General features: G+C 54.5%; 9 protein-coding genes across 29 annotated transcripts in view; 2 read left to right on the top strand and 7 right to left on the bottom strand.

Moving 5' to 3' along the window:
* The window catches only part of STXBP2 (syntaxin binding protein 2), a 7,608-nt gene extending 2,235 nt beyond the window's left edge, over positions 1 to 5,373 (bottom strand). For 2 of the 4 annotated variants that reach the window (XM_036314698.1, XM_036314702.1), the window contains exons 1-15: positions 5,272 to 5,371; positions 4,034 to 4,083; positions 3,721 to 3,802; positions 3,373 to 3,449; positions 3,139 to 3,217; positions 2,941 to 3,044; positions 2,516 to 2,664; positions 2,233 to 2,317; positions 2,024 to 2,154; positions 1,796 to 1,903; positions 1,414 to 1,471; positions 1,251 to 1,316; positions 819 to 899; positions 489 to 627; positions 40 to 149 (exon numbers count right to left, since the gene is read on the bottom strand). In XM_036314698.1, coding sequence (XP_036170591.1) covers positions 40 to 149; positions 489 to 627; positions 819 to 899; positions 1,251 to 1,316; positions 1,414 to 1,471; positions 1,796 to 1,903; positions 2,024 to 2,154; positions 2,233 to 2,317; positions 2,516 to 2,664; positions 2,941 to 3,044; positions 3,139 to 3,217; positions 3,373 to 3,449; positions 3,721 to 3,802; positions 4,034 to 4,083; positions 5,272 to 5,308 — 1,356 coding nt within the window. In that variant the 5' untranslated portion in view covers positions 5,309 to 5,371. Of the gene's footprint in view, positions 1 to 39; positions 150 to 488; positions 628 to 818; positions 900 to 1,250; positions 1,317 to 1,413; positions 1,472 to 1,795; positions 1,904 to 2,023; positions 2,155 to 2,232; positions 2,318 to 2,515; positions 2,665 to 2,940; positions 3,045 to 3,138; positions 3,218 to 3,372; positions 3,450 to 3,720; positions 3,803 to 4,033; positions 4,084 to 5,271 lie in introns of all 4 variants that reach the window. The other 2 variants (XM_036314700.1, XM_036314699.1) reach the window with 2 other exon arrangements.
* A 4,040-nt stretch (positions 5,374 to 9,413) lies between these two features.
* PCP2 (Purkinje cell protein 2) lies at positions 9,414 to 11,241 on the top strand. Its single transcript, XM_036314077.1, has 4 exons — positions 9,414 to 9,458; positions 9,885 to 10,095; positions 10,347 to 10,471; positions 11,093 to 11,241. The coding sequence occupies exons 1-4, from the start codon at positions 9,414 to 9,416 to the stop codon at positions 11,210 to 11,212; spliced, it is 501 nt and encodes a 166-aa protein (XP_036169970.1). The 3' UTR covers positions 11,213 to 11,241.
* A 32-nt stretch (positions 11,242 to 11,273) lies between these two features.
* Positions 11,274 to 12,664, bottom strand: LOC118657672 (protein PET100 homolog, mitochondrial). Its single transcript, XM_036312000.1, has 4 exons — positions 12,529 to 12,664; positions 11,879 to 11,965; positions 11,715 to 11,747; positions 11,274 to 11,413 (listed from the first exon to the last, which is right to left on the bottom strand). The coding sequence occupies exons 1-4, from the start codon at positions 12,553 to 12,555 to the stop codon at positions 11,330 to 11,332; spliced, it is 231 nt and encodes a 76-aa protein (XP_036167893.1). The 5' UTR covers positions 12,556 to 12,664; the 3' UTR covers positions 11,274 to 11,329.
* A 101-nt stretch (positions 12,665 to 12,765) lies between these two features.
* Positions 12,766 to 34,670, top strand: XAB2 (XPA binding protein 2). Of its 3 annotated transcripts, none has more exons than XM_036311996.1 (19): positions 12,849 to 12,899; positions 14,936 to 15,084; positions 15,363 to 15,486; positions 15,711 to 15,908; positions 16,423 to 16,557; positions 16,641 to 16,805; positions 30,569 to 30,713; positions 31,179 to 31,330; positions 31,422 to 31,541; positions 31,661 to 31,792; positions 31,887 to 32,018; positions 32,110 to 32,223; positions 32,743 to 32,905; positions 32,991 to 33,181; positions 33,437 to 33,559; positions 33,649 to 33,820; positions 34,092 to 34,221; positions 34,338 to 34,447; positions 34,546 to 34,670. In XM_036311996.1, exons 1-19 carry the CDS (start codon positions 12,849 to 12,851, stop codon positions 34,605 to 34,607), a joined length of 2,568 nt encoding a protein of 855 aa, XP_036167889.1. In that variant the 3' UTR covers positions 34,608 to 34,670. The 3 variants fall into 3 exon arrangements, with proteins under 3 accessions (XP_036167891.1, XP_036167889.1, XP_036167890.1); XM_036311997.1 differs by lacking the exon at positions 12,849 to 12,899 and adding an exon at positions 12,977 to 13,096; XM_036311998.1 differs by lacking the exon at positions 31,661 to 31,792 and having other exon boundaries at positions 12,766 to 12,899.
* Positions 34,671 to 35,923: 1,253 nt separating this feature from the next.
* Positions 35,924 to 50,485, bottom strand: CAMSAP3 (calmodulin regulated spectrin associated protein family member 3). Of its 9 annotated transcripts, none has more exons than XM_036311986.1 (19): positions 50,222 to 50,485; positions 44,632 to 44,885; positions 44,220 to 44,342; positions 44,050 to 44,145; positions 43,848 to 43,880; positions 42,971 to 43,018; positions 42,595 to 42,733; positions 41,821 to 41,981; positions 41,647 to 41,740; positions 41,520 to 41,574; positions 41,302 to 41,375; positions 40,903 to 40,972; positions 39,349 to 40,795; positions 37,956 to 38,095; positions 37,611 to 37,876; positions 37,178 to 37,277; positions 36,728 to 36,834; positions 36,533 to 36,651; positions 35,924 to 36,454 (listed from the first exon to the last, which is right to left on the bottom strand). In XM_036311986.1, exons 1-19 carry the CDS (start codon positions 50,367 to 50,369, stop codon positions 36,149 to 36,151), a joined length of 3,780 nt encoding a protein of 1,259 aa, XP_036167879.1. In that variant the 5' UTR covers positions 50,370 to 50,485; the 3' UTR covers positions 35,924 to 36,148. The 9 variants fall into 9 exon arrangements, with proteins under 9 accessions (XP_036167879.1, XP_036167884.1, XP_036167880.1 ...); XM_036311991.1 differs by having other exon boundaries at positions 39,349 to 40,744; XM_036311987.1 differs by having other exon boundaries at positions 41,821 to 41,960; positions 50,222 to 50,484.
* Positions 50,486 to 85,953: 35,468 nt separating this feature from the next.
* PNPLA6 (patatin like phospholipase domain containing 6) lies at positions 85,954 to 105,114 on the bottom strand. 5 transcript variants are annotated; one of them, XM_036312145.1, is made up of 32 exons: positions 104,780 to 105,109; positions 104,534 to 104,616; positions 104,270 to 104,367; positions 102,499 to 102,639; positions 102,264 to 102,423; positions 101,857 to 101,937; positions 101,540 to 101,668; positions 101,110 to 101,190; positions 100,852 to 101,014; positions 100,458 to 100,541; positions 100,087 to 100,196; positions 99,840 to 100,007; positions 99,673 to 99,750; positions 95,801 to 96,006; positions 95,476 to 95,607; positions 95,255 to 95,378; positions 94,773 to 94,886; positions 94,495 to 94,570; positions 92,558 to 92,701; positions 92,305 to 92,368; positions 91,901 to 92,069; positions 91,550 to 91,732; positions 91,281 to 91,399; positions 90,941 to 91,097; positions 90,545 to 90,661; positions 90,390 to 90,459; positions 90,046 to 90,162; positions 87,738 to 88,039; positions 86,790 to 86,906; positions 86,516 to 86,612; positions 86,298 to 86,407; positions 85,954 to 86,205 (listed from the first exon to the last, which is right to left on the bottom strand). In XM_036312145.1, exons 1-32 carry the CDS (start codon positions 105,009 to 105,011, stop codon positions 86,131 to 86,133), a joined length of 4,101 nt encoding a protein of 1,366 aa, XP_036168038.1. In that variant the 5' UTR covers positions 105,012 to 105,109; the 3' UTR covers positions 85,954 to 86,130. The 5 variants fall into 5 exon arrangements, with proteins under 5 accessions (XP_036168038.1, XP_036168037.1, XP_036168040.1 ...); XM_036312144.1 differs by lacking the exon at positions 90,046 to 90,162 and adding an exon at positions 89,843 to 89,959 and having other exon boundaries at positions 104,780 to 105,108; XM_036312147.1 differs by lacking the exon at positions 90,046 to 90,162 and adding an exon at positions 89,843 to 89,959 and having other exon boundaries at positions 100,102 to 100,196; positions 104,780 to 105,108.
* Positions 105,115 to 107,185: 2,071 nt separating this feature from the next.
* MCOLN1 (mucolipin 1) lies at positions 107,186 to 115,742 on the bottom strand. 2 transcript variants are annotated; one of them, XM_036312150.1, is made up of 14 exons: positions 115,510 to 115,737; positions 113,216 to 113,421; positions 112,359 to 112,526; positions 112,085 to 112,250; positions 111,366 to 111,474; positions 111,021 to 111,117; positions 110,724 to 110,823; positions 110,374 to 110,480; positions 110,100 to 110,249; positions 109,865 to 109,966; positions 109,424 to 109,546; positions 108,792 to 109,007; positions 107,450 to 107,589; positions 107,186 to 107,374 (listed from the first exon to the last, which is right to left on the bottom strand). In XM_036312150.1, exons 1-14 carry the CDS (start codon positions 115,538 to 115,540, stop codon positions 107,338 to 107,340), a joined length of 1,752 nt encoding a protein of 583 aa, XP_036168043.1. In that variant the 5' UTR covers positions 115,541 to 115,737; the 3' UTR covers positions 107,186 to 107,337. The 2 variants fall into 2 exon arrangements, with proteins under 2 accessions (XP_036168043.1, XP_036168042.1); XM_036312149.1 differs by having other exon boundaries at positions 112,085 to 112,526; positions 115,510 to 115,742.
* Positions 115,743 to 117,300: 1,558 nt separating this feature from the next.
* Positions 117,301 to 120,946, bottom strand: ZNF358 (zinc finger protein 358). 3 transcript variants are annotated; one of them, XM_036312151.1, is made up of 3 exons: positions 120,771 to 120,945; positions 119,315 to 119,419; positions 117,301 to 119,082 (listed from the first exon to the last, which is right to left on the bottom strand). In XM_036312151.1, the coding sequence occupies exons 2-3, from the start codon at positions 119,385 to 119,387 to the stop codon at positions 117,377 to 117,379; spliced, it is 1,779 nt and encodes a 592-aa protein (XP_036168044.1). In that variant the 5' UTR covers positions 119,388 to 119,419; positions 120,771 to 120,945; the 3' UTR covers positions 117,301 to 117,376. The 3 variants fall into 3 exon arrangements, with proteins under 3 accessions (XP_036168044.1, XP_036168045.1, XP_036168047.1); XM_036312152.1 differs by lacking the exon at positions 119,315 to 119,419 and having other exon boundaries at positions 117,301 to 119,117; positions 120,771 to 120,946; XM_036312154.1 differs by lacking the exon at positions 119,315 to 119,419 and having other exon boundaries at positions 120,771 to 120,946.
* A 7,508-nt stretch (positions 120,947 to 128,454) lies between these two features.
* On the bottom strand, positions 128,455 to 132,886 carry TEX45 (testis expressed 45). The gene is made up of 8 exons (XM_036314076.1): positions 132,186 to 132,886; positions 130,866 to 130,987; positions 130,685 to 130,785; positions 130,312 to 130,424; positions 130,125 to 130,234; positions 129,595 to 129,796; positions 129,144 to 129,229; positions 128,455 to 128,679 (listed from the first exon to the last, which is right to left on the bottom strand). Exons 1-8 carry the CDS (start codon positions 132,739 to 132,741, stop codon positions 128,455 to 128,457), a joined length of 1,515 nt encoding a protein of 504 aa, XP_036169969.1. The 5' UTR covers positions 132,742 to 132,886.
* Positions 132,887 to 134,787: the final 1,901 nt, after the last annotated feature.

Genomic DNA, 134,787 nt, shown 5'->3' with positions numbered 1-134,787 from the left:
CCCCCCCCTACCCCCTACCCCCCCCCCCCCCCCGCATACCCCGGGGTTGGTGACAGTGGCCCCCAGCTGCTCCAGATTCCGGATGAGGCTGCTGTGGGCCTGCACGTTGGCGTGCTGGATCAGCTTGGCCAGGTTCTCCTCACTGACACCTGGTGGAGGGGTGGGTGGGATTCTCATGGGGGTGGGCGCTGGGAGGGCAGGGGGACAAAAGGTGGCCATGTGACCTCCTGGGTTAGGGTGTGTGAGGAGGTCCCAGGGCCTGCAGGGCCTGACATCAGATTCTGGGTGGGGATGGAGCCTCGCAGGGCAGACGGGGTGGGGGGGGGGGGGGGGTGTCCTCTGGAATTAGTTGAGGGGCCAAGTTGGAAGGAGTCACAGGTTCTTAGGGTCCTGCGTGCTAATGGAGCGTGCATGTCAATGGGGGTTCCCAGGTCACTGGAGGGGGTGTCCTGAGGAATCACAGAAGCCCAGACCCCACCCCCACCCACCGTTCCGCAGGAGAATGTAGAGCAACAGGACGCGGATCTTGTCGTAGGCGGGCACTGCTGCATCCAGCAGCACGGGCACGATCAGCTTCATGGCGTCCTTGATCTTCTCCCCCTCCGCGTCCGAGCCCAGGGCCAGGTCCTGCGGGAGCGGCGGTCAGCGGCCCTGCCAGCCGCCTGGGGGAGGGGCGTGGCAGGAACATGCCCGGGACCCCCTAGCCCTTTGGGGCCTGCTTCCTCCTCGTGCCTGGTCTCTGCAGGTTCAGCCCCCGGCCACCAGCAAGCCCTCCCTCCACATGGGTCACCCTGTCCCGCCAGCCCTCAGCTGCCCACCTGCTCCACACCGCACAGCTTCTCCACGGGGCCCTTGAAGCGCTTCATGCAGTCGTCAGCCAAGTGCAGGTGCGTGGAATACTGCGGGGTGGGGAGTGGGAGTCAGGGTGACAGACTGAGGGGAGACGGGGGCAGGGTGGGGGAGTCAGGGTGACAGACTGAGGGGAGACGGGGGCAGGGGGTGGGAGTCAGGGTGACAGACTGAGGGGAGATGGGGGCAGCGTGGGGGAGTCAGGGTGACAGACTGAGGGGAGACGGGGGCAGGGGGTGGGAGTCAGGGTGACAGACTGAGGGGAGATGGGGGCAGCGTGGGGGAGTCAGGGTGACAGACTGAGGGGAGACAGGGGCAGGGTGGGGGAGTCAGGGGTGACGGACACTGAGCCAAGGGGAGATGGGTGGCAGAGTGGGGGGCAGGTTCCTGCCTGTGCTCACCTTGTTCAGCTCCTTCTGGTATTGTGGCATCTTTTTCAGGATGTGGGACAGGTCTTTGATGTTGGCCTAGGGACGGAGTGGGGGTGAGGTTCCCACTCCAGGCTTGGGATCCAGGCTGAGGCCCCACCCCCAAGCTGCCCTTCCTCATGCAGGCCGGCCCTACCTTGTCGGTGGTCATTCTCTTGCTCTCACAGAATGTCTTCAGGAGCTCCGTGACCTTCCTGGCAGTGAGTGTGGGTAGGGGTGAGGTTTGGGGCTGGTGCCAAGAATGTAGCTTGAGGGCAGTGTGGGGGTCACACAGCTGGGGGGGGGGGGTCTGGGAGCCAGGGGACACATGTCCCTGCACCATGCCAGGTGCCAGCCCACACTGGGGACACTGGAGAGTTGGCTGAGGGGCGTGGCTTGTAGAGGGGAGCACTCACCAAGGGTGGAAGGCCTGTGCCAGGCCGCAGTGGGGGAGCAGTGGCGATGCTGGTGGGAGGGATACAGGCGGGGACCACGGTGCAGAAGGGCCCACCCCCAGCTGCCCTCCCCCACGCACGTACTTGGACACGTCCGCAATGTGCATGTGCCGCAGCTCTACCCACAGGTCATCGTCCTCATCCAGCAGCACCGCCTTCTCACAGGCCTCGCTCAGCCCGGTGGTCTCGTACCTGCAGGAGGGAGACACGAAGGTCAGGGGCACGAGCTGAGGACCAGGGACCCAGGGGCCCAGGGGCCCAGGGGCCCGGGTCAGTTGTGATGGGGGAAAGGGGTTTCCAGGAACCGCCCACCTGTACGTGTCCTGCTCAATGTCCAGCAAGTCATAGGCCATGGCCTGGAACGTGAGCTCATGCAGCAGTGGGGACACGGGGTCGGCCGCCCGGTCCATGATCAGCAGCTGCGAGCGGGTTTTCTCGGGGCCCTGGGGTGGGCAGGGATGAGGACATTAACCCTGACCCTGGCTGGGGCCTCGCCCCACCTCCCCAGCACACCCCCTTACCTCGCCCAGACTGGGAGTGTCTGCCTTGAAGGCATTCAGCTTGGCCAGGACTGCGTGGGCCAGCTGGGCCGTGTCCTCTGGTCCCCTGGGGGTGGGATGGGCAGATATGGGGCCAGAGGGAGTGGAGTTGGGGAGGGTTAGCACAGACTGGGGGTCAAGGATGGGGCCAGGGATAGGAGTCAGGTAACAGGGTGAGGACTGGGGCTAGGGTCCAAAAAGAGGGGAAAGGTGGGATGCAGGATGGGGCCGGGGTCAGGGGGCAGCATCAGGGTGGGGTCCCCACTTGTGGTAGCGGATGGCTGGGTATTCCTGCAGGGTAGCGCAAAGTGTGGCAATCTGCTGGGCCAGTGCCTCAAGCTGCCGTGCCCGCTGCCCTGCCCGGAAGGGGCAGTAGAGGTTGTAGGTGCTGTGGGGGGCGTCCAGGGAGAACACCTGCAAGGACACGAGTGCCAGCGCTGCCTGAGGCGGGCGCCCGCCTGGAGGAAGGGCTGGAGCCAGCACCCGCCCTTGGAGGGACAACTCAGGGGCTGCTCCATGCCCCTTGCAGCTGCCCAGTGGGACGCAGCTCCAGGTGCCCCAGTCATTCCATGTTGGCCCCTGCCTCTGACTCGCTGTCCCCTTTACTTGTCTCTGAGCCTGTTTCTGAGGGAACCTGGGTTGCCGGGTAACAGACCCCCACAACCTGCCCAGGGCCAGGCTGGGCTGTACCTGAGCCTCGTAGGGGAGGAAGGCAAGGTGGATCTCCTTCAGCGTCTTCACTACCTTTGCCAGACGGGAGCGGCCCAGCTCAGTGAACAGAGGCTCAGGGCAGGCTAGGGTGGGCAGGAGGGGACATTAGACCAGGGCCGGCCCCACCCCCAGCCTCACCCCCTTCTCCGGCGCCCTCCGCAGGTGATCCTCACTCACTGTCTGTGAAGAAGATGTGTGCCGCTTTGTAGGTGAAGGTCGGGGTCCCCCGGAAGTCTGCGATCAGGGCCTGCACCGACTGGGGGATGCAGATCAATCTCCAGGCCTGGCCCTGCACCCCCAGAGCCCCCTGTCCGCTACCCCAGCCCCTCAGCCTTGCCTGTGCTCCCACACACATGCAGACGTGCAGAGGGGCGTGCACCCACGCACTCACACACTCGCTCACATAGGCACCTTCTCCGTGGGGCTCAACAAGTAAATGGCCTCCAGGCTGGGGATGGGTTCTCGCCGCTTGTTGATGTCCTCCACAACTAGTCGGAACAGAGGAAGGGACACGTGAAGGCAGCACTGGGACCGGCGCACAGCACGTGTCAGACACTGCAGTGCTCTGCACTTCAGGGTCACACAGCCACACCCCAGGGGCTATGCATTCTGGGGGCCCCACACGGAGTTCACCCTGACGGTTCTACACAGGTACACACCCAGGGGTTGCCCAGTTGGGGAGTCCTGTGTGGGGGTTGCCCATCATGAGCTCCCACACTCAGGTCCCATCTGGAGAGCATGGGGTGGGGTGTCACTCACTGGTGATGCCCTCAGCCAGGATGTCTGACATCTTGCAGCAGGATGACAAAATGCGCATGCTTGGGTGGTCCATGATGAGCACCTGTCCAGATGGATGGAGAGATGGACGATGGGCAGACAGGTGGGCAAGAGAGGCTGAAGCTGCCCCAGAGGTGGGGGTGGGGTGGTGAGCAGGACTGTCAGCTTCAAGAGCTGGATGGGAGGACCCCAACCCCACTCATCAGACCCACCCAGACCCCTCAGGGAGTTTGGGGGTGCCTCACATTCAGGCACCCCACATTTGTTTGCGCGAACCATTCTGGCTCACTCCTACCTTCCATTCGCCATCCTTTTTGACGCTCCGAATGACTCCACTCAAAATTTCTGTGGAGGAGGGTGGGCTTAGGATGCTGGGTCCTCTGCCCCGACACACACCCTTAAGCCTTCTGGGTTCCAGGCTGGACTTCCATCTTAACTCCTGTTTACCCCTCCCCCATTCTGTGACGTAGCTCCTGGTGTCACCCCCCAACTTGTAAACAGGGAAGCGGAGGTTAAAAGAGGGCAAGTGACGAGACTGGGCACCCTGAATGGCTAAGCGGCTCAGAGCCTGTTATACAAGCAGCCGGATGAATATACTTTAGAGGAGCAATAACTGCAAAGTCAGGGCTCGCATACGGTCTTCCTGCCTCCAGAAATGGACTTGGCTCCACCATGGGCTACGTCAACCTCGCCTGGTGGGGAGGTTTTGACCAGAGTCCCCACTCCACCTCCATCAGTTTCCACTGGACGAGAATGCAGGAGCCCCTGGTCCCGGCTTTGAAATGTGCCTGGCTAGGGTCATTCCATCACCCAACCTCCAGCCTCAGTTTCCTCATCTGTAAAATGGGATCAGTGGCCTTCCGGGCTCCCTTTAACCACTATGCAGGAGGTTCCTTCTTCATTTGGGGTGCTGGGGTTGACCGCACTCCGCCTGCCCAGCGGAAGGGGGACACGGGAAGGAATGGCCCGCCCTGCCCGAGTGTCACCACTGTTATCTGGGCAGCCAGGGCGGAAGGAGCAGCTGAGGCCGGAACTACCCGAGGTTCAGGACGGCGATCTTCACCCCTCCCCCAAGTCCAGCCTCGCACGGCCTGGACGCCTGGGTCCTCAGGTCGCATGGGGCGCGGAGGAAGGCCCCCACCCCTGGACTAGAACCGGGGCCTGGACACACCCCCGGAGCACGCCCCCCAGCTGGGGTCGCCGGTCAGAGCACCCAGCCCGGCCCCAACCTGCAGCATCGGGCCCCAGCACCCAGCCCCCAGCACGCTGCCCGCTCGGAGACCCGGGAGCCTGGACGCCCAGCTGTGCCCGGAGCCGGCCCTCGGGCTCCCGGGGCGCAGTCCCCCAGGTGCGCTCGACTCCGGCTCGGGGGAGCCGGGCGGGCAGTGCAGCCAAGTGCCGCCCGCCCCCTCGAGGAGCAGGTGCGACGCCCGGCCCGGCCCCCACCTGGGCGCCGCCGGGGCCCCAGAGTCCGTGCGCCCCCGGCCCCCGCCCCCCAGGGGACGTCAGAGCCCGGCCCGGGGCGACACTCACTTTCCCCCACCACCGCCTTCAGCCCCGAGGGCGCCATCTTCCCCAAGGGGCGCCGCCGCTTCCGGGTCTGTCAAAGGTGGGGGCGTGGCCTCGCGCGCCACCCACGTGGGCCCCGCCCCGCCTGGCCCCGCCCCGCCCCGCCCCGCCCGGCTGGGGAGGAAGGTGGAAGATGTGCCCAAACAGCCGCAGCGCTGCCGGCCCCCTCCGCGCTCGCGACGTGCTCGGCTCCCTCCCTCCCGTCAGCACAAATGTCCTCAGGTGAGGGCGGAACCGACGGGGGCGCCGTCCCCGAGGTGCTCCGCACAGCCTGGGGGTGCGCTGGTTGCACACACCCGTCATGGGTGACGGTCACATTCCAGGCTGATAGACACGTGGGCGGGTGGCACGCTCACACACACCTCAGTTCACACTTGACTCGGAATTTCAGGCCGGCCCTGCTGTGTGAAAGGCTGGCCCTGGGCCAGACCCGCATGGATGGGCCTCGGCTTTGAAGTGTGATGCCCGTGCGTGAAGGCAGAGCCCTGGACCGCGCCTCCATTTAGTGCTTATTGCCATTTGCATAGGGCAGGCACGGGGCAGACAACAAAAGGTCTGCCATGTGGGACTTGGCGTGGAGTTCTGGAGGGAGAGGAGAGAAAATAATCAATTCTGCCCCGAAGGAAACAAACAGAGATATAGTAGCAATGCCGTGTGGGGGACGGGTTCTTTACCGGCCGTGGAACTGTTGCGCGTGGAAATGAGGTCCTTTCACTGAGTCGCAAACAGAGGAACCCTCTGAGGGGGTGGCCTTTAGACTTAACCGGGATGACACCAAGCAGCAGCCATACAGGGATCCAGGCAGCGAAGAGCAGGAGATGGTGGGGAAGGCCGGGCAAGAGGTGAGCTGGAGGGGCTGCACAGGCCAGCTTTCCCGAGGACAGAGTAGGCCTAAGCCAGCCCATCTGCCTGGGACTGAGAGGTTCCTGGGGTGCAGGACCCTGATAACCTGGAACAGTTCCAGGCAAACCAGGGCTGGCCGCTCCAGACAGAGACTTGGGTTCTTTTTCCACCTTCTTTCTTTTCCTTCCTTTCTTCATTCTTTCTTTCCTTCCTTTTTTTCTATCTTTCCTTCCTCCCTTTCCCTGCACTTCCCTCCTTTCCTCCTCCCGCCCACGCTCTCCTTTCTGCCTGGAGCCGGTCCATCCTTGCTGTTTCAAGGGACCTGGCATATATGGCATACTGTTCTTAATATGTTTGCTCACCTTCTTGGCACTATGTGTTTTAACCAAGGTCTCTGAGAAAGGTTGTTTCCCCAGGTAGGGATTTTCCCCTGAAGTTAGGGAGGGAATAAAACCTCTTAACTAAGTGCCAGGTGGGTAATTAATCACTTTAACTACGAACAATCGTGCTTAAGCTACATAATCTTTACTCCCTGGAATGGAGATAAGAAACGCCCTAACCTTTGGAATAGAGATTGATAGGATTGGAATCAACTGGTATAAATACAGATGTAACAAGACAGAACTTAGAAGACAGAACCTACACAGAACCTAGAGACAGAAGAACTTCGCTGGAGAGAACATGGCAAAAGATCTTGGACAGAAGCTGGAGACAGAACCTAGCGAGAGAACATGGCAAAAGATCCTGGACAGAAACTGGCCACAGAACCTAGAGACAGAACCTAGCGAGAGAACCTGGCTGAAGAACCTAGAGACAGAACCTGGCTACAGAACCTGGATAGAACATGGCAAGAGAACCTGACTAGAACCTGGTGACTGAACCTGGCTGGAGAACCTGGACAGAACCTGGCTGGAGAACCTAGCGAGGGAACATGGCTACAGAACCTGGCTGGAGATCCTAGCAAGAGAACCTAGCAAGAGAACATGGACACAGAACCTGGCTTGAGATCCTAACCAGAACTTCGCTGGAGATCCTGGCTAGGCTGCTGATCAACTGAACGCTGTCTCCGTGTCATTCCTTCTTCACCAACTCCGTCCACACCTTTGGGGACCCCTGGACCTGCTGGGGTTGGATCCCAGCACCTTTCCTTTTCTTTAACAGTTCTGTTGAGCCCTAACCGGTTTGGCTCAGTGGATAGAGCGTCGGCCTGCGGACTGAAAGGTCCCAGGTTCGATTCCGGTCAAGGGCATGTACCTGGGTTGCAGGCACTTCCCCAGTGGGGGATGTGCAGGAGGCAGCTGATCGATGTTTCTCTCTCATGGATGTTTCTAACTCTCTATCCCCCTCCCTTCCTCTCTGTGGAAAATCAATAACATATATTTTAAAAAACAGTTCTGTTGAGTTATATCACATATTAGTACTGTTAAACGGCTTTCAGCATATTCAGCGTTGCGCAGCCATCATCGGTCCGTTCTAGAATACAGTATTCCCATGGCCCCCAAGGTGTTTGGGTTTTCTCCTGAGGACAGTGAGGACCAAGGGAGAGTTCTGAGCAGGGGAAGGAGGGACCCCTGCAGCTTCTAAGGGGGGAGGACAAACTGCAGGGACCAAGGGGGGCGCTGGGAGACCATGAGGAAGCTGGGATCACCTCTAGCATCATAGCCTGTCCCCTAGGACAGGGGCCTGCCACTCACACTACACTCTGTGAGGGTGACCAGGCTTTTCAGCTGTTACAGGCTGAATGGGCTCCTGTCCCCTCCATCCCTAAAAAAGGTATGTTGAGCCCGGCCAATGTGGCTCAGAGGTTGAGTATCCACCTTTGAACCAAGAGGTCGCCGGTTCAATTCCTGGTCAGGGCACATACCCAGGTTGCAGGCTCAATCCCTTGTGTGGGGCGTGCAGGAGGCAGCCAGTCAATGGTTCTCTCTCATCATTGATGTTTCTCTCTCTCCCTCTCCCTTCCTCTCTGAAATCAATAAAAAGAAAAAAAAGAAACCCTAACCCCCAGGACCTCAGAATATGACCGTATTTGGAAATAGGGTCATCGCAGGTGAGTTAAAATGAGGTTATGCTGCAGTCGGGTGGGTCCCTAATGCAATGACTGGGGGCCAGGTGAAGACAAGGGAACATGGAGCATCATGTGATGAGAGGCTGCGAGTGTGGCACTGCGGCTACCATCCAGGGACCACTGAGGCCTGCGGCAGCCACTAGGAGCAGGGCGAGGCGAGGAAGGGCCCCCCCACAAGCTTCAGGAGCGCGCCCTCCTACGCGGTTCCGACGCTGGCCTCCAGAACTGTGTGCCGTAATGTCTGTGTTCTAAGCTGCCCGTTGCGACAGGGCAGCCCCAGGAGAGGAGCTCGTCCGTGGCGGAGCAGCACATCACGCTGGCATCGAGGATTGAGGTGTGGAGTGTGACCCTGAATAAGGGCAGGGCTGCCTGCGGAGGGGGACCAAGCTTGGCCCTCAGGCTGGGGTGGTGACAATGTGGCCATTTATTCCAGGAAGAAACTTTCACTAGTTTCTAGAAAGGCATCTTGAGGAGGGAGTGGGTGTGGACGGGAGCCTCCCATGGGCATCCCCTCCCAGGCCACTGAGAGGAAGCCAAAGCTGTGGGGTGGGAGGAGGTGGGCAGCAGGGGCAGGGCTTTCCTACTTGTCTCCCTCCCCAGGCAGGGCTGGGGGCACAAATCAGAGACAGGGGATCCCAAACCTCGCCTTGGGGGCCTATGGGAGGCAACCAGACCCAGGCACAGTGAATAGGGTCAGCGGTCGCCAGGAGACAGAGCTAGACTGGCAGGGAGTGCCTCAGGGGCCTTGAGGCCCGACTTACCCTACTGCCTGCAGATGGCAACTGCCTTCTGGCCGGTGAGACCACCGTACTGCTTCCCACTGCTGGGCTGCAGACCCCCTGAGCAGCCCTGTTCTTTCCCAATGGGGCCCAGCCAGCCCCCATGACCCAATGTGGGGGCTCCGCTCTGGCCTGCTGTGTCCCACCTGAGAGTTCTGGAGGCACAGGGAGTCCTGCCAGGTTCCAACCCAGAGCACCCGGCGTCCTACCCCACAGCAGCCCCAGCAGTGTGCAGTGAAAACCATTATCTGGATCATCTTTATGGGGCTTAAGCTTGGGTGGGAGCAGATGGGTGTGAGCTGGGGATTTGGGCTGGGTATCCACTGCCCCGTCTGCCTTTTAAAAAGCCTTTCCTGGCCTGGGGCTGGGCCAGAGGCCAGCAGAGAACGGACGGGGTCCAGGAAGCGGGAGCAAAGATGGACGGGGAAGAGGTGGATGGGGGTTCAGTGCCCTGTGCCAAGGTAAGCAGGTCCCCCCGCCCCCTCTCAATTCCTCAAGAGCAGTGAATGACAATAACTAGTTTGTAGGGCATCTAATTAGCGATTGAGTCTCTTGGGATCCCTGACCCAGTTTGCTGCCCAAGGACGTACTGGTGGGCATGAGGGTCCACGTGCCTACCACAGCCCCAGGGCAGGGCAGTGCTCAGTGGTGGCCCGGTGAGCTGGGGGGAGGGGGGTGCTGGGATTTTCGGGCCGCCCCGGGGATATTTTCCTGGCTGGTGTCCATAGTCAGGCCCCAATCTAGAATGGAGAAGCTTCTCCCTTGAGGCAGCACCACGTGCAGAGGCACTGATGGCCGGACCCTGCGGGCTGGGATTGTGAAGGAGACTCTGGTCTCATTCACAGCAGCTCTGCAGAGCAGCGCATCAGCGGGGACCATGGTGAGAGCCACGGAGGGGAGGGCAGACGCCGGGGCCAAGGTGGGAGCTAGTGAGGGGTCCCCCAACTGAGGGGCCAGCTGGACCAGATGTGTCTGTCCCCCAGGCGGGCTCTCCAGACCAAGAAGGCTTCTTCAACCTGCTGACCCATGTGCAGGGCGACCGAATGGAGGAGCAGCGCTGCTCGCTGCAGGCAGAGCCAGGCACCACCTCCAAGAGCCGTGAGTGGGCAGTGGGTGGAGGGAGGGTGTGCTGCCTGGAGGAGTAAACGGGGTAGGGCGGTACAGGACAAGTTACCATCTAGGCAAGAGTCTGTCTGAGGGCGTGGGCAGCTGGGGACACAGATGCTTGTGGGTCTAGGGACAAGGCTCGGCAGGGGAGAACCGGAGTGGGAGGGAGGGTGGGCTGAGGGTCCCGCTGGCCGTGTTCCCTGGCATCTGTGTCCACCTTCACCTGCTTGTGCTCTCTGCAGAGAGTGGCCCCACGCCGGAGATGGACAGTCTCATAGACATGCTGGCCAGCACCCAGGGTCGCCGCATGGATGACCAGCGTGTGACAGTCAGCGCCCTGCCTGGTTTCCAGCCTGTGGGCCCCAAGGTAGGTGATATTCTGCTGGGGCTGAGGGAGACCAGCCATGCTGAGCACCTCAATCCTGCCTCTCACCCCCAGTTCAGAGTGAATGGGGTCCCACCCCCACCGGTCTATCATGTGCTCCTTGGAGATGAGTGCCTGGTAGGAGTGCCTGCCTGTGTCCTTGCCCGTCCCAAGGCCCTGGCCAATCCAATACCTGATTTTAGACAGGAGAACGAAGGCCCAGACAAGACCCAGAGGGCCACAAGGTCATGCAGAGGGCACATTAAGCCAGAGCCATGGCTGAGGGTGTCAGGGAGGGTAGACAGAGCAAACCCCTCTCCTGGGAAGACATCCTCAGGGAGGAGGGCACATGAGCTCATACACTCACGGGTGTCTGTCATGTGTAATCATGCACAGCTTGGGTTCTGATCAAGACCCCAGTGGGATCCCCAAGGTCCCCCACCTCACACCCAAACTGCACCCTGTTGAGCAACGAAGGTACGTAGAAGCTCCAGGATGGTGGGGGCAGACGTGGGCGATGCAACAAGGTTCCCACCTGCACCTCCTTCCAATGCTTGCTTCGCCTCGCCTCGGGCCAGCGCGGCCCTTGGCCTCTCCCTCTGGTTAACCCCTCTTCCTCCACAGGACGGAGCGCAGAAACGAGCTGGGACCCTGAGCCCCCAACCCCTCCTCACCCCTCCGGACCCCTCTGCTCTCAGCTTCCGTCGGAACAGCAGCCCCCAGCCCCAGACACAAGCCCCGTGAGGGCCTGAGCCATCTTGCACCCCACTCGTGCCCCCCAAAAGCAGACAATAAAACACTTGCAGGAGAAAGAACTGAGTGTGTGTTGTTTCACGGGTGGCACGCGGGCACTTGGGGGTTTCAGGCACTCTGCTGGGCAGCGCGAAGGAGCTTCTCCTCCCGCTGCTTCCGTATCCTCGCTTTGAATTCTTCTAGTTCTTGGCGCTAACGGTGAGCAAGAGGTGGGACATATGACAGGTCAGCTCATGGGAGGCAGACATTGGTGCCCCCTGCCCTCCCGCACCGCCACCCCGCCCCTGCGCCCCCGCCGTGGCTTTAGGCTTCAGTGTCCGCACGGGAAGCCCTGGGCCAGTCACACGCAGGTCCAAGCGGGTCCGCTTCGCCGCGTGGGGAGAGGACGGCAAGGGAACCACGTGGTCCTCTGCTCCGCTCGCTGCTCCCGACCCATCCCGGTCGCGGGGAGCCAGGCCCCCTGTCCCGCTGGGGGGAAGAGGGTGTCGCGTACCTGGTCCTCCTTCTCAGGCGGCCACAGCTCCCTCTGCGGGGGTAAAACCACAGGTGAGCCAGGAGCCTCCCGAGCCCACACGTAGGGCAGGTGAGCTCCTGCCAGCAGACACCGGCGCCCCTGCGCTCCCACCCCGGAAGCCCACGAGCACTCCCGGCGCCCACCTTCCGCTGTATGACGGAGCCCTCGAACCACTCGGCCTGGTTGGCAATCCAGAACATGGCCACCGGGAAGGTGAGGTAGAGCGTCATCTGCGAGGGGGCGGCGAGGCGCAGGCCGCTCAGAGCCTGCGGACCACCCTCTAGCACCGCCCAGCCGCCCTCCTCGGGGCCCCCCGAGAACCCCAGGATTGCGGGGTCTGGCCGCCATCACCCAAGGCGCCTTACTTCTGAAAGCTCCCTCCCGGAGGCCACACTCCCCCCTCAGGGCCCCGCCCCCAAGGCGGGTCCCGGGAGCTCCCCGAACCCCTCGTGCCTCTGCGTCTACGCCCTAGGGTAGGAGTCTCCCTACCGGACACACCCCCCCATCCTGAGCCCAAGAGCTCCCCGAGTCTGCAGCCTTCTTCCTTCCAGAGCCCCGGCTCTGACCACCCCGCTCGGCAGGCCCTCCTCACAGCAGCCCTCCCAGAGCCGCCTCACCGGAGCCCCTCCTCTGGGCTTCCGACCCTAAAGGGCCTTCTCAGATCTCGGGGTCCCTCCCCAGAGCGCCCTCTCCTGGGATCCTCCTTCTCAGAGCTGCCTCCTCAGGTCCGGGAAGACGCCCCGCCCGCCCCGCCCTCCCGCTCCGGTGCCCACCCGCCCCGGCGCCCACGGACCCGAAACACCTCCAACTTCACTCCCATGTCGCTCCCCTGAGGCCACAAAGTCGCTCCGGTCCAAAGCCAACCCTCCAGAGACACAGCGTCGCTCGACCGCAGAAGCTGATTGGCCGAGGAGCTCTCGCGTTTAATGACCTCATCTCCGGCTCTCACTCTACTTCCGGTCGCTGAGGAAGACTGAGGGGAAAGTCGCGACCCAACTGCACGCTCCGAACGCGGTCAGCCAATAGGAAACGGATCTGGCTCGGGGAGGGCGGGTCTTCGGATAGAGACGTCATTACAACGCGACTGTTGGCTGTAGGTGGAGCGCTGGCAAAATGGTGGTCATGGCGCGACTTTCGCGGCAGGAGCGGCCGGACCTTGTCTTTGTGAGTCCGCAGGCACTGGAGACAGAGCCTGGATGCCTCAGGCGGTCGGGGCCTGACCCCCGGGGATCTGGGCCAAAGCTATGTCGGCCCAAGGGCGGGAGGAAGCTCACGGGCTAGAGGTGCAGTCCGGACCCGGCTGGCCGGGAGTAGACGTCTGGTGCCGGAGCCCGGCGCCTGAGTGAAGCACTGCTGTGCAGGTGAAGGGCCTGGCGCGCAAAGGGGAGCGCGCGGAGCGGGAGAGGAGAGAAACTCGAATGGCTGACTCTTGAGAGGCCTGGTGTTGGAAGGAAAGGCACCAAACCCGGTGGCCGGGCCAGGACTCTGGTGTCCGGGTAACGGTCCTGAGCGGCCCCGTTTCTGGGAGAAAGGCGTGGTGTCTGGCTTCGGAGCACCCTGCGGTCGGAAGTAAAGACCTGCTGGTGCGGACATGTCAGGCGATGGCCGGCGGGACCCAGAGAGCCCGAGAGTGACAGCTCAGAGAACAGTTACCTGTCAGATGCCAGATGGTCTGGATGGTGGGCTCCGGGGAGTGTGGCGTGTGGGCGCCGGCAGGTCCGGTCACGGCAGGGGGTCAGGGCAATGGGGCTTCCGGGGATAGGACAGGGGCGGCGGGGCCCGGTGTGTGTCCAGGTGTTGATATCAGGGAGCAGGTGTACAGCCAGGCAATGGCTCCGGAAAGGTCAAAAGGTCAAGCCCCCAGAATAGTTACAAGAAGAATAGAATGTTTCCTCATGGCTCAGCCTACCTGATTTTAGTAATTTAGCAGCTTGATTATAGTGACTCCAACTTTATTTACTTTTCTTCTTGTTTGGGGGATATTTCTTTTCTTTCTTTTTTATCAATCCCCCTACCTCTCTGCTTTGGCAGCTATCAGCTTGTTCTTTTTTTCTTTCTTCCTTTCTTTTTTTTTTTTTTTATCAGCTTGTTCTTTATATGTATGGTTTATATTCTGTTTTGTTTATTTTTTTTTTTTAAATTCCACTCATAATACAGTATTTATCTTTCTCTGACTCCTTTTACTTTTCGTATATGGTGGGAGAAAGTGGTCCAGTCTCACCTGGCCAGGGTGGCCCATGCACTGAGAGGTCCCCGGGGGTCGATTCTTGGTCAGGGCACATGTCCGGGTTGCAGGCTTGATCCCCAGGAGGCGGTGTGCAGGAGGCGGCCAATGGATGGGTTTTTGTCTCTCGTTGATGTTTCTATTTTCCCCTCTCTCTAAAATCAACAAAAACATATTTAAGAAAAGAAAGTGGTCCAGCTTCAATTTATTGCATTTATCTGTCCAGTTTTCCCAGCACCAGTTATTGAAGGGATTTGTCTCAAGGTTGTTGATTTCCTCTTTGATCCATTCATTGTTTAGTAGCATTCTATTTAGTCTTTACATATTTATGTGCTTTCCAATGTTGTTCCTGTAGTTGATTTCTAGTTTCATGAAGTTGTAGTCTGAAAAGACACTTGATATGATTTCAGTCTTTTTTCAGTTATTGAGGCTTGTATTGTCACCTAAGGTGTAATTTATTTCACTGTTTCTTCACTTTCTTCCTCAGTGTCTAGGGCTAAAAGCTTTGTGTCTGGTGCATATCTGTCTTCTAGCTTCCAAGTTCTGGGGCACAGCTGAACTAGACTCTGGCTGGTGTTAGCCTGAGGAAGTGCCAAAGATCTGGTGTCTAGGAAAAGGCATGTTGTGAGGAGATGAAGCTTACTGTCCAGGGCAGAGGGCTGGTGTTGGACAGGACAGCCTAAGGAGTCTGCTATCCGGGCCAGGGAGCGGGTAACTTGATTTGGAAGACCAAAAAAGTGAAGTCTGGGTGACAGTCTATATCTGGCCTCGAATCCTATGACCGAGGAGTCTGATGGTCTGGGTTATATTGTGGGCAGTAGAATTCTGAAGGCTAAGTCTGGACCAGAGTCCTCTTTGGGCATCTGGTGACCTGGCTCTGAGGGTGGGCACCAAGATCTGGGTCAGGGTCTGCGGTTGGAGTAGATGGTGCTATGCCGAGGCTCTGAGGGCAGTTCTCCCTTCTCCCCGTTGGCAGGATGAAGAAGACCTCCCCTATGAGGAGGAAATTATGCGGAACCAGTTTTCTGTCAAATGCTGGCTCCGCTACATTGAGTTCAAGCAGGGGGCCCCGAAGCCCAGGCTCAATCAGTTGTACGAGCGCGCGCTGAAGCTGCTGCCCTGCAGGTGAGACGGCTTCGGCTGCCCCACCCGCCCCCGCCCCGCCCAGCCCCCCTGTCCAGTTACAGCAGAGCTGGCCAGTAGGTCCCAAGTGGTTGCTATGGTTCGTCCCTGAGTATATGTCCTCTGATGGGTCAGCACACCCTCCCTTATATCCCAGCCCATCCCCCATTGCTGATACTTGTCACTCTCCCAGGTTCCTGCTCCCAGCAGTGGCCTTATGGGGTAGGGTGAAGGATTCTGGTGCTCCATGAAGCTGACCAACCAATGTCTGCCTCCTCCAGCTACAAACTCTGGTACCGCTACCTGAAGGCACGCAGGGCCCAGGTGAAGCATCGCTGTGTGACTGATCCTGCCTATGAAGATGTCAACAACTGCCACGAGAGGGCCTTCGTTTTCATGCACAAGGTTGGAGGTGGGGGGACTGGGCCAGGGGATGAGTCGGGAGGTGGATGAAGCAGGAGGGTTGGAGTCCTGTTGCCTTTGTGCACTTGAGGTTGAGCTAGACTTAGTCCCGGAGGGATCGCCTTCTGGGTCCTGCTGCATTTTGGCTTGGCCATGGGACATCTGGTGTTTTTGTAGCCATGCTATAGTGCCGGCAACTCAGACCCTGCCTCTCCTCATGCTTCTAGATGCCACGTCTATGGCTAGATTATTGTCAGTTCTTGGTGGACCAGGGCCGTATCACTCACACACGCCGCACTTTCGACCGTGCCCTCCGGGCGCTGCCTATCACACAGCACTCTCGTATTTGGCCTCTGTACTTGCGCTTCCTGCGCTCACACCCGCTACCTGAGACAGCCGTGCGGGGCTACCGGCGCTTCCTCAAGGTAAGCCCATGGAGGGTGAGGTGGGGTCGCCTCAGGCAGATGGGCCAGTTCCCCAGGTCAAGAGTTTCCCACTGGCTCACTGGGACACTAGTCCCATGCAGGATGTCACTTAACAGATGTAAATGAGAAAAAGGCTCCTTGAGACAGGCAGGTTTTTGTTTGTCGTTTGTTTATTCTTTAAATAGTTTAGTGTAGTGTGACTAAGACAGTCCCTGCCTGTAGGGAGCTGTTAGTCTCACTGGGTAGACAGATTCACATGAGCTGACCATATTGAAAACCAGAGTAAAACTGCAGCTGTGGGGGACACAGCTACGGAAATCTATAACAGGCAGTGTGGAGGTCAAGGTGCAAACCGTGGGGCTGAGGCTAGACCACTAGAGCCTAGTGTGGACAGGTGTGGCCAGGACAGTGGTAGTAGGCTAACAGGTGGCTCAGAGCCATTGAGTGGGAAGGTAGGCACAGCAGTGTGGCTCTGTGGCCCCACTGACTGCCGACATGGTGTGTGGGTGCTCAGCTGAGCCCTGAGAGTGCAGAGGAATACATCGAGTACCTCAAGTCAAGTGACCGGCTGGACGAGGCTGCACAGCGCCTGGCCACCGTGGTGAATGATGAGCGCTTCGTCTCCAAGGCTGGCAAGTCCAACTACCAGGTGGGCCTATGGGGAGACGGGGCCAGGTTGGAGGGATTACCCGCTCAGGGACTGAGGCTGAAATTCCTTCCTGGACCCTGCAGCTGTGGCACGAGCTCTGTGACCTCATCTCCCAGAACCCGGACAAGGTGCAGTCGCTCAACGTGGACGCCATCATCCGAGGGGGCCTTACCCGCTTCACAGACCAGCTGGGCAAGCTCTGGTGTTCACTGGCCGACTACTACATCCGCAGTGGCCATTTTGAGAAGGTGCGTGGGTACACTGGGTGCAGGGCAGAGTCTCCCACCAAAGCACAGTACTCGGGCCACATGTGGACACGTGCTTGAGCAAGAAACACCTGCAGGTGTGGGTGTGCCAGTGTGCACAGGTGTGCACCTCATGCATCTATTTATCTTGCCGAAGGCCTGCTGGCAAGTGCATCGCTTTTGAGTCAGCTGTGTGGCCGTGGATCACCTAAGCCTCAATTTGAAAAATTGATTGAGTAGCAGTCATATCCTCACCTGTGGGGAATCAGGTGCCAAGCAGGTGCCTGACTTGCTGACCACTCCCCACTCCCGAGATGTTGGTGTTGTTAACCTGAAGATAAAAGGCAAAAGTGAGAGGCAGCAAGCATTTGTTTGAGATCCAAAATAATAGCTATTTGGGAAGCACTGATTGAGGCAAAAATCCAAACAGTATTTTTACTAGGAGTGAAGGCAAGGGGTATTTTTTTTTTTTTAATATATTTTATTGATTTTTTACAGAGAGGAAGGGAGAGGGATAGAAAGTCAGAAACATCGATGAGAGAGACACATCGACCAGCTGCCTCCTGCACACCCCACACTGGGGATATGCCTGCAACCAAGGTACATGCCCTTGACCGGAATCGAACCTGGGACCTTTCAGTCCGCAGGCCGACGCTCTATCCACTGAGCCAAACCGGTTACGGCAGCAAGGGGTATTTTTGAGAAAAGGAAGCAGAACAACTATTCGAGAGGAATATCTGTAGGGGCAAATAAGCTAACAGTGGTGCTAATTCTAAAGAATGTTTTTAATTTTCAGTCTGGTAGTCATCATATCTTCTCTCTTATCTTTGCAAACAGTTGTTTGTTTAGGAAGTAAGTTGCTTTAGGCCCAGTCCATAGGTTATTTTGCCCTGTTTTGACCTTCCAAAGGTTTGAGGAATAAGACATGCATGGCAGTTCCAACTCCATTTTAAATGGGCTCAGTTTATATTTTTTACATTTTCTTCCTTTAGGTTGAGATCTTTCCTGGAAAGCATCACTGATCAATTGCTGGAAAACAGTACTGATCACTTATTAGAAGCACCGTCGGTCCCTCATTGCTGAGAAGGCTAGTTTTTAGTATGTCATGCCATTGTGAGTCCCTCATCACTAGGAAGGCTCTTGTTGGTATGTTGGTATGCCATATGCCACGTAGGTGGGAAATTGTTTTTTGGTTTTTTAGGAGCCTTAGGGCAGGCACATTTGAGGAACAGAGGAAAGCTTTTTCGTCATATTCCTCCATTCCTCCACAGGCAAACTCTTTTGTAGTTTCTTGAGGCTTCTCATATGAAGTCTCACAAACTTTAGTGCTCATTTCAAAATGTTGAGCAACTAGTATCTGAGTGGTATTTTTAAAACATTGAGCTATACAAAATAAAGTTTATAACGGCAAAAATTTCTGTAATAAATAAAAGGCTAAGTTCAAATTGAAGAATAGATCTGAACCAGGAGGAATGCTTGAGGGAAGTTAGCCAGGGTATTAGAGAACCAGGAGGTGTCCGTGGTTAACCATTTGACTTGTGCCCAGATTTTATCTAGGTCCATCTGTTTTACCGAAGGTGTTTTATCCAAGTGTGACAGAAGTGTTAACACAGCAAGCCTCACCTTGCTCAGCTAGAACAGTGTGGTCACGCACACTTTTATCATCTAGTATAATTTGTGCAAAGGAACTTAAAAAGTTTTCCTGGCTGGCTGTCGCTTTGGCGCTAGCTCCAGCAACTCTCTCTAGGGTTTGCCATAAGTTTCTAATCATGTGCTTGTTAATTGCAGTACCTGCCCGCGGAAAAAGCACTCTTCCCAATTGGGTACCTTCATTGGAATTGACATTCCCAGGCATTGAAATCCTTTACTATGTGTGCTACCAGATGCACATTTTGGCCTGTGAAGTAGGTTGAGTTATCTTCCCAGGTAGAAATTAAGGGGAACAATAGCTATTTATACTCAGTGCTTGGCCTTGCATATTATTTATGACATATTAAGGGAACTAGAAAGGAACTAAAGGGAAAAAGAAAAAATGAAGGTGTGGTTTATACTCAGTTCTGCTTACCAAAGGTATAATTTACTAAATTGTTGTAGGTCACAGGTAGCTTCGGAGAAAAAAAAATTTATATCTGGAAAACAAAGATTTAAAAAGCCCAGTAATATTTCATATAAAAAACATAAAATGTTCATCCTCACTAGTTCCTTCAGCTTCATGCTATTAATTCCTATTGATCTTTTTTTAAAATATATTTTTAAATTAATTTCAGAGAGAAAGGGAGAGGGAGAGAGAGAGAAAAACATCAGTGATGGGAGAGAATCATTAGCCGGCTGCCTCGTGCACACTCCCTACTGGAGTGTGGCACAATCCAGGCACATGCCCTTGACCAGAATCTAACCTGGGACCCTTCAGTCCACAGGCTGACGCTCTGTCCATTGAGCCAAACCAAACCGGCTAGGGTAATTCGTATTGATCTTTTTGTCAGCAGTTTTATAAATTCAGTTTTTCTTAGTGTTCTGCAAATTCTCAACCAGTTTAATGGTGTGATCTGGAAGTTTATCCGAAACCTGTATTTTATTTTATTTATTATATATTTTTTTGTTTAAAATGTTACGTATGTCTCCTTTTTCTCCATTGACACCCCGCCCCACTCCCCCGCCTGCCACTCTCACCCCTGAGGGCAAACCCCCACCACCCCAGTATCCGTGTCCATTGGTTATGCTAATATGCATGCATACAAGTCCTTTGGTTGATTTCTAGCCGCCCCCCCTCCCCACCCCTCATCTTCTCTCTGAGGTTGGACAGTCTGTTCAGTGCTACCTTGTCTCTGGATCTATTTTTGTTCATCAGTTTATGTTGATCATTATATCCCACGTATGAGTGAGATCATGTGATATTTATCTTTCTCTGACTGGCTTATTTCGCTTAGCATAATGCTCTCCAGTTCCATCCATGCTGTTGTAAATGGTAAAAGTTCCTTCTTTTTTATGGCACTCTATTCATTAGCCAAACCAGCTAGGGCCCAAGTTGTTTTTACTAATAAATTTGTAATAAGTCTAGAAAGAATAAAAGTATTATATTTAATGTCGATAACTCTAAAAACATGTCTGTTTCAACAAACCACACTCAGATCAGCTTTAATAATTAAATTCTTGCCAAAACCGGTTTGGCTCAGTGGATAGAGCATCAGCCTGCAGACTGAAGGGTTCTGGGTTTGATTCTGGTCAAGGGCACATGCCAGGGTTGCAGGCTTAATCCCCAGGAAGAGGCATGCAGGAGGCAGCCTATCAGTGATTCTCTCTCATCTATGTTTCTATCTCTCTCCCCCTCTCCCTTCCTCTCCGAAATCAATGAAAATATATTTTTTAAAATAATTTTTAAAAAGAAGACTGAAAAAGAGTTTATTGCCTATGTTTTCTTCTAGGAGTTTTATAGTTTCATATCTTACATTTAAGGGTGTAATCTGTGTTGCGTTTATTTTTGTATATGGTGTGAGAAAGTGGTCCAGTTTTACCGTTTTGCATGTATCTGTCCAGTTTTCCCAGCACCAGTTGTTGAAGGGCTTTGTCTCAAGGTTGTTGATTTCCTCTTTTTAAAAAAATGTTTTTACTGAGTTTTAGAGAGAAAAGAAGGGAGAGAGAGAGAAACATCAATGTGAGAGAGAAACATTGAGCTGTTGCCTCCCACATGCACCCCTACCCAGGATTCTACAATATGAGCATGTGCCCTGACTGGAATTAAACCCATGACCTTTCGATGCACAGAATGAGGCTCAGAGAGCTGAGTCACACCAGCCAGGGCTTGCTTTCCTCTTTGACCCATTTGTTGTTAGTAGCATGTTGTTTTTTCTCCACATATTTGTGTGCTTTCCAATGTTCTTCCTGTAGTTGATTTCTGGTGTCTTGAAATTATGGTCTGAAAAGACATTTGGTATGATTACAGTATTTTTTAAGGTATTGAGACTGGTTTTGTGGCTTAATGTATGATGTATTTCACTTTACCCATTGTATATCCTTGCCTCCTTTCCCATAAATTAATGATCATATAAGTGATGGTTTACTTCTGGGCTCTCTATTTTATTCCATTGATCTACTAGTATATATCTGCTTTTATACCAGTACCATACTGTTTTGATTATTGTAGCTTTGTTTCAATCAGGGAGTATATACCTCCCACTTTGTTCTTTCTCAAGGTTTTTTTGGCTATTTAGTGTCTTTTGTAGTTCCATATAAATTTTAGGATTAGTTCTAGTTTTTAGAAGAATATCATTGATATTTTAACAGCTATTGCTTTTGAATCTGTATATTGCTTTAGGTAGTAAGGACATTTTAACAATATTAATCCTTCCAGTCTATCCTTCTATTTATTTGTGTCTTCTTCAGTTTCTTTCTTCAGTGTCCTATAGTTTTCAGAGTACACCTCTTTGTTAAATTTATTCCTAGGTGTTTTATTATTTTTGATGCAACTGTAACTGGGATTGTTTTCTTAATTCTTTTTGGTGGAGTCTTTTTTTTTTTTTTTTAATATATTTTATTGATTTTTTACAGAGAGGAAGGGTGAGAGATAGAGAGTTAGAAACATCGATGAGCGAGAAACATCGATCAGCTGCCTCCTGCACATCTCCCACTGGGGGTGTGCCCGCAACCCAGGTACATGCCCTTGACCGGAATCGAACCTGGGACCTTTCAGTCCGCAGGCTGACGCTCTATCCACTGAGCCAAACCGGTTTTGGCTGGTGGAGTCTTTTTTATGTATAGTATCATCAATGGCAAATAGTGAGAGCTTTACTTTTTTTCCTATCTGATGCCTTTTCTTCCCTTTTTTTTTTTTTTTGGTCTGATTGCTGTGTCTAGGACTTTCAATACCATGTTTAATAGACGGGTGATAGTGGGCATCTTTGTCTTGTTCCTGACCTTAGAGGAAAAGCTTCCAGCTTTTCACCATTGAATATAATATTAGCTGTGGGTTTGTCACGTATGCCCTTTGTTATGTTGAGGTATGTTCCTTTTATACCCACTTATAGAGAGTTTTTATCATAAAGGAATGTTGAATTTTATCAAATGCTTTTTCTGTGCCTATTGAGATGATTATGTGATATTTATCCTTTATTTTGTTAATATGATGTATCACATTGATTGATTTACAGATTTTAAACCATCTTTCCATCCCTGGGATAAATGCTACTTGGTCATGGTGTATAATGCTTTTAATGTATTTTTCAATCTGGTTTGCTAATACTTCGTTGAGAATTTTTGCATCTGTGTTCATCAAGGTTATTTGCCTATAATTTTCTTTTGTTGTAATATTTCTGTCTGGTTTAGGTATCAGAGCAATGTTGGCTTTGTAGAATGAGTTGGCAAGTGTTCCTCCCTCTTTAATTTTTTGAAATAGTTTAAGAAGGATAGGTATTAATTCTTGTTTAATGTTTGATAGAATTCACCTGTAAAGCCATCTGATTCTGCACTTCATTTTTGGGAGTTTTTTATTATTGCTTCAATTTCATTGCTAGTAATCGGTCTGTTTAGATTTTCTATCTCTTCCTGGATCAGTCTTGGAAGATTATATGCTTCTAAAATTTATCCATTTCTTCTAGATTGTTGAATTTGTTTACATTGTAATACTCTGTAATGATTCTTTGTATTTATGTTGTAACTTCTCTTTCATTTATGATTTTATTTGGGCTCTGTTTTTTTTGAAGAGTTTAGCTAAGGGATTTTCAATTTTGTTTATCTTTTTAAAGAATCAGCTCTTAGTTTAATTTATCTTTCCTATTGTTTTTTTAAAATCTCTATTTTGTTTATTTCTGCTCTGATCTTAATTATTTCTTTACTCCTGCTTTGAGTGTGTGTGTGTATACTCACTCATATGTATGTATATATATTTTATTGATTTCAGAGAGGAAGGGAGGGGGGAGAGATAGAAATATCGATGATGAGAATCATTGATCGGCTGTCTCCTGCATGCCCCTCACTGGGGATCTAACCCAAAACCCGGGCATGTGCCCTTGACTGGAATTGAACCTGGGACCCTTCAGTCCACAGGCCGGCACTCCATCCACTGAGCCAAACCAGCTAGGGCAAGTTTTGTTCTTCTTTTTCTAGTCATTTTAGGTGTAAAGTTAGAGATTGTTTATTTGGGATTTTTCTTGTTTCTTGATGTAGGCTTGTACAGCTATGAACTTCCCTGTTATAACTGCTTTTGCCTCATCCCATAAACTTTGAAAAGTTATGTTTTTATTTTGATTTATCTCAAGGTTATTGATTTCCTCTTTGATCCATTTGTTGTTTAGTAGCATGCTGTTTTTTCCCACACATTTGTGTGCTTGGTAGTTGATTCCTAGTTTCACAAAATTGTGGTTGAAACAGAGGCTTGATGTGATTTCAGACACATCATAATTAAAATACCAAAAATTAAAGACAAAGAGAGAATCTTAAAGGCAGCAAGAAAAAAGAAAACTGTTACCTACAAAGGAGTTCTCATAAGGCTGACACCTGATTTTTCATCAGAAACTCTACAGGACAGAAGGGAATGGCATGAAGTACTCAAGGTAATGGAAAGCAAAGATCTGAGACCAAGATTACTATATCCAGCAAGACTATCATTCAAAATAGATGGTCAAATAAAGAGCTTTCCAGACAAAAAAGGCCAAAAGAGTTCATCACCACCAAGCTGGCATTACAAGAAATGCTAAAGGGATTGCTGTAAGGGATTGCTGAGAAGAAGAAACAGAGAGAGAAACCTAGCCATACAGAATTAAAATGGCTATAAGTAAGTACCTCTCAATAATAACCCTCAATGTAAATGGATTAAATGCTCCAAAAAAGTTTCCCAGACAGGCATCCCGGTCAGCCGAGCAGCGCTCCCACTGTGGTAGTGCACTGACCACCAGGGGGCAGCTTCTACATTGAGCATCTGCCCCCTGGTGGTCAGTGTGTATGATAGCGACTGGTCGACCGGTCATTCTGCCGTTCGGTTGCTGGGCTTTTATTATATAGGATGATAAAAAAGAAATGAGAAACGATCATTTGCATTTAAACAATAGTAGCCTTCACTACTTACATGTGCTCATTGTATAATACATACACAATGAACATAATTACATTTGTGCACAAACTAGTAATGGATTTGAAAACCTGCTTATTGCTGTACACATCTATTCCAATGAAGTATAAGCCTAGTACTTCAAAATATCTATGTTTTAAATTGCTTTTCAAGAAAACATAATGACATTTGTGTTTAAGCTGACAAGAACGAGGCAGTAACTGCTGACATTGCAGTCTGACTGAGAAATAATTATAGCAGGAAATGGAACATACTTCACTTTGAGAAATTCTTTAACCTTCAATTCTGAATAACTTTGCCAGGTAAATTATTCTAGGTTGTAGGTTTCTTTCAGCCTGTGAAACTGGCCTGTTACTCCTTTCTGACTTGTAAAATTGCTCCTGAAAAATCAGCCAAAAGCCTTTTGGCATTTCCTTCTTACATAATTTATTGTTTCCTTCTTGCTTTCTTCAAGATTCTCTATCTTTTTTTTGTGTGTGTGTGTGTGTTTTTTTTGTTGTTTTTTTAATTAAATCTTTATTGTTCAGATTATTACATTTGTTCCTCTTTTTTTTTCCCCCCATAACTTCCCTCCTCCCAGTTCCCGCCCCACCCTCCGCCCTCACTCCCCACCCACTGTCCTCATCCATAGGTGCACGATTTTTGTCCAGTCTCTTCCCGCATCTCCCACACCCCTTTCCCCCCCAGGAATAGTCAGTCCATTCCCTTTCTATGTCCCTGATTCTATTATAATCAACAGTTCATTCTGTTCATCAGATTATTTATTCACTTGATTCTTAGATTCACTTGTTGATAGATGCATATTTGTTGTTCATAATTTGTATCTTTACCTTTTTCTTCCTCTTCCTCTTCTTAAAGGATACCTTTCAGCATTTCATATAATCCTGGTTTGGTGGTGATGAACTCCTTTAGCTTTTCCTTATCTGTGAAGCTCTTTATCTGACCTTCAATTCTGAATGATAGCTTTGCTGGATAAAGTAATCTTGGTTGTAGGTTCTTGGTATTCATCACTTTGAATATTTCTTGCCACTCCCTTCTGGCCTGCAAAGTTTCTGTTGAGAAATCAGCTGACAGTCGTATGGGTACTCCCTTGTAGGTAACTGACTGTCTTTCTCTTGCTGTTTTTAAGATTCTCTCTTTATCTTTTGCTCTTGGCATTTTAATTATGATGTGTCTTGGTGTGGTCCTCTTTGGATTCCTTTTGTTTGGGGTTCTCCGAGCTTCTTGGACCTGTAAGTCCATTTCTTTCACCAGGTGGGGGAAGTTTTCTGTCATTATTTCTTCAAATAGGTTTTCAATATCTTGCTCTCTCTCATCTTCTGGCACCCCTATAATTCTGATGTTGGTACGCTTGAAGCTGTCCCAGAGGCTCCTTACACTATCCTCGCATTTTTGGATTCTTTTTTCATTTTGCTTTTCCAGTTGGGTGTTTTTTGCTTCCTCGCATTTCAAATCATTGACTTGATTCTTGCGCTCCTCTGGTCTGCTGTCGGGAGTCTGTATAATATTCGTTATTTCAGTCCGTGTATGCTTAATTTCTAGTTGGTTCCCCAATATAAGATCGAGGGTCTTATTAGTTTTCTTGTAGATCTCATTAAGTTTATCGGCGGCTTCTAAACAGTTCTTGAGAGACCTTAAAAGTGTGGTTCTGAACTCTATATCTTCCATTGACAATTTTGTCCTGTTTCTTTGTCTCCGCATTTTGTTATGCTTCCTTGGTGCACCCCCTAGTGGTCTTTGTTCGCAGTCTTATAGTTAAATCTTGATTGTTGTAGCTAATTCCAGGGAGGGTTTGACCTCCAGGCCAAGTGGCTATGAGAATCAGCTGTGTCAGCAGTGAGAGAACTTCTGTCCTCTAGGGAGGTGCTAATCTAGCCTTTGCCTGAGGCTATCCGGCAAATGCCTGTGTGCAGGGCTTGGGCGGGGCGGGTCGCACAGGATCAACAGGGTGGGCCGGAGAGAGCAGTTATGGCGGCTCTCAGTCCTGTCCCCAGGGGCTCTGCCTCTCTGAGTCCCAGCACCCGCTGCAAAGCTCGGAGAGAAAGCTGCACTCGCTCTGACCGAAGCCAGACAGTCCCGCTTCTCCCGTTTGAGTCTGGGTCCCTAAAGACTCGCCGGGATCTGGAGCTCAGAGTCTGCGACTCCCTCCCGATTGAAAACGCCAACCGCGCCCTCCGCCGCCAGCCCGCTCCGCGCACTCCGCACCTCAGAATTTGACTTCAGCACTGCGCCTCCTCTGAGTGTCCGTATGCGTTTCTCTTTCCTCCTAGTTGTAGGACTTCCACTCAGCCAGCGTTCCTGTGGTTCTGGGTGATGTCCCTTCCGTTTTTTGGTTTCACTTTTGAAGTAGTTGTTCAAAGCAGCAAACTCCGGCGTTAACCTATGCCGCCATCTTGGTTCTCCCAAGATTCTCTATCTTTAACTTCCCATTTTAATAACAAGATGTCTTGGTGTTGGTCTCTTTGGATTCATCTTGTTTGGATCTCTTTCTCTGCTTCCTGGACTTGGATGTCTATTTCCTTCCCAGGTTAGGAAAGTTTTCAGCCATTATTCAAATAAAGGTTCTGTTCCTTTCTCTCTTTCTTCTGGAAACCTTCTAATGCGAACGTTTGGGTGCTTGATGTTGTTCCAAAGGGTCCTTAAACTATCCTCATTTTTAAAAATTCTTTTTGCTCTTCGGATAGGTTTATTTCCACTTGCCTGTCTTCCAGGTCACTGATCTAGTCTGTATTGGCTAATCTGCTTTTGATTTCTTCTAGTGTATTTTTCGTGTAAGTTATAGTACTCTTCAGCTCTACCTGGTTCTTTCTTTTTTTTTAATTTTCCCCTTTATTGATTAAGATATTACAAATGTGTCCTTATCCCCCCAATACCTGGTTCTTTATTATACTTTCTAACTCTTCGTTGAATTTCTCTCTAAGTGTTCCTTTATTTCACTCTCAAGTTTGGTGAGCATCCTCATAACTGTTTATTTGAATTCTTTTTTTTTTTAAGTTTTTATTTTGTGTTTTTTTTTAAATACAGATTTCAGAGAGGAAGGGAGAGGGAGAGAGAAATAGAGACATCAATGATGAGAGAGAATCATTGACTGGCTGCCTCCTGCACGCCCCCTACTGGGGATCGAGACCGCAACCCAGGCATGTGCCCCTGACTGGGATCGAACCCGGGTCACTTCGGTCTGCAGGCCAATGAACCAAACTGGCTAGGGCTCTTTGAATTCTTTATTGGGCAAATTACTTATCTCCATTTCATTAGGATTTTTTTTTCTCTTATTTGAAAGATATTCTGGCATCTTCTCATTGCTTGATTTTCTATGTTCATTTATATTAATTAGACATAATAGCCATCTCTCCCAGTCTTGAAAATATGACCGTGTGTAGAAGCAACCTCTGTGGCAGGCTGTCTGTGCCGGGTGCCTCCTGCAAGCCAGTTGGAGGTGAGCAGGTGCCTGGAGCATCCAGAGTGCTGGCGCAGCTTCACGCAGCGAGGCTGGGTGTGGTGATGCCCTGTTGATTCTGCTTACTCCTTTGTTCAGAGCCAAAATGGGCTCTGGGCGGTGTGGCAGGGAATGTGCTGCAGCCGTCTTGCAAGTAGGCCAGAGTGCCTGACGAGCTCCTGCCTCCCTGCTGAGGTGGAGTGGGACATGACGGAGGTACTCACCAGCACCTCTGATTCTAGAGTCCTGCCGAGCCCAGAGAACTGGTTTCCAGCCTCCCTGTTTGGTCTCTTTCATTTGTTGTTGAGAAGCTGTTTAATCAGCCCTCAGTTGTCTCTCGGGAGTGACTGCTCTGTATGTAGGTGTGTATTGCAGTGTGCTGGTGGAAGAACGTGAATTGCCCGTCTTCCTACACAATGCCATTTTGGACCCTGTTTTGTCCTTTAGAAGCTTCTGTATATCAACTAAAGAGTGTATTCTCTTGTTCCCAAGAGGTTTGGAATCTTTTATTTTAAGAGGAGAGAAGGTTGAGATAGAGTTGAAAAACAAGGTTTTCCTGCATGGCTGTTAGAATTTCAAATTATTTTGGCTAATTTGGCCTATTTTATTCAAAAGGCACAAGACGAAGGACCAAAATGTTTCTCTATATATTTAGCTAGAACTTCAAGGAAGGTACTTTTTGAGGACTTGGGAAGGTGAAGATCCAATGGTAGAGGCAAAGTCTCCTGAAAGTCGCCATGGCAGAACGTAAAGACAAGTGATGTTAACTGAAAGCCCCGGTTGTTTGTTGAAGTAGATGCCGGTCTAGGGAGGTCTGCAAACTCATCATTTTGGGGGGGCTGGCCTGGACAAGGATTTATAGGATTCATGTGTCTTTCCCTATGTAACCTTTCTTATGACAACATAATAAACAAAAGGAATGGAAACAAATGAGTGAGCAACAAAATGAGTGCTTACCCATCAAGGGAAGGATCCTGCAGGCTGCTCACCTTCCAGGCACTTCCCACAAGCATCAGGGCCGTGAAAAGTCCTTCCAGAGGAAAAAATATTCTTTCTCATGTGGTAGCAGGCTCCACGTTGTAGCCCTCATGCAGTAGCAAATTCCTGCTTGCATTAGGACTGTCGTCCCTGGGGCAGAAACCCCTCCTGATCTCAGTCATTTACCTCAATCAGAGGAGGGATTTTCACACCAAAGAGTCTCTCACGGTTGGGGAGGCAGCCTCCATGGGAGCCGTGTGCGCAAACTAGTCCCCGTAGGTACCCGGTTCTTCCAGGGAACGCCAGTCCAATTTTCAGTCTGGTAGTCATCACATCTGCTTTCTTGTTATTTTTGCAAAGTTATTTGGTATATAATTGTGCTGTAGGCCCAATCCAAACATTATTTTGCCCAATTTTAATATTCCAAAGGTTTGAGGAGTGAGATGTGCTAGGCAATTCGTCTGAGATGGCAGCTCCATCTCCATTTTTATTTTTAATTTAATTTTTATTGATTTCAGAGAGGAAGTGAGAGGGAAAGAAAGAGAGAAACATCAGTGATGAGAGAATTATTGATCGGCTGCCTCCTGCATGCCCCACCCTGGGGATTGAGCCTGCAACCCGGCATGTGCCCTGACTGGGAATTGAACCATGATCTCCCGGTTCATTGTCAATACTCAACCACTGAGCCATGCTGGCCAGGCTCCATTTTAAAGTGGTTCCATTCATTCATGCATGCACTTTTTTTTTTAATCTTCACCCGAGGATTTTTTTTTTTAAATATATTTTATTGATTTTTTTTTACAGAGAAGAAGGGAGAGGGATAGGGAGTTAGAAACATCAATGAGAGAGAAACATCGATCAGCTGCCTCCTGCACACCCCTACTGGGGATGCGCCCGCAACCAAGGTACATGGCCTTGACCCGAATCAAACCTGGAACCCTTGAGTCCGCAGGCCGACGCTCTATCCACTGAGCCAGACCGGTTAGGGCCCGAGGATATTTTTTCAGTTGATTTTTAGAGATAGTGGAAGAAAGAGGGAAAGACAGAAATATCGATATGAGAGAAACACATCGATTGGTTGCCTTCTGCACCCGCTCAAACCAGGGCCTGGGCCAGGGAGGAGCCTGCAACGGAGATCAGTGCCCTTGACGAGAGTTGAACCCAGGACCCTTAGGTCCGCAGGCCAGCGCTCTATCCACTGAGCAAAACTGGCTAGGGCCATTTATTTTTTACAGTGTCCATCTTATCTTGCCCTCATCCTTGGGGAGAGACGTAGGGCTTTGAGAGATCCCCGGAGGAGCTGGCATGGGGTTTTGGAGCTTTGGGGAAAGGGAATAGACGGGAGCTGGGCTGAGTGGAGAAAGTGGGCGGTGAAGTGCTAGGGAGTGGTGAGAAGGGCTTTGCAGGCTGAGGGGAGACTGGCTGTGTCCCACTCGGAGCCTCCAGCCAGTCTTGAGGCATGACCAGGTATCCATTGTACAACGACCATTTAGGCTGCCACTTCCAGTAGAATGCACTGGCCAGGGCTAGCAGCAAGCCAGCAGCCTGGTGGAGGCAGGGGGCAGGACCGTCAGGAGCAGGGGTGGAGAGATGGGGCCTGAGCTTGGGGGTGCCAAGGTGTCTGGGAGAATTTGAGCTGGAGAAGGGGGGTCAGGTGGGCATAACGCAGTGATGGCAAACCTTTTGAGCTCAGTGTGTCAGCACTTTGAAAAACCCTAACTTAACTCTGGTGCCATGTCACATATAGAAATTTTTTCATATTTGCAACCATAGTAAAACAAAGATTTATATTTTTGATATTTATATTATAAATTTAAATGCCATTTAACAAAGAAAAATCAACCAAAAAAATGAGTTCGCGTGCCACTCAGACACGCGTGTCATAGGTTCGCCATCACTGGCATAACGGGTGCTAGTAGCAACCATTGAGCCTTCTGTGGCTGAGCTGAGTTTAGAGTCCCTGCAGTGTGGACCCGGGTGCCAGGTTGTTGACACATGTCTTCCTTGCACCTCACAGTGACTGCATGAGGGGCTGTCACTCTCAGTTTTCTGAGGAGGAGCCAAGGTCCCCAGGCCACTCTGTCAGGGAAGGGGACGGCTCCAACCTGGCTCTGCTGAGCGTCACTGCTCAGAGCCTGATGGAGCTGAGCAGGCCCAAGGGAAGGCCCTCCAGGGTCCCAGCTTGGGACTGGTGCCAGGGGCAGCGCTGCTGGAGTCCCTGTGTCTATTGGGGGGGGAGGGGGCATGCCTCTTCCATGCCAGCGCTTCACCCCTTCCGATACCCACCCACAGGCTCGGGACGTGTACGAGGAGGCCATCCGGACCGTGATGACCGTGCGGGACTTCACCCAGGTGTTTGACAGCTATGCCCAGTTCGAGGAGAGCATGATTGCAGCGAAGATGGAGACCACCTCGGAGCTGGGGCGGGAAGAAGAGGGTGAGCTGCTGGGGCAGTCCTGGGCCGGTAGGGAGAGTGGACTGGGATAGCCTGCAGGTACTGGGGGAGACCCAAGGGGCTGGGGCAGTGGAGAGGTGTGCCTTGGGGTCAGTCAGGCCAGCAAGGAGGGAGGAAGGGTGGGCAGTGCAGGGCGGTTTGGGGAGTAACCCCAACTGAGGATACATCTCAGGCTTGGGCTGGACATAGGCTGGGTGGAGAGGGAGGGCTGGAGGATGGCAGAGGGCAGCAGGGCAGGAGGCTAGGGGGAGTGACAAGGGCTAGGAGTGAGTCTGGGGTCGGGATGGCCTTGCGGCAGCTCAGGGAAGGAGTGCAGAGTGGACAGTGGGACAACTGGAAGGTCAGAGCACTGGGCCACGGGCTGGAGGGAGAGAGGGCTGGGAGATGGCAGTGAGTATGTGCCGAGGCCCTCAACCCCACTCCCCTGGCCCTCCCCATGGGTCCCAGATGACGTGGACTTGGAACTGCGCCTGGCCCGCTTTGAGCAGCTGATCAGTCGGCGGCCCCTGCTCCTCAACAGCGTCTTGCTGCGCCAGAACCCGCACCATGTCCATGAGTGGCACAAGCGTGTGGCCCTGCACCAGGGCCGCCCCCGGGAGGTGCGTGATGGCCCTGCCCCTCAAAGCCCCACCCCATCCTCGCCTGCTACGGCCCCAGTTGTCCAGCCTGACCCCTGCCCCTCCTCCACAGATCATCAACACGTACACGGAGGCTGTGCAGACAGTGGACCCCTTCAAGGCCACGGGCAAACCCCATACGCTGTGGGTTGCATTTGCCAAGTTTTATGAGGACAACGGGCAGCTGGATGATGTGAGTCCATTTGCATTGTGTGTGTGTGTGTGTGTGTGTGTGTGTGTAGATGCATCCTTGTTCAGGGGACTCAGGCAGGTGGGTGGGCAGGGTCTCAGCCGGACCTCTGCCTGCCCCAGGCCCGCATCATCCTGGAGAAGGCCACCAAGGTGAGCTTCAAGCAGGTGGATGACCTGGCCAGCGTGTGGTGCGAGTGTGGGGAGCTGGAGCTCCGGCATGAGAACTACGACCAGGCCTTGCGGCTGCTGCGGGTAAATGTCCCCGGGGTTTTGGAGAGGGGAGTGTGCAGGTGTGTGACCCAGCCTGGACCCACCCTCCCAGCACCCCCCTCCGGTGTGTTTCTAGAAGGCAACAGCACTGCCCGCCCGCCGGGCTGAGTATTTTGATGGCTCGGAGCCTGTGCAGAACCGTGTGTACAAATCATTAAAGGTGTGGTCCATGCTTGCCGACTTGGAGGAAAGCCTTGGCACCTTTCAGGTGAGCTGCCAGGGCCCAATGCATCATGGGAGAGTGGTGGGGTTGCCAACTCAGCCCCAGGATGTGCTCTGACCTGCCCCTGCCCCTGCAGTCTACCAAGGCTGTGTATGACCGTATTCTGGACCTGCGCATCGCTACCCCCCAGATCGTCATCAACTACGCCATGTTCCTGGAGGAGCACAAGTACTTCGAGGAGAGCTTCAAGGTGAGGAGAGCCCATCAGGAGATCCCAGAGAGCAGTGTTCCTACCCTCATACAGTGTTGGCCCCTGTATTCGTTTGCTCAGGCTACTGTAACGGAGTGCCATGGGCTTACGCACAGCAATTTATTATCGCGCGGTTCTGGAGGCTGCACGTCTGAGGTCAAGGGCTCATTCCTTCTGAGGCCTCTCTTTGGCCTGTAGATGACCATCTTTGTTCTTGTGCTCACCTGTTCATCGATCTGTATGTGTTTCTGGTGTCCCTCCATGTGTCCAGGTTTCCTCTTATGAGAACACCCATCATATTAAAATAGGGGGCACCCTAATGACCTCATTTTAACTTACTTTTTTAAATACCTTATCTCCAAATACAGTCACATTCTAAGATACTGGAGTTAGGCTTCCACATGAATGTCAGGGGTCATAGCCTGCCTCTGTGTGTATGAGGGGAGGGACGGTGCTGGTGTGGGTATGTGGGCTGTCCTTGCCCTGAGCACTCACACATGACTCCCCCTCTCTGGGCAGGCGTATGAGCGTGGCATCTCGCTGTTCAAGTGGCCCAATGTGTCTGACATCTGGAGCACCTATCTGACCAAATTCATCGCCCGCTATGGGGGCCGTAAGCTGGAGCGGGCTCGGGACCTCTTTGAGCAGGCGCTGGATGGTTGCCCCCCCAAATATGCAAAGAGTGAGGAACGCCAGTTGGCTCAGTGGAGGGTGGTAGGGTGGGGGGCCAGGCCACAGACTTCTGACCTGCCCTTGTCCTGCCACAGCCCTGTACCTGCTGTACGCACAGCTGGAGGAGGAGTGGGGCCTGGCCCGGCACGCAATGGCCGTGTACGAGCGCGCCACCCAGGCCGTGGAGCCCGCCCAGCAGTACGAGATGTTCAACATCTACATCAAGCGGGCAGCGGAGATCTATGGAGTCACCCACACCCGTGGCATCTACCAGAAGGCCATTGAGGTGCCCACTGCAGGGGCATGGGGCAGGGGGCTGCAGGTCCCTTAGAACAGCAGTCGCCAACCGGTGAGGTCCGAAAGGTTGGCGGCCGCTGCCTTAGAAGATGGGAGGGGTCCTGCAGGCTGCACATCTGAGCATGCCTGAACCTGGGCTGGCAGAGAGCATTCTGGAAGCTTAGGGACCAGCCTGCTGTTTTGGGATCTCCTGTGGCAGCTCTCCTCCCACCTCATGCTGTTCTTGGTGATTGGCATTACCCAGGTGCTGTCGGACGAACACGCCCGGGAGATGTGCCTGCGGTTTGCGGACATGGAGTGCAAGCTTGGAGAGATTGACCGCGCCCGGGCCATCTACAGCTTCTGCTCCCAGATCTGTGACCCTCGGGTAGGCGTGAGCCCAGGGCAGGTGGGTGAGCAGGGGGAGGCAGCAGCTGAGCTAGCCAGCTCCAACACAGGCACCCCCACCCTCCACAGACAACTGGGGCCTTCTGGCAAACATGGAAGGACTTCGAGGTACGGCATGGCAATGAGGACACCATCCGGGAGATGCTGCGTATCCGCCGAAGCGTGCAGGCCACTTACAACACACAGGTCAACTTCATGGCCTCGCAGATGCTCAAGGTGTCGGGCAGTGCTACAGGCACTGGTGAGCAGCTGCAGCCACCCTTCACCCTGGTTGGGTCCACCCTGGGGCAACACACTCCCCTGTCTCAGGGCCTGTGGGTCCTGCCTCTGCCCTCTACCCAGCCTTGACCTCCTAGAACTGGGAGCAGCAGGTTCAACTCTGTACCTCCCTGCTTGGAACTGGGAACTTCTTGAGGGCTGGAGCCTCGGGGACAGGTGGGGGTCCTTCAGCACATGGTATGGCTGTGGAGAGAGCCCTCCACTGTGTCTGACGCCCCTTCCCACTTTCCCAGTGTCTGACCTTGCCCCCGGGCAGAGTGGCATGGATGACATGAAGCTACTAGAGCAGCGGGCAGAGCAGCTGGCAGCCGAGGCCGAGCACGACCAGCCCCCACGGGCCCAGAGCAAGATCCTGTTCGTGAGGTGAGGATGGGGGGTGGCGGGTGGGAGCAAGCCAGTTCTTCCTCAGGAGGGAGGTTCCTGGGGAGGCCAGAGAAGTGGCCAGACCCACTGAACAGTGTGACTCCCACCCACCCCAGGAGCGATGCGTCCCGGGAGGAACTGGCTGAGCTAGCGCAACAGGCCAACCCGGAGGAGATCGAGCTGGGCGAGGACGAGGACGAGGATGAGATGGACCTGGAGCCCAATGGTGAGGGGCCAGCCAGCCCAGCAGGGTGGTGAGGGAAGGCAGGAGCTGGACCCCCTTTTGGAGGGTTGCCAAGTGACCATGTCCTCTCCACCTTCCAGAGGTGCGGCTGGAGCAGCAGAGTGTGCCGGCTGCTGTGTTTGGGAGCCTGAAGGAGGACTGATGGCGCACTGCCCACCCCCACCCCCGCCCCCTGCCCCACCCCCACCCCCCTCACAATGAAGCCTGTTTGTATGACTTGGTCTGAGCCTCCTTCCTGCCTGCCCCTCCTGCCACCCAGGTGCCTGCAGGGACTGCCAGCTCATTCTCACTCTGGCCCTGGGCCCAGCCCCCTCCACCCCGAGATTGGCTGGTGTAGGAGGTGGTGCAACTGGGCTTTGGGCCAGGGCACATGCCCATCCTCACCCTGCAGAGCCAGTTCTGGACTTGGGCTGCCTGAGGCCTCTTTGATCCCTGAGCCTTGGGAGAGGCGGGGCCTTGCCCCCATCTGCCCAGGTCTCACCAGCCCCTGCTCCTGAGGTCTATCTTGCCACCCCAGTCAGCAGGTAGAGATCCCCAGCTTCTCCCTGGGAGGACTGGTCAGCTAGCTTGAGAGGTAGACAGTCCCTGGGACTTAGCAAGGCATCTCTATCCTGGACAGAGGCCAGGAGCCGGAACTCAGCCATGGGCCACGCCATGGTGTGCCCTTAAGTTAAGCTCTGGGAAACCATTAGCAGGCTCTAAGCTATTAAGGGATTTTAAGCATTTAGGGATGTAATCAGATTTGTGTCCTGAATAGGCCATGCAGGCTGCTGTGGGGGGTTGGCTTGTGATAGGAGGTGGCTGGGAGTATGGGGAGGCCCAGGCTGTTGACTTGGACTAGGGGTGGTCACGGGGACAGAGAGGCGATAAAGCACAGAAGAGGCTTTAGGGGGTGAAGTGTGCGGTATTGGATGGCACTGGGAAGCTGGTCCCTCCCTGGCATGTCAGAGCTACAGGGAGACAGAGCCCAGCCTGGCTCAAGCTTATGGTGTAGGGCCTGTCGGGCGTCTGGCCATGCCAGGAGCTCTGAAGCGACAACATGGGAATCCCTGGTTCAGGGGTGGTAACCAGCCTAGAAATGTAGGCAGGCGGCTGGAAGAGACTATCGAGTTTAGCAGTTGGCCACAGACCAAGTGCCAGGCGAGGCAAATAATAACAGGCACGCTGGCGAGGAAAACAGTGAGCAGGGATGGGAAGGCTGTGGGGAGAGGAGGGCTGGTCAGAAGCCGCCTGTGTCCAAGAGGTCAGTAAAGGAGCTGAGAAGTGGCGATGGGGATGGGGTGGGGGTGCTGGCAGGGAAGATGTGGCCTTGGCCAGAGCTGTGTCAGGGCCAGCAAGGGAGCTGAGGAGACTGGGCAGGTTCAAGAGTGAATAGGAGACAGGAAACAGTGTGGAAAACCCTCCTAGGCAGAGATCACCAGGTGCCCCAGCCAGCCTCCGAGATGCCAGCACTCCAGGTCACTTTAAATTATTTTATTCAAGAAGGTAGGGAGGACAGACAGGGGGCTAAGCTGAGCCCTGAGTCCCTGAACCTCCCAGCTCAGCCCCCACAGCAGGATGAGACGAAAATTAGAGGGTGGGGACTCCAGCCCCACCCAGACAAGGTTAGGGACAAGACAGGACCCAGGAGTCCCCACTGAATGTCCTCCGAGAGGGTGGTGGCCAAGCACCACCCGGGCAGGGCTATTTGGGGGTACTGCTACCCTTCTTGGGGGTGGTGGGCTTCTTGCTCTGCCAGAGGTGCCCCTGGATGGTGAAGGCGTCTACGCTCATGGACATGGTCTTGGCGGGGATCTGGGTGAAGCGCTTGCGGTCTGAGTTGTACTTGTAGATGCCTTCGACCATGGCGGGCGTGATGGTGCGGGGGCCGTAGCCTGCCAGCCGGGACAGTTCCTCTGTCTCCCCTGACAGAGTGTACAGGGCCCGGAACTGGCAGCTTGAGTCCCGGAAGAGGATCAGGAAGTGGTTGGCCTTGCTCTTCTCAATTTCCTGGTGGGCAGGGGAGGCCGTCAGCCAGCACAGCCAGGCCCCCACCCCTCCCGCTGAATCCCACCCCTGGGCACAGACCTCAAGAATGCGGTTCTTCTGCGGCTCGTTCACCTTGCCTGCCAGGCAGCAGTGCGACAGGGCGTTGTGGATGATGAACTTGTTGGACTTGGCGCTGGGCTCCTTGTACAGCCGGGGACCTAGGGGGCAGGGCAGTCAGCAGTGATGACCAGGGAAAAGGAGGGCCCAGCACCGGCCACCTGGAGTCCCACTCACCTGTGTATTCAGGCACTGATGCCGGCGAAGAGGCATTGCTGCCGTTCTCCCAGTCACGGCCACCAGGAAGGCGGCTTGGAGACATGAGGCCTGATGGGGACGGAGCCCTACACGGAAAGGGATGGGGTGGAGATGCAGTCAGTGGGGGAGGGGAAGTGAAGCTGCCAGCCTGCAGTGGGACTAGGGATGGAACAGCCTGCAACCTCTGCAGAGGGGAGACGTGCGTGTACGCTGTACACTCACAACACTCACAAGTCCATGCAGTGCCCTCGCTCTCCTGCCTCAGGCACATCCGTAGGTCCTGTCCCTCAATACAGACACTCGCCCTAGGCCTTGTAGGTGCCCTTGCAGCCTTTAGTGGCAGATACACACACCCATGCCATGTCACGCTCAGAAGCTCACACATGCACATACAGACTTGGAGAGACCACCTGCCCCGGCCATGCTCACCGAGATGTGGACCTCTTCACGCCAAGGTTATTGGGGGCCTCGTTGGCCACTGTGGACAGGGACAGGGTAGACTGGGAGTAGACCTTGCTGAGCCGGGAACCTAGGGAGAGTGCATTGGATCAGACCCCACTCAAAGCCCCCTTACCTCCCGAAGTGCCCAGTGGGGCCTTGCCTGGAAGACGGGAGGGAATGCGAGGTCATCCCTGTCCCTAAACCCTCACCCTATGTAGCCCCGAGCAGAAATCTCGCACCCCCAAACGTACCCAAGGAGCTTCAACTATTAAGCCAGCTCTGCTCAACTGCCCTTACCCTACTGCAACCCCCACATCCCCAGGAAGTCTTCACCTAGCAGGCAGGAGAGTCCTACCTGAGACCTTCATCGCCCACATATGGCCCCTGCAGCATATCCACCCCCTCCCCACCGGGTCCTCACCCAGCAAGCCACGGGCTGGGCTTCGAGCCAGGGCAGAATCATCACAGCAACCAGAGCGTGGCCGCGGGGCCCTCCGTCCACCCCGGCCTGGCCCGCCTGCGGCCCGCGGCCGCAGCACCTTGTCCAGGTCATCCATTAGCTTCAGCTGGGCCCGGCGTTCGTACTCAAGCCGTGTGAACTCCCCACGCCGGGGGCCCGCCTCTTCTTCAGCTGGGGCCCTGGCAGTGGGGGCTGGGGGGCCAGGGGCCACCTCCTCTTGGGCCAGCCTACAGGTGGAGGGAGGAAGCAGTCAGACAGGTGACCGGGTCTCTGGTGGCAGGGTCCCTGGCCTGTGCCCGGCCTCACCGTGCAGCCTCCTCCCTCTGCTGCTCTTTCCTGGCCTCCTGCCACTGTTTCCGGCGCTGCACCTCCTCCGCCCGCCGCTGCTGCCGCTCCAGCAGGCTGGCTCGCTTTTGGGCCATCTCGTCCTCGGGCTTGTCTTCATCCTGGGGGCAGGCACTGAGTCCAGCTGGTGTCTCTCCCCTGGCACAGCTACAGTCTGACCAGTCAGCCCAGCCCGCCAGCCACTCACCTGTACTTGCGGTTTTGTAATTGTTCTAAAGGTATTTAGTTGGCGCCCACGTTATGCAGAGCCCCATGTGCTGGGTACTGACACACGGGCAGGGCAGACCTGGGTGCTGCTCCCATAAAGCACTAGCCCAGTGGGGAAGGCAATGTGATACCACAGCGACCGGCAGCTGCCAGTCTACATGTAGAGAGGCACCAAGCAAGGCTTCCTGAAGGCAGCAACTCAGAGGAGGAGGGTGGAGAGCAGAGGGAACGAGTACAAAGGCCCTGAGGCCAGCACAAGCCTCGCAAGCATGTGGGGCGGCAGGAGGCTGGTCGGGGACGCGGAGCTGGGAGACTGGCATTGCACAGGGTCAGGCTGGGCCTAAGGACTGGCTTTAATTGTAAGGGCAAAGGGTTTTAACAGGACAGTGGCAAGGACCAATCTGCACTTTTTGAAAATCTCTGGCTGCTCAGTTGGAAATGGCCAGGTACTTGGGAGAAGAGGTCAGTGTATACCAGTCAAAATATAACTGCAGCCTGGCCGGCGTGGCTCGGTGGTTGAGCATCAACCTATGAACCAGGAGGTCACAGTTCAATTCCCAGTCAGGGTACATGCCCGCGTTGTGAGCTCCATCCCCAGTGTGGGGGCGTGCAGGAGGCAGCCGATCAATGATTCTCATCATTGATGTTTCTCCCTCTCCCTTCCTCTCTGAAATCAATAAAAAAAAATCTGTTTTTAAAATGTGACGGCAGGTGTCCAGGTGAGAGGTGGTGGCCCAGGCTGGGGTGCCATGAGGATGAAGAGTAACGGGATATAGGACAGGGACAGGAAGGGGAACTGGCAAGGCCACTGGGAAGGAAACAGCAGGAGGGGAAGGAGATGTCATTGAAGACCCTTGCCCTATGTGTCCATTTTGTCCATCACCCACCCATCTATCCATCTGCACACCCCATCTGTCTGTCTACCCATCTACCCTCTGTGTGTCTACACACCCCACCTATCTGTCCATCTGGCCGCACACACTTGCCCACTCCCATGTGGCCACCTAGCCCCCATCCACCCACCTTCTATCCATCCACTAACTCCATCTATTGGTCCACCCACCGGTCCAGCAACCCACCCCCGCACCTCCCTACGCCCTGACCATCCATCCATGCATCCCTGGCCCTACCCGCTAAGGTGGCTCACCTTATAGAAGAAGCCCAGCCCAGAGCGGGGAACTCCCTCTGAAGAACCGTCTTCCTCTAAGGAATCCTCAGCATCAGGGGGGCTCCCATCCCCCTCATTCTCGGCCGAGGGCTCTTCCAAACTGCCCAGTGGGATCTCGATGAGGCCCGGCCTGGCCATGGGCTCCTCTGGAGGTGGCCCTTCTGCCAGGAGGATGGAGGAGCGCGTCTGCATGGGCACCTGGCTCGGCGAGAACTTACGCAGGTGGGGGAGGCTGTCTACATCATGGGGGGGTGTGAGCACCCTTGTCAGGGGTGCCAGTCGTAGCTCCGCTGGCCGCGCATGCTTCGGGCTGCGGGGTGTTGGGCTGGGAGCAGGCCCGGGGCTGCGCCGGACAGCGGGGGCTCGCCGCGTAGGGCTGGCAGATGCAGCTTTGGGACTCATCGTGGGGGCAGGGATGACCCACGAAGCAGGAGGTGGGGTGGGTCCGGGGGCTTCGGGCGGGGCCAGGAGCCGCTGCTGCTGGTCTGTGAGCCTCTGCATATCCCGCTGCAATGAGCTCAGTGCAGCGCTCAGCTTGCTGACTGCCCGGTTATAGTCCCCCAGACCCTCGGGGGGCACTGGGCCCAGTTCTGGTGAGAAAGTCACTGCCTTGGGCCGTGGGGACGGCTCACCCTGGCCCTCCCCCGCTGGCCGCTCCCCACCAGGGGCAGGGCCTGCCTCGGCCTCCACCTCGGCCTCGGCCTCGGCCTCCCCTCCGGCCTCCCGTGGCTGCACCTGCAGGAAGGCGCTCTTGCCCAGTCGCTGGCGGTGCTTGGCAAAGATAGCTTCTATTCGTCGTTTCTGAGCCTCGATGGCCCGCCGCTTCTCCTCCAGCCGGGCTCCAAGCTCACTCATCTCTGAGCTCAGGGCCGCTGGTTCCGCTGGGGTGGACACTGGGGAGCCCGCTCCGGCCTCGGCCTCGGCCTTCACCAGCTGTTTCTTGCGTTCAGCAAAGCTGGTCATCTTCACTTCAGAGTTGCTGGCAGCTGAGGCTGAAGGCCCCACCTTCGGGGAGCCTTCAGACAGGGCCGGTGGATTCAGTACCTCCCCTGCCAGGCAGGGAGACAGTTTTGAGGGGCCCTCGAGGTGGGGCAAGTAGGCAGGTGCTTTGTCGGGTGGGTAGGGGGAGACCAGCGGGGGTTTGGAGGGCCCCTCAGGTGAGTGGAGGTAGAAGCTGCCATCAGCAGCCCCGTCTGGGAGTAGCCGGGGCTCGGCACTGTGGATGATCTGCAGGGCCTCCTCGATGGTAGGCAGGTCTCCAGGCTCCGGGGGTGGGTGGGCAGGGGCCAGGGCCGGCACAGGGCGCGGGGGGCCCAGGCTGTCTGAGCTGACAGAGCGGAGTAGGACCGGGTCTCCCATGACGACATCCACGTCGCTGTCCAGGCCAAAGGGGGTGCTGAATGACACAGCCTGGGAAAGGGGGCGGCTGGGCGGCCAGAGGGAGGGGTCAGCCCCTGGGTCAAGCCCCGGCTCCACCCCAGCCCCAACCTGGCCCAGCCCTCTCCACTGCCCAGGCCCTTGAGATGCACTCACCTGAGTTGCCGGTTCCAGGCCTTGCCCAGGGCCTCCATATGGGACATGGATGGGGAGGACTTCAGTGAGCCTGGGGAGGGTTGGGGAGGGGTCACTTGGTGGTCACTATGGGGGGGCGGGGTCACTCACTGGTCACTAGGGGGCGGGGTCACTGGGGACCATGGGTGGGGTTGGCCAGGGGGTCTCACTGGGTGAGTCACCCATGGGTCATTATGTGGATGGATAGCTGGGGGCCATTTAATGTTATTAGGAAGTCCTGTTGAGCCACTGGGTCAGTGTGGGGGTCAATGCGTGTTACCATGTGCCAAAGAGACCCAATGGAGGGTCACAAGGTGACAACATGAATTCAGCTGGGCAGTCTTTTGGGCGGGGGTTTCCCGGGACATCCCTGTGCCTCACCTGTGGATCCTCGGAGTGGGGACTGGGGGCCACCAGGTGACAGGAGTGAATGGCGGAAGTTGAAGACAGGAGAACTGCCAAGAGATGCACGTCAGCCATGGGACCCCTCCCTCACCTCTCCCGGGGTAGAGCAGAGCATCCCTGAGGCCTGTCCCAGTGACCAGTGGGAGGAGGCGCCCGTCACGGCTGTGGACTCTCACCCAATGGGAAAAGCGTACCTACTGCCACTGCTGTTCTGAGGGGTGGAGGCCTCTGTGGCCTGGGGGGAGGCGGCTGCAGCAGAGAGAGGCGGGTCAGTCAGAGCGTGGCCCCCACCCCCCACCTGGACCCCGGGCTGGGCCTCACCGTGACCGTCAGGCAGGTCCTTGGCCTGCACGAAGTCAGGTTTCAGCACCTCAAAGCACATGAACATCTCAGCCAACAGCACCACCAGGTTGATCTGGAAGCGGAAGGCAGGGTCAGCCCAGGGGACCCATGGTCCTGGATGCCCACATGCCCACATGCCCGAAATGGCCTTACCTTGAGGGGTGGTGGCACATAAAGCAGGTCCTCCAGGGACAGGGGGCAACCACGAGGAAGGCGGGAGGCGCAGAAATCCTGCACCAGCTGGAGGTTGTACAGACTGTCCGCCACCGACATGGGGTCCTTGAGGCACACCTCTGTGGGGGCAGAATGCCGGTCTGAGAAGGAGAAGGGGCCCCGGGAAAAGGAGGCCTCCGGTGGGTCTAGTGCCAGGCGCCGTCACCAGGCGGGTACTGGGACAGGCTGTTCCTCAGGTCTCTCACGGCTACTTCCAAAACCTTGGGCACTAGTCCCCCAAGGACTCAACTCAAAACGCTTTCCCTGCCTGGCTGGTGTGGCTCAGTGGCTGGGTGTCCTCCATGCACCGAAAGGCTGCCATGGTTCCATTCCGGTCAGGGCACATGCCCAGGTTGTGGGCTCAATCCCCAGTAGGATCGATGTTTCTCTCCCTCTCCCTAGCTCTCTCTCTAAAAATCTTAAAAAAAACACACCAAGCTTTTCCTGATTACCCAGCACCCTCTGGGCACCTGACATCAGGAATGTTCTTCCAGGTGAACTTGCTGTCTTTCTCTCCAAACTAGAATGTGAGCCACTGGATCCTGGCCTCTAAAATGAAGTCTGGCACACAGTTCACGCTAGGAATATTTGCTGCAGGAGTGAGTCATATGAAGCTCAGAAAAGTTTAGACACTTATGTGAAGTCACACAGTGAATTAGGGGAAGAGGACGCTGGGCTCCGGGGAGGGCGTCTGGCCCAGGCCCATTCACTCACCCTCAAGCCTCAACAGCTGGGGACAATAGCAGTGGATTGTGGCGGCCAGTGCGGCCCCACTGGCCAGGTCCTGGAGGCCAGTCACGGTGGGAAAGCAGGGGGCACATCGGGCCACAGTGCGGTCCTTGCGATACCGGATCTGCGGGTGGGAGTCAGGTCAGGTCAGAGGTCAGGCTGGCCCTCAGGTTAGTGGTCATGCAGGCGGGGCAGGGAAGACTGGGGTTTCCGCCACGAGGGGGGTCCCAGAGCCAGAGTGAGGGCCAGCCTGGAGCGGGGGAAGGGCAGCAGCAAGGCAGAGGAGGTGTCTTCGAGCAGCCAGGCCAGCAGTGGGGGCTGGGGCAGGGGCTCCTGGGACCTGGGGTGGGGGATACATTACCATGGGGGGTTTGCTCCCCGACTCCTTCAAACAGAAGGCAATTGCGTGCTGGGGGGAGAGGAGCAGCCGTCAGCGGGGCAGGAGGGGTGCTGACTTGCTGGGCACCCAGGCACACCTCCGGGAGCAGGGGGAGGAAAGCCCGGAGCCCAGTCCTGAGCCCTTGGCCGTCCAGCTCCCCAACTGCACTCTGGCCGGCTTTGGGGACCCCAGCTCCTCCCAGCCTGAAGGGACCCCACAGAGCAGCCTCCATGCAGGGAATCCTCCCCCCACAAAAGATCCAGGCCCAGCTCAGGGAAAGGAAGCAGGTAAGCAAAAGGAGAGGAACCCCCAACCTAGGCCCAAGGCTGGGGAAAGAGGCCCTGGAATGAGAGAAGGCAGGGACCCCAGCCAGCTCAAGGCCTCCCCCACACTCAGCGGTCACTTTCCCCTTGTGCTTCAGGGATGGGCACCTCCCACCCCCAAAGGTGAGATGGATCCCCAGGAAGCTGGAGTCTCAGGAAGAATCTGCCACCTTCTGGGTGTGGGCCTTCCTCTTGGCCAGAAGGGGTCTCCGCCATGCGCCTGCCCCACTGGGTCAGGACCATGTGTCTGATGGGTTGGGCCCTCCTTCAGAGACAGGAGGACTCCCTGCCTCAGCTCATTTCCCAGCTTACAGGGAGTTCTACCCTGTGACTGATGGGAGGGGAGGGGGCTCCCCGCTCAGTGAACAGCAGAGAGTTCCCTCTTCTCTTGGTTCACAGAGGGGTTCCCTGTCCCCCAGGGCTGGGGTCACACCTCCTTTGCTCACAGCCAGGGGAGGTAGGAGGAGGAGGAGACAGGCAGACAGACACAGAGCGACAAGCAGGCAGGCAGACGGGGCAGAGAGGGCCCCACTTACAGGAACCAGCTTCCAGTACCAGCGTGTGGGGCACTGACGCCAGAGGCAGAGATGAGAGGAGCAGGCACGGGGAGGGGAGGGGAGGGGAGGAGGGAAAGGGAGGAAGACAGAGTCACCTCTAACACCCTCAGTGCAGGAACCCCGCTCTGCCCACCCGGCCCGTGACTGTCTGTCCTTCCGTCCACCTACTGCCCAGCCTCACCGAGGGCTGCGCGGGGGCCGCCCCCTCTGCGGGCGCTGCGGGCGCTGCTCTCCGGGCGGCCTCCTGCTCCGTCTTCTCCTGCAGCCGCCGGATTGTCTGGGGGGCCAGGAGGGGTCAGTGCTCTGGTCACAGCAATCCTGCCCCCCCCATCCTGGCCTGGCCCCACCTACCGTGTCCACCCAGAAAAGGAGCTTGTGCTCCAAGCTGGCCAGGGCCAAGGGACTGGGCAGCGTCTTTGTCCACTCCAAGGCGAAGGCAACCATGAGGGCGTCGATGACGGCGAGGTGGGCTCCCTGTGGGGACAAGGCCCGCGGGTGAAGGGGAGCAGCTGGAAGCGGGAGGGGCTGGCGGGGCAGGGGTCCTGGAAGAGCCCCTCCGTGGGCTGGGCTTTGAGGTCGGATGCCAGGCCTTAGGCTCTGGGGGGACATGTAGGCAAGTCCTCCAGGGCCATAGGCGTGTCTTTTGGACCCACACCAGGTGGGAGGAGTATTGATGGGAGGAACCTGGCCGGGGAGGAGCCTTTGGGGGGGGGCGAGCCTGGCCTGGTGGGTGGAGCCCCCGAGTCTGGTGGGCGGGGCCTACCATGAGGACAGGCTGGTGTCTCAGGTCAGCCTCCTGCACCGGGCGCTCGGGCAGTGCGGGCACCGTGCCCCTCCGCGCCAGCAGGGCCAGCAGAGCGGAGGGGCCGGGGGGCGCCTCCAGCTGTGGCAGCGCCTGGCGCCAGGCCCGGCAGTACAGCTCGGCCGACAGCAGCAGCCGCGTCACCGGCGGCTTCACGTGCTCCTGCGCGTACTGGTCCGTGTAGAAGGGCTCCCACAGCTCCGCGGGCACGTGCTCTGCGGGCGGGCGAGAGGGCGAGGGCAGGTCAGGGCCACGAGCACCCCCCCCCACACACACACACACAGGATGGCACTGAGAAGGGAGAGTCGGGACCTGGCTGAGACAGGAGAGCAAGTGGAGGAGTTTGCAGAGGAGGCGATGGTGTCCAGGCAGGAGGGCGGCCATGCAAGCACAGGTCAGGGCGGAAGACAGCAGTGCCTGGGGGAGGGCCGGCTGGGGGAGGTCTTTGGGGGGTTTGGGGGGAGGACAGTAACAATACAACATGCCTAACCGCCTCCCTGCAGGCTCCTTCACACCTGCAGCCCTGGGACCAGCAGCCGGGGAGCAAGTGGGAACTCCAAAACCCAGGCACCGTGAACAGCAACCTGCCTAGGGCAGGCCACGCAGCTGGGCAGTGAAGGGCCTGGCTCTCAAGTCCAGGCCTTCAGCGGACACCCTCAGCTGGGAGGCTGGGGGGCTGAGCTGGCAGGGCACCAAACAGGTGAGGTGGCAGGGCACCAAACAGACTGCAGACACCCTGGGGGGGGGGGCGGAGTCAGGGGTCTGACTTTGGTGACTGAAGGGAGGAGGGAGAGGAGAAGGGGGTGCCAGGCCCCATCGGCCTGAGAGGAAGGCGGGGAAGAGAGGGTGGTGACAGGCGGAGGTGCGGGAGGCTCAGTGTGAGGGGCTGGGGCTTAGAACAGGGAGATGAGGCCCCAGAAGAGCCACGCAGCCCTGAGTGAGGCAGCAGAGTCGGGAGAGGCTTAAGGGAGCCCGCGTGGGCCTCAAGTAGGACCCAAGGGTAGAGAGACCCCAAGAAGGCTGGGGAGAGGGGCCTGAGGCCAACGGGGACCTGCCTCGCGGGCTCTTCCAGGAGGCCCAACGCTTATCCAACCAGAGAGGCTCTGTGTGTGGGGCTCTGTGTGTGTCTGAAAGAACAGGGGCAGGATTCTAGTGCTTAGAACACTCGAACCTGGCCAGGCCTTCCTCTGGTTCCCATCACAGGCCTCGAGCATCCTGCCTCCAGCCCCTCCCTGGCGGGCGTCCCCACCCCCTAAAATCACACCGGACCTTCCCACTCCGCGCCCCACCTCTGTGGAGAGCTGTGCCTGTTCTCTGCCCCTCTCAGCTCAGCTCCTTGAAAGACAAGTTCTCCAGGCTTCACTCCTTCCAGCCCACCCCCACCCGACCTCCCAGATCTGGCTCCTCCCCTGCCAGCTCCCAGCCTCCTCAAGGCCAGGGCCATCCAACACGCACCGTGGGCACCGTGGGCTCTGCTCGTATCTCGCCTGGGCTCTCGGCCCGGGCCCTCCTCCGGAAGCTTCCTCCCCCAGCACCTCCCGGTTTCCCACCACTGACAGCCCCTCCACACCTGCCCCTTCACGGCAGAGCTCCTGGTGGCTCTGTCTCAGCAGCCTCGTAAACGGACATGCCCCCACCCCCCACCCCCACACTACCATGGCCTCCGTTACCATCTGAGCACCTGCTGTAACCTTGGCATCTCCCAGAATCCTTAGCATCTTGCTTCAAACCTGTTCCTTCTCTCTGTTCCCACTGCAGTGAGAAATCACCATCCCTCCTTCATTCAATCAATTCTGACCTCCTGGCATCTTTCAAAGCCAAACCCTCCTCCCTGTCTCTCCAGCTCCTACTCGTTTCCTGCTCCCATCCACAAAAATTAAACAAGTTTCTTTTCCGCGGGACTTGTCAGGGCCTTCAAAATGAAACCATGAGGAGAGACACTGCCACAGATAGCTAATGTTTAACAAGCACTTCCTCTGTGCCAGTGTGCCTCCACCTCTCTCTATTGGCATTTGGGGCGGATAATTCTTTGTGTTTGGCAAGGGGTGGGGTGAGCTGTCCTGTGTTGTAAGATGGTCTCTAATACCAGATGCCAGCAGCACCTTCCTCCCAAGTAACGACACATGTCCTTCCTCCCAAAACGTCTCCAGACAGTGCCAAATGTCCCGAGAGCCGAAGCCAGCCCCCACCCACCCTCTGGTCGAGGGCCACCACTCTATGCTCTAAAATGTTTGTTAAGCATTTACTGTAGAACAGTGCTGTCCCACAGAAATGTAGTGCAAGTCATGTATGTAGTTTTAAATTTCCTAATAGCCATATTTAAAAAGTAGAAACAAGCAACATTAATTTAGCAATACATTTAACCTAATATACAGTTTATCCTTGAACAACATGGGTTTGAACTGGATGGGTCCATGTATACATGGATTTTTTTTCAATAAATGCTATAAATGCATCTTCTCTTCCCTATGATTTCTTTTTTTTTTTTTTAAATATATTTCTTTATTGGTTTCAGAGAGGAAGGGAGAAGGAGAGAGAGATAGAAACATCAATGATGAGAGAGAATCATTGATCGGCTGCCTCCTGCACACCCCCGCTGGGGATTGAGCCCGCAACCCGGGCATGTGCCCTTGGCCAGAATCGAACCTGGGACCCTTCAGTCCGCAGGCCGATGCTCTATCCACTGAGCCAAGCCGGCTAGGGCCCCTATGATTTCTTTCTTTTCTCTCGCTCACTGTATTATAAGAATACAACATATAATACATAGAACATACAAAATACATGCTACTCTATTGTTTATGTTATCAGTAAGGCTTCCAGTCAACAGTAGGCTAATGTAGTTAAATTTCTGGGGAGTCAGAAGTTATCCACAGCCCTAGGCAACCAGCGATGTGCCTTTCCCACATCATTGTTTCTCTTCCTCTCCCCTCCTCTCCCTCTCCCTTCTGGTGTCTCTAAAAATCAATGGAAAGAATATCCCTGGGTGGGTGAGGATTAACAACAACACAACAAGTTACCACAGAGTCCCAACTGTGCCCCTGGCCCCTGTGCTGTTCAGGGGTCCCCTGTACCTTCAAAAGATTGTCATTTCAACACGGACTCGACATAAAAACACCGTCATGAGATACAGCATGGGGGTTTGCACCACGTCTTCGGAAGCCACGGTGTATGTTACATTTACAGCGCACCGTGGTCCAGTCCAGCAGGCTTCGTGGCTGCCACAGGGGACGGTGACTCTAAGCACCACTAGCATGTATTTACGCCACGACGACCTTCATCCATTTGGTCATTAGTTCTTACAGGACTTACATCCTTACCCCCACTGCGCAGGTGAGAACACGTAGCGTGACGGCTGACGGAACCTGCCAAAGCTCACACGGCTAGTAACCCGCAGAGCTGACCTAAGCCCAGTTCCCTGTACAACACACTGATACCAGGCACGCGGGACTGCATGTGCTGTTTCCAAACTTGCTTAAAGATGGCACCCTTTCTGTCTTCTCTCTGAGCTCCAGTTCTGCTGGGTCCGCCTGCCGGACTGCTGCAGCCTCCTCACACCTGTGCCTTGGGGTCACCAGACTCCCCCTTCCCCAGCCACGACTCCCCCTGGGCACTGGCACTTCTGATCTCATCCTGTCAGTCCCCAAACACGGTCTACACTCCCCAGGGCCCTCAGATCCCACCCAGGGCCCGAGAGCCCTCCTGTCTCACCTGCCTCCCCATCCTCAGCCTCCCTCGGTGACCACCAGGACCCCCATGTTCTGGGAGAACTCCTGCTTGGTCCCTACCCCATGCCTCAGCACGTGGGATTCCCCCCCGCATATTCCTATGCATACTTCAAGGTTCAAGCCCTCCTTCTGAGGAGGGCTCCCTGTTCCTCCCCTCCCTGGAAGATTTCAGGGATCTCCCCGCTCCCTGGGCTCTGCTGCACCCCCTCTACTCACCACTCACGGCAGCAACGATACGGTTTTATGTGCCATACCCCACTCTCCCACATCCAAGCCCCAATCCATCCTGAACACCCAGCACTGGCCTGGCACCCAGAGCTCATGAACCCAGCAGAGTTCTGTTCCCACTTTCCCGTCGGGGCCTGGTGCCCCCCCTTCCTCAGGCCTCTGCTTAGAGGCGGTGGGTGGGGAAGACCTCGTGGAGGGTGTCACAGCGCAGGGAGCTGGGTCGTGCGTCTCCTCAGGGACCTCACTTTCCTTTCTGTGAAATGGGATAGTAATTTCTGCTGTCCGCTGGCCAGGGGACAATGAATACCATAATATTATTAAATAAAAACATCATACCGACGCCGGCAGCAGTAAGAGCGAGCACCCATGTAGCGGCATGTGTGCCAGGCACAGAGCGGGGATTCTGGGGCCGGGCTCTCTGCCTCCCAGCAGCCCTGAGAAGGCCCTGACTGGGATTCCACTCATTCTTGCACTGTCCTGGTGCAGTGGGTCCCACAGACACTTGCGAAACAGGTCAGTGAGGAATGCTTTCTTTTACAGAAGGGAAATGGGAGCTTAGAGGCTGGGAGAATCAGTCCACGGTGTGGTGGAGCCAGGACTCAACCCTACTCTGATCCCCAAAGGTGAGCCCTCTATGGCCTCATCACCTGGGATGTGAGGGGCTGGGGCCGCCTGAGTCTGTCTCCACCAACCACCTCAAGCAGGTCCCTGGGGCAAGCAGGCCCCGGAGTGGGCGGGCCCTCATGCCAGGGTGCAGGGAGCAGAGAGGAGGCAGGCTTGAGCGGAACCAGGAGAGGGGCAGCGATCACGGGACCCACACCCAGAACAGGTTGATCTGGGAAGGCCACTGAGGGAGGAGGGGCTGTGCCCAACTCCTGCCAAGACCAGTGGGCAGGGCAAGTGGGTGGGCAGGGCGTCCCCACAGGAAGGCCCGGTCCTTAATTAACCCCTTCTTCCCCATGGGCAGGCCCTCGCTCCCAGCTCTGGCAAGTGGCCCTGCCGGAGCCCGCCCAGGGCCGCCAATGCTGGGGACCTACCCACATCCCCCCTCCACCCGACTTCTTCACACCTGGGCCCTGCCACAGGCGATCTTGGACAAGCCATTTCCCTTCCACTGGGCTCCCGGCCTCCTCGGCGAAATGGGGCAATAAGTCACAGCTGCCAGCCCGGGCCTGGCCGGGGCGGTGGGGGCGAAAGAAGGGCTTCCCGGAGCTCCCCGCGCCGCCCGCAGCGCCGGTGGGGCGTCGGCGGCTGTGTGTCCGGGCCTCCGGGAGTGTGTCCGGGTGTGAATTGGGGGTCCTCGCGCGCAGGATGCGAGTGTGTAAAGGGGAGGAGGGCGTGCAAGACAAGGCCCGCACTGGAACCCCCGGCGGCGCGCAGACACCGCCCCGCTCACCTGGGACCCCGACATCGGGGTCTGGGCGCGGAGCCGGGCCGCCGGCCCCACCCCCACCGCGCTCCCGCCGCGGGGCGACCAAAGTCCACGGCCCGGGCCGAGCAGCCAGCGGAGGCCCGGGGACCCCGGCGGCCCGGCTATTGTTCCCACGTCCCCGACCTCCCAGGCCCGCCCTCCGCACCTGCCGCCCGCCAGCGGGTACCTGCGCCCCCGAACGCGGCCCGCAGCACCCACGCCAGGCTGGCCGCTGCCTTGGCCCGCGAGAAATCGTACTGGTCCAGCGACTTGATCTCGGGGACCAGGAAGGTCCTCCGCAGCGGCCCGGGCCCGGGGGGCGCCGCCTCCACCATGGCGCTGCCGGGGCTGCGGCGCCCGCTCCGCGCCGGTCGGCTGCGCTGCGCTGCGCTCCACCCGGGTCGCCGCCGCCGCCGCAGCCTCCAGCCAGGTGCGGCCGCCGGCGGTCGCGACGCTGCGTCGGCCCCGCCCCGGGGCGGAGCCCAGGTGCGCCCCGCCCCCGCCCGGTGCCCGCGCCGCGCCCGGTCCCCGCCGCAGGGTGGGGCGGAGGCTGCGGAGCAGCGTGCGCGCGCGCTCGGGGGCGCGCATGTGTGCGTGCTTGTGAGCGCACCGGAGAGGATGGGGGGCCCTGTGCTGTGAATGTGTGTGCTGGCCCGAGTGTGTGTCTTAGATGCGAGCGTGAGCATTGGTGCGGGCTCGTCCTCCCGTGGGTGCACCTGTTCCTGACTGTTACGAGCATACAGAAATGCGTGCACTTACCTGTGTGTGTCCCTGAATGTACTTAGGTGCTGACGGGTGTATTTGAGGATGTCTGCGGGTGCGCATAGGTGTGTGGGGGTGTCCGTGTTTTTCTTGTGTGTTGTGTGTATGAGGATCCGTACTGTGTAGGTCTGTGTCCTGAGGATATAGGAATGGTGAGTGTGTGTGTGTGTGTCTGTGTCGGTGGCTTTGTGAGTGTGTGTATTTGTGAACACCTAAATGTATTTGTGTTTTGTACAAAGGTTTGATTAAGGCCAGTGAAGGAATATCGAAGGGACAACGAGAGTGTGTGTACTTGTGACTACTTGTATCAATGAGTGTATTTGAATGGCTGCTACTGGGTATAATTGCAAATATCTGCATGTGCATTTGTGGTATCAACAGACTTTGTTGAGGCTCCAGTTGTGTGTAGATGGGGATGTATTTGTGTCCAAGTGTATTTGTATATGAGCATTTGAGTGTGGTGTGTGCACATATGTGTGTATGTGGGACTGTATTTTTATGCAACATGTATTTACATGAGTGTATTTGTGGGTGACGGCACTTGCATAATGGTGTCAGTCTTGAGTGACAGGATATGTAATCTGTGGAAGTGGGTATAATTGTGTAAGAATGTCCATCTCTGGATGCATTTATTAGTGTGCATATTTATTTAGGAATTGCGTATTGTGTGAGTAAATATATTTGTGTGCTATGAGCCTGATTGTATGTCAGCATGGAGGTGTGTGTGAATATAGTTGTGTACATAGTGCAATTGTGTGCGTGTTACTGGGTATATTTCTACTAGTAAATGTCTGGGTATATTCCTGTTTGTGGATATTTGTTTAATATTTGCTTGTGAGTTCCATTGTGTGTTTGCATCAAAACATCTGCTGTGTGCCTCTTAGCTGTGTATGATAGTGAGTGCACAGTGTTTGTGTGTCAGGTCTTTGTGGGCCTGTATGTCTAGGTGTGTTTTTCTGGGTGTGATTGTGTATGTATAAGTATACGTATGTGTGAGGGCTTGTATGTTATTTGTTTATATGAGTGTTGACATGTATCACTTTCTGAGCGTATTTGTGGATATGAAGCTGGTGCTTACATCTGTGAATTTGTGGATGTTGCATGTGTGTGTGAGTGTGACAAGGTGCATGTATGGGTACCTGTTTTCTGAATGTAAATCGAGTATCTGAACACATCTCCTTACACATGAGTGCATTGTGGGGCCTGGGTGTGCCTGGTTGTGAATATACAGCTGTCGTGTGTGTAGGTATGCCTGTACCAGTAGTTGTGTTGGAATGTTTGTGGGTGTATATGGGTATTTTTGTGTGTCTGGATGCATTTGTACATCACATATAAGTGAGGCGGGGGGGTGAACTCCACATAAGGGATGTCAGTGTGAGTCGGTGTATCTACAACTACAGAGGGGTTCCCATCAACACAGAGCAATCAGTGTTTTCCTGACTAGATGACATTCTAGGAGATGGAAACCTATGACGGCCAGCCAGTTCCTGAGCTCCTGCCTAACCCCAGCCCAGACGGGGGTCCTTGAGCGCCGCCCTTTGTAGGAAGCCCCACGTCTCTGTGACACACATCGCACACGTGTGTGTGAGGTCCGGAGTGTGTGACCAGGCACGGTGGGTGCGCCCGGGAGGGGAGCTGGGCGTGGGCCCTCATGCCTGGATGTGCCCGCGCAGGAGAGGGTGTGGGCGCACAAAGAGGCCAGTGTGTGTTTATTGAGCACACGTGAGGGTGTGTGATCCATGTGCCCAGCTCTTGTCCCTGAGAGACCTGGACAAATCCTTTCCCCATTGGCCCTCAGTTTCCTCCTCTGTGGCACCACTGGGGTACCCAGGGCTCCTGGCATGGGGAGGCATCCAGGCACTGACCGTGTGCCTACTGTCGTGCCTTCCTCCTCCTGTGAGCATGGCGTGTCCAGCCAGCTCATGCGTGTTTGCTTTTCCTGGGAAGGTTCTCATGACCTTTGTGGGCCCAAAACCCAAACACAGGTGAAGGCGGTGCCCCTGCTCACGGGCATACACCCCCAGGGGGATGCAGGGTAAACACTCAGGCTCCAGCCCAGGAGAGTGTCCACAGGCCCTCGCCTCTCCTGGGCCGGAAGGGCCTGGGGGCATTTGGGCAGGAGCTGGGCGTACCCTCTCTGCCAGGGCCAGCGCCAGCGTCAAGGGCCTCCTGGGGCCCAGCCCCCACACCGGGCCGACTGGAACGTCGGGCTGGGCTAGACCTTCCCACCCACACAGGGCTGCTGGGATCGGGTCCCACCTGCCCCTGGGGGGCTGTTCTTTGGGCCTAGGCAGGTGCAGACATACCAGCTCTCCTGAGTGCACAAGGCAGCACCGCCCCCCCCCCCCCAAACTCCCTTGTGCCCTTTCCAATTCCTTGCCTCCTGCCTCCTCTCTGCCATGCCTCCTAACTCAGGGGATCAAGCTGGGGATGGGATGTGGGGATAATTCAGAGTGTTTGTAGGTCAAGTGCTCAGGAATAGATTTGGGGGAGTGTATGAACACCTCCAAAGTCATCTGCACACGTGTGTGTGTGTGTGTGTGTGTGTGTGTGTGTACTTCTGGAATCATACTAATAGGCAACAGTTTTTGAGGGGTTCTATGTCCAGCCAATCTCATTTAACCCTCACACCATCCCTAGCCAAGGAGAATGCTAGGGGGCTCTGAGCCCCTGCACCCCTCTGCTGCCCTCCGTCCTGCGGCTGTGCCTTCTCTCTACATCCTGAGCTCCCCGCCGGGGCTGGGGGCGGCCCGTGGTTGTGGGGATCTCAAAGCAGAGGAGGTTGGGGTCCCCTCTCCGTACCTGCAGCCCGCAGTGAGCTGTGGTGATGGGACCCAGCTGTGGCCACTGCTTTTGCCCTCCCTGCCCACCAGTATCCCGTGGGGGCCTCTCTGACACTTGTCCAAAGTAGAAGAAGTTTACCCTCAGACCCCAGGGGTCTCTGGGAGACATTTCTGAAATATTTCAAAATAATTAGACGAACAAGCAAATGCCGCGCATGCTAAGGGTTGGCTGACCCTGTCCTTATGACACTTGCCTTTAGAAGCGATAAACAGATATGTCAACAGAGGTCATTTCAGGGATGCGGAGGAAACGGGGCAGGGCTGGGCGGGCGCCGGCTGTGGGGTCTGGGAGGAGGCGGCCTTTCTGAGCAGGGAGGTGAGCAGAGACAGGAATGATGAAAGGGAGCATTGAAGGAACACATTCCAGAAGAGGGACCTGCAAGAGCAAAGGCCCTGGGGCAGGTATGAGCTTGCCCTGGGAAGGTCACTGCAGCTGGAGTACCGTGAGGCACCTGGAGGAAGATGCCGGGAGGTTCTGGAGTGCTCCTCAAATTCTCTCCAGTGAAGGGACCCCCCCACACACCCCCCGCCCCAGTCCATGAAGTGCCACGAACATGAATTTCTAGGAGCATAAAAGTGAAGGAGACAGGCACAGCGCCAGGCAGCCCCGGCCAGCACAGGCGCAGCGAAGGGGGGGGGGGGGGGGGGGCTCCCAGGGCCGGCCGGAGCAGCGTGAGCATCCGCGTCGGGAGAGTGTGGCGCATCGCCCCGCGAATACAGAGCTGGCGCATCACCCCGCGAACAGAGAGCGCGCCGTGAGTCCCGGCGGGTGTGCACACGACCAAATACATCGCAGGTGAAGGGAAAGAGGAAACCTGAAGGGCAGGGAATTCCAAATATTTTGTGTAAACACTGCACCCTCGAGGAGGGGTGGAGCTTCGGTTAGGGATTTCCTTCCAAGAGAGAGTTCGAAAAGAGGGGGAAAGAGTAACTTTCCGGTGAGAACCCTGACAAAAACGCTGTCACCTGGCAGGTGATGAAGGTCATCAGCAACAGTCATCATTAGGTGGTAATATATACTCTTTTTAAAATTTTTTATTGATTTCAGAGAGGGAGAGAGAGATAGAAACATCAATGGTGGGAGAGAATCATGGATCGGCTGCCTCCTGCACGCCCCCCAGCAACTCGGCCCTGTGCCCTGACTGGGAATGGAACTGTGACCTCCTAGTTCATAGGTCAACGCCCAACCACTGAGCCACACCGGCCGGGCGGTAATATAGACTCCTGATGTGTGATGGAAGTGGCACTTTGCCTCTCTGACCTTCTCCCCCCAAACCCGTAACCCTAATCTAATCGTAAGGGAACCAACCATCAGAAACATCCGCCCAGGGAGGCCTCCTCCGTCTACCTGACAATGTGCCTCCCCACTGCCGAGGTCTCCACAGACCAGGAAGCTCAAGAAGCTGCCAGCCAGGAGCCTCAGAGACAGGACACCTGAAGGTCACGTGGACTCCTGAGCCAGAAAAAAGACACTGGGGGAGACTGGAGAAATCGGAATAAAGCCACAGGCGCTAGTTAATAGTAACGTATCCATATTGGTTCATAAATTGTAGCAAATGTCTCGTATTAGCATAAGATGTTACAAGTAGGGGGAACTCCTGTGTGTGTGTGTGTGTGTTTGGGGAGGGAGTATATGGAAACTGCCCGTAAATTAAAACTGTTCTAAAAATCTATGAATAAAAAAGAATTTTTTAAAATGCAAAGCATGAGCCCAATAGTCATAAAATGACTATATTAAGATGCTATAAAGTTTCTTGCCCTGGCCGGTGTTGCTCAGTGGATAGAGCATCGGCCTGCAGAGCGAAGGGCCCCGGGTTCGATTCCAGTCAAGGGCCTGTACCTCGGCTGCAGGCTCTTCCCTGGCCTGGCCCCTGATCAGAGCACATGCAGGAGGCACCAGTCGATGTGTTTCTCTCCCATCCATGTTTCTCTCTGTCTTTCTCCCTCTCTTCCACTCTCTCTAAAACAGTGGTTCTCAACCTTCCTAATGCCGCGACCCTTTAATACAGTTCCTCATGTTGTGGTGACCCCCAATTTCATTGTCACAAATTGAACATAATTAAAGCATAGTGATTAATCACAAAGACAATATGTAATTATATATGTGTTTTCCGACGGTCTTAGGCGACCCCTGTGAAAGGGTCGTTCGACCCCCAAAAGGGGTCGTGACCCACAGGCTGAGAACCGCTGATCTAAAAGATCAATGGAAAATTTCCTCGGGTGAAGATTAACAACAACAAAAAAAGATACTATAGTTTCTCAACACTGTTTCCTGTCTCATATGGACAGGTAATCCATGGGCCAGGACCCACCTGTGTGTGGACCCCGTCGGGTAGTTCTAGAACGGGCTTCTCCCTCTAGGCTCTCCTGACATCAGGGCAGGTCATTCTTTGTTGTGGGGGCTGCTGTGCCTGGTAGGGGGCTGAGCGGCATCGCTGACCTCCGTCCACTAGATGCCAGTAGCACTCCCCTTCCACTGTGACAAACACAAATGTCTCCCGGCATCGCCAGCTGTCCTGGTATCGCTGCCTGTCCTGGCATCGCCCGCTTCCCTGGCATCGCCCGCTTCCCTGGCAGGCTGGATCACTCCCCTGCTGGAAACCATGGCACGCGCAGGGGACAAATTCAAAGCTGTGAGTCGTCTGGAAAGAGCCATGCACATCTGTGAGCTTCGGCTGCCGTCAGGGGCCTGGTATTTCCAAGACAACCCACCTGGTGCCCGGGCCCTGAGCGCCCGCAGGAGGCCACCCCGGGCATGGCTCTGGGGATGGACAGAGCGCAGAACCCGGGAGGCGGTTGGGAAAGAGAATTGACTGGACTCGCTGATTGTCGGGGCAGGAGGCAAGGGCGGGGGGGTGGGGGGTGGGAAGATGCCAGGTCGTCACCTTTCACCCCTGGGTAAGTGGTGGTTCATGTGCTGAGGTGGAACAGGTGGGTGAGGGAGGGAGGAGGATGCATTTCACCTTGAACAGGTTGAGTTTCAGGTCCCAGAGGGACCAGGAGGAGAGCAGTTCACAGCCTTTCACATGTTGTGATGAGAGATGCCTGTGGCACCCACCGATGGACAGCACCCCGAAGGGCAGCCGGCCCTCCCCTCCCACACAGCCACCCAGAGCCTCCAGCAGGTGGATGGATACATGGGCCGTGCACATAGACAATGGGGCAGTGTTCAGCTCTAAAAGGAAGTGCGCCGTCAGCCACAGAAAGGCCGGCGGAAGCGGAGTGTGTGTGACTGCGTGAAGGAAGCCGGTCTGCGAGGCTACAAACCGACTCCAGCGCTGCGGCAGCGGAAAAGGTGGAGCTAAGGGGACAACAAGAGGATCCGTGGCTGCCAGGGCCTGGCGGGGCGGGGGTGGGGGAATGGATAGGCTGGGCACAGAGGACTTCTATTTTACTTTTAAAACATTGCCGAAACCGGTTTGGCTCAGTGGATAGAGCGCCGGCCTGCGGACTGAAGGGTCCCAGGTTCGATTCTGGTCAAGGGCATGTACCTGGGTTGCGGGCACATCCCCAGTAGGAGATGTGCAGGAGGCAGCTGATCGATGTTTCTAACTCTCTATCCCTCTCCCTTCCTCTCTGTGGAAAATTAATAAAATATATTTAAAAAAATGTTTTTATTGATCTTTAGAGAGAGAGGAAAAAAGGATAGAGAGAAACATCAATGAGAGAGAAACATCATTCATCGGCTGCCTCCTGCACGCCCCCCACTGGGGATCGAGCTGCAACCCAGGCATGTGCCCTGACTGGGAATGGAACTGGGACCTCTTGGTTCCTGGGCCTGTGCTCAACCCCTGAGCTCAGCAGCTGGGCCACACAGAGGACCTAGTGCCGGGAAAACCCTCTGCAGAAACTGCGATGATGAGTACATGTCATGATGCATTTGTCCGAACCACAGAATGTGCAGACCAGGAGGGACCCTCGTGTCCACTCTGGGCCCAGGTGAGGATAATGCGTCAGTATAGCTCATGTTATTGACACGTGCACCGTCTGGTGGGAGGCCATGCCTGTGTGTGGGCAGGAGCTTATGGGGATCTCTGTATTTTCTGCTTATTTTTGTTGTGAATCTAAAACTGCTCTAAATACACACGCACTCACTCATGCACGTGCTCTGCATTGATGTCGGTCAACGGAGAAATTTTCTCAAGTCGCCTCTCTCCTTTGCGTGTCCTTGATGGGAAGAAATGTTCTGTCCACTTCATCCCTTTCTTCCCTCTCCTCCCTCTGGTGGAAGGTCTTTGGACAGACACAAGTGAGGCAGTGACTTCACAAGTATAAAAAATGAAGACAGGCCTGGCCAGTGGCTCAGTGGTTGAGCATTGACCTTTGAACCAGGTCACAGTCAGATTCCCGGTCAGGGCACATGCCCTGGTTGTGGGCTTGATCCCCAGTGTGGGACGTGCAGGAAGCAGCCAATCAATGATTCTCTTATCATTGATGCTTCTAGCGCTCTCTCCCTCTCCCTTCCTCTCTGAAATCAATAAAAACAAAACAAAAATGAAGACCGCCCTGGCCCGTGTGGTTCAGTTGGTTGAACACTGTCCTGCACACTGAAAGGTCCCTGGTTTGATTCCTGGTTGGGACACATGCCCAGGTTGGAGGTGCGATCCTCAGTCAGGGTACATGCAGGAGGCAGCTGATCGATGCTTCTCTCTCTCCCTCTTCCCTCTCCCTTCCTCTCTTTCTAAAATCAATAAAAACATATTTAAAAATGAAAAACAAACCAGCGAAGACCAAAGTGGTTGTAGGGGAAGGAGGGTGGAGAAAGCAGTGTAGAGAGAAGGGGGTTCTGGCTGCTCCTGTGATGGTGGTGAAGCCAGTGGGGACTCGACACAGAAGGTTCCTGAATCATCCTCTGAACTCATCGCGGTGCCTGCTGGCCCTTGTCAATCCTGAGGCTACAGGGGAGAGTTCAAGGGGAAAATAAAAGCACATACAAGCTGTGGGGTCTCACGATGCTTTGGTCTGACAAGGCTGCGTGGTTCTGGAGCCCTGGGCCCTGCAGATCTGAAGTTGGAGCTCGTAGTCAGGGCTGCAGATGGCCCGGGGAGTCAGGGAACTGAGGCCCTTGGACAAGGAGGACAGAGCCCTGGGGAGGCTTCTGCAAAGTGGCCGTGATCTCCAGGGCTCAGGACTGGCCTGGAGGGTTTGTAAGATACTAAACAAACACTCAGAGAAGATACAGGGACAGAGTGTTCAACAGGGACCTTGGCGAAGGCAGTTGAACACTATGTGTCTGGGAGGCATGAAGAAACGGGCAGATGAGGAAGCAAGTAAGATGAGAGGGAGTGGAAACATCGCCTACTGGTTAAACCTCCCCTCGGAAGCCTCCTGCCTCTCCCGCCCTCCATGCTCTCCTCCTGCTGCTCCTCAGAGCTTTTCTCCCCCCAGGCCAGTCTTCCCACCTCCTGGGGGCAGCCCTTTGTGTTCCTTTTCTACTTCTTACTGTGCCTCACAACTCGGTCCCTGCTGGGGAGCTGGGGATGGTCAGAGGTGGAAGGGACAGAGCACACAGGTTAGTCCAGACCTTGCCCCAGAGCTCACACAAGCCCCTTCAGTCTCCTCTTGTCCAGCCCACCCTTGATTCTTCCCATGAAGAGGGGGCACACGACTGAGAGAAGCAGCCCTTTCTAGACTGATGGACACGCTGGTTCTTTCAGCAGAATCCTGCATATCGTAGGCGCTCAAGTCATGTTTGTGGAATCTGTTTCACTGCCACCCTCCGCATTTCTCCACTTTTCATGCGAGTGTGTATCCTAGACATGAAGGTAGTGGCCGGGTGTAGCAACGTAAGGTTTCATTTAGAACACACTGGTTAACAGAGCATCTACTGTGCGCTGGGGGTTAGGGATACAGCCTGGACAAAGACAGAGTCTCTGAACCCTCGTGCCCTGCTGGTGGGAATGCAGACGGGTGCAGCCACTGTGGAGGACAGTATGGAGTTTCCTCAGAAAGTTAAAAATGGAACTCCCATTTGACCCCGTGATCCCACTGCTAGGAATATATCCCAAGAAACCAGAAACGCCAATCAGAAAGGATATATGCACCCCTATGTTCATAGCAGCACAATTCACCATAGCTAAGATTTGGAAACAGCCTAAGTGCCCATCAGCAGATGAGTGGATTAGAAAACTGTGGTACATCTACACAATGGAATACTACACTGCTATAAAAAAGAAGGAACCTTTACCATTTGCAACAGCATGGATGGAACTGGAGAGCATTATGCTAAGCGAAATAAGCCAGTGGGAGAAAGATAAATACCACATGATCTCACTCATTTGTGGGATATAATGATCAACATAATTTGATGAACAAGAATAGATCCAGAGCAAATGGCAGGGGAGAGGGGGGAGGGGTAGAGAGCAACCAAAGGACTTGTATGCATGCATATCAGCATAACCCATGGACACAGACACTGGGGAGGGGGGGCTTGCCCGGGGTGGGAATGGCTGTGGGGGGGCGGTCAATCGGGGAAGAAGGAGACGCATGTAAAACTTTAGACAATAAAAAAGACAGAGTCTCTGTCCGCATAGAGCTTCTGTTCTAATGGGGGTACGGACATTGAACAGCTAAAGACACAATTATTTAATTGCAGTTGTGGTGAGTGCACTGGGAGGCACAGGTGTAGGGTGAAGTACAGACAGGTAAACCATACAACAATGCAATCTTTTTAAAAAAATATTTTTATTAATTTCAGAGAAGAAAGGAGAGGGAGAGAGAGATAGAAACATAAATGATGAGAGAGAATCATTGACTGGCTGCCTCCTGCATGACCCCTATTGGAGATCGAGCCCGCAACCTGGGTACATGCCCTTGACCAGAATTGAACCCGGGACCCTTCAGTCCGCAGGCCGGTGCTCTATCCACTGAGCCAAACCAGTTAGGGCAGTTGCTCTTCTTTTTTTAAATTCTCACCCCAGGCTATTTTTTCCATCGATCTTTAAAGAGAAAGTGGAAGTGAGAGAGGAGGGGGGAGGAGAGAGAGAGAGAGAGAGAGTCATCTCTGACAACCTACAACTGAGGTACATGCCCTTGACTGGGAATCGAACCTGCGAACCTGAGACGCTTTTGTCCACGGGCTGATGCTCCAACCCCTGATCCAAGTTAGCCACTGAGCAATCAGCTGCTCTGATAAAGGTGTCAAAGTAACTCAGTGAGAAAAGGTTAGTATTTTTATTTTTTATTTTTGTTAATCCTCACCTGAGGATATGTTTAGAGAGAGGGAAAGAGAGAGGAGAGAGAGAGAGGGAGAGAGAGGAGAGAGAGAGAGAAACATTGATGTGAGAGAAACATCTTCCCTTAAGGCCCCATCCAGGGGTCAAAACAGCAACCTTTTGGTGTACAGAATGATGCTCCAACTGAGTCACCTAGCTAGGGCAAAAGAAGGATAGTTTTTGGTTTATTTGTTTGTTTGTTTTACAAATAGTATAAAAACAATTATGTATCTATATGCAAAAAAAAGAACTTTGACCCTTACCTTCCACCATGTATAAAAAAATAACTCAAAATAGATCATAGACGTAAACCTAGAACACGTGTAGATGAGAACATGAGAAAATCTCCATGTTGTGGTTTAGCTAATATTTCTTATGTAGGACACACAAAAAACAGATCATTCAAAATGACAAATTGAACTTAATCAAAATATAAAACCTTTGGCCTTTCAATGTTACTGTTAGAAAAATGGAAATATAAGCCAGAGATTGGAAAATTTTTCTCAAAGTACAAGAATTGTATCCAGAATTTATTAAAAACTCTCATAAATCAACAATGACAAACAACCCATTTCCCCTATGGGTAAAAGATTTAAATAAGCACTTTACCAAACAAATGATATAAATGGCAAATAAGTATATGGGGAAAAAAGTTCAGCATAATTAGTCATCAGAGAAATTCAAATTAAAACTACAAGACATCACTACAGGCCCACTAGAACAGGGGGAGAAAACATAAAATAGGACAATACCAAAAGCTGGCAAGTATGTGGAGCAATTACTCATACATTGCTGCTGGGAATGTGCAATGGTGTGGCCGCTTTTGAAAAATGTTTGGCAGCTTCTTACAGAGTTAAACATACACGTATCATCTTACACAACAATTTCACTTCCCCACAGGAATGTAAGGGCAGGGACTATTTTTTTTTAAATTTCTCATCATTTGAATCATACCACAGATTCCAACATGGTAGTTGCACTTAATTGGTGCAAACATGTGTTGAATGAATCAGGAGAGCCTAATTAAGCTCCAGTTTTATACGCTTACTGGTCCACAGACCCTCTCTCTAAAATCAATAAAACATATCCTCAGGTGAAGATTAAATAATAATAATAATAATAATAATAATAAACATTATCTGTAGTGTCCAGTTGTTTCTATGAGTGCTAGCCAATGCAATAAGGCAGGAACCAGAAATTAGATACTATTATTGGGGAACGGAGATGATTCATCATTGACATGATTGTCTACTTAGAAAACTAACTGAAAATTATTAGAACTAGTAAGTGCGGTCAGCTACAAAATAAAAATAGAGCATTCAATAGTTTTTCTAAATGCCAGTGATAATTGATTAGTTTATATAGGCTCATTCACAATAGTAAGAAAAATTAATATAAAATTAAGAAATGGGTAAGACATGATATCATGAGAGACATAAATGAAGGCTTCAATTCAATAGAGAACTAAACCATTACTGGATGGGTGACTTTATATTACAGTGGGGCCTTGACTTACGAGTGTCCCGACTAACGAGTTTTTCGAGATACGAGCTTTGAGTTGTGAGCTAAAATTCGGGTTACGAGCCAGCTTCAGATATCCCACTGCTAGTTAGCGCAGCGAACGTCACAGTGAACGCCACAACATCAGTCCAGCATCACATGTCTCACTCGTTCACTTTTTGATTTGACATACGAGTAATTTGAGTTACGAGCTCCATCACGGAACGAATTAAACTTGTAAGTCAAAGCCCCACTGTATAAGGTTGCTGATATTCCATGAATTGATTTGTAGGTTTAAAATACTTTCAAATAAAAATTCCATGGGCTTGGGAGAAGCTATTTGGGGAAAGCGCTGGAAGATTGACCTAGAATATTGGAAGGATAAAAAGATAAGAACATCACAATAAATTTTTGGAAAAGAAAAATGACACCACCATAAAATGACAATAATATAAATAGTGTGGTACTATTAAAAATGAAAAGAACAGATGTTACCAAACTAAAGGGGTTCATTTGCTTGAGTGCAGCAAAGCCCAATAAAACTCAAACAAGAGTTTGCAGCAAAAACCCTGGCCAGTACCTCAGTGGTTAGAGGTCAACCCTGGGACCAAAGGGTCCTGGGTTTGATTCTCCGTCAGGGGCACATACCTCAGTTGCAGGTTTGGTCCCCAGCTCTCTCTCTCTCTCTCTCTCTCTCTCTCTCTCTCTCTCTCTCTCTCTCTCTCTCTCTCTTTCTCTTTCCCCCTCCCTCTCTTCCACTCTCTCTAGAAATCAATAGGAAAATACCCTCGGGTGAAGATTTAAAAAAACATTAAGAGTTTGCAGCAAAAAGGTAAAGGTTTATTTAAGGAAATGGCACTAAACCCCGATACACAGGTGAGCTAGTGGTGGCCTAAATAGGGACAGATTATATACAGGAAAAATTACTCCTCATGGGACTATAGGAGTTGGGGGGTCATAGTTTCTACTGATTGGTTAGGGCCAGGGTAGGGAGTAATCATTGCATCAGGTCCTGGTGTCAGCCATGTTGTTGTTCTGTCTGGTTTCATGAGGGTGTGGTCAGCAGGCTCAGCTTTCAAGGTCAAGATGTCATCTTCAGTTTGACCAAAACTCTAGTCCCTTGATCAACAGACCTGAGGCTTTATTCTTACGACAGTTTGACACTGATCAGAACCTGATGTCCTAAGGGCTTAATAATTAATGAAATGGACATGCAGCAAGTCCTGGTGCCATTGGACTGGACAGAGCTAGCTGGGATTAAGGAAAAAGCCATATTAAAGAAATGAAGTTCTTATGTGGTTACACAGATTCTAATCTATATATACTAGAGGCCCAGTGCATGAAATTTGTGCAAGAGCAGGCCTTCCTTCCCCCGGCTGCTGGCACCGGCTTCTTCTGGAAGGTTGTCTGGAAGGACGCTTGGTCTAATTAGCATATTATGCTTTTATTATTATAGATTAGAATTCTTCTTACCTATAAGTTCTTCTTACCTATAAAATGTAGCATTATGCATTTTAATAACATTTAATATTTCAGCCCTGGCTGGGTAGCTCAGTTGGTTTGAGTGTCTTCCCATGCACTGGAATTGTGGGTTACGTCCCTGGTCAGGGCACATAAGGGAATCAACCAGTGGGTGCATGGATGAGTGGAGCAATGAATCAATGTCCTTCTCTCTCAAAATCAATAAATAAAAGTACATTAAAATAATAACCTATAATAATAAAAGCATAATATGCTAATTAGACCAGACATCCTTCCAGATGACCTTCTGGACAAAGCTGGGGCTGTGAGGGAAGCCCGAGTCCCGGGTGCCTGCCAGCGGCCAGAGGTAAGCCTGGGTCCCCAGTGCCAGAGGGAAGCCAGTGCCGGCAGCCGGGGGAGGGAAGGCCTATTCTTGCACAAATTTCGTGCATCGGGCCTCTATCCTATCTAATAAAAGAGAAACATGGTAATTAGCCGTACCTCTGCTACCCTTCCCATTGGCTAATCAGGGCGATATGCAAATTAACTGCCAGCCAAGATGGCGGCCGGCAGCCAGGCAGCTTGAAGCGAACATGAGGCTTGCTTGCTTCAGTGATGGAGGACTCCAACATTCCCCGCCTGCCTTGCTGGCATCTGAGCTTGCAGTTTGAAACATTGTTACAAATATAGAAGCTAAACAAAACCCCAGAAACATGCTTTCAGCCAGCTGGGATCTCAGAGCTGGAGTTGAAACAGTGTTTCGATTATAGAACCCAAACAAACCAGATACCTGCTTTCAGCAGCGGAGGCCTAAGAGCTGGAGCCAAGCCTCAGAGCTAAAGCTGGCCCAGAATAAAAACAAAAAGAAAAAAAGGAGCGGTTGGGAGCTTCAGTCACCCGCCAGCCTGAAAACAGCCCTCAGCCCCTCACCCAGACTGGCCAGGCACCCCAGTGGGGACCCCCACCCTGAAGGGTGTGTGACCAGCTGCAAACAGCCATCATCCCCTCACCCAGGCTGGCCAGGCACCCCAGTGGGGACCCCCACCCTGATCCAGGACACCCTTCAGGGCAAACCAGCCGGTCCCCACCCGTGCACAAGGCCTCTATCCTATATAGTAAAAGGGTAATATGCCTCCCGGCACCGGGATCAGCGTGACAGGGGGCAGTGCCCAAACCCCCTGATTGCCCTGCAGCTCTGTGTGTGACCGGGGGCAGGGCCACAACCTCCCTATCTGCCCTGCTCTGTTCATGACAGGGGAAGGCACCCCAACCCCCTGATCAGCCCTGCTCTGTGCCTGATAGTGGGGAGCTCCCCAACCCCCTGATCGCCCTGCGGCTTTGTGTGTGACAGGGTGCGGCACACCCCCACCCCCACAGGCCCTGCTCTGTGTGTGACGGGGTAGAGCCATAACCTCCCCATTGGCCCTGCCCTGAGTGTGACAGTGGTGGCGCCCCAACCCCCTGATCGGCCCTGCTCTGTGGGTGATAGAGGGCTGCGCCCCAACCCCCCTCCCCCCCCCACTGGCCCAGCTCTGTGTGTGACAGGGTAGAGCCATAACCTCCCCATGCACTCTGCTCTGTGTGTGACAGGGGGCAGTGTCCCAATTCCCCTATCAGCCCTACTCTGTGAGTGACAGGGTGGAGCTCCTCAACCCCCTGATGGGCCCTGCTCTGTGCGTGACAGGGGGTGGTGCCGCAACCTCCCCATCGACCCTGCCTTGAGTGTGACAGGGGGTGGTGCCCCAACTCCTCAATCAGCCCTGCTCTGAGCCTGACCAGGGGCTGCACCTAGGGATTGGGCCTGCCCTCTGCCACCCGGGAGCAGGCCTAAGCCAGCAGATCATTATCTCCTGAGGGGTCCCAGACTGCGAGAGGGCACAGGCCGGGCTGAGGGACCCCCTCTCCCCACCGAGTGCACAAATTTTTGTGCACCGGGCCTCTAGTCCTATATAATAAAAGGCTAATATGCAAATCAACTGAACTGTGGAACAACTGGTCGCTATGATGCGCACTGACCACCAGGGGGCAGATGCTCAATGCAGAAGCTGTCCCCTGGTGGTCAGTGCGCTCCCAAAGGGGGAGTGCTGCTCAGCCAGAAGCCAGGCTCATAGCTGGTGAGCGCAGCAGTGGTGGCGGGAGCCACTCCCATCTCTGCGACAGCGCTAAGGACCCCTCAGGGGATGTCTGACTGTGCAGGGAGAGGGCCTAAGCTGGCAGGCAGACATCCACTGAGGGGTCCTGGACTGCGAGAGGGCACAGGCCAGGCTGAGGGACTTCCCCCTCCCCCCAGTGCATGAATGCCATGCACCGGGCCTCTAATATCTAATATTTTATAATAAAGGTATCATTTCAAATTTGTAGAGAAAGGATAGAATATTCAATAAATACGGCATGAACAACTGGTAGATCATTTGGGAAAATAGTTAATTCAAATCCTGCCACACATCATATAAAAAATAAATTCAAGATTGGTAAAAGAACCGCGAGTAAAAGAAATGAAGCCATAAAATAAGTTGGTATAGAAATATTTGTAATATAAATCACAATGGGTTAAAATCTTTGATATACAGTGGATAACTAAAACAGAGATGAGCAAACTATGGCTCATAGACCAAGGCCATCCACTACTTGTTTTTGGCTTTTGTTTGTTGGGGTACCAGACAATGCTCCAACCAACTGAGCCACAGCCAGGGCCAAGTCATGGACATCTTATTATTTTTTTTTTTAATCGGAGGATATTTTTCCATTGCATTTATTTATATTAAGTTTTTATTGTTGAAAGTATTACATATGTCTCCTGTTTTCCCTTACTGACCCCTTCTAGCCTGCCCCCCAACCCCAACCCAGGCCTTCACCACCCTATTGTCTGTGTCTATGGGTTGTGCATATATGCATACAAGTTCTTTGGTTGATCTCTTCCCACCCACCCACCAGCCCCTGCCTTCCCTCTGAGTTTCCACAGTCTGTTCCATGCTTCTATGTCTCTGAATCTATTTTGTTCATCAGTTTATTTTGTTCGTTAGATTCCACATCTGAGTGAGATCATGTGATATTTGTCTTTCTCTGACTGGCTTATTTTGCTTAGCATAATACTCTCCAGGTCCCTCCATGCTGTCTCAAGGGGTAAGAGATCCTTCTTTTTTACTGCTGCATAGTATTCCATGGTGTAAATGTACCACAGCTTTTTTATTCACTTGCCTACTGATGGGCACTTGGGCTGTTTCCAGATCTAAGCTACTGTAAATTGTGCTGCTATGAACATAGGGGTGCATACATTCTCTTTGACTGGTGCTTCGGGTTTCTTAGGATATATTCCTAGAAGTGGGATCACTGGGTCAAATGGCAGCTCCATATTTAATTTTTTGAGGAAACTCCATACTGTTTTCTATAATGGCTGCATCAGTCTGAATTCCCACCAGCAGTGTACTAGAATATCCTTTTCTCCACATCCTCCCTAGCACTTGTCATTTGTTGATTTGTTGATAGTAGCCATTCTGACAGATATGAGGTGATACCTCATTGTCATTTAAATTTGCATCTCTCTGATGATGAGTCACTTTGAGCATTTTTTCATGTGTCTCTTGGCCATCTGTATATACATTTTGGAGAAGTGTCTATTTAGGTCCTTTGCCCATTTTTAAATTGGACTGTTTATCTTCCTTCTGTGACGTTGTATGAGTTACTTATGTATTTTGGATATTAACCCTTTATCACATGTATCATTGCCAAATATGTTCTCACATACTGTGGGCTCCCTTTTCGTTTTGTTGGTGGTTTCTTTTGCTGTGCAGAAGCTTTTTATTTTGGTGTAGTCCCATTTGTTTATTTTTTCTTAGTTTCCTTTGCCCTAGGGCAGTGATGGCGAACCTTTTGAGCTCGGCATGTCAGTATTTTGAAAAACCCTAACTTAACTCTGGTGCCGTGTCACATATAGAATTTTTTGATATTTGCAACCATAGTAAAACAAAGACTTATATTTTTGATATTTATTTTATATATTTAAATGCCATTTAACAAAGAAAAATCAACCAAAAAAAATGAGTTCGCGTGTCACCTCTGACACGCATGTCATAGGTTCGCCATCACTGCCCTAGGAGCTGTATCTGTAAACATATTGCTACAAGTAATGTCTGAGATTTTGCTGCCTATGGTTTCTTCTAGGATTTTTATAATTGCACTACTTACATTTTAAGTCTTTTATCAATTTTGAGTTTATTCCTGTGTATGGTATAAGTTGATGGTCTAGTTTCATTTTTTGCATGTATTTCTCCAATTTTCCCAACACCACTTATTGAAGAGACTGTCTTGAATCCATGGTATGTTCTTGCCTCCTTTGTCAAATATTAATTGAGCGTAATGGTTTGGATCAATTTCTGGGGTCTGTTCTGTTCCATTGATCTGTGTGTCTGTTCTTGTGCCAGTACCAGGCTGCTATGATTACAGTGGCTTTATAGTATAACTTGATATCTGGTATTGTGATTCCTCCAACTTTGTTCTTCTTTCTCAGGATTGCTGCAGCTATTCAGGGTCTTTTTTTATTCCATATCCATTTTTGGAGCATTTGTTCTAGAGCTATGGAATATGCTGTTGGTATTTTAATTGGGATTGCATTGAATCTGTAGGTTGCCTGGGTAGTATGGACATTTTAATGATGTTAATTCTGCCAAACCATGAACACGGTGTATTCTTCCACTTGTTTATATCTTCCTCTGTCTTTTTTTCCAACGTCCTGCAGTTGTCCGAGTACGAGTCTTTCACCTCCTCTACCTCCTTTATTTTGTTGCAGTGGTAAATGGGATTGTTTGTGTAGTTTCTCTGAGTATTCATTATTGGTGTATAAAATAGACATTGATTTTTGGGTGCTGATTTTGTATCCTACTACATTGCCAAATTCATTTATTAAATCTAGTAGCTTTTTGGTGGAGTCTTTAGAATTTTCTATCTACCATATCATGTCATTTGCGAATAATGAGAGTTTTACTTCCTCTTTTCCAATTTGGATGTCTTTTATTTCTTCTTCTTGTCTGATCGCTGTGGCTAGCACTTCCAGGACTATGTTGAATAAGAGTGGTGGAAGCAGACGTCCCTGTCTTGTTCCTGTTCTTAGGGGAAATGGTTTTAGTTTTTGCCATTGAGTATGATGTTTGCTGTAGATTTGTCACAGATGGCCTTTATTATGTTGAGATATGATTCCTCTATCCCCACTTTGCTGAGAGATTTTATCAAAGATGGGTGTTGGATTTTTTGAATGCTTTTTCTGTGTCCATTGTTATGATCATGTGATTTTTGTCTTTAAATTTGTTTATGTGATGTATCACATTTATTGATTTGTGAATATTGTACCAGCCTTGCATCCATGGAATAAATCCTACTGAGTCATGGTATATAGTCTTTCTAATATATTTCTGGATCTGATTTGCTAATATTTGTGGAGGATTTTAGCATTTATGTTCATCAGGAATATTGGCCTATAATCCTCTTTCTTTGTTGTGTCTTTATCTGGTTTTGGAATTAGGATAATGCTGGCCTCATAAAAAGAGCTTGGACATGTTCCTTCCTCTTGAATTTTTTGGAATAATTTGAGGAATATACATATTAGTTCTTTTTTGAAAGTTTGGTAAAATTCCCCTGTGAAGCCATCTGGACCACGGCTTTTGTTTGCTGAGATTTTTTTGATTACTTCTGCTATTTCATCATATGTTTCTGGCCTATTCAGGTTTTTTGATTCTTCCTGATTCAGTTTTGGGAGATTGTATTTTTCTAGGAATTTGTCCATTTCATCCACATTATTGACATATAGTTGTTCATAGTATTTCCTTACAATCCTTTGTATTTCTATGGAGTCAGTTGTTACTTCACCACTTTCTTTTTTAAAAAAATATATTTTATTGGTTTTTTACAGAGAGGAAGGGAGAGGGATAAAGAGTTGGAAACATCAATGAGAGAGAAACATCGATCAGCTGCCTCCTGCACACCTCCCACTGGGGATGTGTCCGCAACCAAGGTACATGCCCTTGACCGGAATCGAACCTGGGACCCCTCAGTCCACAGGCCGATGCTCTATCCACTGAGCCAAACCAGTTAGGGCTACTTTTCCACTTTCATTTCTGATTTTATTTATTTGGGTCCTCTCTCTTTGTTTCTTGATGAGTGGCTAATGGTTGATCAATCTTTTTAAAAAATATATATATTTTATTGAGTTTTTACAGAGAGGAAGGGAGACAGATAGAGAGTTAGAAACATTGATCAGCTGCCCCCTACACACCTTATACTGGGGATGTGCCCACAACCAAGGTACATGCCCTTGACCAGAATCAAACCTGGGACATTTCAGTATGCAGGCCGATGCTTTATCTACTGAGCCAAACCGGTTAGGGCTGGTTAATCAATCTTGTTTATGTTTTCAAAGAACCAGCTCTAGGTTTTATTGACTTTTTGTATTATTATTTTTAGTCTCTCAGTCATTTATTTCTGCTCTAATCTTTATTATTTCCTTCCTTCTACTTACTCTGGGCTTTTCTTGTTGTTCTCTTTCTAATTCTTTAAGTTGTAGGGTTAAGTCATTTATTATTAATTTTTCTTGTGTTTTTTTTTTTTTTTTTTTTTTTGAGGTATACCTGTAGTGCTATGAACTTCCCTCTCAGGACTTCCCTCTCAGAGAGTTGGTATGTGTTCATTTTCATTTGTTTCCAGGAAGTTTTTTATTTCTTTCTTGATCTCATTGGTAACCAATTCATTGTTTAATGACGTCTTATTTAGCCTTCATGTGTTTGAATGTTTTTGAGTGTTTTTACTGCAGTTGATTTCTAATTTCATTCCATTGTGATCTAAGAAGATGCTCCATATGGTTTAAATCTTCTTGAACTTGTAGAGACTTGTTTTGTGTCCTAACATATGGTCTATGTTTATGAATGACCCATGTCCACTTGATAAGAATGTGTGTTCTGCAGCTTTGGAATGTAATGTTCTTTAAATGTCAATTAAATCCATTTGATTTGTCATTTAGAGTCACCCTTTCCTTATTAATTTTTTGTCTGGGAGATCTCTTCAGTGCAGTTGGTGGGGTTAAAGTCCCCTATTATGACTGAATTTCATATATCTCCCTTAAAATCCTCTAGAAGTTTTTTTAAAAATACATTTAGGTTCTCCTATATTGAGTGCATATATGTTTATGAGGGTTATATCCTCTTGTTGAGTCAATCCCTTTAGTGTTATGTGACCTTTGCTACTCTTGTGATCTTGTGATGGCCTTCATTTTGAAGTCTATTTTGTCAGATATGACTATTGCTACCCAGCTTTTTTTTTTTTTCATTTCCATTTTCATGGAAATTTTTTTTCCATCCTTTCACTCTCATCCTGTGTGAGTCTTTTGTTCTGAGGTGGGTCTCTTGTAGACAGTATATAATTGGGTCATGTTTTTGTATCCATTCAGGTCTTTTGATTGGAACACTTAATCTATTTACATTTAAGGTTGTTATTGATAAATACCTACTTAGTGCCATTTTAATTCTGTAAGCCTGTTTCTCTCTCTCTCTCTCTCTCTCTCTCTCTCTCTCTCTCTCTCTCACTTTCTCCTTCTTCTTCTTCTTCTTCTTCTTCTTCTTCTTCTTCTTCTCATTACAGCAGTCCCTTTTTTCATCTTTTTTTGTCTGGGAAGCTCTTTATTTCACCATCTATTTTTAATGATAGCTTTGCTGGATAAAGTAATCTTGGTTTCAGGTCCTTGCTTTTCATTACCTTAAATACTTCATGCCATTCCCTTCTGGCCTGTAGAGTTTCTGATGTGGAATCAGCTGACAGCCTTATGGGAGCTCCTTTGTAGGTAACAAATTGTTTTTCTCTTGCTGCCTTTAAGGTTCTTTGTCTTTAATTTTGGGAATTTAATTATGATGTATCTGAGCATGGGCTTGTTTGGGTTCTTCTTGCTTGGGACTCTCTATGCCTCCTGGACTTGTGTGACCTTTTTTTTTTCACCAGGTTTAAGAAGTTTTCTGCCATTGTTTCTTCAAACACTTTCTTAATCCCTTGCTCACTTTCTTCTCCTTCTGGCACTCCAATTATGAGAATACAGTTATGTTTCATGTTGTCTCACAGCTCCCTGAAGCTGTCCTCCTGGGTTTTTTTTACTGTTTTTTTTTTTCTTGTTGGTCCTCTGATTGAGTGATTTTTTTCTACCCTGTCTTCTAATTTACTGATCTGATGCTTGGCTTTCCCTAACCTGCTGTGTATTCCTTCTAATGTGTTCTTTTTTTTTCAGTAATTAGTAAATTTTATTTAGAAAGCAGGCCTAGAGATGTCATTGAAGTAGTCACGTTAGCTGGTGAAGGGATAGCTAGGTATCTTTTGTGATTGCACAATGTGATTTTAGCTGTTCAGGCATGATTGTTATTTTCTTCTCCTTCCATCCATCAGAGAGAGACGTGTCAATATTTTATGACATTGCTTTTGTACATCAGGACACCCAAGACTGTACCAACTGTGCCTCTCAGGGCTGCTTTTCTTCTTAGTGCTGCAACTCTGTCCACTTCTCAAGCCACTGATGCCATTATTTGTCCCCAATTCCCTTTCCTTCTCTGCAGGAAATGGCTCTCTCTCTCTGCTCTCACTCTGGTCTTCAACCCAGGCATCCTTTGGGCTCACTAGGGGGGCTCTCCCAATCCCCAGCTCCGCTTCGGGCATGACAAAATGGTGACCTGGTGGTCCTGGTTGCCTGAAGCCCGCCGTGGAGGCCCCACCCAGCTGCTGTCTGCATCCTTCCGGTTCCATTGTGGAAATAGGACTGCGTTGTATCCTCCTGGAAAAGATGGGGATCTGTGGGGCAACCAGCAGGGTTCACACCAGCAGGCAGAAGTAGGGTGGGGGCATGGGTTCTGGCACTGCAACTCCTGGGTGTGGGGCGCAGGGCCGAGCAGGGGCCGGCATGCCTGGAGCAGATGGGCCTGACTGCAGGCTATTGACCACAGAGTGGGGCGAGAGTTTTTTTCAACAGAGTGGGGCAACTGCCTTCCCTCAGCAGGCAAAACCTGCCTGGATAGCAAAGGTCCATCAGAGAAAGATGTCCTCCACAGTGTGAGGGAATGGCTCAGGAGAGGAAACTGGGGTGGTTGCCCTCCAAGCTCCAACCCCAAAGCCCCCAAACTTGGACTCTCCTGACACAGCTCCACTCTGCCCTCCCTCTGCCAGAGCACAAGGTGAGTGGCTGCACACAAAATTTTGTGCATTGGCCCTTTAAGAGGGCGCCTGAATTTCCAGCCGTCTCTGGCAGGCAGACAACTCTGCTGCTTTCCACAGCCAGATGTTATGTGGGTTCCTTTCTCAGTTCTGGTTCTCTGGGCTGGGAAGCCCAGCTTGGGGTTTAGACCCCAGAGTTCTCAGTGGGAACCCCCCACAGCTCAGATATCCCTCCGGACCTTCGCATGCTATCTGTGGGAGCCCTGCCAGCCCTTAGCGTCTCTGCCCCTCCTACCAGTCTCTACGCAGTCTCCACTTTCCGTCCTTGGTTACCAGGGTGCTCTCCAGCGAGTCTTCAGTTGATTTTTCAAGGTGGCTTTTCTGTATTTATTTGTATTTCCAGTTTGGTCCTGGGAGAGTGTCAGTGTAGCTTCCACTTACTCCACTGCCATTTTTAATCCCTAACTAGTGCATTTTCCTCCATTACTTTTAGAGAGAGTGGAAGGGTAGTTGGAGGGGAAGAGAGAGAGAGAGAAAACTGATGTGAGACATAAGGATTCGTTGCCTCCCACTGATGCCCCTTCTGGGCAGGGGATGGAGCCTGCAACCGAGGTCCGTGCCCTTGACCAGAAATCAAACCCATGACCCGTTGGTGTGCATGCCGATGCTCTAACCACTGAGCACAGGCCAGGAACACCAGTTGTTTTTGTATGACCTGCAAGCTAAGAATGACTTAGCCATATTAAAATGATTTTTTAAACCCAAAAGTAGAATATTTACCCTAGCTGGTTTGGCTCAGTGGATAGAGCGTCTGCCTGGGGACTAAAGGGTCCCTGGTTCAATTCCGGTCAAGGCACACACCCAGATTTCAGGCTCAATCCCCAGTAGGGGGCTTGCAGGAGGCAGCTGATCAATGATTCTCTCTTATCCTTAATGTTCTATCTCTCTCCTTCTCCCTTCCTCTCTGAAATCAATAAAAATACTTTTTTAAAAAGGAAGAAGAAAGCCCTTTGAGTGCTATTAACATTTGAAAAAAAAGTAGAATATTTGACAGCTCCTGCTATATGGAATTCAAATTTCACACATAAAGTTCTATTGGAACACAGCTATACCCACTCATTTACATACTAGAGGCCCGGTGCATGAAAATCCATGCACTGGAGAGGGGGTCCCTCAGCCGGGCCTGTCCCCTCTCACAGCCTGGGAGCCCTCAGGGGCAGGAGGTGGCCTGGCGATCAGGGGGAGGCAATGCCCCATCACACCTCTGCTGCTGCCACTGCTGGCAGCGCAAGCCTTGGCCGGCCCTGGTTACCTGAGCCTCTGGCAGTCCTGGGTGGCTGGACAGCTGACAGCCGAGGCTTGCCTGTGCCTTGGGCCAGCCCTGGGTGGCTGGGGGGCTGATGGGACTGGGAGCTGCCTCCATGTGGCTGTGGGCACAGCCATCTTTGAGGGTGTGGCAGTCAATTAGCATATTTCCTCCTTTTTGGCTGTGGGCACCACCATCTTTGAGGGCAGGGCAGTCAATTAGCAGATTTCCTCCTTATTGACTGTGGGTGCCACCATCTTTGAGGGCGGGGCAGTCAATTAGCATATTCCCTCTTTATTAGATAGGATTATCTGGCTGCCTTCAGGTACAGAGGCAGAGCTGAGTGGTCATGACACAAACTGTATGGCCCACAAAACCAAAAATATGTACTTACTGACCCTTTACAGAGAAAGTTGAGAAGACGTTAGTGTTAGAGTACTTAGGAACTCGGAGCCTCAAGCCATTCTGTCTACCTCTGGGCTTAGTATTTAACAGTCAGCCTGTTAAAAAAATTAAATAAGAAGAGGCTTAAAATGCAAATTAAAGTCAGGCTATTGACCAAGTCATTTGAGTATTCTGTGCCTCACTTTATCTACATAGAGCTAAAAAGGGTTGTTGCAAGGAAGAAATAATTTTTAAAAGAAGGTGTGGAATTCCCTGTGTGGATGTCACACATCTGCTTCAGCTGCAGCAGTGGATGCCTTAGGATTGCGATCCTGCCTGGTGCTTGCCAGTGCTGCACGGAGCAGGACTCTGCATCACTCCCGGGCACAGGCACCACTTCTCCCAGGGTAACCTGGCAACGTGCATCGAGAACTATGACAGATCCAGCATTTCTTCCTCTGAAATTTTTTCTATAATGTGTGCTTGTCCGTTTATTTCTCCCAGGGAACTGGGGGTAGCATAAAGAAATCGCCAGAAAGGCACACGAAGGTTAATGTACAAGGGTGTTCATTCCAATTTAATTTTTAATGGTGAGCAGTTGGAACAGCCTAAATACCCAGCCAGGAACTGGTTAAGCACTGATGCAGTCATGGGAGTGGGAGAGAGGAAGGAGTCATGCTTTAAAGGAATATTTAACAACAAGATATTTTCTGGGGCTTTAAGAAATCTCAATATAATACAATCTAACTGTAAAAGTGAAAATACAAAAATCCCTCTGGAACTCTCACCCTTCCACTTCTTCCCAAGAAGGAACCACTGTGACTGTTCGGAACAAACTTTTAGGGCGTCTTCTGCATGTATGTGCTTGTGTGTCATTCGTGTTTTTTAGCATAAATGTAATCGCGCTGTACACAGTGTTCCCTGGCTTTTTGTCTCATGGAGCAATACACCTAGGGTTTTTCTGTGCCAGGAAATGTAAGTCTGTCTGTCTCTCTCTCTCTTTTTAAAAATTATTTTTAACATATTTTTATTGATTTCAGAGAGGAAGGGAGAGGGGAGAGAGAGACAGAAACATCAATGATGAGAAGAATCATTGATCAGCTGTCTCTTGCACACACCCCCACTGGCTCGAGCCTGCAACCTGGGCACGTGCCCTTGAGCGGAATCGATCCCGGGCCTCTCAGTCCGCAGGCCGACGCTCTATCCACTGAGCCAAACCAGCTAGGGCTCTCTCTCTCTCTCTCTCTCTCTCTCTCTTTTTTTTTTTTTTTTTTTATGGCTGCAGACTGTTCCCATGGCATGCCGTGCCTTAATTTGCCTAATTATGCCCTATTGCCAGTAATTGAGACTATTTTCCTTGATTCAGTTTTACAAGCATCTGTATCATTGCAAGCCAGGCTGCAATGGGCACACATCATCAGGCACCTATATTAGTGGAATTAGTTGTTGGGTATAGAATGGCTGCATCAGTGACCTGCTTTAAATATTCTGCTCAACCACAGTCAGATTCCCTCCCAAGAGGCTCAATAATTTACATTTCCTCACCCAATAGTGTGGCCATGCTGACTGATCATTCATCCAACTCTCTGATAAAATCTGACGTTTTACATATTTTTAACATGAAAACTATACTTAAGGATTGGGAAAGAAAAACACTAAAAGGAAGAAAACTAAAATTTGTCTGATGACTAGGAAAGTTGAGCATGTGGTTATTTTTGGGGTTTTTTTTGCTGTTTGTGTTGTACTGTTACATATTGTAAATATTTCTACTGTTTACATAGTTCCAGTGTCAACCTAAACTATATAAAGACCCAAAAATGATGTAGGGACTAGGAGTATGTACCATGGGGCCAAGCTGCTTTGATTCAAGGTATGATGTTTACTGGCTATGTGCCCTTGGGCAGGTTACTTAACTCCTTGTGTCTCTCTTTCTCATTGTAAAATGGAGGTAATAATATCTATTTCAAAGGATTGAACATTAAATTACTTTGTATATAGAAAGCACCTAGAGCAGCACCTGGTATATAGTAAGCATTCAATAAACATTAGCAATTATTGACCTTTTTGCCTATAATTTATTTTGCAAATATTTCCTTCCAGGCTGTTGCTTTGTCAGTCTATTTTCTTTGTCATGTCATCAGATCTGTCCATCTTTTCTTTCATGGCTCTAAGTTTCAATAAAAGCAAAACCAGACATTTAAACTGAACCCAGAGTAAGAAACTGGGAAAAGAGAAGAAAATAGCAGCAGTTATGTCTGGGCAATGAAACTTGGATGACTTGTTTTCCTTTTTATACTGTTTTCCAAATGTTATAATGAACATATATCATCTATAAAAATAAAAGTGTAATATGCAAATTGACCGAATGGCCGAACAGCAGAACTACTGTCTGGACGACCACACTATGACACATGCTGGTGCTAGGCCAGCGAAGGCGGGTGCGATGCGATCGGTCGGGGGCCTTGCCATTGCCTCACGATTGCCCTGCAGAGGGAGGCCCAGGCCACCAGCAGGCGGGGTGATCAGTCAGGGGGGCTCCGTGATCACCCCAAAGAGGGAGGCCCAGGCCAGTGACTGGTGGACTGTGGGTGGGCGGGGCCTCCCTCTGTGTGGCGATAGATCCCAGGGTTCCTGGACTGTGAGTGGGTGCAGGCCGGGCTGAGGGACACCCCTCCCATCCCCCCAAGTGCATGAATTTTGTACACTGGGCCTCTAGTGAATATATAGCTCCAAATGAATGCATATTACCTTTACTTTTATGCTTTGTTTTAAAATTTTATTTTAAGCACATGGTAATCATTTAATACATAATGGAAAAAAGCATTACCTACTCCCCAATAAATGTTGTTTACACTAAAGGCCAAAAAAAAGCAAGGAGTTAGTGAACTGCTGCACACAACCCTTCCACAGCCCGCAGAAGAAAGCTACGCCCTGGCATCTCCACTCTCGCGGCAACAGACCGAACTTCACAGCAGGATCGCTCCCTGGTGGCCATCAGGAAGGGGTGCGTGCGGGCCTGTGTGCGCACGTGTCCCTTCCTCTAAGAATCTGTCTCATTTTATCTAAATCACAAAGCAACCCTTTGAGTTGGGGATTGAATTATGTAAAAGACAGGTGGGAAGTCTGAGTCACCCACCTGACAAGGGCAGAGTCCCCTAGCTCTGAGAAAAGTCCCAGCTCAGTTTTATTTTTAATCCTCAAACTTGGGTATGGTTTTTTAAAATTGATTTTTAGAGAGAGAAGAGTGGAGGGTGGGATGGGGTGGGGTGGGGGAGAGGACATTATTCAACTGCCTCCCACAGGTGCCCGAACCAGAAATCAGCTGAAACCTAGGTATGTGCCCTGACCTGCCGTGGAATCAGAGTCATAGCCTTTGGTGAACAGGCCACACTCCAACCAACCAAGCCGCCTGGCCAGGGCCACCTGCCTGTTTTTAATCGCTGAGTGCTCTGCTCCCAAAAGTTCCCTGTCCTGTCTGTGGGTCTAACTCCCATACCACATAATTCACCCATTGAAAGTGTACAGTTCAGAGGTGTTAGGGTATCCACCGAGCTGTGCGGCCATCACCGCTCCTTGAGAACGCTTCCACCACGGGGTGTGGAGAAAAGGGAACTCTCGTGCACTGTGGTTGGGGATGTAAATTGCAGCCATTACGGGAAACAGCATCAAGTTTCCTCAAGAAATTAAAAATAGAACTATCATATGGCCCAGCAATCTCACCTCTAGATATATACGCAAAGGAAAGGAAATCTTTATCTCGAGGAGAGATCTGCCCACCGCCCATGGCCATGCCAGCGTTATCCACTATGGCCAAGACAGGGAAACAGCTGACGTAGCTGTGGCTGGCTGGATGGGTGAAGAGCTGTGGTGCACACATATTATTCGGAATATGGAATATTACTCGGCCTTTAAAAAGGAGAGCCTGTCATTTGCAACAACATGGATGAACCTGACATTATGCTAAGTGACATAAGTCAGAGAGAGAAGGAGAGATACTTCATGGTAGCACTTATATATGGAATCTAAAACAAAAAAGTAGAACAGGGAGCCAGTGTAGCTCAGTGGTTGAGCGTCAATCCCTGCACCACAAGGTCGCTGGTTTGATTCCTGGTCAGGGCACATGCCTGGGTTGCAGGCTTGAACCCCACTGGGGGCTGTGCAGGAGGCAGCCGATCCATGTTTCTCTCCCATCGATGTTTCTATCTCTCTCTCCCTTCCTTTCTCTATAAAAATCAATAAAACATTATATATATATATATATATATATATATATATATATATATATATTTTTTTTTTTTTTTTTTGAAAAAGTAGAGCTCATAGAAACAGAGAACAGAGAAGAGATTGCCAGAGGCTGTGGCGTAGGAAGTTGGGAAAAGAGCACAGAATTCCAGCTATACAACGACGAAGGTCTGAGGACCTGATGTTAAATGTTGTGACTGGAGTTGATAATGCTGTGTAATGTGATTGAAATTTACTAAGAGAGTGTAACTTAAATGTACTCACCACAAATAAGGTAAACAGGTGAGGTGACAGAGGTGTTAACTCCATGGGGAATCCTCCCACAATGCATACGTACCACATTGTGCACTTTATATATTATACAGTTTTGTTTGTCAATTATACAACAACAAGAGGCCCAGTGCACAAAAATTTGTGCACTCGGGGGGGGGGCGGGGGGTGTGTGTCCCTCAGCCCGGCCTGTGCCCTATTGCAGTCTGGGACCCCTAGGGAGATAACGACCTGCTGGCTTAGGCCTGCTCCCGGGTGGCAGAGGGCAGGCCCAATCCCTAGGTGCAGCCCCTGGTAGGGCTCAGAGCAGGGCTGATTGGGGAGTTGGGGCGCCACCCCCTGTCATGCACAGAGCAGGGCAGATCGGGAGGTTGCAATGCCACCCTCAGTCACGCTCAGGGTAGGGCCGATTGGGGGGTTGGGGCACCGCCCCCTGTCACACTCAAGGCAGGGTTGATGGGGAGGTTGCGGCACCACCCCCTGTCACTCACAGAGCAGAGCCAATCAGGGGGGTTGGGGCTCCGTACCCTGTCACACACAGAGCAGGGCCCATCAGGGGGTTGAGGAGCTCCCCCCTGTCACACACAGAGCAGGGCGGATCAGGGGGTTGGGGCGCCGCACCCTGTCACACTCAGGGCAGGGCTGATGGGGAGGTTATGGCTCTACCCTGTCACACACAGAGCAGGGCGGATCAGGGGGTTGGGGCGCTGCACCCTGTCACACTCAGGGCAGGGCTGATGGGGAGGTTATGGCTCTACCCTGTCACACACAGAACAGGGCCCGTGGTGGGGGGGGGAGGGGTTTGGGGCGCCGCACCCTGTCACACAGAGCCGCAGGGCGATCAAGGGGTTGGGGAACTCCCCGCTATCAGGCACAGAGCAGGGCTGATCAGGGGGTTGGGGTGCCTTCTCCTGTCACGAACAGAGCAGGGCGGATAGGGAGGTTGTGGCACCGCCCCCGGTCACACACAGAGCTGCAGGGCGATCAGGGGGTTTGGGCGCTGCCCCCTCTCATGCTGATCCCGGTGCCGGGAGGCCTCGTGGCTCCACTGATCCTGGTGCTGGGAGGCATATTACCCTTTTACTATATAGGGTAGAGGCCTGGTGCATGGGTGGGGGCTGGCTGGTTTGCCCTGAAGGGTGTCCTGGATCAGGGTGGGGGTCCCCACTGGGGTGCCTGGCCAGCCTGGGTGAGGGGATGATGGCTGTTTGCAGCTGGTCACACACCCTTCAGGGTGGGGGTCCCTACTGGGGTGCCTGGCCAGTTTGGGTGAGGGGCTGAGGGCTGTTTTCAGGCTGGGGGGTGACTGAAGCTCCCAACCGCTCCTTTTTTTCTTTTTTTCTTTTTTATTCTGGGCCAGCTTTAGCTCTGAGGCCTGGCTCCAGCTCTTAGGCCTCCGCTGCTGAAAGCAGGTATCTGGTTTGTTTGGGTTCTATAATCGAAACACTGTTTCAACTCCAGCTCTGAGATCCCAGCTGGCTGAAAGCAGGTTTCTGGGGGTTTTTTTAGCTTCTATATTTGTAACAATGTTTCAAACTGCAAGTTCAGAGGCCGGCAGCGGCAGGCGGGGAACGTTGAAGTCCTCCATCACTGAAGCAAGCAAGCCTCATGTTCGCTTCAAGCTGCCTGGCTGCCGGCCGCCATCTTGGCTGGCAGTTAATTTGCATATCGCCCTGATTAGCCAATGGGAAGGGTAGTGGAGGTACGGCTAATTACCATGTTTCTCTTTTATTAGATAGGATAAGCTGAAAAGAAGAACATTTCACCCGGCCAGTGTAGCTCAGTGGTTGAACGTCGACCGATGAACTAGGAGGTCATGGTTCGATTCCCGGTCAGGACACATGCCTGGGTTTCAGGCTCAATCCCTAGTGTGGGGCATGCAGGTGGCAGCCGATCGATGAGTCTCATCATTGATGTTCCTATTTCTCTCTCCCTCTCCTTTCCTTTCTGAAATCAATACAAATATATTTTAAAACTTTTTAAAAAAAACACTTCCATCACCCCCAAAAGATACCCTACACACGTTAGCAGTCACTCCACATCCCCCTACTCATCCCCTGGCAGCTGCTCATCTACTGTCTATCTCAGCTGTGGGCAAACTACGGCCCGCGGGCCAGATCCGGCCCATTTGAAATGAATAAAACTAAAAAAAAAAAGAAAAAGACCGTACCCTTTTATGTAAATGATGTTTACTTTGAATTTATATTAGTTCACACAAACACTCCATCCATGCTTTTGTTCCAGCCCTCCAGTCCAGTTTAAGAACCCATTGTGGCCCTCGAGTCAAAAAGTTTGCCCACCCCTGGCCTATCTAGATACTTCATACAATAAATCACTCATACCGATGGGGTCATGCAATATGTGGCCTTTGTATCTGACTTCTTTCCCTTAGCATAATGTTTTCAAGTTTCATGTACTTTGTGGCCTGTATCAGGACTCCACTCCTCTCTATGGCTAAATAATATTCCACTGTATGGGTAGAAATTTATCCATTCATCCTTTGACAGGCATTTGATAGCCATTTATCATTTGACGGGCTACTATGAATAATGCTGCTATGAACTTTCAAGTACAAGATTTTGATGGACAGGTCTTCTCCCTTCTCTTGGGTAGAGACCAGGGAGGGGTTTGAGGGGTCCTATGGTAACAGTACGTATGAGAGGCCTTTTAACTTAGCCTCCCTGATCCTGGGGTCTGATCCGGTTGTCAGTTCCCTGTCTGACCTCTACATGGCCATTTCCAGAGACCAGGCCAGAAACACACCAAGCAAACCCTCTTGTGAGCCTGACCCCATCAGCGTCCTCCAACTCCTGCGAGTTGCATGCAGGGGAGGTTTTCTGACCTAGAACTCAGGTCCTCACTGGAACCCCAAGGTTTCTTGGCATTAGCTGAACCTCAAGTTCTGGAACCAGAGAGAAGTCTCCTGGAAGCTTCAGTGGAAACCCAGCTAACTCAGTCATGAATGATGTTAACGAATCCTTACATCGATCTCCCGGAATACACTGGTAGGGTAAGCCCCCTCTGGCTGGGTAGGCCATGTGACTTCTTCTGGCCAATGAGCAGTGAGCAGCAATGCAGTATAATTTCCAGGCCAGAGTATTTAATTGCTGGGGCCCCAGAGATTTCTGTCCCCTGCTCCAGAGGCCTGAACCATTCCAGGCAGTGGCTGCTGTATCACCTTGGAGTGGGGCACATGGGGAAAAACTCCCAAGTTTTTGACCTGTCACGGGTATATTCTGAGAGCAAGAAATCAATTTTTATTGTTTTAGGCCCTCAAGATTTTGGGGTCATTTGTTACTGTAACTTATCCTGACTGATACACCAACCCATCCATGTAACCTGGCTGCTGCCAAGGTCTCTATATTAGTTTGCTGGGGCGGCCATAACAAAGTACCACAGACTGGGGGGCTGCAATAGAAATGTATTTTCTCCCCGTTCTGGAAGCTGAAGTTCAAGATCAAGGAGTTAATAGAGTTGGTTCCTTATGAGGCTGTGAGGGAGACTGTTCCATGCCTCTCTCCTAGCTGCTGGTGGTCTTGGCGTTTGTTGGTAAATACATGACGTTCTCCCCGTCTTCCCATGGTCTTTCCTCTGTGTGTGTGTGTGTGTGTGTGTGTGTGTGTGTGTGTGTGTCCAAACTTCCTCTATGTATCAGGATACCAGTCATGGTGGATCAGGACACCCCCAAAGACCTAGTTATCTCTTTAAAGATCCTCTCTGCCTGTAGAGTCACATTCAGAGTGCTGGGGCTTAAGACTTCAACATATGAATTGAGGGGCACAATCCAGGTTATAACAGGCTCCATTCCAACTCCAAGGTGCCAGGGGTCCCATCCTGCCCAGGGTGAGTGAAGGCTGATGCCAGTCTAAGTTGATGAGACTTGGGACATCGTAGCAGGAGGTTCTAGGGGGCTCCTTCTAGGTCCATGGAGGACTTCTTTCCTGGGGATCAATGCTGCTCCCAGGAATGCAGATTGCAGTGGAAACCTCAACAAACCCACCCCCGGGGAGACAGCACAGGACGGTGGGAAAGCTCACGACGTGAGCCCTGACTCATCTCCCAACAACCGTGCGACTGACACCTCTCTGAGCCTCTGTGTCTTCTTTTACGGCAGCGGCTCTCCACCTTCCAGCCCTTTAACGCGGCTCCTCATGCTGTGCCCCAACCATGAAATTATTGTCGTTGCTACTTCATAACTGCCATGTTGCTACTGTGATGAATCGTCATGTAAATATCCGATATGCAGGATGGTCTTAGGCGACCCCTGTGAAAGGGTCGTTCGACCGCCAAAGGGGTCGCGACCCACTGGCTGGGAACCGCTGTTTTAGAGATCATAACGTGTTCTCCTTAGAGCTCCTATGAGAAATCAAAGAGAATATACCTGATATATGGCAATCCTGCCATAATCAGTTACCACTGCTATTGCTGCTGGTGGTGTTCATATGTGCTTAAAAGAAAGGGGAAATTGCCCGGCCAGTGTGGCTCAGGGGTTGAGTGTTGACCCATGAACCAGGGGGTCATGGTTTGATTCCCGGTCAGGGCATGTGCTCAGGTTTTGGGCTCGATCCTCAGTAGGGGGCATGCAGGAGGCAGCCAATCAATGATCCTCTCATCATTGTTTCTATCCCTCTCTCCCTCTCCCTTCCTCTCTCTGAAATCAATTTTAAAAAAACATACTAAAGGGGAAATTACTGTGGTTTCCTTGTGGCTCAGAGGGCGTGGGAGACACCTCAGGCATCTTTTCCTCGTCTTCAGGGCTTGATCTCATTCAACAAACATTGACTGAGCACCTACTAAGAGCCAGGAGCTCTTCTGTGAAGGTTTCTTTCTCACATCAATGTTTCTCTCTCCTCTCTCTCACTCTCTCCTCTCCTACACCCCTCCCTTCCACTCTCTCTAAAAATCAATGGAGAAAATATCTTCACTTCTTGGATCAGGGGGAAAAAAAGAAAAGGCATTTTCCAGTGAACACCTAGGATGCGCTAGGCACTATGCCGGGCACAGGGGTGGGCGGTGCACAGCAGGCCCTAGAGGGAACTGGAAGAAACAGGAATTCAAATCAGGTGGTTTGATCCAGGCCAGTGGCCCACACTGCCTCCCCAGGCTGCACATACTCTCCCTGGTTTATGGGCGAACTGCGTCCCTCTCACCCCAATTCATGTTGAAGTTCTAGTCCTCAGAGCTTCGGAATGTGAGTGTTTTGGAGACAGAGTGCTTAAAAGGTAATTAAGTAAAAACAATGAGCCTGTTATGGCGGCCCTGACCCAGTATGATGGGCGTCCTTAGAAGCGATTACGACACAGACACACCGAGGGGAGACCATGTGGGGGCACAGGGACAAAGTCCAAGTGGAGCAGACCCTGCAGACACCTTGATCGCAGGCCCGCAGCCTACAGACCCTGACAATAAATCTCCACGCCCCAGCTGTGGCGCTTTGCCTGGAAGCTGGGACTCTGGGACGCTTCAGCCCCTCTCGAGCTCAACCCAAGCCCCCCGGAAGAGCAGTGCCCCCAAACGCACAGTCACCAGAATTAGGAAGGAAGCCCACCTCACCCAGCAGGCTGAAACTGCCAGGCTCTTCAAGGCCAAGAGGGACGCTTAGAGGAGCATGTAGAGACAGCAGCCACACACAGTGGGGCCAACACAGCCCCAGGGCTGTTCTCACCGCCGCGTTCTCCCTGGACTTCTCTCTCCCCACAGCACCAGTCTCCACCATTGTCTTGACACTCAGACGTGTTCCTGGCACAGCTCTCCTAAGCGCCCGCCCCCAAATGTCCAGAGCGCCAGCCACTCCCCTGATGGTCCCTTCAGCTACTCAAACTCAACAAGTTCTAAATGGAGTCCGACAGCTTTCCCGTCCCTCTCCTTCCCCCTCCTTCTGCCTCGGTAAAATGTCCCCCCACCACCTATGCCAACCTTCCCTCATCCTCCTTGGCATCCCCAACCCCGCCTCCCCCACTGCCCACTAATCTCTCTGTTCTGCCCAATTTTATTGTAAATATTTCTTGGGCATTGTCTCTCCTCACCGTCTCCACGTCTGCTGCCTAATTTAGGCCTCGTCATCTCTCCCTGGTCTCTGGCCTCCAGCCTTGTCCCCCTAATCCAACCCTGCTGGCAGGAGAGTCCGGTAATAGAAACACCTGATGAGGCAGATGCTCTCAGCACCCCCACCGCACAGGTGAAGCAGCTGAAGCCCAGAGTTTTGTTAAAAGGCCGGACTGTGGTTTCACGTAAGGCAGTTTGGCTCCACACTCTTAAGCTCTTGACCAACATGCCAGGACAGTGGGCAAGAGTGCACAGTAGGGACTGGCTCATTCTGTGTGACCTCAGCTGAGCACACAGTAGGAACAATGCCTGGGAAACAGAATAAAGTCACTGAACCCTGTGCCTGAGTGTACCTATATATGTACATGTGCATGCACATGGCGTGTCTCTCAGGAACCTGACTCAGCAGTGCACATGATAGGAACATACAGAAAACTTGAAGTACCTGCACACAGTATGACCAGCCCAGGGGCGGGAGAATGAGTGGCGTCAGGACAGGCACCCAGGGACATCTGGGACCCCCAGGGCGGGCATGTAGCGTTTGGAGGCCCTGTGCTCAGTAGTGGGGCTACAGGTGGATTCTGGGATGGCACTCCCAGCTCATGGAGCTCAGCCAGAGGCTGGGTGCATGGGTCACTGTGCAAGCTCCAGCCCCAGCTGTCCTCAGCATGGAAGGTGGGGCGCGACACCCCCTGAACCCAAAGAACGACATGGGCCCTCCTCCGAGAATAGAGGTTTATTGGGAATGACTGTTCAAGGTCCTCAGTGCAGTGCCGCCCTCCTCTTGGAGGGGCAGCAATCCAGTGTGTGGGTCCTGGAGGTCCTGGGAGACCAGGAGGCCAGAGGCACAGCAGCAGGCGGTGGGGGAGCAGCCCAGCTCCGGGGGCCCCTGCAGTCCTCAGGTGTCTGCGGGCGAGCTGGCAGCGTCCTGTGGCAGGTGGCGCCGGTGCCTGAGCACCGTCTTGTCCTCCTCCTGCGGAACAGGAGCCCCCACACGTCACACAGAGCAGGTCCCGGGACAGGTCACTCCGCACAACCACCCGGGGCCCGGGCAGCTCCTCTCACCATCTCAGAGGCGGTGCTGGGGCTGGCACCCTCGGGGGAGCCCCCTTCATCCCGTGAGCAGTCAGGTCCTGCGTCCTCCTCATACTCCGTCAGGCAATCTGACTCTTCCCCTGGAATTCGGGGAGCAGCGGGACAGTGAGGGGACATGGGCGGGCCTGGCATTTCCAGCCACATCCCATTGACCCCGGGCCTAGCCCCGCCTCTGGAGGTGCCCTCACCATCGGCACAGCCATCAGAAACATAGCTGGTGGGGGGCTCGATCCGGGACACGATCTCCGCCAAGTCAGTGAAGCCAGAACTGGGGAAGGCCAGCACCTGTGGGGGACAGGGTGAGGTCTCAGGCTCCGTGGTGTCCTGGGGTGCTGGGGGACTGTGCCTTGGGGACACATCCTGAGGAGAGTTCTCTGGTCGGAGGAGCTCAGAGAAACCCAGGGAGTCTGGGGTCATCTGAGGTTTGGGAGACCCAGAGGGGCTGGGGGGTCCCCGGCTTACGTCTGCACGGCGGCTCTCAATCAGGTCAGCAGACCGCCGGTCGGTGAGCATCTTCTCAATGACGTCGCCCCGGCTCCAGCCCCCAAACACAGCCTTCCCGTACTGGTAGCCCACATCCTGCAGGAAGAAGGGGACTGGGGCCATCCACACTGCAACTCCCCCAGATGCTCCCCACCTGGTCCGCTTGCTTAGCCCCACGTTGCCTGCCCCTGGCCTGGCCCCTCAAAAGCTGCTGCTTCGGGAAACTAGCATCGAGGCTAACCCTATTTTGGAGTCAGCCGTATGTAGCACTCTTGGCCCATGTCCTCCATCCTGTGCCCCTGCCAGACATTACCAATCCATCACTTCATGTTCTTACCCACTCATCCCCATGAAGTGGGCCAAGTACCAAATGACTTGAGATGGTGGTGGCAACCTTATTTCAAGTTCTCCAAATGTGCATTCTATTTGTGGGTATCGCCAGCTTCCATACCCAGAACAGACACCACTAATCCACCAGGGCACACTGTCCCCGTCAGCCCTGAAAGAGCATCAGACATGTTGTACCCCGGTCTCTGGGCAGCAGCTAACGATACGTTTTAGGTGGCACGGGCTATGGCACATTCTTCAGGGCCTGTGACACGTGACACACACACTGCTCCTTCCCTCGCTTACCTGTGGCAGGCATTACTAGTTGATCACTGTCCCCATGCCCACCAATGCAGAAATCTCTACACAGTGCTTCAGGTAGCGCAGCTGGCACATAAGCAGCTTAGTTCATACACAGCATGTGGGCAGTGTGTTCCATTGCCACGTCAATACAGACATCACTAATTGATTACTGTTCTATTCCCCACAGTTCCCAGTTGGGAAGGGAGTCCTAGAACCATTCGCCTTGTGTTGCTCTGGGCGTTCAATAGTAAGCCCTGCTGGCCCCACACTGATACCAGGCCACTCCCACCCACTCACATAGATCTGGTCGAACTTCCCGAAGTCCATGGTCTTGAAGCAGTCGATGGGGGGGCGCAGGTACTCGCAGTAGGAGCTGGACTTGACAACCTCCAGCTGGCGTACGCAGGACACGTAGGCCAAACGGGACTGAATCTCAGCCATGTCTGGAACCTTGATCTTATCTGTCCAAGGGTTTAGCCGCTTCCACAGCAGCCACCAGCCAGACAGGCTGTCCCCATAGGTGCTGAGGTCTGTCTCGTCCTGGCTCCCGACGTCAATGGCAATGACTGTCTTGGCACCCATGCTGCGGGCGATGTCCGCTGTGGGGCCAGGGGGTCAGCGGGTGGCTCCCCACCAGGGCCCAGAGCAGAAAAGTTCAACCCAGTCCCACAGACACCATCATGCAATGTCACGCAAAACCCATGCAAACAGCATGTTGGCATGCAAATGGCATGGAAAGTGATGCCCATGGTGAGGAGAAGACAGGGTCAGATGGCGGAGCTTTTAGAGGTGAGGAACCACGCCAGAGGGATGTAGGGGTTGGAGACAGAGGGATAAAATTGCTGGGGAAAAGGCAGGACAGAGAAGTGGGAGGAGAGTGATGTAGAGACAGAGCCATAAGGACACCTGGAGATAGAGATGCAAGTAGTGAAGACGGCAGGAGACGGGCCACAGAGAGAAATGCAGGGAAGCAGAATTAGCAAGAGGTTTGGGGAGGAGAAAGAGATCAAGAGTTAGAGAAATGGAAGAAGAGAGAGTCTGGGGCTGTGACAAGGGACAGAGAGCCAAGAACAGGAAAGCAGAACAGAGGAGGTGATGGGGAGGGGCCCGGCAGGGAGGGTGGTGTGTCCGTGGGTCCATGTGGCCCACTGAGGGGCCCTGAGTGGGTCTGGGGAAACCTGGGGGGATAGGGACAGGGTCCTATAACCACACTCAGCCCATAAAAACAGAGTCTCTGTCAGACTTTCCACGTGTCCCTCAGGAGCTGGTTTGTAAGTCTGAGTGCGCATGCCCACGGCAGGTGTCCCTGCTGTCTGTGTGCGTCTCCCGTCCACGTGTCTCTGTGAGCACACACACCTCTGGGCATGCTACATCTCTGTCCACATCCCTGGGCATGTATGTGTTCATTTAAGTCATCATGCAGCTAGATCAACGTCTGTGTTTCCTGTGCGTCCGAGTATGCCATCCACCTACGGGCTTACACACACGTGAAGGTGTGTGGTTGTTAGTGCAGGTATGTGTACAGAGCGCCTATACAAGAGTTGGCAAAATTTTTTCTGGAAATGGCCAGCAAGAAAATAATTTCAGCTTTGCAGGCCACATGGTCTGTGTCACAACTACTCAACTGCTATTGTGGCAAAAAAGCAGCCACAAACAATGAGTAAATGCCTGGGTGTGATTGACAAAATCAGGCGGGGGCCGATTTGACCTTCAGGGCAGAGTTTGCCAAGCCCTGGCGTGCAGGATTGCAAGTGTGTGTGTGCAACCAGTGAAGGTGTATCTTGTGCATGCACGTGTCCGGGCATATAAAATTTTAAATTGCAAACCTGCCTGCCTCTTATCTGCACACAAGTCAGAGGGTGTGAAAAGATACTTGACTTGGTCTCATAGGTGCCCCCCCTACCTCAGTGTGTATGCTTATGCACGTCTTAGGAAGCATGAGGGTGAGTGTGGGCGGACTGGTGTGAGAGCACATGTACCCAATTTCATTTCATTAATGCATGTGTTCTCATCCACGCACATGCATCCAACCTTGCGCACACAAGTACCCTACCTGCCATCTGAGCATCTATGTCAATGTGCACGTCAGCAGATGCATGTCAAGATGTCCCGTTCTATCCCATGTCCGGTGCTGTGTGTACATGTCTGTGTGCATTCATCTGCATCTTACATATGGTACACTTTCCACCTGCACATTCCTGTCCTCGGCTCATCCACATATCTGCTTGTGCATCTGTGTGTGTGTGTGTGTCTGTGTGTGTGTGTCCAGAGCCCAGCACCGGTCTGCTTGCACACCCGTCCTCCTGGGCACCTGTCTGCATGTGTGCCTGTGCATGGGCCCACTCGCTCACTATTTGCCTGTGTGCATGTGTGTGCACATGAGCGAGCGGGCAGCCACTTGCCTGGCAGGTTGTTGATGTAGCCGCCGTCCATGAGGAGGTGCCCGTCCTTGGGGTCGCACAGCGGGGGCAGGTAGCCCGAGAGCGTCATGCTGGCGCGCACGTATCGCCATAGGGAGCCTGCCCAGTGGGATACACAGACACAGACACGCACAGACACGCTCAGACACGCTCAGAGGCCCGGCCAGCCCGGTGGGCTCGCTGACCTGGCACGTTGTTGACGTAGCACCCGTCCACCAGCAGGTGCCCGTCCTTGGGGTCGCAGAGCGGGGGCAGGTAGGGGCAGTAGGAGGCACTGGCCCGGACGTAGCGCCACACGCAGCCTGCAGGGATGGCGTGAGCGGGTGAGGTGCCCGACTATTTCCTGGTCCCCACCCTGAGGACAGACCTACCTGGGACCTCTGGGGCATTAGTGGGTGATGGTTAGTGCTGGCAATCAGGTCAGGATGGACGGTCACTCGTGTTAACAGTGTCCCAGACACTTGGCTGCCCTGCCTGCCCCCCTCCCCACGTGGACACAGATGCTGTGGGGCCAGCCAGGGGCACCCACCATCTTTGTGAACACGCATGGCCGAGGCAGTGATGTCCGTAGTCACGTTGAAGTATGGCAGCCACAGGTCCTATGAGGACGAAGACCAAAGTTGGGGAGGAGTGGGGATACGTGTGGAAGGGGCAGGGACAGAGCAGGGGTGGGAGAGGGCGCACCTCAATCTGCTTGTCCTGGAAGACGCGGTGGATGCTGCGGTTGAAGGCTGACCCCGTGAACATGGAGGTGGCGGGGTAGGTGAGGTCCAGCATGGGCTCCAGCACGGAAGTCATGCTCTAGGGGCAAGGGGGGCAGCTGGGGTGAAACAGGAGTCACTTGGGGTCACTAACAGGGGGTCACTAAGAATGCCGATTGCTCAAGCTGGGGACTGGGGGCTGAGGTCGCTAGCCAGAATGTGGTAGGGGTCATCCAAAGTCCGGAAGGTATTCCGTTAAGCGTCCACAAATTAAATGAGGAAAAGGTTGGCAGAAACCCAGAAGCTCCCATGGGATCGTTTTAGGGTGCTTCTGGGGTAGGGAGCCCCTCTCGGGGAGCCCCCCGCCCCCCACACACACCTTCGCCCACTCTCGGGCCCGCTGCTTAGTTCGGCTGGCGCTTCGCTCTTCGGCATACAGGGCCCCAATGAAGGAGCCGATAGAAGTGCCGCCCACTAGGTCGACAGGGACCCCAGCCTCTTCTAATGCCTTCAGCACCCCAATGTGTGAGCAGCCCCTGCAAGGAAGAGGCGCCCTGGTGACCCGCTGGGAATCCCTTCGGCTGCACCCCCAGGAGAGGCCCTTCTCCAACTCCCCACTGGCCAGGACCAAGGTGCCAGGTCCACCCCTATGGGATCTCACCCCAGTAAGCTCCACCCCCGGGCACCGCTCACGCCCGGTGCCGGCCACACCCCCTCACCTGGCTCCGCCCCCGCCCAGCACCAGGGCGATGGTGTTGCCGGTGAGCACCCGCGCCAGGCGGGAGAAATCGCTGTGCCGGTCCGCGCGCCTGGAGAACACCTTCTCATACAGCTCATGCTGGGGTGAGAACAGAGAGGCGACCCGTAGGAATGGGGTGCAGAGGGAGCATCGGGATGCCGCAGGGCTGCAGGTCCCTAAGCCACGCCCCCCGTAGCCACACCCCAGAGAAATCCGAGGAGGGACCTTTTCCTTGGATCCCGCCCTCACCAGTTTGGCAGGACTGCGACGCGAGAACAGGCGGCGCGGACAGCGCAGGTGCAGGTGCCCCGAGCACCAGCTGCGCATGTTGAGCCACTCCACGGTGCGCGTGGGGCCCGGGCCCTCCTCCCGGTGCAGCAGGACCAGCTGCTTGAGGGCGCGCACGGCCGTGTTCTCCAGCATCTGCTCCAGCTGCCGGAGAGCCAAGGGCGGGTGTCACCAATCACCAGTCGTTTCCTCCTCCACTGGGGCCCCTAAGATTTAGCCTAACCCCACAGTGAGGGTGCATGTGGCACTGGTGCTAGCACTGGAGGGGAGGGGGCGGTCCGGGAGTGGGGTCCCTGTGGACGGTTTCCAGACCTGGCCCAGCGTGGGCTCCTGGTCGCCCAGGCCCACGATGAGGATGCAGTCAGCCTGGCGCAGGCAGCGCACCGTCCAGGGCGTCAGTGACGAGTCTGTCTGGTAGAGCACAATGCGGTGGGTGTCCTCCTGCTGGGCCAGCCATCCCGACAGCCGAAACTCTTGGATGCTGGGGTGGGGGTGGGGGGAGATCATCCTGAGCTGGTCAGAGACCATTCCAAGGCCACTGCTGGGGGAGAGGGACTCCACACCTAGGCTCCCACACATCCCTCCAGGCGGACTCATCCCACTAACTGGATACGGGGGAGCATGCTCCTCAGCCCACAGCCTAGATCTGAAATTGCAGCTGAAAGAATCCTAGACTCGTTCATTCCTCACACCCACCCCCTGCCCCCAACACACACCTGTCCAGTGCGGAGGCACCCAGGCGAGCCCGGATGATGTCACTGTTGAGGAGGAGTGTGGGGCCTGAGTGTGGGTAAGGAAGAGAGGTTAGGAGCCCAGGTCAACAGAACTGGGGCCTCTCCCAGAACAGAACACCCCCCACCCCACTCCCGTGGCCCTGTTCTGCCCCCCCCCCCCATGGACCCGCGGGGCATCTCCACTCATTGGCCAGTGCCCCACCCACATGCGCCTTGCCCCGCAGATCCGACTGACCGATGGCTTGCAAAGCATGCTGGAGCTCCAGTGTGAAGGCCACCAGGGGCACCTCCGCGCACACAGGCAGGACTGCCACCGTGGCCAGGTTGCTGGCTGGGTTGGTGAGTTCCGAGGGAGGGGGGACACCCAGTCCCGAGCCTGCTGAGACCCCAAAGGATGAAATCTGCTGTGCAGCCGTGTCCCGAGAGGGAGACCTTCTCCTCCTCCTCAGAAACCCTGCCCCGTGTCCCACAGCTGAGGCTCAGTGAGACCACAGTGACGATCCTGGGCCACACATGACAGGACTTGGCCATCCAACCTTCCATTTTGGTTCCAATGTCCTCAGTGGCCCTCACTAAGCACATCGCAGCCTCTGACTCCCACAGGGCCTGCATGCACCCATTGTGCCCGCCCTATGCTGGCCTGGGTGCCTCTGTCCACTGAAGAGACTTGAACGCAAAACTAAGCAGAAACAAATAGACCTTTGGCCCATCTACTGCTTCCCAGCGTCTCCACTAACACCTCACACTCCCACTAACCGCCAGGGTGCGGAGCCTCTCTGCCTCCAGCCGCTTCCCATGCCCTCTGAACAGCTCAAATGCCTTTCCAGGGCCCCTCGCCCCTATGCGACTTGCCCTGGCCGTTTCTCCCCATCACTCACTGTCCTCCTCCAAGGATTTCAAAACCACCAAACCCTGTGTGCAGAACCTTCCAAGTTCTCTTCAGTGTCCGGCCCCATCTCATTTATCAAGTCTCAGCTCTGTCCTCTGAAAAGCTAGTCACCCTCAATCAAGACCCTGTTTGTTGTCTTCACAGCGCTGGTCTGACGTTTCGCCTGTGGCTGTAAACCGCTCTAGGGCCTGCTGTGCAGTCTCCCACGCCCAAGCTGGGCACAGTGCCTAGCGCACACTAGGTGCCACTGGAATGTGCCTCTTCTTTTTGTTGTTCCCTCACCGGAGGAGTGAAGATATTTTTTCCATTGATTTTTAGAGAGAGTGGAAAAGGGGGTGTGGAAGGGGGAGGGGGAGGAAGAGGGGGAGAGGGGGAGAGAGAGAGAGGGAGAGAGGGAGAGGGGGAGAGAGGGAGAGGGGGAGAGAGGGAGAGGGAGGGAGGGAGAGAGAGATTGATTGGTTGTCTCCTGCTCTTGTCCTAATGAGGGCGGGGGATTGAACTGCAAGTCTGGGACCGATGCTCTCACCGCTGAGCAAACTGGCCAGAGCACAAAGGCCTTTTGTGGAGCATCAGCAGAGAGGCTCTTGGAAGCCCAGCATCTTAACGGCCCCGCTGCAGGGCCGCCCAAGCATCACCTCAAGGATGGCTCCAGCATTTGTATACAGTACAATTCAGGCTGTGGCGGAGGGGGCACCTGACCATGGACATGAGGCGCTTCTTGGCCACTGCTCACCGCTGCCACCACCCCGGAGGGCAGGGGAGGCAGGAGTCAAAGCTGATGGGGCAGAAGCCCCTGGGGTAAAAGGGAGGCAAAGAGGCTGCCAGTCTCAGTCCCATATTTCCATACAACTCAAACCCAACTCCCATTCCCAGGGCTCCCTAGTTCATGGAAATCACAGCTCCCAGCTGCTGGCAACGTCAGAGGCCCCTTCTCCACATGCCCCGGGGCCCACACACCACCCCAGGAACCCATTTCCCAGCATGCCCTCTTCTCCATCCTTCAGCCAAGCCCTGCCGCCTAGAACGAAGCTCACCCCTAAAACTCTGCCCCCTCAACAGAAGTGACATTTTAGATTCCACAGCAAGTAGCCCGAGTCTAACTCCGTTCTGGCAGGCCCAGGACCCTAACTCCCTCCGGCAGGGCCGGAGCTCCAAGCCCCCCTTCTGCAAACCCCCAGAGGGGACCTTGGTTTCCCAGCATGCCCTGGGCCAGGGCGCTCTCCCAGCAAGTCCCAGGTGTCGACGACATCCCCGCAGCATCTGGGGCACCTGCCGGATCTCACCTGGGAAAGGTCCTTGCAGCTGCTGCAAATTCCCCAGAATTTTCTGGCTCAGCAGGTGAATGAGGCGGGTCACGACCTGGGGCGTTGAGATCGGCGGTCCAGCGGGCTGGAGGGGCCGCAGTGCGGGCCCATCTTCCCCCCGCGTTCCCGGCCCCCCTCCAAGAGTCCCGCCTACACTCCGCACCTCCAAGCTTTAGGCCCTGCCCCCCCCCCCCCCCCATCAGCCGGCCCGTTAGGAAGCCAGCCCGCAGCCCACAGCCCGCAGCCCGGAGTCGCACCTGCGGGTACCGGCGCTTGATGTGGCCCAGGGTGCCCTCGGGGAGCTTGGCCAGCTCCGTGTCGCGCACCGCGTGCACCGTGGTGGCGCGCGGCTGCCGCGTCAGCGCCTCCACCTGGGGGACCCGCGCGTGACCGAGCCGCTCGGGCCGGAGGCTCCCAACAGGGAGGACGGGTGAGGGGAGGCTCGGGGGCAGGGCCGCTCTGCTCGGTCCCCCAGAGGCGGCGGGAGGAACCAGCCTCACTGCCCGTTAGCCCGGGAGGGAGTGCAGGGACCCGGGCGGGGTCCGAGGGGGAGGGCTGGGGGCAGGCCAGGCGCCATCCCGATGGGTTCCCACCCCCGCCGGGACAGGCCCGGGAGAAACGGACCGGGCGAGGTCACGGTGTGCCCCACCCGGGCAGACTACCGGATGGCGTGGGGGGGGGGGGGCCGGGAGAACACCGGCAGGGAGGGGTCAGCGGTCAGGGGCGTGGCCGCGCTCACCACTCCCACGAGGTCCCCGCGGCCGTACTCGCCCACCAGCTCCTTCTTGCCGCTGCCGCGCTGGATGACGCTGCGCAGCCGCCCGTTGAGCACGATGTAGGTGCAGTCGGAGCGGTCGCCCTGCCTGGGTGGGGTGCGCGTCACGCGGGCTCCAGCCGGGTCCGAGGCCGGGCCTGGGCGGCGGGGGGTGGGGTGGGGGGGTGGCGGGGGCGGGGCTGCACCTGTACAGCGCTCGTCCGGCCTCCACGGCGGTCCAGTCGATGGCGAAGTCCATCTGGCGCACGAAGGGGGACATCCTCGCCGCCACCGTGTGCGCGGCACTCAGCACCACACTGGGCTGTGCGCGCATGATCCTGGAGAGGAAGGACGGGGAGCAGGGGCTCGGGTGTCCTGGAGCTGCCCTGAGGGAGGGGCCGGGCGGGTGATGGCCGGGAGGTGGGGCTGGAAGGGCCCAAAGCGCCCCTGTTCAGGTGCAAGCCTTCAGGGGCGTGGTTTCTCCCATGGCAGAAGGGAGTCAGGGCCCCCCAACATAGGGCCCAGTCGTACTCATAGAAGTCGCTCTTGGAGATCCGCAGGAAAGTGCAGTCGCGCTGGGCTCTCAGCGTGAAGATGAGGGGCTCCCCAGTGAGCACAGCCAGCTGCCCAACCAGCTCGCCCGGCTGTGCTACGAACAGGCACACGTCCTCAGCCTTGTCGATCATGCGCTGGTAGACGTGCAGGCAGCCCCAGAGCACAAAGTGCAGGCTCACATCCTACGGGCAGGCACCAGGAGATGGGCACGGGGCCAACACTTCCACCCCCACCTCAGGTCAGTTCACCCCACAGGAAGCGGAGGAGGGGGTGAAGGCTTTGCATAGCTCAGCTGATTATATATATATATATATATATATATATATATATATATATACACATATACATATACATATATATATACATACACATACACACATATACATATACATATCTCCATATTATTCAGCTCCAGGGCAGACATTGCTAATGGATCACCAAACTCTTAAGCCCAGATTATGGCCCATGAATTCTTTCCAACACAGCCAGCAAGAGGCCGCAAGCATTGGCTACGTAGGGGGTGTGGCTTCAATCCTCTGCTCTTCTGGGCGATTGGATAGCCGCAGGGAAGAATAAAGTTGGATCCTCACCTTACACCATATCAAAATGGATCAAAAACATGAATGTAAGAATTAAAACTATAAAACTCTTCAAAGAAAATACAGGGATCCATTTTCATGACCTTGAATTTGATAATGGGTTTTTGTTGCATAAGCAACAAAATAAAACTTTTGAACTTCAAAGGACATTATCAAGAAAGTAAATGGACAAGTCACAGTACGGGAGAACATATTTGCAAATCATATGGCCTACCAAGGGTCTTGAATTCAGAATATATAAAGAAATCTTATAACTCAATAATAAAACAAATAACCCAATTTAAAAATGGACAAAGGATCTGAATATAAGAGAGGTAAGCACATGAAAAGATCAGGACTCATTAGGGAAATGCAATCAAAACAAAAATGAGATGCCACTTCACACTCACTAGGAGAGCTAGGGTCAAAAACCGTCAAAGAGAATGTGGGGAAATCAGAGCCTCATGCAGCAGGCGGGCGGGGAGGGGACAGGGTGCAGCCCCTGGAAAGCGGGCCAGAGAGTTGACCCAGCTGCTTGGCTCCTAGGTATCTCCCCACAGAAAGGAAGCGCATGTCCACATGGACACTGTGCGTAGTGCTCACAGCCGCGTTATGCATCATAGCCAAGAGGCAGAAGATAACCCAGATGTGCCTCAACTGGGGAATGGATCAGCGAAAGGCTGAGTGTCCACACAGTAAAACATTATTCGGACATAGAAAGGAGTGACGCACTAGCACGCGCTTCCACAGGACTGAACCTTGAAAACATGCTGCTCAGTTGGAAGCCAAACACAGAAGCCCACGGAGCGTGAGATTCCATGTACATGAAGTGTCCAGAACAGGCCAGTAGACAGAAATAAGACTAGAGCTGTTTAGGGCACGGGGTGGGTGGGTGGCTCAGGAGGCAGGAGACTGATAGCTGCAGAGTATGGGATTTCTTTTCAAGGTGACAAAAACGTTCTAAAATGGATTGTGCAACTCTGTGAATATACTAAAAACCACTGAAGCACACTCTTTCAATGGGTGGACTGCACAGTATGTGAATTATATCTCAATAAAACTATCACCAAAAGTAAAAAATCCCCTCTGTCCCCTGTTCCCCTCCATGCCTGCGGACATCCTTGGTTTCTAGAAAACGACGCATTACTTCTCCCCACGGCAAGTAACTGACACAAGCGTTCCCTCTGCTCAGAATGCTCCTTCCTCCCCTCACACTTACCTCCCTCCCACCTTCCTTCTTAGCTGCAGGTCACGACCTCAGAGATGCTGCCCCCCTCAGCCAGAGTCTGTAGGGCCGAGAACAGATCCTTCTAGCTATGCACTAAGCACATAGGATCTTACGTCCTCTGAATGGAATGTCCATCAGAACTGTGGGCTTCCCAGGGGTAGAGGCCTGGTTTTTCCGCCTCTGCAGCTGCTACACAGGGCCTGGGACATCTGTCCAGCAGGACCTGAGACACAGCAAATACTAAGTACGAACAGGTGTCCCTCTCCTTCCTCTCTGGTTGGCCTGCCTACCTGGACACCTCCCTTTTCCAACCTTTGATAAATAAGGAAGTGAAACTGTACAGATATGGAAAGATTTCTTCTTCACCCAACATAGCAACCTGTCTGACACCTCACAAAGCTCCAGTGAGCACCAAAACACTGCAAGGACCCCTGGGAGGGCCAGCCCCGGAGATACACACATGTGCTGGAACCGCCTAAGACAATTTCTGGCTGCGTCTGGGATGTGAGTGGACGTTACTGACATGAGGCTGCCATTTGCCACCAGGTCGGGAAGCCAGTTTCTCTACTGCAGCACTCCTCAGAGACTTGAATAGGCTAATGCTGTTCAACGGGACTTCCACAAAGAGATAAAGCAGCCAGCATTTCCCAAACCTATTGGCCACGGACCCCTTGTGCTGCAGGTTTGTCACAAAACACACTTTGAGAAATATCTGTGCAAAGCAGAGTTCCCAGCCTTGGCGTTACTGACATTTTAGGCTGGATCATTCTGCTGGGGGGCTGTCCTGTGTGTTCTCGCATCCCTGGCCTCGAACCATTAGACGCCAGGAGCACCCTCCCAAGTCAGGAAAAAACACCTCTACATGACCAAATGTCTGCGGGGGGCAACATTCTCCCAGGTGGAAAGCCATCAGTGTGAAGTTTCAGAGAGAGGCACAGTCACATCCCTAACAAAGCTCCTGAGAAGATCCTGAGAAGACCCCGAGTGGCCGCAGGACAGCGATCCGTTAGCATCCATGGCTGCATTGAGCCCAACAGGGTCTCCCAGATCAGCAGGGCCTAAGTGCCCCCGCAGGAGCCAAGGTAGGACCGCACTTTCTCAGCTCATTCCCCAAAACCACAAACAGCTGGCAAAGCACCCACTCCCTCTGCAGAAAGGAGCCCAAACCTGCAGCTGAATCAGCCGCCAACAGGCCAGGCGCCCCACATCCACCCAAGCAGTGCCTCAGTCTCAGTACCTATGCCATGCTGCCCTCTGCGCCACCCCGGAGCTGCTGCTCCACACCCTTCCCTGGGCTTGTCACCCCTGCAGACCTTAGGCAGCTCTGACTATTTCCTCTTTCATGCTGGTGGCAGTTACTGCAATACTTCCATTCCACAGATGAGGAAGCAGAGAACTTCCTAGATGACTTGCCCAAGGTCACACAGGGTATCTGGCCAGAGTCCTGATTTTAATCTAGCCCCTCCCTCCAGAACCCTCTTCCTGTGCTTCCTGATATGAGATCACGGCCTCAGTGTCCCCAAATGGAGACTAGAGGGGTTCATGGGGCAGTTTCCAAACCTCCAGGTGCTACCAGCAGGCACTGAAGTCCAGCTCCTGGGGCCAGTTCATGGCCTCTGGGTCCTGATTCCAATTCGTACACATTTATCAAGTGCCCAGCAGGGGGCCAAAACCATCAGGGTGTATTACAGAATCAAAAGCTCAGAAAACAGGTTGCAGGAAAGGCCAAGGCAGGCAACAGATCTAGGGGCTGGGGTCTTAGAAAAAAGTGTTGGAGGTCAAAGACTGATTGGTCCAGAGCAAGCATGTTAAACTCAAAGGCTAACACGGGCCAAATAAACAAGGCCCATGGGCTGAAAGTTTGACATGCTTGGTCCAGAGGATAAGGGGTGCGTGAGCTGGGGGTCAGTGGTAGGATCCGAGGGTCAGGGACTGGAAATCATAGACTAAGAGTTCTACATGTGGGGTCAAAGAGCAAGGATCAGAGATCAGAGGGGTCTCAGGTCACAGTTATATGTTTAAAGGTCAGGGGTCAGCCTCACCTGGTCCCCCTGGCGGGCGATGATGGTGCCGGCTTTGGCATGATGTAGCAAGACTCGGCTGTTCAGGAGGGAGGGGTCCTAGGGAGGGAGGGAGGTTGAGACTGGTCCAGCCAGGCCTCCCCCCACCCTCCACCTAGTCCCCCAGCTCCTGGGCCAAGGCCACCCACCTCAATCCGCATCAACTTGGCCAGCTCCCGCTTTGCCGCCTCAAAGATGCTACTGGTCTGGCGGCCCTGGTAGGGCCCGAAGGGGCAGCCGCCAGTGGCTGACTCATCCTCACAGTAGCTGTACTCGCAGGCACCTGCCGGCTGCTCCCGGGGCTCCTGAGTGGGAGTCTACATGGGACAGGGCCTGTGACCTCCCTGCTTCTCAGGGGCCCCCGCCAGGGGAAGGGCAGAGAGGGCAGGGCCTTACCCGAACAGGGACTACCTGGGGCCCCCCTGAAGTCTCTTCTTGCAGAGACACGGAAATCCGGCCACGTTCATATGCCATGTCGAAGTCTGAGCGGGGACCTCCCTGCAAGCCTGCAGTGGGCAGGGGACAATAAAAGCAACAGAGACAAGACTGACCACAACTGCCAACCCGTGCAGACGTGACTAACCAATGACTGCACTCCTCGATCCTCACCACAGTTGGGAGGGCATCATTCAATGAGCACCCATGAGAAAGTCAGCAGAAAGTGCTGCCAGGGTTTCCATTTGACAGATAAGAAAAATAAAGACTGGCCAGCCTGCATTCCAACCCAGAAGTTCGATGCCTCCCCCTCCCGGCCCAAGGCCCCAGACCTGAGATGTCCACTGGCATGGAGATGCAGCGGCTCAGCAGGGGGGCCGAGGGCGCTTCCAGGGATGTGGGCTTCACCAGGTCCCCTGAGGGAGACACGTGTTCAGGCTCCTTCCATTGGGGGTGGGGAACGGAAGGGGGCCTGGGGAGCAGTCAACTCAGAGTCCCTGGGGACTAGGAGACTAAGAAAGGTACTTCCAATGGTTCTACAGCAAGCATGTCAAACTCAAAGGCTAACACGGCCAAATAAACGAGGCATACAGCCCGCAGGCCGTGAGTCTGACATGCTTGGTCTACAAAGCTGAGGCCACAGGTCACTGGGGGACCAGCCAGGAGTCAGATCTGGGTTCCTAGGTAAGAGGCCACTGGAGCTCCAGCATGGGTCAGCTCAGGTACCTGCAGGTCCAGGCAGAGGGGCCCCGGTGGGGTCAGGTGGCCGGCCAGGGGCCTCGCGAGGCTCCTCAGTTGCCGAGGTGCTGCCAACACGCTTGGAGCCTCGAACGGGGCTGGTGCGAGCCGGGAGGCCAGGGCTGGGGAAGAGGCGCAGGGGTTGGATCTCCTGGGGGCAGAGAGCACCTTATAGCAAGTCCTGGGAGGCATGTGCCCCTGCACCTTCCAACCCACCCCCCACCCCGTGCTCTCCGAGTGACTCACATGGCTGAAGAGCTCATTGGTCAGACCCAGGTAGTTGTGGAGGGCCAGGAAGGTGACTCGCTGCAGCCTCACCATGATGATCTGCAGTGGCGTGGTCAGCAGGGGCGGAGCCAGAAGAGGGGCAGGGCCAGGAAGCAAGTCGGGCAGCAGAGGGGCCAAAGAAAGTTGAGAGGAAGCATTAAAGGGGTGAGGAGGCTGGGTGGAGCCAAGACCAAGGCTGGGAGCACTGAGGGGAGAGCAGAGCCACAGAGGCTCCAGTGAGGAACCCACAGTGAGGTGGCAGAAGCCTGGGGAGATGGGTCAAGACAGCTAATGGGAAGAGTCAGGCAGCACAGAGGTCTGGCTGCTCAGGGCTAACAGCACAGCTTGAGAGACTGCTGGGTCCCAGGCCGCGGGCGCCGGTGACGAGGGAGGTGGAAGGCCTGCTGACCTGCACCACCCGCACCAGGCTCTCAGGGTACTTGGTGAAAACTGCAGAGAAGGCCTCCACCGGCAGCCGCAGTACAGTGGAGTCTCGGGCTGCGCGGGCAGACACTGTACGCTGGGGGTGTTGGTGACCCTGGGGATGCAGGATATGAGGAGAATCAAGGTCAGGGGCTGAGAGTCCTCACTGCTCCCCCAGCTCTTCCTAACTCTAGTGCCTTGAGGAACCACCAGCAGCATCAGGAGACCGGGGCCTCTCCAACCCGGTCCACGGGGTGTGGCGCTGAACCCCAGCCACCTTGCCACCCCAAACTGATCACTCACAGTGATGACATCCAGGATGCTCAGAAGGCTGTTGACACTGTCCCCGGGGACTACCTCCTTCACCACACACTCCTTCCCATCCTGTAACACATGGCGGTGGGAGTCAGGGCAGTGACCAGGGCTGCCAACCAGCATGCCATCTCCAACCACACCACTGGCCCTCACACTCACCCACCCCTGATCACTGATGCCCCGATCTCTGACCCCACCGAACCTTCTGACCAGCACCCACTTCTTGCCCATAACTAACTGCAACCACTGACCATCCCAGATACCCTCAGGCATCTGCTCCCAATTCCTGCCTGCACATCTCAAGACCACCAGGCCTATGACCAACAGCAGTGCCTGTCCCAGTGGCCACTGCATCACTGCTTGTCTCCCTGCATCCCCCTTCGGGCAGCACGTACAGGCCCTGGCAGGCAGAGCTCCAGCAGCCCGTCCTGCACCACATAGATGCTGGCATCTGGCTGGCCTGGCCGGAAGACGTAGTCACCCTGGCTGAGCCGCTGGAAGATCATGTGCCGGCAGAGCTCTAGGAAGAGCGGCTTCTCGAAGTGGCCCAGCACCCTGTGGGAGGGGAGGAGGAATGCAGGTCAGATCAGCACCCGGCTCTGCAGCCCCAGCCGGCACTCCGACACTGACCGGACGTTCTTCAGCATGTAGAGCACCTCGGAGGGCAGGTGGGAGTTGGCCAGGTCGCCCTCGGTCAGGTCAGCCTCCAGCACGGCCGGCGGGGGCTCCTTCCGCTGCAGTGTTGGGGTCTCTTTCTGGATGCGGAGGATCCTGGTGGGAGGAGAAAGGTATGGGGGCGAGCAGGGAGAAGGCACGGGCAGACCTGAGATCCCCATATACCCTTTTTCCTGAGTCAGAGAACAGGGATCAGCAAATTCTGGCCTACTGGCCAAATCAGGCCCCCCATTTCTTTTTTGTACGTAAAGTTTTAGTGGCACATAGGTACATTCATTCATTCATGTCCAGGTTGTCTGGCTATTTTCATGCTACAACAGAGTTGAATAGTTATAGCAGAGTTGTATGTGGCCTGCACAGCCTAAGATGCTTACTACCTGGCCCCTATACAGAAAGCCCTGAGCTCACTCCTCCACTAGTCATAGGCCCCTGAAATGGACCCTCTAGTTAGACCCTGGCATAGCTTCTAAGACACGGGCAGACTTTAGAAAAAACACCTGTTCGTCATGGGACCCCTGACATAGTCCTTCCAGCAATCACACACCAGACTCCTGAGATAGCCCTTCTAGTGTAGGCAGACCCCTGGCGTAACTTCCATTATATGAGGAGACTTCAGATACAGCCGCTCTGTTCTTTATAAGGTCCCTGAGCTAATCCTTCCTCCCAGGTCTCAGAGAGCCCTGAGACAGCGCTCATTACATGTGGAGAATCCAGGCACAGCCTCTGCTGTTCATAGGCCTGGAGAGCCCTTCCCCGCACGTCAGTTACTCTGACAGCCTCCACACTGGTCACAAGATGCCTGAGATAGACCCTCCAGTGTGAGCAATTCTGAGTTAAACCCCATGATATAGAGAAATCCAGACAGAGCGCCTCATCTGAACAGGGAGACCCCTGGGCTAGCCCTTCCCCAGGTCAGGTTCCTGAGATAGCCCTCTGATGGTCATGACAACATCAGGGCAGACACTGAGATGTGGAGACTCGAGATACGGTGTCTGATCATGGAGAACTAGAGACAGCCCTCGCAAGCCACAGAAAGTCATGTGATCGGACATGTTGGTCATGGACAGCCCTGGGACAGACAGACCTTCATATCTCATGAAGTGGATTCCATGATGGTAGGAGACCCCAGAGCCAGCTCGCAACTTAACAAGATCCCCGGAAGAGCCTTCCTCAGACCCCGAGGGCGTCCTTGCTAATGACAGGCACCCCAAAATGTCCTTCCTATGTTTCTCGTGCAAAAAGACTCTAGAGATAACTCCCAGGGAACGCAATCCCTGACACAGCCTCCTTATGAGGGAAGAACTCCAAGGTAGGTGACATGGAGAGAAGTTTTCTGAGGTAGCAAGACTGCTCAGATACCCGGGAGCACAGAGCCTACAGACAGCTCTTCCAGCTGAGATAACCCCAATGCGCACCCTTGTGTGGGGAGACCCATGAAACGGCCTACCTAGAAACCCCAGATAGAGACCCCACAAGGTGCCAGAGATACTGGCGGAAGAGCAAATAGCTCATAGATAACCTCTAGGGAGAGGCGTCGCTGGCAGGGGAGTATCTCTGAGAGAGCCTAGGGGGCCAGCCTGTCTGGTGAGGCAGCTCAGGGATGGCCTCGCTGATGTGAAGACTCCCGACAGCCCACGGGGTAGAAAGAAACTCGAGATACATGGGCTGATCACTCAAACGGCCCCTAAGGTCGCCCCGGAGCCAGGGGCACTCCGCACAGCCTTACTTCTTGGCAATGTTCAGCATCTTGAGTTTCTTCTTCATGCGCGGCCTGGAAGCGGCGGAGACGGAGGTGTCCACCAGGGAGGAAGTGGACTGCGACACCTAGCATAATTAAGGGGAAGGCAGTCAGCTGCTAGCTCAGGCCCTGGGGGCGAGGGGTGTCAGATGCTTAAGTCCTTAACCAAGGAGGAGGGTTTACAGGAGTTGTGACTAAGTGAAGGGCAGGGCTTCTGCGTGGCCAGCGGGAGCCTGTTGGTCCTGGACTCACCTTCCGCATAATCTTCCGGCCATAGAAAAGCACTTTGTCCCTCTTCCGGAATCGGTACCGCGGGCCCTCCGGGGCGGGGGTTTCTAGGATCAGGGGAGAGGGGCACTCAGCTCTGCGCAGACGCCACGCGGCCAGAGAGGGGACCCTGCGTGCAGACCCTAGCCAGTCCAATCCCGCCTGCCTCCGGAACCGGCACTTCAGCTCCCCACAACGCAGCCTCCCCAGGGGGGCCCGCGGGGTCCTCACTCGGCACTCGAAGCCTCCGCACTAGCAGGAGGATGAGCACGGCAGTGACCAGCACGGCGACTCCGGCCCCGATCATCACGCCCAGCACCTGCGGGACGAATGGCACTGGCTGCGCATCGCAAACCCGCCCCGCCGAGCCCTCCCCGGGGGCCAGGACGTCCTGGACCCCATCCCACTGCGCTACGTCCACACCCGAGACGTTCACAGCGGCCCCTGTCTTCTGCGTCTCCATCTGCAGAATGGGACAGCGCGACTCCCCCCCCAGGGCGGGGGTAGGAGGCGGCGCGACTCTTCCCGGCGGCTCTGCCGTCCGCGCGCGGTGCACGCCGGGAAATATAGTTCCGCCTGAACAGACATTGCCCAGTTCTTGCGGGACGCGCTGAGCACGTCGGGAGTTGTAGTCCCCGCGGAGCCTCGCACCCTCGGAGCTTTACCATTCTTGCATGCAGAGGGGCCTCCACCAGCTGTTTCTGGCGGGTCGACAGGTTTGGTAGCCCAGAGTCCTGGGAATCAAGAAGCAGGAGGAACCCGTCACTCTGGGCCCGCCCCTCCCCTGCCACAAGCCCTGCCCCTTCGTACCCGCAGTCTGGGTGGGGGAGAGCTAGAGGGGCGCGCCGAGGGGTGGGGCAAATTGACCTCGGGTCGGGCTAGGGAGTGAGGCGTGTCTCCGGTCCCGCCTGGCTCTCTTCACTTAGCACCTGGGCCGACCAGCCGCTCTACCGGTCCAACCCCCACCCTAGGGCCAAAGGGCTGCCGCCGGGCACCCGCTATGCGCAGCCAACGCCCGGGTTCCCCAAGGGCACTGCTCCTTCACGCCGGCCTCTACCCTACGGGATTAATCAATCCTGATTACCCCACACACACCCCCACCCCCGCGAAAACTAGAGCCTAAGCTAAGGGGTAGGGGAAGATGCCTGGCTCCTGGCTCAAGCCTGCCCCGGGGAAGACCCAGAGGCTGGGGCGCCTGGGGGTGCTACTGGGAGCTCCTACCCAAGGGTGAAGCATAGTAACCTCCATCAGGTAAAAACTGCTGTTTAAAAATTTAACCCTGCTATTCTGGCTTCTGTAAACGTTTTCTTGCTTAAATAATAGGGAAAATAAGACTACTCCCCACTCCAGAGAGGCCATAAAGCCTGCCCCAGAGTTGTCAGTACTGGCGCCAGGCCAGGCCTTGAGATAGGGTCTCACTGCCCTGTCTCAGCAAACACGACTTTTTCTCGGAAGGTCCAGAAGTCTAGTTCCAAATTTGGAAAACAAAGAGCTGAAAAACATATAAATAAGGGAGACTTCCACCATATTGGGCCCCAGAATTTGAGAAGCAAGAGTTCCTCTGGGCCCGCTAGTGCTGGCGAAAATGACCAGGACTCCAAATAAATTGGGCTTGTTGTTGAAGGCGTCTTCTGATTTACAATATAACGAGGGGTCTTGGACGGTGCTGAGGTCTTGGAAGGGTCCTGGGGCTCTGGGAGTAAGTGGGATCCCGGACGTTACTGGCTGATGCTGGAGATCTACTGTCACGTGATAGTAAACAGAGCATCCCTGGGACTCGATGCTGGGGACGCCGGGATTACTGGGGACAGTGAAAAATCACCGAGATTCTGAGGACAGAACTATTACTGGGAAACCCGGGAGCTAGTGCGCAGTCCCTGGGTCGTTCGGGGTCGAGCGCGCCGGCTCCTTGGCAGATACGAGGAATGCTGGACTATTACTGCGACTTTTCCGAGAGGCTGTGAATGCTTCTGGCTTCGCTAGAGCATTAATGGGAGTTTAAGGTAATTGGACTCTTGAGACATTACCTTGAAAATTCAGGGCGGGGTAGGTGGATGGGACTAGTCCCCTCCCACTTTAGGGAACACCTGGCTCCCAGTGCGGAAACACCTGCCGGAAACCGGGGAATGAGCATCAGAAAGTCGGGGGCGTCCATTAGTCGGCGGAGGACTGATCTTGGGAAAGCCGAGGACTCGCTCACAACCCCCGAAGGCGGGGATGGAAACCCGGACTCACCCGGAGGCCGCAGCCGGGATGCACTCTGCCAACGCCGCTGGAGTCGCCCCCCCAGCGCGGCCCCTTTAAGTTATTCTCCGAAGGCGCTCGAAGCCCCGCCCCGCCCCGCCGCTGGGAAGGCCGCGGAGCCAGGCCGAGTGTGGCGACGCCTTAAAGGGGCTGGAAGATCAACTAAAGGACTTGTATGCATGCATATAAGCATAACCAATGGACATAAGACACTGGGGGATAGGGGAGGCTAGGGGACTGTCTAGGGCGGGGGGATAAAATGGACACATATGTAATACCCTTTGTAATACTTTAAGCAATAAATTAAAAAAAAAATAACGAAGAAAAAAAAAAAGGGGGCTGGAGACGAGGGGCTCTTGGAATGCCCCTCCCGCTAGAAATGGGACCACCACGTGTATTTTCCCTTTTTATTTAACACCCACCCTATGCTTGTCCGACCCAGTGGCCCACGCCTGCACAGGGTGCGAGAGCCAGTCCTAAAAGCCACCCCTAAAAACGGCCAGCCCGGCTCTCTGCGGTCCGCGGTCCGCGGTCCCGGGTCCGGGTCAGTTCACCAGCAGCGGTCGCTCCTCCGAGGCGTCCCTGGAGGAGGGCAGTGTCAGGGGGCGGGCAGGCGGCAGTTCCCCGGCAGCCCTCCCCGTTCCCGGGGGATCCAACCTGCTCCTGCTCCGGCCGGAGCAGCACAGGCTGCAGGCCGAGCCGCTCCCGCGGCGGAACTTGCCGGAGGTGGGGCTGTCCTGGCACTGCGCGATGTAGGCCTGCAGCTCGCTGGGCTCCACGCCCGTGCTGCCCGGGTGCTGCGGAGAGATGCGGGTGGCCGCCGTGCAAGGGGCTCCTTGGATCTTCCCTCCCCCACCACCTCCCCCGCCATCTGGGTCTCCTCTCTGTCCCGAGCGGCTCCCACCTCTGGGCCCTTGTGATTCCAGGAAGAGCTCCCTGACTCCTGGATGCGTGGGATGTGCGACCCCGCACCTGGGCCAGGTGGCGCCCATCTACTCCTCAGTGGGTGGACGCCGCAGCTTTCAGCGAGCCCAGCCTTTGCCCTCCGCCTCGGGAGGGAGCCACCATCCCTTCCCCAAGTTCTTTCTGGCTACGCGGCCTTTGCTCCAGGTGCCCCTTCCCCCTGGTGCTCCCTCTCTTGGGATCCCACCTCTCAATCTAGAACTTCCTGATATGACGGAAAGGTTTGATTCTAGGGTGTTCAATCAGGAAGCCGCTAGCCACATGGGCTCCTGGGCACTTGATGTGTGGATGGTGTGAGTGAGGAACTGAATTTTGGAATTGTATTTCATTTTAATGAAAGTCAAAATTTAAATAGTCCCATGAGGTTAGAGGCTCGTATTGAACAGCACATTCTAGAGACTTTCCTTGCTTCCTAGCTCTCACAGGCAGTGATCACACTCCTGCTCATGCATTATCCGTCTTGCCCACTGGCTCTGGGCAGCCTGCGTACACCTCACCTTGTTTCCTAGAGGCCTGGCCCAGCACAGGGCTTGGCTCACAATAGGCCCTTGGACGCGTTGGCTACAAGAATCCTGCCTACCTGCCACCCGCACATTCTGCTCTGCCCCATTCTCTCCTCTAACCCCCACTGTCTGCCCCCACAGGACAGAGGGTGAGGAGCAAGGCTTCCTGGTGGAGCCTGGTTTCACCCCTCAGTTGCTGACCTTGGTAAGTCACTGAAACTCTGCGGCCTGGTGTCCCTGTTGGTAAAAGCCGACTCGAGACCCTACCTGGCCGGAGCTCACCTGATCAAACTGAGAAGGTGGCAGGTAAGCCATGACATCAGTCCCACCTGTGACCCCTAATTTCCAGCCACCACTTCCTTTGGCTTTGCAGAGTCTCCCATATTCTCTCCCTGGGTCCTTCTCTCCTCACCCCGCCATGTCCTCTGAGACCCCCCCGTGGGGGCTTCCAAGGGACACGGAGCCCTGGTTAGAGCTGTGTGTGATGGGGCTGGCCCCATGGGGCGGCTCGCTGGAGGGGAGGCGCGGCTGACCTTGATGGCGTCATAGGCACCAGTGATGAGCGCGATGAAGAGGCTCAGCACCATGTAGATGAAGAGGCTGATGAAGGAGTAAAGGTAGATCTGGGAGAAGAGCCAGACGAGGCTGCTGCGGCCCTGCTGCGTCTGCATCGCCGCAAACGTCACAAACATGTCATCCCCATTGATGAGCGAGAACAGGCACTCCGACACCATGGACAGCGAGCGGAACTGTGGCCAGGCAGTGAAGTCAGTGGGATTGTAGGGAGGGGGCTGGGCGGGGGGACCGGGAGTCAGAGGGGACAGCAGAGTACTAGTAGTTACAATGGGGCCACCTGGGGCTCACTATGCAATGACAGTGCCCTAGAGTCAAGGCCAGGGTTACCAGGGGTCAGAGGGACAGTGGGCAGAATATCAGCAGTTACAATGGGGTCATTTAGAGTCGTCATGTCAATAAGGTCATAAGGCCAGAGTCAGTGGGTAGAGCCGCTGCAGACCTCTTGGTAAAGTACAGAGGGTCACGCAGTGTGTCCAGGTCAGTGAGAGTTAAACCAGGGGCCGAGGGCTTGGGACGTAGGCTCGGAGGAAGGGAGCCAGAGAACCTTCACCTGTGGGCCATGCACCCCCACAGCCCTGCTGGTCCCTACCTTCACGTGATAGGGCCCCAACACGATCCAGCCACAGAAGCAGTAGCCCAGGTAGATGACAGCCACACAGCAGCAGAAGCGCATGACGCTGGGCAGGGCCACCCGCAGTGTGGCGATGAGGATCTGCAACGGGCAGATGGCTGATGAGGGCATGGCCACAACCCTGGTCGTCAGTGCACACGGGCGAAGCGGGCAGGGCCTGGCTTAGGGCATAGCTGGGGAGCTGAGAAGGGGGAGTCTGGAGCTGAGGGCCAGGCTCACATGGTCCCTGCTCAGATTCAGTGACAGGCACGTCTGGGTGGACAGGTATATGGCTAAAAGACTCATGACGGGTCCTCTGCAGGGGCTGGTGACTGCGCATGAGTATGAATTTGGGAGGTGGGACCTGGGGGATGTGTGGCTGCCAACCGGAGGGAGGGCCCAGCCTGCACCCAGGCTCACATTGTACTTGTGGAAGAAGGTCAGGTAGCGGATGACGCCGACCCAGACGAGCAGCGTCGAGGTGCCCAGGAGGATGCTGCAGACATCGTAGCTGGCCAGGTTCTAGGAGTGGGAGCAGTGTCAACCACATCTGGCTGGGGAATGTGGCCCCAGGTGGGCATTGGTGGGGGCAGTATAGGGGCCAAGGTCTGGAAGGGGCTGCTGTGGCCCCGGGCAAGGTGTGGGCAGGACCCACCTTAGCTTCAATGCCGATCTTCATGATGGTGCCCGAGATGGTGAGCACATCGCTGGTGACCAGCAGGATGTACCAGCCGTTAACAAATTCCAGCCGCTCCCACAGGCTGATGGCCCGTCCCCGCTGCCGCCACATGAACCCCACAAACTCCTGCAGGAGGCAGGCGGGGTGAGGGCTTTTCCAGGCATGGGAGCCTCCTGCCACCCACAGCCCTTCTGGCCCCAGAACTGGGCAAGGCCGGTTTGGGCACATGTGACGCTGGGATGGCTCTCACATTCTGCAGCAGGAAGCCACGGAGCAGGGAGCGGGCACACAGCAGGAAGGAGAAGGAGCAGGTGAGGATCACTACCACGTCAAACAGCAGCCGGAAGCTGTTGTCTCCTGTGAGGAGAGGCCTTGGGTAGAGCCGGGGTAGCCTGGGGCCTTGGGAGGCCAGGGCTGGGGCCGGGCCAGGCCAAGGGGACTGCAGGGCCGGTCTGGGCTGGTCAGGGGGCTCATGGCTATCCTGAGTTAGAAGCTCAGTCAGTGTGGGTCTGAGGTTCAGGGATCCCTCGGTAGGTCAGGGTCCCTGGTTGATGCTGGTCTGGGGTGTTGAAATCCCTGGTCTAGGGTTTGAGGACTCACCATGCCTGAAGACACTGGGGTGCTTACACTCCTGGATGTGGACCTGGGTCTCCAGGCTGATGGGGACGCGCCCGCTGAATGCCTTATTGTCAAACGTGATCTGTGTGGGATACAGAGTGAGCCTGGACAGGCCTGGGCGCCCAGACCTGCATGAAGGATGGTCTGTCTAGCTCCAGGCTCTCAGCACCCACATGCGGCCCTTGGCCACGGGTCCCTAGCCCTGGAGCTCAGAAGTCCTGCTCCCCACCCCAGATCACGGCTGGGTCCATGCTCTTACTCGGGACACTGCGGGCTCACCAGGATGCTGAAGGTGTAGCAGTCGGGGATCTCATTGTTGATCAGGCTTTGAAGGTTGATGGTCTTCAGCTGGAAGTGGATGGTGACGTTGATCAGCCTGAGGGGAGGGTTCTGGTGAGGGGGAGGGAGCTCCACAGCTCCCTGAGGCCCTAGAGTGCCAACACTCCTGCCCGATGCTGACTCTGCAGCTGGCAGAGGGAAGTGATCACTCAGCAGGCATCCGCCTGGCCCGCCCTGCCCCCACCTTCAGGGAAGTGGCTGCCAGGGGGGCTCCAAGGACACCTGGCCTCCTGCCTCCCCCCACCCTCTGCCCAGCCCCTGGCGACCCCCTCCATCGGGCAGTACTTGTGGAATTTGAGCGTGAGGTTCTTGTAACTGGCGCTGCCATCCAAGAGAGAGAAGTCATCACTGGGGGGCACAAAGGGTCTCTCAGGAGGGTCCACCCGAATGCAATCTGAGGACAGGGAGTCAGGGAACGGGCACAGGATAGAGGAGGCACAGGCAAGTCTCCCAGAGTCCCTGGGAGACCCCTGCCCTCATTCACTTTGTACTTGAGCATTTGTTGTTTGTCCCCCATTTCCCTGGGGTAGGGCCCAGTATGTCTATTCCCTGAACAGACACTAGGGCCTGGAGCTCTGTAGGCCCTAACTCAGCCGTGGGCAAACTACGGCCCGCGGGCCGAATCCAGCCCGTTTGAAATGAATAAAACTAAAAAAAAAAAAAAAAAAAAGACCATACCCTTTTATGTAATGATGTTTACTTTGAATTTATATTAGTTCACACAAACACTCCATCCATGCTTTTGTTCCGGCCCTCCGGTCCAGTTTAAGAACCCATTGTGGCCCTCGAGCCAAAAAGTTTGCCCACCCCTGCCCTAACTGATTAGTGGATTAATGATATTAAACATAACACCTGGCTCTTTCTACATGCCAAGCATTCTTCTAGACACGTTGCATACATTATCAATACTCAAGACAACCCATCTCCTGGATGAGGGTAGAGCTGGGATTTTAATCCCAGCAGCCAGGGACCCCCAATAGCTCAGCCCTGCCTTGTCCACTCACCAGTGACAACCCTTGGGTCGATGTCAAAGGTGTCATTGGCTGGGTCCACGTGGCCGCGGTGGTAGTACCGCTGGCAGAGGGCCAGGGCTGAGCCATTGGCCCAGGGGGTGCCCCCGCCCCGTACATATGCGTAGTGGCCCAGCGACACATTAGGGAGCATCAGGTACTGTAGGCAGAGAAGGGGAGGGTCCGTCAGCCCCACCACCACCACCTGCCCACCTGCCCACCTGCCCACCTGCCCTGGCTGCCTGCACCTGCCCTTGGCTGCCCGCACCTGGTCCACAGCATAGAAGATAGCCTGGTAGAGCTGCTCCCGCGTATAGGCGGCGAAGGTGTCGTCTGCCCCATCAGAGTAGCCCAGGAGGAAGAGGTGGCGGAAGGCAATGGTGTTCTCCTCGCGGAATGTCACTGCCAGCTGGTTGCTGAGCCCAAAAAGGATGAGCTGGTGGGATGACAGGGGGTTGACACTGCTGGGATGGGACCGCCCTCGATGCATGAATGGAGGAAGAGTAGAGGACCCACTCCATGCCCGCCATCTTCCATGCCCACCATTTGTTCCCAATGCATAGCACATAGTGGCACTCATATATCTCAGGGTAGCAACTAGTGTTCATGAAATGTTTACTTGATGCCAACTTCCATGTTAACCCAAACCTATAGGGTAAGTACCACAGTGCTGGAACCCTTACCAAGGGGAAATTAGAAGTACAGTCACATGTCCAAAGTCACAGCGCCCTAGGGCAGGGTCTGATTCATCTTGGGATCACAAGACCCCAGCACAGAGCCTGGCATGGGAAAGGGGGCAAGTATCTGTTCAGCCACTGGGTCAGTTCTCTTTGAGGGTCAGCATGGTGCCAGACTGCCTGGGTTCGAGTGCCAGCAAATCCCAGTGACTTTGGACCAATCCCTTCACCTCGCTGAGCCTCAGCTGCCTCATCTACAAAATAGGGGCATGTGTGAGGTTAAAAGAAGCTGCTCACCTAGAGCTCAGCGGGTTTTCTGACTTATTACTGCCATTGTTACAGTCATTATGCTGCCGCAGGGTCAGGACGAGGTTCTGACTCCCAGACTCTCCTTCAAGGAACACAGTGGCCACAGCACCATTCCTGCTGGGGCTCCCACAGGTCTCACCTGTACAGTGACTACCAAGATCTTAACCACTTGCAGCATCAGCTTAAAGGGCTTGCGGCCCTTGGCCCGAAACTTGTCACAGGGACTCATAAAGAAGTACTTGAGACGGCGGCGGAGGTCTTCTTCTTCCAGAGGGGCTGGAGGGGCCGGCGATGCCCCTGCCTGGGTCCCATACCCGGGGCTGGCGGTCAGGAGGTGCTCGGTCTCTGTGGGAATGGAAGAGAGCAGTGGGGACCGGACCCAGCCCGGCCTACCTCCCCAAAGGAAGGCAGATCTCACATCCTAGCCAAGAAAGAATTCTGGGAGATCTCAGAAAATCTGAAAACCTACGTTTTATGAATATATACAGCAGTGCTGCTCGGAGGTTGCAAATTCAAGTTTGGGACTCAAAAGGGCCTGAGTTGATACCTGACCCTGATGCTCACGGGCACGGACAGGGCACCCAGACTCTCTGGGCTCAAGTTCTCATTGGCAAAATGTGGCAATAGCATCTCTCACAGGAAGCTGAGGATTTGATGCTTACAAAGTCTTTATCACAGGGCTGGTAGTGTGGTAAGAATGTCAGGACATCCCACCATTATTCCTGTTGATCTGTGAGGAGAGAATGAATTGCTCCCACTGGCTTCTCACAGGGTACGCAAGGCTCCTGGGCACATCCCAACTCCAAACCCCAGGCATGAACATGGAACTGAGCTGCATTCTAGTATTTTCTGGAAAACCCTTCCCACTCATCATGACCTGATCTGTCCAGCTGACGCTCTCACAGCCACAGGCTTGGAGAAGGGAATGTCAATACGTAGGGCAATAAGGGAATGCATTTGCTGAAGACTCACTGTGCGTGGGCCAATGTTATTACAGCACTGCCCGTAAGTCAGTTTGTGAGCTAATATGGCATCTTCATTAAGGCTACCAGCTCCTGGAAACCACACAGCCCTAGGACCAAATCCCAGACCTGCCTCTTCTGGTCAGGGGACCCCAGGCACCTTCCTAAGTCTCAGTTCCCTCATCTGAAAAACGGAAAAAGCCTGGGCGCTGGGCTCAGTGGTTGAGCATCAACCCATGAACTAGGAGCTGGTCTTCCCGTCCCTGTCAGGCACATGCACGGGTTTTGGGCTCGATGCCCAGTAGGAGGCATGCAGGAGGCAGCCAATGATTCTCTCTCATTATTGATGTTTTATCTCTCTCTCCCTCTCCCTTTCTTTCTGAAATTAATTTTTTATAGTGGAAATTTCTTAAAAGTCTCCCCCTGAGGCCAAAACCCTGAGAATGCTTCCAGAATGGAGTGAGATAACGCAGCTCAGCTCGAATATCAGTAATTCTTCAGGAGACAGAGGCTATTCTAAGCACTGCTTGTTCCCTTCAATCCCCGCCAGCCTAAGAGGAAGGGCCAAGGTTTCCGCAACTGCTGGGGTCACAGCTGGTCACAGCAGCCCAGAACTGTCCCTGGCACCCCCACCACCACCCAACTGGGAGAACCCAGCTTCTTTCCAGGACCTGGCTGCCCCCCTGCCTGGCACTGCCACCAGGATGGCTGTGGCCACTGCCAGAACCTGTTCTGCAGGGAGGCCCAGCTCCTGACTGGTCCCGTCCCTTTGGAGTTTGGATGCTTTCGCAGTTGTCTACAAGAGAGCTGGATGGAAGCCAGAGGGCAGGCCGGCCTCTCTCTCTGGGTCATAGCTAACCCATCCCAGGCCCTACCAGTGAGACACCTTTCAGGGTATCCCGCTAGCTCTACAAGGGAAGATCAACAGCAGGGCCTTCCTCCAGGCTGCCCCAGGAGAGGTGGAGACTGAAGGGACTGGAGGCAGGGCACCCCACGCCTGCCTTCAGGAAAGCTGAGCTTCCGTGGGTTCGGAGATCTGAGAGAGAGTCAGACGCCGAGGCTCAAGGAGGCAATGCCCCAGTGCTCGGCCTGTGGTTAGAGTAGCGGAGCATCCACCTCCTGGATGGGGGAAGGAAATCCGGGGAGTCTCGTGCGGGATGGAGAAACCGGTGCCCGCCGAGTTCCTGCAAAGCTGAGCGGTCGCAGCCGAGGCTCAGAACGGGAGCCTCGCTGCCCGAGTCAGAGAAGCTGGCGGGGCCCGCTCGCGGTCGGAGTTCGGGACCTCCGAGCACAGCCTGGGTCCAGGAAGGCCGTCGGGAGCCCCGCCACTCCGTGTCGGGAAAGCTGGTGCCCGCCCGCCTCCCGGGTCCACGAGCCCAAATCCCCACCGCCCTAAGCTGCGAGGTCAGCACGGGAGTTCGGGCCAGGGAGACCGGTACTCCGCCGCCCCGAGTCGGGGCAGCGACCTCACCTGAGCCACCCCAGCCCCCGGGGGCTGCCATCCCGGGGCGGGGAGCGCCGGACGCCGGCGGGCGCGGCGGAGCAGCCAGGGCACCAGCGCCCGCCGCTGTCACTGCGGTCTCGCTCCCTCGCGGCGCCGCTTCAAACCCTTGCGCGTCAGGTGACTCGCGCCCGGTCACGTGCCCAGGGCGCCCTGGGAGGCACGTGACAGGATGCGACCCCAGAGCCCTGCGCCGAGACCGCGCCTGCCATCGCGGAGTGCGCGCGCACCCACGCGGCGCCGGGCGGCCGAGGGCGGTCGCGGGGCCCTAGCGCCGCCGGGCGAGCCAGATGCTGCAACATGGGCGGGCTCCCTGTCCTGCCTGCGTCCTGCCGGCATCTTGACTTCCATGTCCGCGATGTCCAGCGATGACCCTACATCTTTCTAAGGGTTGTTTCCCTCCATCCTCCCAGAAATTCCCTGATTGCTCTCAAATCCTTCCTCTTCGGCCCCTCTCATGACCTATCAGCAAATCCTATTTCACTTCCTAATTATATCCCAAATAGGCCCACTTGTTCTCACTTTTATAGCTCTCAGCCCAGAGTCCCACCACTCCTGGCCCGGACCACTGCAGCAACCTCCTCTCCGATCTTAGACTCCCACTCCCGACCCCTCCCATTACACCTCCATCAGCAGCCAGGCCGTCTTCAAAGAATAATTCCTATTAGTCCTTCCCCAGAACCTGCCGGCGACTTCCCGTTTCCCTGAGATGACAAACTCCCTGCAGCAACTTCCAGAGCCTTCTGGTCCGCCGCCACCTCCTCTCTTAGTTCATCTTTCTTTTTAACAAAAATTTATTGGTATTGATTTCAGAGAGGAAAGGAGAGGGAGATAGAAACATCAATGATGAGACAGAGCCCATAACCCGGGCCTGTGCCCTGACTGGGAATTGAACCATAACCTCCTGGTTCATAGGTTGATGCTCAACCACTGAGCCACATGGTCGGGCCCCCAGTTCATCTTTCAATGGCCCCAGAGCCTTTGAGCACTCTTGCCCTGGAGAATAATGGTTAAGAACATAGGCTGGGGGGTGGGGGCAGACAATTCCGGTTAAAATCTAGGCGCTGCCAACTGCCATTTCTTGTCTTCCAAAGAGCCCCTGAAAGTCCATGTGCCTCGGTTTCATCATTTGCCGAATGGGGATGCTCAACCATAGTTGCCTGCTTCATGGAGAAACTGCAAAAGCGTAGCACAGGCTGGGCAGTGCTGATGATTAAATTAGTGGTCCTTCCTGAGAAAGCTGTCCCCAAACTAAATCAGAGTCCTTTATACATTTAGAACGTACCAGACCATGTAATTACTGTTTAAATGTTTCCAAATGTGGTACCTGTGAGCTCTCAATAGATGTTTATTGAATGCATACATGAGCAACCTCCTTTGTCCAGTGGTGTACCTATAGTGTGGACTTCGAGGGGCAAGGGGTCAGTTAGGGGAACAGACAAGGCAGAACTTCCCCCATGGCTTCTTATCCGCCTCCATTATCAGCCCCCTAATTTCAGCATGCCGGACCCCACCATCAGATAAACCAAAGGGAAGGATGCTCTCCGACCACCTGCAGGGTAAGTCTGCTGCTAACGAAGGTGACCAGGTCTGGGGGAGCAAAGTGGTAACTGCTCGGATGGGGGACGCTGGGAAGCTTGGAGGATGTCAGGGGGGAGCCAGAACATTAGGATTCCGGATGTATGGCTGGCTCAGGCCACACCTTCCGTTTCGAGGAGCTATGCATTAAGGGAAAAAAACCGGAGAACCATGAAACAGAGCGAGCAGGCAGTGGGAAGATTTTACTAACTGCACAACACACAACTTCTCCAGGCCTCCATGGGTGATGGCACCCCTTTCAGCCGTCAGGCCCCAGCAGTGCCCCTCGCTCCTGCACCCTTTCAGGATTCTCACAGGTAGGGAGGGCTGAGCTGTCGTGGGCGGGAGGGCTGAGGTCAGGGCGGGACTCAGGGTTGGGGTTGGGGCTGGGCACAGGATCTGGGTCTGAGCTGTGACCGGATCCGTGGCCAGGGCTGGCCACAAGGTCAGGATTGGCATCATGACCAGGCTTAGCGTCAGAGGACTTGACAGGATCAGGGTTGAGGGTAGATTCAGAGCCAGGGCCCGGTTTAGGGCTGGGACTGGGGAGGGAGCCCAGCACAGAGCATGGGTCCGTGCCCAGGCCAGAGCTGGGGCCCAGGCCAGAACCAAGCACAGGGGCAGCATCAGGACCCGGGAGGGAGACCTGCCCAGGCCGCAACATCGAAGCAGGGCTAAGGCCCAGGCCAGTGGCAGCAGCTGTGGCTGCCGCAGCTGCCGCAGCTGCGCCCTCGTGCACCCTCTTGTGCTTGGTGAGGCTGGAAGCTTGGCCGAAGGCCTTGCCGCAGAGCTGGCAGCGGTAGGGGCGCTCTCCGGAATGCACGTGCAAGTGCTGCAGCAGCGCGGAGCTCTGCCCGAAGGCCTTGGAGCAGTGGGGACAGGCATAAGGCCGCTCGCCAGTGTGGATGCGCAGGTGGTGCTGCAGGTTGGAGCTCTGGCCAAACGCCTTGCCGCAGTGGGGACAGCGGTAGGGGCGCTCGGCCGTGTGCGTGCGCTGGTGCTGCAGCAGCGCCGAGCTCTGCCCGAAGGCCTTGCCGCACTGAGGGCACGGGTAGGGCCGCTCGCCCGTGTGCGTGCGGAGGTGCTTCAGCAGCGCCGAGCCCTGCCCGAAGCCCTTGGCGCACACCGGGCACTTGTGCGGCCGCGGGCCGCCGTGCGTGCGCAGGTGCTGCGCCAGCAGCGAGCCGTGCCCGAAGGCCTTGCCGCACACGGGGCAGTGGTGCGGCTTCTCGCCGCTGTGGCTGCTGCGGTGCTTGAGCAGCGTGGAGCGCCAGCCGAAGGCCTTGCCGCACGCTGCGCACTGGTAGGGCCGTGCGCCCGTGTGGATGCCCCGGTGCTGGGCCAGCGTGGCGCCGTGGCTGAACGATTTGCCGCAGTCGGGGCAGCGGTAGGGCTTCTCGCCGCTGTGGGTGCGGCGGTGCTGGCTCAGCCCCGAACTGCGCCGGAAGGCTCGCCCACAATCGGGGCAGGAGAAGGGCCGGGGCGGGCTGGCGGGTGCAGGGATCACCGCCGGGCTGGTGGCCAGGCCTTCCGGGGTGGCAGTAAGGCTGGAGGAGAGGGGGTCCAGGTCTGGGGCTTCTGGGGGACTGAGGGTGTCGCTGTTAGGGTCAAGGACCAGGGGCACAGGGCCAATGACGTCTGGATCGAGATCAAAACTTGAAGACATGGGGTCGAGATCTTGGGCATCCATGGCACCCGTCCCCAAGATGGAGCCTGGAGTTCCCGCGTCAGGGTCCAGATCATCAGAGACAGGCTCTAGCTCTTCATAGCCGGGGTCCACGTCTTCAGAGACAGAGTTGAGGTCCTCCAGGTCGGGCTCTGGGTCTTCGGGGCCAGGGTCCAGGTCTTCTGAGTCTGAGCCAAGCTCTTCGTAAGCAGGCCTCGGGCCTTTGTGGCCTGGGTTCCTGACCAGCACCGAGCGCCGCATCCCAGCTGTGGAGGTGCCAGCTGCTTCCAGGGCAGGATCTGCAGGGCGAGGACAGGGTGGGCAGAGGTAGGTTCTGGGGAGCAGGGGGTCTCTTTTAGAGCCTGGGCAGGGATGGGATAGGTGGCCAAGCTGTGCCCCCAAACCCGCTTCTGAGCATACACACGGATCCTTCTTGTTCTAGGCCGCAGGCAGATTGTGACTCGCCCTGGCTGGGGCCAGAGGAGAGACCCTGGTGGGACATGAGGGGCCCCTCCCTTCTCAGCCCCACACCTGGATGGAAGTCATGGGATCTGGCACTAGAGGCCTCCAGTGCCCAACTCCATGGCTCTGCCCCTCTCTCCATCCTGGACTCCTCCTCTGTGGGAAGCTTGGGTCCTGTAGAGAGAGAGTCCTGGGTTCCTACCCCTCATGGGGAAGGGGGTGGGTGTCCGGGATCCTGTGCTTGCTTCTAAGTACACGGCCTGAATTGTTGTCCCACAGTCAGAGGGGGCATATTTGGGAGTTTCTGGTGGAGTGGGGGACCTCTGGCTCAAGTACTAGAGATAAAGCATCCCGAACTTAGAAGCCTGTATCTGGGGGATGAAGGCGGGGGGGTGGGGGGGAGCAAACAACATCTGGTAGTGCTCTGGGGGCCTTGGGGGAGTGCAGGGGACCTGGCTCACTTCCTGGGGAAGAGACCGCCTGAATGCCAAGCCTCACAGTTCCGGAGCACCTGTGTTCTGTGTTCCCGAACGCCAGGTCCTGAAGCTGGCAGGTGGGGAATAACCTGTGGGCCCGTGGGATGGGGGGAGACCATGGATCCCAAAGTCGGGGCACCTGTTGCCCAACTGGATAGAAGATTCTGAATTCTAACCCCTAGCTGGGGGCTGCGCAGAAACAATACCCGTGGCCCCTCTGGGTGACTGGGGGACCCCTGAGCCAACTCCCAGGAGGAGGAGACTCCTGAGTGCCCGGCGGGTATGGGGAAGTGTGTCAGGACACTTTTGTCCCTTCGGGGAGGAAAGATCCATAGGGAAAGGGGTGGAGAAACGACAGCAGGGACCCTGCTGGGAGCAGGGGGAGCTCGAGATGACCTGGTGGGAGGTGATGCCTTACGCTACCCACCCGTGGCTGGGTATTGGGGGAGGCTCTCCTGGGGAGGGAGACATCCTGGCCATAACCCATAGCTGGGGCTGGGTAAGCAAGTGCGGTGCAGAGTTCCTGGATCACCCCCTCTACCCAGAGCCCCAGGTGGGCAGGTGGGGGGACAACGCCCAGGTCCCTCCTGGGTTCCTGGAGCACCCCCCGGGGAAGTGGCTTCGGACGCTGGGCTCCCAGCCTGGAGAGTGAGGAACAATAGCCGGGTCCCTCTACGGGAAGGGCCGGCGGAACTCCCAGCCCGGCCCGGGGCGGGGGAACAATGCCTGGGCCCTGCTGGGTTTCGGGGCAGAGGGTCCGGATCGCCTCGGGAGGAGGGGCGCCCTGAACTCCCGGCCCACAGCGGGGTGCCCCATCCTTCCCTCCCGAAGGCGCCCAGCTCGGCCGGGCCCTCCCTGGGCCGCAGCGCTGGTCTGGGCGCGCTAGGCCCGCGGGCGGCCGGCCCCTCGCACGGGGCCACGACCCTGCTCTCCGGGCCCGGGCGGCGGCGTGCGCGGCGGGGGCGCACCGCGGGGCCGCCCCCCGCACCGGGGTCCCGGCCCACCCCACCCGGGCCCTCGTCCGCCGACCCGCTCGCGGGGACACTCACCCGGCGCCCCTCGCCCCTGCCCGGCCCGCCGCTCCCGCCGGCGCCCCCGGGGCCCGCAGCCAGCGCCCCGCCCGCTCGCCCGCCGGCGGCCCCCTCGGCCCAGCGGCCCCGCCAGGCGCTCCCGGGGATCGAGGGGGGCCGGCCGCGGGCCGCAGCGGGAGCTGCTGGGACTTGTAGTTCTCCCGCGCCCGCCCGGCCTCGCCCCCCGCCCCGCCAGCCTTTGTCCCGACCCGCCTGCCAGCCCGTGGCCGGCCCGCTCCTGTGCCGGCCTCCCCGTCCCCGTCCCCGTCCCCGTCCCCGTCCCGCCTCTTTCTCCATCCCGTCCCTGCCCATCCCCGCCGTCTATCTCTCTTCCTTTCTCTGCGTCTCCATTTCCATCAGTTTGCCTCTGTGCCCCTCTCTCTCCCGCTCCTACCTCTGTCTCTAATTCTGTCTTTGTTCAAAAAGCACCATTTTGTCTCTCTCAAGACTGGCAACGCACACAAGCATAATCAAGGCTCCGAGAAGCCCTGCAATTTACAAACTTCTTTATCTTTGCTTAATCCAGCGTTTCCCTAAGGCCCCGAGGAGGAGTTGGAGAGTCTGTCCCTGGGTGTCTCCCGCTTCCTACCCAGTCAGGGGCCGCTCTGCTGTCACCCTGAGCCCGACTCTCCCTGGAGTGATGATCTCTGGGAGAAGCCGGGGCCGAGACCGGGAAGGACGGAGGCAGCTTTACCTGGAGACAAAGATCCCCGAGAAGAGGCAACCAAAGAGCTCGGCTGCAGCTGGGCCGCGATGTTCTTCACGGAACATAAACAGTCACAGAGCATAAACACAGCGTACGAGGCCACGCTGTGACCACGTCTGCGCCAAGCCAGAGACAGCACTCCAGCCACAGAAATGCACACACAGCCCCTCCTGCCCCGCAGACAGCTCCGCTTCTGAGATCACCACCACCCATCTGCTCCCTGCTTCCTGACGGCTCCGAGGATGGCTTCTGCGCTCTTCCACTCTCCTCAAAACTACCCAGCACATGTCCCGATCCCATAAGATGCCCGCCTGCCCCCAGCTCGCTCCTACAGACGCGCTCCGTGGTTCCCCAGTGTGTGGTTTCGTCGCTGGGGCAAACTAAACAAGCCTTGAGCACAGGTGTGCTTCTGACGGTCTTGGCCCGGTGAATGTTGACACCACCTACCCTTGAATACAGCCTTGAGCAAATCAGGACTCTAGCAGCTGTCTCTCTTCCTTCCTGAACCTTCTAGATCTGCGCTTGCCTGTGGCGGGAGACCTGCTTTTCACTTCTTTGTGGAAAAGCCTGCAGCAGATCTGAGAGCCCTGAGACTGCAATTGGATTATGTTGCTGGTTCTTCATCCTGCCACCTCCTGCATGACCCTAGTGCAAATACTACTTGTAATGCCAGCTATTGTTTCTGTCTGCTTAGTAGCTCCACCAGCACCTTGCTTTCCCTCTGTGGGTCCCCCTCCACTTCTCCAGATGGGCCCGGATCTAACACAACCACCCCAGTGCCATGTGACCTACACTTATCAAAGAACCCCATCCCCTGGCCACAATAATTAGGTCTGGGATGAGGACATGACTTTGGAGGGTCTCATTCTCCTGGGATTATAAGCTTTATACAGAGCCTCATTCTGCCTGCAGTCATCTTCCTTCGCTGTCTGCAAGGATAGTCTGCAGACTGAAGCCAATCTCCACCGGACGTAAAGGTGAGACACAGCTCTGGCTATATTGGTTCAGCTCTTGGTGATAACCACGCCTGAAGCCAGAAGCCCTCATTCTTTATTATGAGCCAACACATTTCCTGGATTTTTGAGCTACTTTTACTGGGTTTCTGTCCCTTGCATCTCTGACAGTCTTGACTAATTTAGAAATTAGTACCTGGAAAGGGGAGAGTATTAAAGGAAATAAAATGTGAACTTGGCCGAGCAGAGGTGACCTGCCTCTAGCCTGGCCGACTGGTGCTAATGGCCTCCTATATAATAAAAGGGTAATATGCAAATCAACCAAACGGCTGAACGACCGGTCGCTATGACACGCACTGACCACCAGGGGCAGACATTCAACGCAGGAGCTGCCCCCTGGTGGTCAGTGCACTCCCACAGTGGGAGCGTCCCTCAGCCAGAAGCCGGCTGACGGGGAGGAAGACTAAGCAGTCAGTCAGACATCCCCTGAGGGATCCCAGACTGCAAAAGGGCGCAGGCTGGGCTGAGGGACCCTCCCCACCCCTAGTGCACGAATGCCATGCACTCGTGCACTGGGCCTCTAATACATATATATTCACTGTAAAGGGAATAGGGCTTCCAAGATCTGTGCATTGCACAACCTGCCCAGGTGTATATGGCATCCCTGTAGAATAGTCCTCCTCAGGAAACGAAATCTCCGTTATGTGAAAGAAAAATAGCTGATTAAATTGTTGCTATTTTGTCTTGGGACTCTACCCATGTGTTCTCCGAGACTGAGGCTTATGGGCTTTGGAGGAAAATATCAGGATGCTGTAATATAAACAGAGATTAGCATCTACACAATCTTGTGAGAATGCCAGAGCTGAATTCTCTGCCCCCAACTAAAAGAGGAAGTTAGTAATGAGGTAGGAAGTAAAGTTGGGACTATCAGAGGACTGGGTGGAGGTTCTCAAACACTGAGCACTCCCTGTCTGTACAGGAAGCAGTCACCCTCCCAGGGAAGAGCCCACTAGCTGTCTTTCCACCGTCCAGGCCAGCCGTGGGCAAACTACGGCCCGTTTGAAATGAATAAAACTAAAAAAAAAAAAAAGACCGTACCCTTTTATGTAATGATGTTTACTTTGAATTTATATTAGTTCACACAAACACTCCATCCATGCTTTTGTTCCGGCCCTCCGGTCCAGTTTAAGAACCTACTGTGGCCCTCGAGTCAAAAAGCTTGCCCACCCCTGGTCCAGACTGTAACCTGGGGTAAGACAGAGCTTAAGGGGTGTGGGCAGGCTCAGGTCTGTGTCTAGAGACAGAATCCAGCAAGGTTGGGCTCCACACTCAGAGATCCTCGGGTGGACTGGGGAACCAAATCGCTCTGGGTGGGTTAGCAGCTGGGCCTTCCAATCTCAGCTGTGAAGTTTGTGCTGTGCACGTGACTCCAGTAGGCCAATCAGAGTGTTCCTTAAATTCCAATATGAGTTGGGAGGGGGAGATGACCCTGTTTCCGTTGGGGCTTTAATTCTAAGGACCTGTGGTACCTGGGTTTGTTTGTGTGTGTGTGTGTGTGTGTGTGTGTGTGTGTGTGTGTGTGTGTGTGTGTTTGTTTTTTGTTTGTTTGGGGGTGTTTTTTTTTTTTTGCCACCTGCTTGTTGTTAAATTGTGAGGAAGAGTCCTGATGTGGATCCAGCATGTCTGATGTTAGACCTACTTCCAGACTTTCTTGATTCTAAGTTAATAAAATCCCTTTCCACTTGAGCTAGAGCTGGGTTTTTGTCACTTGCAACAAAAATGACTTAAGACATTAAATTTAGGCACCATTTGTGGAGCTGCAGCGAGGGGTGGGCCCTGTCCTAAGCATGGACTGAGCACAGTTTACTTGACCCTTGTGACCACTCTGTGAAGGAAGATATTGCCACCCCCAGGCTACCAGTGAGCAGCGAGGGCCAGCACGAAGGCGCTTGTTGAAGGACAGAAATGCAGGTCAGGGGAAGGTCTGAACTCTGCTGCTCAGTGATGCTTCCCATGGACAAAGTTGTTTTCCTTTATATTCCGTCCTCTTCACCTTATTTCATAAACCTTTTTGGGTTTTGTCGTTCGCAGGAAATGCCTTTTTTAGAAGGTGAGTAGGATATAGGAGGGATCGACACAAAGTACTGTACACCCAGAATCATCAAGATGTTGTGTCTTTCTGCACTGATCGAATATTTCCAGTAAGGTTTCTTTTCTTTCTTGGCAACCCATCCTGGGACTGGTCAGTGTCGTTATTAAAAATTGCTTCAAGGTTTGCTGAAATCTGTCTCCTTGTAAGTCCTACCCGGTGAAGGTAGTTTCTCACCCGGTGTCTGGGATGCTTTAAGGCATTCCTAGAACCAGGCAGGAGCACACAAAAATTCTGTAACTGGAGCTGCATGGAACTGAACACCAAGGCAAGCTTTCAGAGTGTCTGGCAGGCAAGGCAAGAAGGGAAAGCCTTTTCGATCAGATAATCTGGTCAAGAAGCAGGCCAGCTCCATCAGGAGGACCTGATTGGTCCTGGGAATCGTTGTACGGTGAATTTATTGCAATAGTGCTCAACAGGGCAACTCTCCCCCAGGGGACATTTGGCAATATCCGGAGACTTTTTTGGTTGTCACAACTGGTGGGGGGAGAGGGAGTGTGCTAACGGCATGGAATTGTTAAAGGTCAGGGAGGAGGCTGAACATGTCCTCTGACAACAAAGAATGATCTTGTCCATTTGTCAGTAGTGCCAAGAAAGCAGCTCTGGTTTATCATGGAGCAAGTCATAAGCGTGCCACCTTGTCTCTGGAAGCTGCTCTCCTTTCATTTCTGTGGCAATGACAACACAGCCCCACAGAATTGCTGCCTACAGGGAAGGGGCTCCTGGCTGGGCTTGGGGGTGGCTTTTAATAGCCCATGCGCTTGAGGGCCTTGGTCTTTTTTTTTTTATCCTCACCCGAGGATATGTTTATTGATTTGAGAGAGGAAGGGAGACAGAGAACCATTGATCTGTTGCCTCCCATATGTGCCCCAATCTGGGATCAAACCCAAAATCTAGGTATATGTACTGACCAGGTATTGAACCCTCAACCTTTTGATGTATAGGCTGACACTCTGACCAACTGACCCACCCAGCCAGGGCAGGAGGGCCTTGGTCTTTTGAAGATCTGACTACAGGGTCAGGGAGTCATATTCATTATTAAAAGGGTAATATGCTAATTAGACCAGACGTCATTCCAGACGTTTTTCCTGATGAAGCCAGGGCCGGAGGGAAGCCAGCCTGGGTCCCAGGTGCCTGCAGGCGGCCAGAGGAGGGAAGCCCGGGTCCCTGGTGCTGGAGGGAAGCTGGTGCCGGCAGCTGGGGTAAGGAAGGCCTACTTTTGCATGAATTTTCATGCATCGAGCCTCTAGTCCTATCTAATAAAAGAGAAACGTGGTAATTAGCCATACGTCCGCTACCCTTCCCATTGGCTAATCAGGGCAATATGCAAATTAACTTCCAGCCAAGATGGCGGCCGGGAGCCAGGCAGCTTGAAACTAACATGAGGCTTGCTTGCTTCAGTGACAGAGGAAACCAACATTCTCCGCCTGCCTTGCCGGCCTCTGAGCTTGCAGTTTGAAACATTATTACAAATATAGAAGCTAAACAAAACCCCAGAAACCTGCTTTCAGCTGGCCTGGATCTCAGAGCTGGAGTTGATACAGTGTTTCGCTTATAGAACCGAAACAAACCAGATACCTGCTTTCAGCAGCGGAGGCCTAAGAGCTGGAGCCAGAGCTAAAGCTGGCCCAGAATAAAAAAAAAGAAAAAAAGGAGCAGTTGGGAGCTTCAGTCACCCGCCAGCCTGAAAACAGCCCTCAGCCCCTCACCCAGACTGGCCAGGCACCCCAGTGGGGACCCCCACCCTGATCCAGGACACCCTTCAGGGCAAACCAGCCGGCCCCCACCCATGCACCAGGCCTCTATACTATATAGTAAAAGGGTAATATGCCTCCCAGCACCGGGATCAGCGTGACAGGGGGCAGCGCCCAAACCCCTGATCGCCCTGCAGCTCTGTGTGTGACAGGGGGCGGGGCCACAACCTCCCTATCCACCCTGCTCTGTTCGTGACAGGGGAAGGCGTCCCAACCCCCTGATCAGCCCTGCTCTGTGCCTGATAGGGGGGAGCTCCCCAACCCCCTGATCACCCTGCAGCTCTGTGTGTGACAGGGTGCGGCGCCCCCCCCCCCCCACGGGCCCTGCTCTGTGTGTGATGGGCTAGAGCCATAACCTCCCCATCGGCCCTGCCCTGATTGTGACAGGGTGCAGCGCCCCAACTCCCTGAATCGGCTGCTCTGTGTGTGACAGGGGGCGGTGCCTCAACTCCCCTATCGGCCCTACTCTGTGAGTGACACGGGGGAGCTCCCCAACCCCCTGATGGGCCCTGCTCTGTACGTGACAGTGTACGGAGCCCCAACCCCCCTGATAGGCCCTGCTCTGTGTCTGACAGGGGGCAGCGCCCCAACCCCCTGATTGGCCCTGCTCTGTGTGTGACAGGGGGTGGTGCCACAACCTCCCCATCGACCCTGCCTTGAGTGTGACAGGGGGCGGTGCCCCAACCCCCCAATCGGCCCTACCCTGAGCGTGACTGAGGGTGGCATCGCAACCTCCCGATCTGCCCTTCTCTGTGCATGACAGGGGGCAGTGCCCCAACTCCCCAATCAGCCCTGCTCTGAGCCTGACCAGGGGCTGCACCTAGGGATTGGGCCTGCCCTCTGCCACCCGGGAGCAGGCCTAAGCCAGCAGGTCGTTATCTCCCGAGGGGTCCCAGACTGCGAGAGGGCACAGGCCGGGCTGAGGGACCCCCCCTTCCCCACCCCCCCGAGTGCACAAATTTTTGTGCACTGGGCCTCTAGTATATATATAATTGATTTCAGAAAGGAAGGAAGAGGAAGAGAGATAGAAACATCAATGATGAGAGAGGACCATTGATTGGCTGCCTCCTGCACGCCCTCCACAACCAGGGCATGTGCCCTTTACCGGAATCAAACCCAGGACCCTTCAGTCCGCAGTCCAATGCTTTATCCACTGAGCCAAACAAGCTAGGGCCATATTCATTCTTTGATTCTCAACAGCCTACAGAGGCAGGTCCGGGTTATGGCCACCAAGACCCTTCTTATCCCAGATTGAACCACCCAGCTTCTTGGTGTTCCTGCCAGACCCCAGACGGGCAGGTAGGCGCTGTCCAAGGTGCTGGTCCTTTCCTTACTTGCTGAACAGCTTACCCATGGGTTCAGGGGCCCCATCCCATCCTCCTCTTTCCTACCCTTTTCATCTTGTTGCTGGCTGGACACCTATACCCTTGAAGCTCATCATATCCTGATGGACTTTGTGAGTTCTGACTAGTCACCCAGCCAGTCAGTGCACCAATAATCTCCCAGCCTTTGCCCACAATGGAGGAAACTGCAGGACCAATATGGTGTTGACCCCTTCATTGCCCCTCTGAGCCCTACCCAGTCTTTTAATGATTGAAATCTCACAACTTCATTGTCTTCTCACCTACTCACCTTTATCTTCAGAAGATAAGCTCTCCCTCCTTTACCCCAGCCACACATTTCTCATTTATAACATTCACGGAGAGAGCTACTATTTATCTCCATTTTACAGATGAACAAACTGAGGCTAGAGGGGTTAAATTACTTGCCCAATGCTACAATCCAGGGCATAGAGAAGTCAGGATTTGGACTTTGTCCATCAGCCACAGAAGCCTGCATTCTCAATGTCTTGCCACACTGCCTCTGTTCAGTACTAACTCCATCCTCTCCATGTCATTCATAAATTGTCATGGCACCTGAACATTTTATACCAAATCTGTCCGCCAAGTCTTTGCACAAACTGGCAAGGCCTCCCCGCCCAGAGTGGGGCAACCTCCAGAGTCTCCTGATGGAGTCATTCTTTCCTGTTCAGTCCCCATTCACCCAAGCATCCTCTTTCATGTCTGATTGACAGAGAGGGACTGGATGTTGCCAGGGTGGTTTATTGCTGGCTAGGGCACGGGTAGGTAGGGACCTGGGGGGCCTGAGGGTCTACCGTCCCACCCGAGCAGCACTGGTCAGAGGAGCCCAGTGGCAAGTGGCTTTCCTGGAAGTTGCCAAATCTCAGCACTGTCGGACCCTGGTACTTGAAGGCAAACTGGTCCTTGTATTGGGTTGAGAAGAAGCGCTGTCTGCCCAGTGGGGGCTCCATGTGGCTATGCTTGCACTGTGGAGTCAGGGTGGGTAGCGTGGCAGGGCAGCCTGGAGGGTGGCTGACCCCCCTGGGCCACCCTGTGGCTCACCACCCTGGGAGGACCAAAACTTGGTCATGGGCTCTGGGGAGGTGGGCAAAAGGCACCCCAGTTTGGGCTGCCCCAGGAGCTGAATGAGAAACTGGGGGAGTGTCTGGGGTGACTCCAGGCAACCCTGAGATAACCCTCAGCTTATGGTGTAACTGTGGCTGGTGATACAAAGATGTTTCTGAGCTGACCCTGCCATGACCCTGGAGATGAGCTTGCAATGATCTTGAGGCTGGGATGACATAGCATCAAGATAACCTTGAGTTTGGGGTGACTCTAGAGTGACTCTGAGAGGACCTGACACTGATTCTGAGTCTGAGGTGACATTAAAGCATCCTGAGATAACTCTACACTGACTTGAGGGTTCCCTGGCAAGGGAGGGGCCCCTCACCTGCTGTAGCATCTCCTGGGTCATGGAGGCCGGAGCTGCTCGGTGTGGTTTCAGCATCTTCTGGTTCATGGTCAATAAATCTGGTTCTGGAGATTTGAGTGTGGGTGGCTGAACTGAGGGGCTGAGGAGGAGAGGCAGGCCCCAGAGAGCAGGGACATAGGAGATTAAGAATGGGTAGGGGTTCAGGGTGCAGCCGGGCCGTGCTGATTAGGAGACGGGAAGGAGGGAGGGGCTGAGATGTCTGTTGGGGGTGAGGGTAGGGTAGGCTAGTGAGTCGGGAACCCAGCCAGAACCTGACTGAGGAAGGGCGGTGTGGAGGTGGGGGGGGGGGGTTGTCTAGGGCAGGAGGTGGGATCTTGGTGGATGGAGTGGGATCTAGCCCTCCCGGAAGTGAACCAGAATGAGGCCCGAGCGGTGGCAGGGGCGGCCTTCTGGGGTGGGTCTCACTCACCGCCCAAGCCCTCCGGCATGTTGCTAGGCAGCAAGTGCAGGTTGGGCGCTTTCTCTGGCCGCTCCGTGCTGGTGGAGGGATAGTCCGTGCCCATGGTGGTCTGGAAGAACTGCCCCCGCAGCTTCGACTCCCCTAGGATCACGTGATCCTGCAATTTCTCATGAGGTATGTGGCGGCTGTTTGGGTTGGTCACCGGTGGCGGCTATAGGACCACAGGACACTAGGAAGCTCCCATGTCCAGTGTGTCCCGAGGCCCGGTCGGAGGGAAGAGCTGTGTGACCTTGGACAGCGCAACCCTCTCTGGACCCCACTTGCCGGCACTCAGAGTTGGTATTCTCTCATTTTACAGACACGGTCACTGAGGCTGGGAGTGGTTACGGGGCTGCCCTAGATCATGCAAATAGGTTCAGGAGAGCACTGTACACATGTCAAGCTTACTCCTACCTCAGGGCCTTTGCACATGCTATTTGCTCTCCCTGGGAAGCCCTTTTCCCCAATGAGCCCTGCCTGCTCCCCGACTTCCCACCGACCTGGCCATAGAAGAAGTTCATGGAGGTGGTGAGGCTGCCTGGACCAGGGCACCAATTTCCTTCCAGGATGTGGGACTCCGGAGTCTGGTCACTGTGATGAACAAAAGGCTCTGCCAGCGGCAGAGTGCGGCTCAGCAGCTCTAGGAGGCTGCCCTGGAGCCAGGGGCGGGCCAGCCGCAGCTCTCACCTGGCTGCCGGGCATAGAAGTGCTCGGCACTGGTGGTCCTGTCATGGAAGAGGCCGTCTCCAGGACTAGCACTCGAATAGTGGATGCAGGCCGAGGCCTGGGCCTTGTCATACCTGCATATAGAGGGGCGGGGGCGGGGGAGGCATCCATCTGATCTGGGCCCTGGAAACTCCCAGGAAAAGGGATGGGGGCAGGGTTCCTAGTGGGCAAGCATGTGGTGCTAATGGGGGAGATCTGGCACAGCAGTGGGCCTAGTCTGCAGGTAACAGAGACCCCAGAGGCACAGTGTTGGCCCCACAGTCTTTGGTGGCACACTACCCATCGCCAAGAGCCCTTAGCCCTGTCCTGGTGGCGGGTCAGGGCCCCTCTGTACCTGTCTGGGGGCAGATTCCTGGGCCTGTAGGCTTGTTTCTGCTCGGAACACATGGGCCCGTAGCCAATCTTGAAGTCTCCCAGGGTGACACTGGAGGAGTCCTGCGAGTGGACGGGGTGGGAAGGGCAAGGCCACCAGCCCGATCACTGCCCTCCCCAGCCGCACAGCAGGCTTAATTTACCCTCTTACACATCAAGGCAGGGGGGCCCATCAGGGCCTGGAACTGCCTCTGGTAGGAGGTCCTGTCATCCCATCTCTCGTGGTCCCATCTCCTGTGATCCCACTTGAGCGGGGAGGGGCCCCCTGAGGGTGGCAAGATGACAGAGAGAAGGGGGTTAGGGCCCTGCAGCCTCAGGCCCACTGTGGAAGTAGGCAGTCCTGACTAGCTTAGCCTGAGGGTTGCTTGGCAAACACCAAAAATAATACAAATAACAAAAACAAGAATAACTGCCAAGTACTGAGCCAGATATCTAGGTTAAGTGCTTTGCACCTCATTTGGGGGGGGGGGGGGGGCTGGCATTAGCCCCTCCTTCACTTTGCAGCCTCTCTGAGGCTCAGAGCCGTTAGGAATCACAGGAATCCAGCCCTGGCCCATGTGTCTCAATGGGCTGGGCATCGCACCAAAAGGCTGCAGGTTCATTCCGGGTCAGGGCACACGCTGGGGTCTCAGGCATGTTTGGTTCTCACATCTATGTTTCTCTTTCTCTTTCTCCCTCTCCCTTTCTCTCTCTAAAAATCAAAAATCTTAAACAAAGAAAAAGGAGGAGGAGGAGGAGGAGGAGGAGGAGGAGGAGGAGGAGGAGGAGGCGGGGGGGGAGAAAAGAAAAAGAAATCAGAGAAATTCAGAACCAGAACTGAGTCTGACAATCGCTGGACCCAGGTTGAAGGAGCTCTGCCCAGCGATACCCACCAGCCGTTCCCCTTGACTGAGAATTGGAGCATCACGATGACAGCTGCTCTGGGGGAGCGCCCGCCCTATGCCCGGCACCTGTGCCTGGGCGCTGTTCGCTTCCCCAGCTGCGGCGGCCAAGGGGGCTGTGCTGTTGCCAGCGGCAGTGTGGAGGTCGCGCTCAGGTGCTCAAGCACTGAGGCGCAGGGCGGGGGGGGGGGGGGGGGGGGCGGGCACAGGGGGGTGGGGGGGTGTCACTAGCATACTTGTCTGACCCCCAGTCCAGCGTTCATTACTTCTGCCACAGCACAGCCTCTAACAGGATTCAGGAGATGTGCCCATTCCACGGGTGCAAAAGCGAGGTTCCGGGGTTTTCCAACCTCGCACTATTGACCTCTGGGGCTGGATCATTATCGTGGGGGCTGCCCTGTGCACGGTGGGATGTTTAGCAGCACCCCCGGCCTCTGCACTCCAGCAGCACCCCTCTCCCCCTTGTGACAACCTAATCCATCCCCAGACATGGCCAAATGTCCCCTGGGGGAGGGTGCCGAGTCCCGCCCGCTTCGAGCGCCTCTGGGCGGCGCAGACAGCGCGGGCGTCGGGGGCGCTCACCGAGGTGGCGGCAGGACGCGCGGGGCTGCGGGCGCGCGTCGTGGGGCAGGAAGAGCGCCTGGTGGGTGGTCGGCGGGAAGGGCAGCTTGGCTCCTTGGCCGAGCGGCACCGAGTCGCGGTGGAAGATGAGGCGCGCGCCGCGGCTCTGCTGGCTGCCGCGCTCGGGGAGCTGCGGCCACCGGAAGTCGGCGCGCGCGGTGGAGAGGCCGGCGCCCCGGCGCGGGTCCGCGTGCAGGTGCAGGTGGCTGGCCTGCATGGCGAGCCGGCGCGCCCGCTCCAGCTCCCGCGACTGCGTGGGCTGCGGCGCGAACGCGGCGTGCGCCTCGGACACGCGCTCCTCGCGGGCCCAGCGCGCGTCCTGCTGGAAGAGGGTCGCTCGGGACGGCGGCGCGCTGGGCGGCGCGGGGGCCACGTCGGGGTAGGGCGGGAAGTCCCGGTGCGCCGTGGAGAGCGCGGCGCTCATGTGCAGCCGCGCGTCTGGCCCCAGGGTGAAGTGCGAGGCGCGGAGGAGGTCCGGCCCCGCCATCGGGAGCTGCAGCCGGGCCCCCGCGGCCATCGCCGGGCGCCGCGCCACCTGTGAGGGGGTGGGGACGCGGACTGAGCGGCGTGCCCGTCGGGACCGTCTGTGTTTTGCTCTGTGTGCCGGGCGCTGGGCTCGGTGTTGGGGGCCCGGGAAGAGACAGGCGCAGCCCCTGCGCTGCCCCAGGGAGAACACAATATGAAACAGTGTTTATTGGACAGTTACTTCGTGCCCGCCGGGACGTGGACTCCTGGAAAGGGGCGCATCAGTTAACAGAACAGGCCGAGAGCCCTGCCCTGTGGAGTTGATAATGGGGCAGGGAGGTGACAGGCCATAACATAACAACAACATTGTAATATAATAATACATTGTAAAATTATTATATGTCACAATTATGATACATACTTGTGGTAAATAAATTATTATTACATAATAACATAATGAAATGCATTGCAATGTAAATAGAAGGTGACCAGTGCTGTGGGAACTAAAGTCACAAGGGTGGGAGGATGGGGGTCAGGGTGGGGGGCTGCAGCTTTAGAAAGGAAGGCATCCCTGAGATGACAGGTAAGCAAAGGCCTGAGGAAGGTGGAGGGGGCATTTGGGCGCCTGAAGAGCAGCGGGCACAGTGAGCATGGGGAGCGGGAGGAATTGACCTCCGCGTTCTGCAGTGTCTGAGGGGGAGCCCTCTCTCCTCACCCGCAGTCCTCGGCTCTCCCCTCCATGTCTGGGAGTCCTTCTGTCTCTGCCATACTCCTCCCTGGTGGCCCTGCCTCTGCAATTGTCCTGGGTCCTGACTATTCCCCGGATCCCTTCCTGTCCACAGGCTGTCAGAGGTCTGCCTACCTCGCACTCAATTCTCGGACCTTCAGCTCCAGTCTCTCAGGATCCTGTTTAGTTGACTAGGACTTTCTTGCCTTCCTCAGAGCAGATGTGTCTCTCCCACCGTTTTCCCTGCTCCGTGGAGACCAGGCCCGCGGGTGCCAGCAGCACTCCCAGCTCAGGCTCACCTCCTGCGGGAAGCCCTCCCAGACCACTTCAGCCCACCACTACGTCTCATGTTGACCGCTAGGGAAAACATGCAACAAGGACTTGACTCCTTGAGTCTCAGTTTTGTCCCCTGGACAATGGGGCTCGGTAACTACTTTGGAAAGCAGCGGTGAGGATTCATACAAGAGGCTGCGGGTCTCTTCTTACCATTGTCTCGAGTTTTCCTCGAGACACAAATCACAGGTTTTTAGTCACCTTGGAATGAGTAGCTGGGCTCCTGTGCGCTTCAGCTTCCTCTCAGGGATGAAGAAGATAGGGTACCTACCTCGAGGGGTGGCATGGGAGCCAATGAGCCTTAGAAAATGCACGTGACGGGCTGACCCTCTGACTCCCTCTGTCCTGTCTCCCAGAGAGGCTCACGTGGTCCCGCCTTCCCATTGTGACTCAAGAGCTTGCCCGCCAATGCTGTCACAGTGGTCCCCCAGCAACTCTGGGGGCAGCGAGGGGAAAAGTTGGGAGCAAGACCAGAGGGCCCTGCCTCCTGGGGCCTCAGGGAGCCTGCCACAGACTTGACTCCTTCACGTCTCAGTTTTGTGCCCTGGACAATGGGGCTGGGAACGGTAGCTACTTGGGAAGCAGCGGTGAGGATGTATACAAGAGGCTGCGGGTCTCTTCTTACCATCGTCTCGAGTTTTCCTCTTCATCTGCCTCCTAAATCTCCCTCGCAAGCTGGGAGATCTCTCTGCGTCATTGCCCCGCTTACTGTCCCCCCGGGGCTCGCGGGCCTCCAAGGCCCCCTTAAAGCGCCAGTGCCCACCCCTCCAGCCCATGACCCTCAGGGGCACACCTGTGGTTGGACAAATCCGGCTTAGGACTCAGTGCAGCTGGGAAGAGCACAGGCCAGGGGAGTGTGGGCATCTCAGGAGGGTGTAAGGGACTGATCAGGCTTGGACTTGTCTCCGGTGCTTTGGGGGAGGTTTCGAGAAGTGGGGCTTTAGCCTGGCCGGTGTGGCTCCGTGGATAGAGCGTTGGCCTGAGGACTAAGGAGTCCTGGGTTTGATTCCGGTCAAGGGCACGCACCTAGATTGTAGG

The sequence above is a fragment of the Myotis myotis genome, unplaced genomic scaffold (genome assembly GCF_014108235.1).
Source record: "Myotis myotis isolate mMyoMyo1 unplaced genomic scaffold, mMyoMyo1.p scaffold_m19_p_6, whole genome shotgun sequence".
Taxonomy (NCBI): domain Eukaryota; kingdom Metazoa; phylum Chordata; class Mammalia; order Chiroptera; family Vespertilionidae; genus Myotis; species Myotis myotis.
This window is presented reverse-complemented; position numbering and strand designations above follow the sequence as displayed.

Coding starts and splice junctions, on each gene's coding strand:
- PNPLA6 (XM_036312145.1), bottom strand. CDS start 105,011: ATGGAGACGCAGAAGACAGGGGCCGCTGTGAACGTCTCGGGTGTGGAC. Junction 91,098..91,280: donor CTGGGCGGGGGCGGAGCCAG/GTGAGGGGGTGT, acceptor TCTTCCTTGCAG/GGGCTGCTCACACATTGGGG. Junction 86,206..86,297: donor CCAGCACCGCCTCTGAGATG/GTGAGAGGAGCT, acceptor CCTGTTCCGCAG/GAGGAGGACAAGACGGTGCT.
- TEX45 (XM_036314076.1), bottom strand. CDS start 132,741: ATGGCCGCGGGGGCCCGGCTGCAGCTCCCGATGGCGGGGCCGGACCTC. Junction 130,425..130,684: donor AGGAATCTGCCCCCAGACAG/GTACAGAGGGGC, acceptor CTCTATATGCAG/GTATGACAAGGCCCAGGCCT. Junction 129,797..130,124: donor TGAACTTCTTCTATGGCCAG/GTCGGTGGGAAG, acceptor GTGGTCCTATAG/CCGCCACCGGTGACCAACCC.
- LOC118657672 (XM_036312000.1), bottom strand. CDS start 12,555: ATGGGAGTGAAGTTGGAGGTGTTTCGG. Junction 11,966..12,528: donor TGAAGTTGGAGGTGTTTCGG/GTCCGTGGGCGC, acceptor GCCCCCTCGCAG/ATGACGCTCTACCTCACCTT. Junction 11,748..11,878: donor GCTCCGTCATACAGCGGAAG/GTGGGCGCCGGG, acceptor TTACCCCCGCAG/AGGGAGCTGTGGCCGCCTGA.
- CAMSAP3 (XM_036311986.1), bottom strand. CDS start 50,369: ATGGTGGAGGCGGCGCCCCCCGGGCCCGGGCCGCTGCGGAGGACCTTC. Junction 43,019..43,847: donor GGTACTGGAAGCTGGTTCCT/GTAAGTGGGGCC, acceptor CTCTCCCCCCAG/CACGCAATTGCCTTCTGTTT. Junction 41,376..41,519: donor CAGAACAGCAGTGGCAGTAG/GTACGCTTTTCC, acceptor ATCTCTTGGCAG/TTCTCCTGTCTTCAACTTCC.
- XAB2 (XM_036311996.1), top strand. CDS start 12,849: ATGGTGGTCATGGCGCGACTTTCGCGGCAGGAGCGGCCGGACCTTGTC. Junction 33,182..33,436: donor TCTACCAGAAGGCCATTGAG/GTGCCCACTGCA, acceptor GGCATTACCCAG/GTGCTGTCGGACGAACACGC. Junction 33,821..34,091: donor GGGCAGTGCTACAGGCACTG/GTGAGCAGCTGC, acceptor CCACTTTCCCAG/TGTCTGACCTTGCCCCCGGG.
- ZNF358 (XM_036312151.1), bottom strand. CDS start 119,387: ATGGAGAGAGGGGCAGAGCCATGGAGTTGGGCACTGGAGGCCTCTAGT. Junction 119,083..119,314: donor ATCCCATGACTTCCATCCAG/GTGTGGGGCTGA, acceptor CTCGCCCTGCAG/ATCCTGCCCTGGAAGCAGCT.
- PCP2 (XM_036314077.1), top strand. CDS start 9,414: ATGGACGGGGAAGAGGTGGATGGGGGTTCAGTGCCCTGTGCCAAG. Junction 10,096..10,346: donor AGGCACCACCTCCAAGAGCC/GTGAGTGGGCAG, acceptor TGCTCTCTGCAG/AGAGTGGCCCCACGCCGGAG. Junction 10,472..11,092: donor TCCAGCCTGTGGGCCCCAAG/GTAGGTGATATT, acceptor CTTCCTCCACAG/GACGGAGCGCAGAAACGAGC.
- MCOLN1 (XM_036312149.1), bottom strand. CDS start 115,540: ATGGCAGCCCCCGGGGGCTGGGGTGGCTCAG. Junction 113,422..115,509: donor CGGGGGCTGGGGTGGCTCAG/GTGAGGTCGCTG, acceptor CCATTCCCACAG/AGACCGAGCACCTCCTGACC. Junction 111,118..111,365: donor CTCACGCTCAAATTCCACAA/GTACTGCCCGAT, acceptor CCCTCCCCTCAG/GCTGATCAACGTCACCATCC.